At 43.5% G+C, this 144,179-nt stretch overlaps 1 protein-coding gene across 1 annotated transcript; it reads right to left on the bottom strand.

The window, feature by feature from the left end:
• Positions 1-57,698: 57,698 nt before the first annotated feature.
• LOC149447879 (uncharacterized) lies at positions 57,699-59,236 on the bottom strand. The gene is made up of 2 exons (XM_089651911.1): positions 57,866-59,236; positions 57,699-57,773 (listed from the first exon to the last, which is right to left on the bottom strand). The coding sequence occupies exon 1, from the start codon at positions 59,234-59,236 to the stop codon at positions 58,307-58,309; it is 930 nt and encodes a 309-aa protein (XP_089508037.1). The 3' UTR covers positions 57,699-57,773; positions 57,866-58,306.
• Between the last annotated feature and the right edge of the window lie 84,943 nt (positions 59,237-144,179).

Raw genomic sequence — 144,179 nt, forward strand, 5'->3', positions numbered from 1 at the left:
CTGACCTCTGCTGACCTCTCCTGTTTTGATCCCTGGCTTGTGACCCTGACCACTCTCTCCGCCTGCTCCTCCTGTACCTACCTGCCCGTTAGTCATCGACCCGGCCTGCCTGATTACGTTGTGCTCTATACGTGTATGTACCTGTGTATCTTTATCAGTTTGGGTTTGTTTCACCTTGTTGTATGTATTTGTGTTAGCTTGGGGTTTGGTGCACTGCGTTTATGTTTGTATTGTTAGTCTTTAATAAATTGTCTTATTTATACCATACCTGAAGCCTGCGTTTCCCTGCGTCAGTTCACATACCTCTGGTCATATCTGGAGCCCTGACATTACACCAAGGCCAATCCTGACCAGAAGTGGCTGCACAGGGAAGCCATCTTGGCTTGTTGCTGGGAAGGATGGATCTTGATGAGGTTGTGTATTTGTCGTTGCTGGTTTTTGATGACAGAGAATATGCTTATCAGACTCTGAGGGAGTATACCCGGGATCAACTGCTAGAATGTATACGGGTCGCTCATGTTCTAGTAGATCAGGGCACAGAGTTCTCTGAGGTGCAACCTTTGATTCAGGTTTGTGTAGAGTTGGCTTCATCTGGTACCCCTGAAAGCAGGAATGACTTTTTGCCACCATTTAGTGCACACCAGGTAGAGTCCCTAGTATGGTTATTAGAGGATGATGTGGATTGCTTCTTGGAGCATTATGCTGCATTTTCACCACAGGTATTAAGGGATTGTATAAACGCAGTGCAGTCTTTGACCAAACAGGCTTTGTGTAAGCTCAGCTTTGTTCAACCCATACTGCAGACATGGTCAGATTTGTTACACCCAGCCTCAGTCAGCTTGCAAAAACCCAGTCCTGCTTCTAATCTATTTCTTCAAAGCTCTATTCCTGCATTCCCAACAGCACCTCCAGTTACAGCCCAGTATACCCTGCTATCTACCGCATGTCAGTACCCTGTTCCCACTCGCTGCACCTATCCTGCCTTTAACCCTGTAAAAAAGCCCTCTGTAGCAACTGTTCCCTCCCCTGTTCCATCCTCCAGCTCTTCTCTGTCTCCAGCTGCTCCATCCGTTTACAAACCTGCGCTTACTTACAGTGCTCCGGTAACTAAAACCAGGAAAAGGCGAAAGTTCTTTCCAACCAATGCCATCCTGCCAGTATCCAAACCGGTCAGCCTCCCATCTGAGAACCTGCCTTCCGTGGTGCAGCCTGGTGCCTCGGTGCCAACAATTCAGCCTGATGCCTCTACCCAGCCTGATGCCTCTACCCAGCCTGATGCCTCCATTCAGCCTGATGCCTCCATTCAGCCTGATGTTTCTACCCAGCCTGATGTCTCTACCCAGCCTGATGGACTGATTCAGCCTGATGATCCTGTTATGCCAGTTGACTCGATGCCCGCTGTCGATCCAGACGATCCAGTACCTGATGACCCAGTGCCCGCTGTCATGCCTGGTGACCCGATGCCCGCTGTCGAGCCAGACGATCCAACGCCAGATGACCCGGTGCCCGCTGTCGATCCAGACGATCCGGTACCTGATGACCCGGTGCCCGCTGTCATGCCTGGTGACCTGATGCCCGCTGTCAAGCCAGGCGATCTAATGTCTGATGACCCAGTGCCCGCTGTCATGCCTGACACGGTGCCCGCTGTCGAGCCAAATGACCTGATGCCTGGTGACCCGATGCCCGCTGTCGGGCCAGACGATCCAATGTCTGACCCAGTGCCCACGGTCATGCCAGTTGACTCGGAGCCCACTGTCGTGCCTGGTGACTCGGTGCCCACTGCCTTGCCAGATGACGCGGTGCCCGCTGGCGAGCCAAATTACCTGATGCCTGGTGACCCAGTGCCCGCTGTCATGCCTGGTGACCCGATGCCCGCTGTCGAGCCAGACGATCCAACGCCAGATGACCCAGTGCCCGCTGTCGATCCAGACGATCCGGTACCTGATGACCCGGTGCCCGCTGTCGTGCCAATTGACTTAGAGCCCACTGTCGTGCCTGGTGACTCGGTGCCCACTGCCTTGCCAGATGATGCGGTGCCCGCTGTCGAGCCAAATGACCTGATGCCTGGTGACCCGATGCCCGCTGTCGAGCCAGACGATCCAATGTCTGACCCAGTGCCCGTGGTCATGCCAGTTGACTCGGAACCCACTGTCGTGCCTGGTGACTCGGTGCCCACTGCCTTGCCAGATGACGCGATGCCCGCTGGCGAGCCAAATGACCTGATGCCTGGTGACCCGATGCCCGCCGCTCCGCCTGGGGGCCCGATGCCTGTCGCTCCGCCTGGGGGTCCGATGCCTGTCGCTCCGCCCGGGGGCCCGATGCCTTTCGCTCCGCCCGGGGGCCCGATGCCCGTCGCTCCGCCCGGGGGCCCGATGCCCTTCTCTCCACCCGGGGGCCCGATGCCCGTCGCTCCGCCCGGGGCCCGATGCCCGTCGCTCCGCCCGGGGGCCCGATGCCCGCCGCTCCGCCCGGGGGCCCGATGCCCGCCGCTCCGCCCGGGGGCCCGATGCCCGCCGCTCCGCCCGGGGGCCCGATGCCTGTCTCTCCGCCCGGGGGCCCGGTGCCTGTCTCTCCGCCCGGAGGCCCGGTGCCTGTCGCTCCGCCCGGGGGCCCGGCGCCCGCCGCTCCGCCCGGTGGCCCGGTGCCCGCCGCTCCGCCTGGTGATCCGGTGTCCAGCCCGATGTGCCTCTGCCCGGAGTCCAGCCCGATGTGCCTCTGCCCGGAGTCCAGCCCGATGTGCCTCTGCCCGGAGTCCAGCCCGATGTGCCTCTGCCCGGAGTCCAGCCCGATGTGCCGCTGCCCGGAGTCCAGCCCGATGTGCCTCTGCCCGGAGTCCAGCCCGATGTGCCTCTGCCCGGAGTCCAGCCCGATGTGCCTCTGCCCGGAGTCCTGCCCGATGTGCCGCTACCCGGAGTCCTGCCCGATGTGCCGCTGCCCGGAGTCCAGCCCGATGTGCCGCTGCCCGGAGTCCAGCCCGATGTGCCAGTCTTTGATATCCCGCCAGTTACCAGACCCGGGCGGTGGAACATTTTGCCCAGCTAGGACTGTTTGGAGCGTCCTGAGGCCGCTCCTTGAGGGGGGTACTGTCAGGAATGGACTTGCCAGTAATGGTGGGACTCACCTGCCTTGTGGGCTGCAGTACCAGGGCTGGCTAGCGGGTGCTCTCAGCAATCAGAGACTCAACCCTGCAGTCAGCCAAACACCTGAAGCTGATTATGCAGGTGTATTTAAGGGATGGCCAGACCTGCAGTCTGGGCCTTGGTGTGTGTTTTTCCATGGGCCCCTGTATCTTGTAACCTGCGTTCCTGTTCCTGTTTCTGCCTCTGCCTAACTTGTTGCCGACCCGGTCTGATCTTGACCTCTGCTGACTTCTCCTGTTTTGATCCCTGGCTTGTGACCCTGACCACTCTCTCCGCCTGTTCCTCCTGTACCTACCTGCCCGTTAGTCATCGACCCGGCCTGCCTGATTACGTTGTGCTCTATATGTGTATGTACCTGTGTATCTTTATCAGTTTAGTTTTGGGTTTGTTTCACCTTGTTGTATGTATTTGTGTTAGCTTGGGGTTTGGTGCACTGCATTTATGTTTGTATTGTTAGTCTTTAATAAATTGTCTTATTTATACCACACCTGAAGCCTGCGTTTCCCTGCGTCAGTTCACATACCTCTGGTCATACCCGGAGCCCTGACAGGATGGGAGAGTCTCTGGAGAAGTCCTGGAGATGAGCATGGGAGGAGGAGACAAGGGAGCTAGAGAGCAGGAGGTCATAGGAGGAACAGAGAGGACGGTTTGGGTGACATTTGGAGACAAGAGTGGTGATGTAATTTGGGGCAGAGTTATAAATGGTTTTATATGTTATTCTTAATGTTTTGAATTTTATTTATTGGGAAATGGGAAGCCAGTGGAGGGATTGGCAGAGAGGGATGGCAGATATGGAATGATTAGTAAGGTGGATGAGTCTGGCAGCAGCATTCATGATAGACTGAAAAGGAGATAGGAGATGTGGTAGCCCATTGAGGAGGGAGTTACAATAGTCAAGGCGAGAGATGACCAGGGAGTGAATAAGTTGCTTAGTGGTTTCCGAGGTTAGGAACGAGCGTATCTTGGAAATTTTACACAGGTGAAGTCTACAAGATTTGGACAGTGATTGGATTTGGGGATGGGACAGGTGGGAGTCTAGGATTACACCTAGTACCCTGGCATGAGGGGAGGGACTGATGGTTGTGTTATTGATCTTGATGGAAAAGTCATGGGAAGGGGAATGGGCTGGAGGGAATAGTATGAGCTCAGTTTTCGAAAGATTGAGTTTAAGGAAGTGGAGTGACATCCATGCCGATATGTCACTTAGTAGGTTAGTAATGCGAGAGGAGACTGAAGGGGTGAGGTGAGGAGTAAAAAGATAGATTTGGCAGACTGTAATGTGTCAAGAAGGTTGTTGTCAGTGAGCTAGGAGCTCAGGCGATTGTAAACTAAACGTTCTAAGAGTTTAGAGGTAAACAGGATCAGGGAGATGGGTCTTAAGTTGTTCATGTTGGTGGGGTCCAGCGAGGGCTTTTTCAGTATGGGAGTGATGTGTGCATGCGTTACAGGGGTGGGGAAGGCACCATTAGAGAGGGAGAGATTGACGATGTGAGTGAGGGAGCATAGGATTGAAGAGGGTTACCGTAGTAGTTGTGAGGAGACAGGATCCAGGGGGCAGGTGGTGAGACGGGCTTCTGAGAAAACTTTAGTGACCTCTTCAGTAGTAGCAAGGTCAAAAGAGGAAAGTGTTGGAGATTTAGTACAAGGTATGCTATGTGGGATAGATGTCTGTGTAGCAGAGATGCCCCTACGAATTGCATCAATCTTGTTTTTGAAATGATTTGCAATCTCGTAAGCAGTGAGTGAGGTACTGGGTGGAGGTGGAGAAAGTAGAGAGTTAAAAGTAGAAAAGAGAAGACGAGGACTGGATGACAAGGTATTAATAACAGTGACAAAGTAGGCTTGTTTGGCAGCATGGAGGGAGGAATTGTATGTTAAGAAAGCAGATTTATATAGGGTGAAAGCTTGCTGAGAATTGGTTTTACGCCAGAATCGCTCCAATGCACGACTATGTCTCTTAAGATTTCTGGTGTTGTCAGTCTGCCACGGTTGTAATGGTCGAGGCCTGATACATCATGTAGCTAGGGCAGCAAGCGAGTCTAGTGTGGATGAAAGCAAACTGTTGTAGACAGCAGTGGCCAAGTCAGGGCAGGATAGAGGAGAGATTCTGCCATGGAGGCGGTCAGTTGCAGAGTGGAAAAGATAAGGGTTTAAGTTGTGAAGGTTTCTGTGGGTAATTGTTTGCTGCTTGGAGCGATAAGCGTGTGAAGACGAGGACACTGTGAAGGTGATGAAATTGTGATCAGAGAGAGGACAGGGGGTGTTTGTGAGGTTGTAGTTATCGGCAGTACTTTCCTCATGCTATGACAGCGTGAGGAAAGTGCAGCCCATAACCGGCAACTATATTTACCTGGTGATCTGCTGTGTCATTGGACACAGCTGATCATGTGGTAAAAGGCCGCTGTGATTGACCTTTTACCACAGCACCTGATCAGCTGTGTCTGTAGGACACAGCGATCATGGAGATCGCCGGGTGTACGCTGCTGGGGCTGCACTGGAGGGCACGTTCTGAAAGGACGTCATATGATGCCCTCCCAGAACTGGACAACCGTGCTGTGGCTGTCATTAAGGGACAATCAATCCCACCTGTGCTGCCAATTAGAGATGTTGCAGCTGACGCCACAATAGGATGCAAAATGTCGTCCACAATGTGGCCACCCCGCAATCCGTGAGAGAGGAAACCTCCCTCGGCATCCACTGCGGTCTCCGCCGCAAATGCATCACAATTCCTTAGGAATTATGCCAGCTTCAAGGAATGTTTTCAAAAAATGAAGATCAATGGTCATAATTTGAAATTCACCGTCAATGTCCCACAGTAAGGAATTGGTAACTTTTTTGGATGTTCGCATATGGAAGGATGGCAATGGCTGCCTCTCAAGTGGACTTTATTGGAATTAACACCATCCTGCATACATCAAGCTTTCACCCACAATAGTTAAAAGATTCAATACCACATAGCCAGTATTTGAGGCTTAGGCGTAACTGTTTCCACAGAAAAGGACTTTCAGGAGGTAGCAGAGGGATTGAGACTGCAACTGCTGGACAGGGGATATAGCAAAACATGGTTGCGTAAAGCCTATAATCGCACCTGCCAGCAATCACCTCACAATCTTTTGGTTCAAACGAGGAGACTGGAAATATCAGAAGCTAACGAACCTACTCATTTATTATTATGATATTCTAATCAACATCTACAAATTAAACGTATTTTGCAATGTTATTGGTCCATTTTAACTGATGACGCTGTTACCTGGTGGATAAAAAGAACGTAGTTCAACTACCAAATGGGGCATGTTATACAATTCGCCACATTGTTAGACCACAGGGGTGGTATACTTAATATCTTGTGAATGCGGTTCCATTCATATTGGGAAGACCAAACAGGAGTTTTGGTGCCGCATCTACAAACGTGTGCAGCATGCAAATTGGGGACTGTGATCTGCCTATTAGCAGACATGTGGTTCTAGCACATAACTGTAGAGTCCCCTAAGAAAATCTATTGCCATTGACCAAGTACATATTCCAGATCGGGAAGGAGACTGAAATAAGAGGCTCCTCCAATTGGAACAGGAATGGATTTATAAATTATAGGCCACGGCCTCTCCAGCTTAGAATGAAGCAGTACCTTTTAATCCTTTTTTAAAAGAATATACTTCAGGAAAAACTGATTAGATCCCTAGTTTTCTGATTGATAGGCTTTTTGCTTATGTATTGAATATCTCTAGCGATCATGAGGCAATATTTCTGTCTTCCTCAGAAGGCATATATTTTAAGATAGATTTATGAGATTCTTACTTTCTGATTAGTAGGCATTTCACTCATGTATATATACTTTAAGCATTCATGCAATTGAAACCTGAAGTAAATTAACAAATTTAGAGGATGTGCAGTATGTTGTTGTTACATGTATTGTGTATATTGTAGATTTGCAATTTGTATTTTACAATGTAGAAAATATATTGTTCTACCAATTCATGTTATTGTGTCTATATTTACATCCGTATTTGTTTTCATATTTGTCTGTTTTAGATGGACTTCATGGCGGTATTGGGTCACGGTAGGATGGGTAAGTTCTCTACTGGTCACCCGACACAGGGGAGGACAGTACATAGGGTTTTATACCCTTGCATTTGCCCTAGATCCTCTGTGGTGTGGACTGAGCAGTTGCTCTATGTTGTGGTACCTGCAGAGGGCGATCCTAGTACTGTCTCCAGGATGTTTAGACTACTGTGCATGCACCCAGCGTGGGCCAATTATGGCCCTACAGCGTGACGTCATGACAGGACGTCATGACAGGACGGCATGACAGAATGGTGGCAGATGCCAAGGAAGATTTCCTCCCTCACCAATGTTGGCGTGACCACATGGTGGACACCACTTTATGTCCTATGGCGGTGTCAGCAATTGGCAGCACAGGTGGGATTGATTGTCCCTTAATGAGATGGATATATATTGGAAACTTGATTGCAGTCCTTTGTATGCTTGTGTTGATAGAGGTGGGAATTCCTAGAATATTAAGAAAATCTTGGTAAGCATAGATGGCCCTTATGTTGTTGCATATTATGGCTGTTTAATGTTTAAAACAGGGGAGACTTAGTGACCTATCTTCCATTTTTTTGCACATACTCTTAACATGTTAGGTGGATGAGTGAAAGGAGCAGTGATCGACATCCACCCAGGAGTCTGGGTTTGTGTTTTTCCTACTTGCTGAGATAGTGGTATGTATCCATTAATACAGTGTACCGTTTAGTGCTTTATTTAGACTTATCTCTTGTACCGGTCATCGGTCACCGGTGCAGCTACAGCAAAGCGACATACAGATACGTCGCTGTGGCTGTATTAACACAGGTGGGCGCTGCGTGCCTGAGCGGATTCACAGGGCTCCCCACCTGCGACCACTGTCTCAACCGGACGCAGCGCAATGAAGATCCCGGTGAATGGGACCTGGTGATCATGTGATCGCTATGCGATCACAATGTTAGCAAAGCTGTTATGAATCAATCTAATTCATAACAGCTCTGATGCTCTTCCTGGTGAGCTGTGATTGGCTCACAGCTCTCACATAATACATGGGACCAATCACAGCATCTTGTTCCATATGCCCAGCTCTAGCCTATCACAGATCACTATTATATTGAACTGTCATGAACTTAACTCATTTATGACAGTTCAAAGCAAGCTTTGCATTTTAGAGCAACAATCTTCCTTACTCCTGCATTGCAAAGTGTAAAAAAAAACCCTCATCTCCCCCCACCCCAGAGTAGTACAATGTTACTCTGGTAACATTGCACTAGTTTTATAAAAGTATTAAAAAAAATAATAATAAGGCACCCGTCTGAGTGTAGTAATAACACTGTATTTAATAGCAAAGGATTAAAAACACAAAGGAAGTAATAAAACAAGCTCATCTGTGTATATGAGAGATGACCATTCCTCAAAATGTCCTGCAGGTGCCACCGGTGGTTAGTGCAATAGCAGCTGGGCTGATGGAGATGGTAAGAGTCACTGTAGTGGTCAATTCTGCAGAATGGTAGTGTTGTAGAGCCGATCCAGCAGCTGTTATACAAGAAGGAGCCTAGTAACCAGTCTGGAACACACCGGCAGGATGTGACGTCACATGCAGAGGGTCAGTGTCCTCAGACGTGGGACAGTCAGGCTACGCGCTCGGAGCCTCTGGCTCCTTCTATTGGCCATCAGCCCAGCTGCTATTGTACCAACCACCGGTGGTGCCTGCAGGACGTTTTGAGGAACGGTCATCTCTAATATACACAGATGAGCTTATTTTAATACTCCCTTTGTGAGTGTTTTTAATCTTTTGCTATTAAATACAGTGTTATTACTACACTCAGATGGGAGCCTCCTGTCTCTTTTCTTCTGTCCCTGCATACAGAGCTGGCTTGCTCCAAGGATGGCTGCAGTCTTTTTGAGCTAAAAAGATTCCAGGCAGATTTCCTGAGAGACACTTATAAGGACTGATGGTACACCCATGCATTTACATAACCTGTTTTAAAGTACTTGTATGCCAATATTGCCATTATCATCTTTTACTTTATATTTGTTATCCTTTTCACCCTAACACTATTTTACTCCTGTGTGCCAAAGTTACTCGTTCTTTACTAAATGTCAGAGAATGTAAGCTCCCCTCCCATCCAGGGTCAGCTAGCATTAGATTGCCCACATACTATCACACTCACGTTATAGGTCACTGATCACTACTAATATAGTATTTGTATGGATCAGTATATTGATCATGAACAGAACTATACTAGTGAATTTTGGCAATCCTTTCAGGCTGCCTCCCCCCACATCCCCCCCACGGCTTTCTTGGGCTCTCCCATCCCACATTGAATCCGAGATTTCAGCTTGTTGTTCCGCCAGCTGACCATAGAGCTGATCAGAGAACCAGAAGCTTTGAGCATGTCATAATTTCTGTTTTGCCGGATATTAACAGTGCCATTTTTAAATTGTGAAAGCATCTGATCACACCGATCTTGGTGTGATCAGATGCTTTAAGAGCAGAGGAGAGATCTAGAGTCTAATAGACCCCAGATTTCTTAGAAAAGATTACCTGTCATTGCCTATTGCTATCACAGGGGATAGTTACATTACCAGTGATAACAATAAAAGTCATCAAAAAAAAAAAAAAAAAAAAAGAATCAAAATTAAAACATTTTAAAAAAATCTATCAAAATCAGTCAGAAAATAAAAGCTGCATAAATTCCAGTATCTATATCATAGTTTGTAGATGCTAAAACTTTCACACAAACCAATTAATAGACACGTATTGAAATTTATTTTTACCTTAGATATGTAGCAGAATACATTTTGGCCTAAGTTTATGATTAGCTTTGAGTTTATTAGATATTTTTTGTAACCGAAAGTAGAAAATATTTTTTTTTCAAAATTTTCAGCCTTTTTTCATTCATATCACAAAAATTAAAAAACCCAGTGGTGATCAAATACCAACAAAGGAAAGTTCTATTTGTTTGAAAAAAAAAAGGACATACATTTTGTTTGGGTATAGCGTTGCATGACCACACAATTACCAGTTGAAACATCACAGTGCTGAATAGCAAAAAATGGCCTGGTCAGGAAGGGGGTAAGTCTTCCGGAGAGTAAGTGGTTAAAGTTATTAAAGGTATAAGGCTTTGTATGGGCTTGTATTATAGATTAAGTGATTGGGGGTATCTCTAACTGATTGGAGACTATACCATTTCTTCCCCTACCAATATGGAAGAGGAATATCTGGGTTTCCTTGTTCCACCCTATGCATGGTCAGTATATTGCCTGTATATAGATTTTCTGTCACCTCAAATATGCCCCTCCTTTTTAATATTTTATGTTTTTTCATGCAATAATTGAATAGAATGATATATATGAGGGCGGGCTTTGCTGCCAATAATTTGAGGTGTCCATGTGACCACCCATGTACCACCAGACTGCTCACATCACTATCTGTCGGAATATGCAATTCTATGTTGAAAGCCATTGTTTTCAGGACTGCTCTATAAATCAGCTGTTCAATTGATATTCTGTAAGTATGAAAATGGAGATCATTTAATGCTATTGATGGTATTATAATGGTGTATTATTAATTTTCAATGTGTTTATTTAGAGATCCCCTTCGTTTCATGCCCCCTGAGGAAGACCTTCAATTGGGATGATTGAAATGAAGCTGGGCTTTTGGAGAAAGTCATGTTGCTTACTCTTTAAGGATCCCTGTAAAAATGTCAGGTTTCTATGATGGAAAAAAATAAGACAGATAATTTCAGAACTTTTTCCATCTTTAATGTGACCTATAAACTGTACAACTCAGTTAAACAACAAACTGAAATCTTTTAGGTGGAGGGAAGTAAAAATAAAAAACTAAAATAATATGGTTGCATAAGTGTACCCTTAAACTAATACTTTGTTGAAGCACCTTTTGATTTTATTCCAGCACTCAGTCTTTTTTGGCTATGAGTCTATCAGCATGGCACATCTTGACTTGACAATTTTTGCCCACTCTTCCTTGCAAAAACACTCCTAATCTGTCAGATTGCAAGGGCATCTCTTGTGCACAGCCCTCTTCAGATAACCCCATAGAGTTTCCATCAGATTCAGGTCTGGGCTCCGGCTGGGCCATTCCAAAACTTGAATCTTCTTCTGGTGCAGCCATTCCTTTGTTGATTTGGATGTATGCTTTGTCATGCTGAAAGATGAAGTTCCTCTTCATGTTCAGCTTTCTAGCAGAAGCCTGAAGGTTTTGTGACAATATTGACTGATATTTGGAATGCTTCATAATTCCCTCTACCTTGACTAAGGCCCCATTTCCAGCTGAAGAAAAACAGCCCCAAAGCATGATGATGCCCCCACCATGCTTCACTGTGGGTATGGTGTTCTTTTGGTGATATTCAGTGTTGTTTTTTCGCCAAACATATCTTTTGGAATTATGGCCAACAAATTCAACCTTGGTTTCATCAGACCATAACACATTTTTCCACATGATTTTGGGAGACTTCAGATATGTTTTTGCAAAATTTGTCTGGGCTTGGATGTTTTTTTTCATAAGAAAAGGCTTCCGTCTTGCCACTCTACCCCATAGTCCAGACATACGGGAGATTGTCATCACATGTACCACACAGCCAGTACTTGCCAGATATTCCTGCAGCTCCTTTAATGTTGCTGTAGGCCTTTTGGCAGCCTCCCATACCAGGTTTATTCTCGTCTTTTCATCAATTTTGGAGGGACATCCACTTCTTGGTAATGTCACTATTGCTCCATATTTTCTCCACTTGATTATGACTGTCTTCACTGTGTTTCATGGTATATCTAATGCCTTGTTCTTGGTAGTGTCACTGTTGTGCCATATTTTCTCCACTTGATGATGATTCTCTTCACTGTACTCCATAGTATATATAATGCCCTGGAAATTCTTTTGTACCCTTCGCCTGACTGATACCTTTTAACAATGAGATCCTTCTGATGCTTTGGAAGATCTCTGCGGACCATGGCTTTTGCTGTAGGATGCGACTAAGAAAATGTTGGGAAAGACCTACTAGAACAGCTGAACTTTATTTGGGGTTAATCAGAGGCACTTTAAATGATGGAAGGTGTGTACTGACTCCTAATTAACATGATTTTGAATGCAGTTGCTTAATTCTGAACACAGCTACATCCCTAGTTATAAGAGGGAGTGTACACTTATGAAACCACATTATTTAAATTTTTTATGTTTATTTCCCTTCCTAAAAGATTTCAGCTTGTTTTTCAATTGCGTTGTACAGTTTATAGGTCACATTAAAGGTGGAAAAAGTTCTGAAATGATTTATATTTGTCTAATTTTTTACATCACAGAAACCTGTCATTTTAACAGGGGTGTGTAGACTTTATATTCACTGTATGAGAGAAGCTGCAGGTACTCTGTCAGCTATGCTGGAGGCGCTTTGGCACCTTTGCCTAACACTTCACCTGATTGGTCCCACTATTTCCATAATGGTCGGGGAGGAGAAGCCTTGCATCATTGGGTCAGACCATCTTGTAGAGATTGCCACTGGAGAAGACCGTACCCCTGAGCTTTCAGCAAACATACTGCAACTTGGATCCAATCCTGAGAACAAAGGACGTCCGATTGGCTGCACTCCAAGCAATCCACTTTATTGAACCAAGATAAAACCAATAAAGACAGTGGAAATACAGTGGGGGACTGGCAGGTAAACGTGTTTCACGCTAAAGACAGCCCTTATTCATTACAGGGGTAATGAATAAGCGCTGTATTTAGAGTGAAACACTTTTACCTGCCAGTCCCCCACTGTATTTCTGCTGTCTGTATTGGTTTTACCTTGGTTCAATAAAGTGGACTGTTTGGAGTGCAGCTGATCGGACGTCCTTCGTTCTAATCTATGCAGCACATGAGCTTGACTAGCACCTACAGGAGGAGTTGTGCTTGGATATTGGGAGTCTCTCTACTTTGAGCAGCGGTAATACATATATGTGTGTATGTATGTATCTAATTCTGCGACTAGAAAAGCCTCGCCCGATAAAGGCAGGGTTGAGCTGCCATCTTGCATCTCTGCAACAGAGTGTGCACCAGTCGGCAGAATCCATATTGCCCTGAGAAAGTTCTCTTTTGAAGAGTTTCCACCTCCTCCTATTCTGGACTCCAGTGATGAGGAGGATGGACCAGATAGCTCAGGCTCTCTCCTGCACCTGCTGCCAGCAGACATTGCTCAGCCGCCTCTGCTGGAAAACAAACCACCTTGCGAGGTCTTGCTTGTTGTCAACACACAACACTCCCAAGACCAGCTTAAGAGAATCTCGTGGGAAAAAACTGGTCTTTAACCTGGATGAGGAGCTACCACCATCCCCGATGGTCCCCCTAGACGGACAGTTGTTGTGCAAGTGTACACAGTCTAAGAGTAGAGGCCCACCTTAAGGTTGAGTATTCCCTGATGGCAACTTCAGCCTAGTTCCAGGGCATTGGTGAAAACCTCACAGAGTAAAGGTACCCTATGTGTGTTGAAAAGAGTAACGCTGTACAAAGTGCCTAGCGTAGCCCAGAAGAACCCACCCCGAGGTAGGCTTCTCGTGTTTCCCAGACTTTGTGCCCAACAAGTTAATTGGAAAACATGGAGGATGTGACCCCCGGCCTTATCTGCCTACCTATATGCCCCCCATCCATGTTCACATCTTGATACAGATACTGCAGGCCGCATCTTTGTCGTACCTTGCACTCAGATCACCGATAATCCTAGTACTTTTACTGTATGAGTTGGCAGTGTTCACACCACAATATCACTTTCACCAGCAGGTGGCATCATGGGTAAATTCAATAATTGCGGTACTCTATCTCAGGAAACCTAATTACTGTCAAAGAAACTGACCCTTCTGTGGTTGAGGTTTAAAAACAGACAGGGAATGACCAATTTTCCCAGGATTCTCCTTTAACATTTTAAATGAAAACTCATTTTGTAGATATATGAACTTTATATCTGTTTTGTTTCTGCTCGCTAGGCAGAACGCTTTGAAACCTGTTTGTATTCAGTGAAAGAAAGTGGCCAAGGATTCTGTATTTCAGGGGTCGAATGACATCTGCACTGAATGGAATATGATTACTAGACTTTAATGGCGTATCTTTTAATAAAGCAGTTCTGTAAATAAAGATTATAGGGCAGCCTGTTTTCTTAGGGCGAGCAGAAACTGATTATTATTTCTGTACATCAAAGCAAGCAGCAAATTCCCCTAATTACAGCCTGGGTGTTCCAAATTACAATGTAGGAGTGCGGATGCTGGCTGCATACAGAATGTTTCTGTAGTGTTCTCAGCCAATTTCCTGTGTCTCCCAATTTATCTGCTATAATCTCCGTATATGCTGAGCCCATACTAATACCAGGACTAGTACTGATACTACACAATGAGTGGTTCTGCTGATTGCTTCATCTACCAAAGATAACTACTTTTATCATTCATGGGTACATCTGTCAGGTAAAAAGAAGCTTATAGAAGATAAGGTATTCAATTATTCTAAAACAATTGTCTTGCTCCCCTATAAACACCAATTCCATAGGCACATGCTAAGGTTATCTAGATGGTTAAAAACAACTGTTACTAATTACATCATCCATCATGACCTTACCACTAGACATAATACAGTTCTGTTCACTGTCTTATACATATATAGTGCACTATACATCCCTCATGACCTGACAACTACCCATAAACAAAAAAACAGCTTCTTAGTAACTCAAGCTGAACAAAAAGGCATTTGACCATAAAGATCAACCAAAGACAAAAATAAACAAATGAAAAACCTTGCATCCCCAGAACCCTAAACCTACTGTTGATCTGGAACAGGGGTCCCCAAAAATTTCAGTATGAGGGCCACACTGTGGATTATACAATATTTACAAGCCAAAGAAAAATTGTTTTATTATGTAAGTCCCCCCCATACATCCCAAAGGGCCTATCAAAGTCCCCTTTGCATCCAGGAAAGCCTACCAGAGTAATCCCTTACCTCCAGAAGTGCCCATCAGAGTCCCTGCTTAGATCAAGAAGTGCCCATCAGAGTCCCTGCTTAGATCCAGGAATGCCCATCAGAGTCCACTCTTAGATTCAAGAGTGCCCATTAGAGCCCCCCTTTAGATCCAGGAGTGCCCATCAAAGTCACCTCTTCTAGAAGGGCCAATCTGGACTGACTAAGGCCTGTAAGAGTGGAAACACGGCAGTGTAAGTTTGTGTATTGGATCCTTTTGTATCCCTATGGGTATGGAATAAAGAAGATTTTATGTGCATGCATACCCAGGTATCAACCTTTTGATTTGCCAATCAGATCCTGCCTTAGATCCAGGAGTAACAATCAAACTCCCCTAACTGGGGGAGGATTATGGCTGGCAGTGGATTCGCTAGTCTCCATATTACAAAACAAAGTACTGTGGGCCAGATAAAATGTTGTGGTAAGCCAGATGTGGCCCACGGGCTATAGTCTGGAGACTCCAGATGATGAAGAAGGCAAAAAACCCTTTATAAAAGGTCCAGTTTTGGCGAACTGAACTGATTGATTCTTGATTTGCAAAAGCAATCAGAGATTCTCTAACATTCTATAATATTATTTCTTAGAAATAGTAATAGCCCTTTAAAATATGTGCATTTAGAATTAAATCTAGCCCTATTGTGAGCTAATTACAAGTTAGCTGGAGCCAGATACTGTTGAAGAGTGTTATTCATTTTCATAGCACTTACTATAAAGAAGCTTTTCTGTACTTGGAGGTTAAACTTATGTTGTCCCTTGTCTTTTGCAGTGATCCCTAAATTAACAACTTTTTCCCTAAGTTTACTATATTGACCATTTATATAGTTATATACAAAGCTTTTTTTCAGCCAGAATGTGCACTAAATGTATGTAATGACAAGGGGTACTGTGGTGTGCCAGAGGGTCTATTGATGCTGGCTGCTGGGGGATTGGGGAATCTAGTGTGCTAGACGGGATCTATTTTTGCGAGGGGGGGGGGTTATTGTTGCTGGGGAGGTCTATTGTTGCTGGTGGAGGATCTATTTTTGCTGGGGGTGGGTCTTATGTTGCTATGGGTCAATCATTTCTGGGAGGGATCTACTGTTAAAGGGGGAGTCCATTGTTGCTGGCTGCTGCAGGGTATGTTGATGCTGGCTGTTGGGAGTCTATTGTTGCTGAGGTGGATCTATTGTTACTGAGGGTCCATTCTTGCTGGAGAGGCCTATTGTTGCTGGGGAGGTCTATAGTTGCTCGCTGCTGGAGGATCCATTATTGCTGCAGAAAATCTTTGTTGGGGGGGTCTATTGTTGCTAGGGGGAGGTCCTATTGTTGCTAGCTACAAGGGATCTATCTACTACCTTTCTTGTTATCATTACCAAGTTCCATAAAAATTAATTAGTACCACAAAACGATATTTGGTTCTGTATTCTCTAAAAGGGGTGGTACTGGGAGGTGGGTAGGGGGTGGGACCAAGAAACGGTGCTTGGAGGTGGGTAGGGGGTGAAAACACAGGGAGAGATCCTGCACCTATTATCTGAGAAAAAAAAGCCCTGGGTATACAAGGAGTTCATATGAGCCTCTCAGGAAAGAAAAAATTCTCCATAAGAGCTTGTTTTCTCATAGGTTAAGGGCAGGTGTGTGTGTGTGTGTGTGTGTGTGTGTGTGTGTGTGTGTGTTTGTGTGGTTGTGTGTGTGTGTGTCCCCCTCTCAAAAAACTAAATTCAAAACGTATTCCTTGTTTTTCAAAATATATAGAAAAGCTCTACTCCTGAACTTTTGAGGTGCCCCAAGGATTAACGCACAAGACACTGGTATTAAAAATATAAAAGGGAGAATACCTCTGCAATAGCCTATATTATTACAAAATTTCTATATATTAAAACAATACAGGTATAAAAGCCCATGACCCAAGCAACAATTTATTAACATTTGATAGTCTGATCCTACATTATACTGATCCTGCAGCAATCCTGAACAGATTCTATTAAAAAAGGATAGCAATTTCTCAACATGTTTCGCAGGAAATTATACCTGCTTCTTCAGGAGGACTAAAGCTGCTAATTGCAAATGATACATACAAACATACATCAACATTCAAAATACATATGTATAACATATACAAGGGGGAGAAAGCCTGCTTGAGGAGTGATGAACTACTTCCAGTGATGTGGAATTACAAACGGGGTGTATTCATCCTGTCTTCCATTCACGCAAACATGACAGTCCAAATTAGCACATCTGGTGTCCTTGAAAGCCTCCCTGTGTCCACAACTATAATCTTTGTGTAGGAGGAGTAGACTTCAATGACTAAATGAAGAAGCCTTATTTAGTGTCCTGCAGAGTTAAACACTGGTACAAAAAAGTGTCTATATATTTATTTCAATTAGCTCTATAAATATCTTAAGAAATTTACAAAGCAACTGGAAGAACTGGACCCTTCCTAAAATTTCAGGAAGTGATCACCAAAGCCCTTTGTATCCAGAAAGTGCTGTGGTCCAAAGCCCAAATCCAGATGCAGTTAGCAGGCTGCATGAGAGGCATTTTCCAGGAGCCCTCTCAGGTACCCCAACCCAAAGGCCACCCTAAAAAAGATGTGTTGTTGGGAGAAATGGAGAAACAGAATAAGAAGTGACACCTGTCTTTATTTTTGCCCAACTTGTCCTGGCCAACCTGGCCTCTGCATCAAGAATTCCCATGGGCTAACCAAAAAAAAAAAACATGACATGTATGCCCAACATTAGAAGAGTAGGTGGATGTGTGGTGGTAGATTCTAATGGTGAGCATACCACACACTTTTTCTGACAGAGATTTCTTCATCCACATTGATCAATGTGAATGGAGGAATCTGTTAGGTTCTTTTTTCGTTCAGCCCACAGGCTGAAAGAAAATAAGAACATTGCATGTATGCCCAACATTAGATGGGTGAGTGGATGTGTAGCTTCAAATGCTGGGCATAAAATGCCAGGTCAGATCAAACACTCCCCAAATGACCCCCTTTTGGAAAGTAGAAACCTCAAGGTATTTGCTGAGAGGAATGTTGAGTCCATTGAAGATTATATTTTTTGCCACATGTTTTTGAAAAATGACAAACAAATGTTCTTTTTTTTGCACAAAGTTGTCACTTTAGATATTTCTCACACCATGGGTATATGTGGAAATATGCCTCAAAACACACTCTGCTATTTCTCCTGAGTATAGGGATGCCACATATATGAAACATTTTGGGAGCTGTGTATGGGGGCCGAAAACCAATGACATCCTTTTTTTTCTTAGTTTACCTTTTTTTGTACAGCTTTTTCTGTCCCACCCCTTATGCACATCAGTCGACTAGGCAAATGATGTGCATTGTGCTCCCTGTGCCTCCTGAGATATGCATGTAACATATCCTAGGAGGCATAGTCCATTCACAAAGGTGGGGCCTAGTGGCATGTCATCGGGATGCCCACCAGCTGAGCCTTGAAGAGCCAGCAGCCTCCTGATGATATCACAAATAACATGATGGCACGGGACCTGACCGCTAGCTGAAGAGCAGAGGATTCTGAAGGACAATGATGGATCTGCTGGTTGGGTGAGTAGGGGTTTAAAAAAATGGGGGGAGGGTAAAGATCCTCTTTAAAAAATCAAATTATTATGTATTAATGAATACAGAGCTACATTCATTTGCATCCTTTATATCTAGAAAATTCAGCTTTATAATTATAGTAACAATTTATGGCCTCACTCTCTTTCTATGTACGGTATATACTGTATCGAAGAAGAAATTGTTAGCGAGTAGGTATATATGTATAGCACTACCCCCTTGGGGGTTGCTGTTGATTTTCAAATCATAAATCAGTCCTTGAGCTTTTGTTTTGTTGTTTATTGAGGGGATTAGAACTGGGATAGGGTAAGTGGGTATAGGATGCCCAAGGGAACCGATTACTGAGGACAAACTTCCTGGAACTATTTACATGCTTTTCTGCAACACAGTCTCTATTGGAGAGCTAGCCAGCATCACCACAATGTACTTCCTCAGACCCTAGATGAAATTCTCCTCTTCACCAAGCAATCTGGAGGTCTTTTTCTGAGCAAGGGATCTGGTTCCTATTCCTTTAAATGGGTGAACAGTCACTAGTAGGGTGCTAATCTGCTCTCCCACCTGAGTGCTCCCTCCCCTATCCACCCAGGAGGTGCAGGTGTACTCACTCAGATCCTCTCTTGTACCGCTTGTGGGTTGGCTATCAGTTGGGCTGCTCCTTCCCTACCACACAGGTGGTCCTGTTTCAGGGGGCCAGTGAGTTCCAAGTTTTCCACCTCTTCAGCTCCAGGTTTGCAAGCAGGCCCCAACCCACTAGGCCTCCTGGCAGCCTTCTTCCTTACAGCCTCACATCTTCCACTCTCCTTCCAACTCTCCTGCCTCTACTGAGCAAGCTCCAACACGTTGAGTCCCAGCCCTTTGCCAAACTTTCTGTTGGGAATTGGCTGAGGTCCTTCAAAACTACAACACAATCTGACAAGCAAATGTGGCTATAATACATTTCTTTTATAAGGATTGATATTGGACTCAGGATTTGTTCATAGTTCAAATATGCTGCCTTCTATTTATTTTGGTAAGACCAGGAGTCACAGTTTCAATTGTGAAGGTGAAAATTGCTGCTGTGACTCATCATACAATGATGATATGCAGACACTACACTAAAAATGTAGGTTTTAGTCTCTAGAGACAGTGAGGTTATTCAATAAAGCATTTGCACCACTTTTCTGGCAGCATAGCCATTTAAAAGGTCCTGTCCCAGATTAAGAAAGTGCTGTTTTGGTAGATATACTAAATCATAAAACAAATTCACATAGTTCTTCATAGAGCCACTTTGGCTGAATCAAGCACTAACCGGGAAGCCCTGAAGTGTAATGCAGAGGCACACCAGAATTTTAACCACTTTCCCTCCAGAGGATTCCCCCCCTTCCTGACCAAGCCATTTTTTTTCAAATACAGCACTGCATTACTTTAACTGACAACTGTGCAGTCATTCAACACTGTACATAAATGAAATTTGTGTCATTTTTTTTCCAGAAAGCTTTCGTTTGGTGGTATTTGATCACCTCTGTGTTTTTTATTTTTTGTGCTATAAACGAAAAAAGGCCGACAATTTTGAAATAAAAAATAATATTTTTGACTTTTTGCTATAAAACATATCCAATAAAAAAAAATTTAAAAAAACGAATTTCTTCATAAATTTAGGCCAAAATGTATCCTGCTACATGTCTTTGCTAAAAAAAAAAAAAAAAAAAATGCATAAATTAATTAGTTTACATGAAAGTTATAGCGTCTACAAATGGCGGTATATATACTGGAATTTTTAATTTTTTTATACTAGTAATGGCGGTGATCAGCGACTTATAGCAGGATTGTGGGACTGTGGCGGGCATTCTGAAACTGGGTAGGAACTGACTGACTGGCACTGACATCCCCAGTGACACTGTATTAATTAAACTGGGCAGGAAGGGGTTACCATCTGGGGCGATCAAAACATTAACTGTGTGTGTTTTACTGTGTGCACTATGTTGGGTTTTACTAGGGAGACATGCTGAGAGAGATACAAAACAGAATGTCCATGCTGACAGGAGAGGGACCTTTGTTTTTAACACACAGGTCTCTCCCCTGTCAGCTTTCAATGATCCGAGTGCCAGCCAGGAATCATTGGCTGGGACCTGGTGACTGACATTTTTAGCCGCCAATAGCTCGCCTGCGCCCCCTACCCAGAAATGCAAATCACGGGCACATGTATATACAGTATCTCACAGAAGTGAGAACACCCCTCACATTTTTGTAAATATATTATTCTATCTTTTCATGTGGCAACACTGAAGAAATTACTTTGCTACAATGTAAAGTAATGAGTGTGCAGCTTGTATAACAGTGTAAATTTGCTGTCCCATCAAAATAATTCAACACACAGCCATTAATATCTAAACCGCTGGCAATAAAAGTGAGTACACCCCTAAGTGAAAATGTCCAAATTGGGCCCAATTAGCCATTTTACCTCCCCGGTGTCATGTGACTCCTTAGTGTTACAAGGTCTCAGGTGTGAATGGGGAGCAGGTGCGTTACGTTTGGTGTTATCGCTCTCACTCTCTCATACTGGTGACTGGAAGTTCAACATAGCACTTCATAGCAAAGAACTCTTTGGATCTGAAAAAAAAAATTATTGCTCTACATAAAGATGGCCTAGGCTATAAGAAGATTGCAAAGTCCCTGAAACTGAGCTGCAGCACGGTGACCAAGACCATACAGAGGTGTAACAAGACAGGTTCCACTCAGAACAGGTCTCACAATAGTTGACCAAAGAAGTTGAGTGCATGTGCTCAGCATCATATCCAGAGGTTGTCTTTGGGAAATAGACGTATGAGTGCTGCCAGCATTGCTGCAGAGGTTGAAGGGGTGGGGGGTCAGCCAGTCAGTGCTCAGACCATAAGCCGCACACTGCATCAAATTGGTCTGGATGCCTATCGTCCTAGAAGGAAGCCTCTTCCAAAGATGATGCACAAGAAAACCCGCACACAGTTTGCTGAAAACAAGCAGACTAAAGACATGGATTACTGGAACCATGTCCTGTGGTCTGATGAGACCAAGATAAACTTATTTGGTTCAGATGGTGTCAAGCGTGTGTGGTGGCAACCAGATGAGGAGTACAAAGACAAGTGTGTTTTGGCTACAGTCAAGCATGGTGGTGGGAGTGTCATGGTCTGGGGCTGCATGAGTGCTGCCGGCTCTGGGGAGCTACAGTTCATTGAGGGAACCATGAATGCCAACATGTACTGTAACATACTAAAGAAGAGCATGATCCCCATGACAACCACTGCCTTGCTAAAGAAGCTGAGGGTAAAGGTGATGGGCTGGCCAAGCATGTCTCCAGACCTAAACCCTATTGATCATCTGTGGGGCATCTTAAAATGGAAGGTGGAGGAGCACAAGGTCTCTAACATCCACCAGCTCCGTGATGTCATCATGGAGAAGTGGAAGAGGACACCAGTTGCAACCTGTGAAGCTCTGGTGAACTCCATGCCCAAGAGGGTTAAGGCAATGCTGGAAAATAATGGTGGCCACAAAAAATATTGACACTTTGGGCCCAATCTGGACATTTTCACTTAGGGGTGTACTCACTTTTTTTGCCAGCGGTTTAGACATTAATGGCTGTGTGTTGAGTTATTTTGAGGGGACAGCAAATTTACACTGTTATACAAGCTGTACACTCACTACTTTACATTGTAGTAAAGTGTCATTTCTTCAGTGTTTTCACATGAAAAGATATAATAAAATATTTACAAAAATGTGAGGGGTGTACTCATTTCTGTACAATACTATATATATATATATATATATATATATATATATATATATATATATATATATATATATATATTGTGGGAACTCGCTTCAAAGTGGTAGAGCTTTTAAACGCACACAGCTACTCGCTTTCTTTTTTAAGGCCTTTTTTAGCCCACTTTTATTTAAATGAAAGTTCAAAACAGAAGTTTTCCCACACAGGGGTATCGATCATCCACATAAACAAAATTCAGCCTCCTGGCTCTCTCAGATATACAATCTTCCACTGGCCTTCCTCTTCATGCTTACGTCTTGCAGACCCTTTCAAAAACCATGGCTCTTGCACACAGCTGGCCACCAGCACATAGCTACTACCAAGCAGCTCCTTGCCGCTTTTGGCTTCCACCTCTCCTTGGTGGAGCTCTCCTGACTCCTATCTGCCGGGAAGGAGCCCTCCTGACTCCTATCTGCCGGGGTGGAGCCCAGAACTCTGATCCTGGCTCTATGAAGAGGCCTGCACACACCTGTGCAATCAGTCTCCTGGCCATTCCCAAAACCTGGTCCCAGGATTGGAGATTTCATCCCTCCCAGATCTCTTTGAAATCTCCAGGCTCCAGATCCCAAAACAGACCTTACAAACAAAGGAGGAAAGTGAAAAGCCACTTTCCTCCATATGAAACCTTTACCCTGGAGCCCCTCAACCTGCCTTGTTGAGAATCCAGGGTGACAGATCGCCACACTGTCACAATATATATATATATATACAGTCAGGTCCATAAATATTGGGACATCGACACAATTCTAACATTTTTGGCTCTATACACCACCACAATGGATTTGAAATGAAACAAACAAGATGTGCTTTAACTGCAGACTGTCAGCTTTAATTTGGGTTTTTTTACATCCAAATCAGGAGAACGGTGTAGGAGTTACAACAGTTTGCATATGTGCTTCCCACTTGTTAAGGGACCAAAATTAATGGGACAGAATAATAATCATAAATCAAACTTTCACTTTTTAATACTTGGTTGCAAATCCTTTGCAGTCAATTACAGCCTGAAGTCTGGAACGCATAGACATCACCAGATGCTGGGTTTCATCCCTGGTGATGCTCTGCCAGGCCTCTACTGCAACTGTCTTCAGTTCCTGCTTGTTCTTGGGGCATTTTCCCTTCAGTTTTGTCTTCAGCAAGTGAAATGCATGCTCAGTCAGATTCAGGTCAGGTGATTAACTTGGCCATTGCATAACAGTCCACTTCTTTCCCTTAAAAAACTCTTTGGTTGCTTTTGCAGTATGCTTTGGGTCATTGTCCATCTGCACTGTGAAGCGGCGTCCAATGAGTTGTGAAGCATTTGGCTGAATATGAGCAGATAATATTGCTCGAAACACTTCAGAATTCATCCAGCAGTCACATCATCAATAAATACAAGAGAACCAGTTCCATTGGCAGCCATACATGCCCACGCCATGACACTACCACCACCATGCTTCACTGATGAGATGGTATGCTTAGGATCATGAGCAGTTCCTTTCCTTCTCCATACTCTTCTCTTCCCATCACTCTGGTACAAGTTGATCTTGGTTTCATCTGTCCATAGGATGTTGTTCCAGAACTGTGAAGGCTTTTTTAGATGTCATTTGGCAAACTCTAATCTGGCCTTCCTGTTTTTGAGGCTCACCAATGGTTTTACATCTTGTGGTGAACCCTCTGTATTCACTCTGGTGAAGTCTTCTCTTGATTGTTGACTTTGACACACATACACCTACCTCCTGGAGAGTGTTCTTGATCTGGCCAACTGTTGTGAAGGGTGTTTTCTTCACCAGGGAAAGAATTCTTCGGTCATCCACCACAGTTGTTTTCCGAGGTCTTCCGGGTCTTTTGGTGTTGCTGAGCTCACCGGTGCGTTCCTTCTTTTTAAGAATGTTCCAAACAGTTGTTTTGGCCACGTCTAATGTTTTTGCTATCTCTCTGATGGGTGTGTTTTGTTTTTTCAGCCTAATGATGGCTTGCTTGTAAATACCCTCAAATTAAAGCTGACAGTCTGTAGTTAAAGCACATCTTGTTCGTTTAATTTCAAATCCATTGTGGTGGTGTATAGAGCCAAAAATGTTAGAATTGTGTCGATGTCCCAATATTTATGGACCTGACTGTATATATATATATATATATATATATATATATATATATATATATACACACACACACAGGTGAAAATCGAAAAATTAGAATATCGTGCAAAAGTTCATTTATTTCAGTAATGCAACTTAAAAGGTGAAACTAATATATGAGATAGACTCATTACATGCAAAGCAAGGTAGTTCAAGCCCTGATTTGTCATAATTGTGATGGTTATGGCTTACAGCTCATGAAAACCCAAAATCCACAATCTCAGAAAATTAGAATATTGTGAAAAGGTGCAATATTCTAGGCTCAAAGTGTCCCACTCTAATCAGCTAATTAAGCTATAACACATGCAAAGGGTTCCTGAGCCTTTAAATGGTCTCTCAGTCTGGTTCAATAGGAATCACAATCATGGGAAAGACTGCTGACCTGACAGTTGTGCAGAAAACCATCATTGACACCCTCCATAAGGAGGGAAAGCCTCAAAAGGTAATTTCAAAAGAAGTTGGATGTTCCCAAAGTGCTGTATCAAAGCACATTAATAGAAAGTTATGTGGAAGGGAAAAGTGTGGAAGAAAAAGGTGCACAAGCACCAGGGATGACCGCAGTCTGGAGAGGATTGTCAGGAAAAGGCCATTCAAAAGTGTTCGGAAATTTCACAAGGAGTGGACTGAGGCTGGAGTCAGTGCATCAAGAGCCACCACAGACAGACGGATCCTGGACACGGGCTTCAAATGTCGTATTCCTCTTGTCAAGCAGCTCCTCAACAACAAACAATGTCAGAAGCGTCTTACCTAAGCTAAAGAAAAACAGACCTGGTCTGTTGCTGAGTGGTCTAAAGTCCTCTTTTCTGATGAGAGCAACTTTTGCATCTCATTTGGAAACCAAGGACCCAGAGTATGGAGGAAGAATGGAGAGGCACATACTGCAAGATGCTTGAAATTCAGTGTGAAGTTTCCACAGTCTGTGTTGATTTGGGGAGCCATGTCATCTGCTGGTGTTGGTCCACTGTGCTTTATTAAGTCCAGGGTCAACGCAGCCGTCTACCAGGAGATTTTGGAGCACTTCATGCTTCCTTCCGCAGACGAGCTTTATGGGGATGCGGACTTCATTTTCCAACAGGACTTGGCACTTGCTCACACTGCCAATAGCACCAAAACCTGGTTCACTGAATGTGAGATTACTGTGCTTGATTGGCTAGCAAACTCGCCTGACCTGAACCCCATAGAAAATCTATGGGGCATTGCCAAGAGAAAGATGAGAGACATGAGACTGAACAATGCAGAAGAGCTGAAGGCCACTATTGAAGCATCCTGGTCTTCCATAACACCTCAGCAGTGCCACAGGCTGATAGCTTCCATGCCACGCCGCATTGAGGCAGTAATTGCTGCAAAAGGGGTCCAATCCAAGTACTGAGTATGTATGCATACTTATACTTTTCAGAGTATTGTTTTGATTGCATGCAATATTCTAATTTTCGGAGATTGTGAATTTGGGGTTTTCATGAGCTGTAAGCCATAATCATCACAATTATGACAAATCACGGCTTGAACTATCTTGCTTTGCATGTAATGAGTCTATCTCATATATTAGTTTCACCTTTTAAGTTGCATTACTGAAATAAATGAGATTTTGCATGATATTCTAATTTTTTCGAGTTTCACCTGTATATGTGTGTGTTTGATTTTATGCAGCCCTGTAGCAGTACTTCTGCTATAGGGCAGAGGACAAGTGGTTGTGTTGTAGACACTCTTTATTAATTCTTCTTGAGTATACCCATATATATGAGATTGGTAAAGGTCTGAATTGGGAAACGTCTTAAATTTATGGAAATTATAACAGTTTGGGTCAATTATAATTCACTCTTTTAATATTACATGTTTCTAAATTATATCTGTATCTTGCATATGAGACGAAGTGACAGTAACTTTTAAGAACAAACCCCACTTATTGATTCTTGCTTTTGCCATGCTCCTCCATTGTTCCTCTGGAGTCTTCAGTTAATACCCAGTCCTTCAATGTGTGTTGTTTTTTTTTTAATTTAAATATTTATTATTTTTTCACAGTAATAACAAAAAAAAAGAACACTTTCATCTCATTCATAATAAATATACAATTTTTCTTATTACTTTATTTTTCCCCTTCTTAAAACATTACCCCCTCCCGCCCCCCCAGAACCCCCTCCCACTCTGCATTTTTCACTACCTTTTTTTCCAAAGCAAGCATTTCCTACCCATCTATCAATTCTATATCATTCTACATCATTCTACATTTCACTTTCTCGCATTTGTTACAAAGTTTTCCCATTTCGCGGAAAATACCTCCATCTTGTCTTCCTGCATATAGTATAGCTTCTCCATCTTACTAATCCAGTTTACTCTTTCCTTCAATGTGTGTTGTAACATGTGACCTCATCCCAGGATGCAGTGCTCCAGCCTGATCAGCTATAACCAAAGTCCTGAATGGGCAAAATGGTTTATATTGTTTTTTTTTATTTATATAATATCTTTGTTTTACAGATTACCTTTTACCTATTAATATAGGATGGTTTATTACACAAGTTGCAGAGATTTATGGAAATATTCTAAAGAAGTTGTTTGCTGTCAGGCTAGCTCTATTTAAATTAAAACTTTGTACAGAGTCCTCTGAAAAGCAAGGTAAAAGGGAAGGGATGAGAAACTGAACTGACAGTAGTTCTGTAAGTGAACGTCAGCTTGCGTTATTGAACTCTGCAGCAACAGGCTTTTTTCCTTAGAGGAGCTAAGTAGAGCCTGGACAAAATGTGAACAGGAGCCAAGGGCTGCAACTTATAAAACAGCAATATATAATATGTCAAATTTACCTCTCTCCCAAAAAAACTGTATGCAAAGCCACTTCTTTAACTGCTTCCCGTCTGTCCACTGTAGATAAATGGCTATGAAGGAGCTTCCTAGACTCAGGAGGGTGCAATAAATAGTCTTCTTGATCCCGAGCCCTGTATGGTGTGCCCTGTGATCACTGTGTCCTTCAGACACAGCAAATCACAGATCCAAATACAGGGCCAATGTATTGGATCACAGATCCAAATACAGGGCCAATTTCACTGGCCCTGTACCATGTGATCACTGTGACCAATCACGGACCTTACCGCTGCTCCTAATCTGACACCTGTGCAGGTGCATGTCCCCATACTCACACTGTCTGTGTTTGGGGCCATGCACCTGCACGGATGTCAAATTGTTGTCTGTGTAACCACTGCATCCCAACATGAATTGGAACACCTGTGCATCCCCATGTGGGTAAACATGGTCATCGTATGGGGTATGAAATGATACACCTGATGTGAATGAAGACTTATAGCGACAGGACTGGTGTGTCAATGACTGGGGACACTGTGACTTGCTGTACTATTGGGCCTCATTCACACAGGACATATCTCCTAGATTGTAAGCTCCAAGGAGTAGAGCCCTCCTATCCCTCTTAAATTGAACTGCATTGTTGCTGTATTGTCTCTGTAAAGGACCACCCGGCGGTACCACTAGCACTCCACTGAATAGGCGTTTCCAGAGCACGGAATCTAAGTCCCAAGGTGCTTTTTCACCAGGGCCCCTGATGGTGGGGATGGACTTGGAGCACCCCGAGCCCAGGTCGTGGCTACTGGGTAAACCCGTCAGTGGTAGTGGTATACGCCGAGGGCTCCCACGGGGAAGAGCTTGATATGAGGAGGTCTGAAGACCCCACTGGGAGGGACGGATGGACGGCTGAGCAGGTGCGAAGTCAGACAAGCCGGGTCGGTAACAGAGAGGACGGTACGGTACAAGGCAGCGGGCAGAGAATAGTCGGGTCACACGCCAGGTCAGTAACTGCAGGTCTGATCCAATAGGGGGCATTCAAGAGAGAGGTCAGGCAAAGCAAGGGTCTGGGCAGGAGAATATAACAAGGTCAGAGCACAATCCGGGTCAGCAACTTACAAATCACAGGTTCGCAGGTACAGGATACAGGGAAGACCAGAAGGCACTGAATGACAGCTCAGGGCCATTTAAATATCCTGCCCTACGCGCGTGGTCCCTACTGCGCATGCGCGAACTCGTTCGTTGCGGCCGGCCAGGTCCCAGTGCCCGGGTTCCTGCACAGGGCGGTGCACTGCGCCTGCGCTGAGCCCATCGCGGAGGTGATCTCCGACAGTCTCCCTTTATACTGTAAAGCGCTGAGCAAACTATTGGCGCTATATAAATCCTATATAATAATAATAATATCAGTGCAGTCCCCATGTAAGGACTGTGTTTAACCACACAGGGATGCACAGGTATTCCCTGCATCCCCGTTCAGGCAGTCCCATTTATGTCCTGGTGCTTCAGGGCCTCCAAAGATGTCATAGGTAGTCATGAAATTAAATACCTAATTAATGTCCCTAGAAAGCCTGAAGGTACTGCTTTCATTTTTAGTCCCTCTATTCGGCTAGGCTGTGAAAAAGTATCACACATATGGTATCCCCATGCTCGGGAAGAATAGCAGCAGGCCTCAAAATTTCCACTCACCTGCTCACATCTAGCAAGTGTAAATAATGTGGGGGAGAGTCACTGGCAGAGCCGACGCCACCATAAAGCAGCACAGGCAGCTGGGTAGAAAGGAACAGAGGGGCTCAGATGGTACAGGGGGGCTCTGATGGTACAGGGGGGCCCTGATGGTACAGGGGGGCCTCTGATGGTAAAGGGGGACTTTGATGGTAAAAGGGGGGTTCTGATGCTACAGGCAGGCTCTGATGGTAAAGGGGGGCCTCTGATGGTAAAAGGGGGGCTATAATGGTACAGGGGGACTGTGATGCTACGGGGGGGCTTTGAGGGTACAGGGGAACTCTGATGGTACAGGGAGGTCTCTGATGGTAAAGGGAGTCTCTGATGGTACAAGGTGGCCTCTGATGGTACAGGGGGCCTCTGATGGTATAGGGAGGCTGTGATGGTAAAGAGGGACTGGTAGAGGACATGGGATGGGGGAGATGGGACTGGAGAAGGGGGAAGACATGGGATGGAGAAGGTGTTTACATTGTTTTATGTTAATATTGTTAAATTTGTTGTTAATATTTATTCTGCATAAGACATTTAACTGTGTCATTTCATGAGATAATTTACAAGGGTGTGTTTAGGGGCGGAGCAAGGTATGGGTTGGGTGGGGCGAGTAACCCTTAAGGCCTGGCTAGTAGCTCAGGACTTGAAAATTTGAGCCCTGAGTAGCAGAATATGTTTTAGGGTGCAATTCTAAGTAACTTAAAAGTTTACTTTGCGAGAAAAAAAGCACATTTGATTTACTTTTACCATTTTCCAAAGCATTGGGGCAATAAAATGACAAATTCAAAATATTTACCATACATCTCATTACATACCTTGGACTGTCTAATTTCCATAAAGGGGTCATTTTGTGGGTGTTTCTCCTGTCCTGGCATGTTAGGGCCTCAAGAATGTTGAAGGTAGTCAGGTAATTGAATGCCTAATTATTACCTTTGAAAGTCTGAAGGTGCTCCTTGGATTTTTGTCCCCACGATGCAGCTAGGCCATGAAAAAGTATCACACATGTGGTATCCTCATACTCAGAAGTAGTAAAATATGTTTTAAGGGGTAATTTGAAGTATGCCCATGCTGTGTGTGAGAAAATCGAATTGTCAAAGTTGTGTAAAAAATAAATTTCATTTTCTTCTGCATTTCCCAAAAACTTGTTGAAAAAATGTATTATTCAAAAGACTCACCATTCCTCTTAGCAAACACATTGGAGGGTCTACTTTGAAAAATGTTGTAATTTTTGGGATGTTTTTCCTGTCCTGGCTCTTCAAAAAAAAAAGATAATTTTGAGGGTATTTGTACTGTTCTTGCATTTTAGGGCTTGAAGAAATTAGATCGGCAGTCAAAACAACAGATTTGATCAATATACAAACTATAGTTTGTAGCTTTCACACAGACTAACATACACTGATTTGCTTTATTTTCCACCAAAGATATCTAGCAGAATATATTTTGACCTACATTTATGAAGAAAAAATATTTATTTGCAACGTTTCATAACAGCAATGAAGAAAAAGCAGTTTTTTTCAAAATATTTCACATTTTTACCTTCATATAGTAAAATATAAAAAAGGTGGTGATTTAATATAAAAAAAGGTTCTATCGGTCTCATAAAAATGAAAAAAAACTTAATGTAGCATTATCCCCTAGGGAGTTGCTGTTGAATTTGAGTCCCCCTATAGTCCTGCACAGCCAGTCAATCAGCATGTTTCACACATGTTAATCCATGGTCAGAAATCAGGCCTTGAGCATTGGTTTTGGTTTTTTTATTGAGGGGATTAAACTTGGATGGGGTAAGTGGTGTATAGATTGCCCAAGGGAAGCAAACTTCTGAGGGCAAACTTCCTGATCTATTCACAGCTTCTCTTTTAAAACACGCAGTCTCTGTTGGAGTGCTAGCCAGCAACTCCAGGTGTAGTACTCTAGACCCCAGATTAACTCCTCTTCACCCAGCAGTCTGGTAACATTTCTTTCCTGAGCAGGGGATCTGGCTCATGTTTCTTCAGCTAAGGTGGGCAGTCACTAGAAGGGTTCTAATCTGGTTTACCACAGAGTGCTCCTTCTCCTATCCGCCCCAGGGAATGGCTGTTGCTTCCAGGCCTATCAGCTGGGCAGCTCCTTCCTTGTCACACTGTCCTCTCCCAGGGCACCAGTGGGTCCTGAGCTTTCCTCTTCTTTGACTCTAGGCTCACAGGCAGGCCTTATCCCAGCAGACCTCCTGTCAGCCTTCTTCCTCTAGCCTCACATCTTCCTACTGCCCACTTCTCTCCCACCACCACACTCCAACTACCTCCTCCTGAGCAGGCTCTAACACCTTTTAAGGAGTCCAGCCCCTTGCCAAGCGTCCTGTTGGGGATTGGCTGAGGTCCCAAAAAAGTGAAGCCAACCACTCCTCAGATCCTCTCACTGCCTGCAAGGCCCTCCTCTGAAAGCCTCGGAGCAGGGGAAAATTCCAGAGGGGCTGACCTGCAGAGTCTCTTAGATCTGACCTGGCTATTACACAACATTGGATACAATGTTGCCTGAAAATGGTCTAGGGAAAGAGGGGGTGAATCAGTCCAGTCTTCAAGAGGTTAACGCACGAAACATCATTCATTTCTCCTAATAATTTCTAAAAGAAGAAAAAACAAAATATTACATACTATGTCTACTAAAAACTGCTTTCCTTTATTTTATGTACTTTTTTGACAAAGCACTTTGTACAGCAGGGATATGTCAGAGTTTTAACTTGCAACCTGTGCTAATTTAGTTTAAAGGAACAAAGTTTATAGTGGGCAGCATGTGTAATCTTTTTGCATTTGATGTTTGTTAAGGTCGGGTACAAGCCTGGATTTGCACCTAAGATCTGCTGGGCTGGTTATTTGTGGACTGACCTGGAGCATGCATAAGATATACATCTCCAGTTAGTCAGTGGTGGTGGGGTACATTAATTCCAACCTACATCACTGATAATGCTACTGTACATACCCAGCTCCTAAATTATCCCTTTCTGGGAAACCATCCTTGGCATTTTTTCATCTTGCTGCCCTCTTGCTTGCTCATGACTAAGAGTCTCTTTAATATGAGGCTGTAGGAGGAGACATCCACACTTCAAGTTTATTTAATTGCTAGGGACTGTGTAAGTGCTGAGGGCTTTCAATTTTTTTTTAATCTTGTTTTTCACATTCGAAATGAGTGTTTGATTCATCGCCATCTGATCAGCATATTTGTGCATTCATTCAATTTTCATAACTGCCTGGCCTCACAGCGACTCTCAATTAGCCAAACAAAGCAATTAAATCCTTCCTTACATAATTGCAGATAAACAGTGTCCCAGTGTGTCGGGCACAGGAAATATCAGTCAATAAATCAAGGGAAGGACTATCAAGTGATATTTATGAGCTTGTAAAAATCCTATATGTCATGTCACTGTTATCAACAGCGCTTGAGAAAAAAATATACAACTAAAGGAAAACTCCTCTCCATTAAAAAATTAAATGTTTCAAATTGCTACACAACCCAATTTTTATTTTATGTTACTGTTACTAAAATTACCTTTCCACTTTAATCTGCAAGTTGCTATGGTTTTCTAAACTGGAAGCATTATACTTGATGGACACATGCCTTTTTTTAAAACCAGTATAATGATGACAATAGTTCAATCTTTCTTTCAACCATGGCAACACTGGGGGCATTTTTTATACCCTTGATTGCCGCAGGATATATTATTCTCTGTTCATTTGATTGGCTCATTGATTTTCCCAGAAGTCTGCACAGGAGTTACATAGTTAGGTTGAAAAACAGATATTTACTTCAACCAGTAGAAAAAGAAAAGAATAAGTAAATAAATAAATGTAAAACCTCCATATACATAACCCTATACAGCTGAGCAACAGAAAGGCAAAAAAGCTCCCTTAAAGCATTGACCAATGGGCTCAACCAGGGGAAAAGAATTCCTCCTGCTCCCATAAGGCAACCAGATATTCCCTGGATCAACAATATCTGATGTTCTTACCTATAACAGATGTAAATGACAGAAAAGTTATCCCAATCACTGTCCTTAGAGTTTCTGCACCTTTTATTTCCAGACCTCTCAATTCACCCTAAAAACTTTGGAGCCACTCAAGATTTCAGGGTGGTCAGTAGCTTGACAGAATTTCCTAAGTTTCACTGGTCAGATGTGTTATAACCTGACCTTGAGTGTCACTCAGCAAGGACTAACCAGACGACAGGCCCACTTTTACCCACCACCATGGGGACATCATCATCCTGCTTTTAAGGGCCTTTTAGGAGCTGCTGCTGCTACTGGTTTGTGAACAGCACATGGCATTACCTTGGAAGAGTGGGCACCTGACTGTGCAACTGAGTGTGAAAGCTTACGTGTACTGCAGAAAGGAATGGGAGCCCAGATGTAGAATGCAATGTGCATATTGTGGAAGCTCAGTATGCTTTGTATATGTTATGGGGGCTATAAGGGGAGTCCAGTGTAAAGTGGGGGGTGCAAGAAGAGGAATAGGGCAATGTAATGTGGTTGGCTATGATTAGAAGGGTTGCAGTATAATATTGGAGCTATGAGAGGGGAGTGCACTGAAATAGGGGTTATTGGAGGGATGTGTAATTTAGGGGCTAAAGGGAAGGAAGAGAGTATAGTGTAAAATGGTGTAGATTGGTGGAGTGACTGTATGGGTCAAAAGTATAGTGTAAGGTGTGGGCTATGAGATCGGGAGTGCAATTTATTCCTATTTATTCAGTAAAGTGAATTTCTTGGAAAACCTACACACTTATTAGCCACACCTTATATTTAAATTAGACAGACCTATTTTTTGCTACTGCTACTTGATCACCCTGGTAAACTTCTTCATGCGTTAACATCTCAGCATCTTTTGTGATGCTCTAGCCAAGAATCAGCATATCTACAGCTGCAGAGTTTCCTTTTTTTAGCACTGGAACTAATCGAGTGATTACTGCATACAGAACTGTTTAATTAAGTCCAGTTACTATAGATAAAAATCTGCAATGAAGTTTAAAGTGGCTATAAATCCTAAACATTTTTTTTACCTTAATGCATTCCTTACATTAAGATGAAAAAATGTTTAGGTAGTAGTATCCTCCCTCACTCCCCCTCCCTTTACCTACCTAAGCCCTCATTCGATCCAGCACTGTGCCTGTCTGTAGCAGGTCTCCCCCTGCTCACTTCCTGGTCTCACAGGCTTTGCTAAGGCAACGGGAGTCAATGTCAATCAAAGCTAGTTACAGCGAGGCTCAGGAGTGAACCCGCATGAGTGATGCCATAGAAAACGGCTTTCTATGGGGGCACTTGCCAAGGAGAAGGAGCCAGGAGCGCTGGAAGGGGACCCAAGAAGAGGAGGTTCAGGGCCACTCTGTGCAATTCCATTGCATATAGCAGGTAAGTATAAACCTGTTTTTTATTTTTGTTTTTTTTAAATAGCATTTACAATCACTTAAAATCATTGCAATTTTCTCTTTGTGTCAGGAAAATAGGTGTCAGACGTGACTCATGCTGATAGCAGAGGAATAAAGCAGCAGACAGGAATGACACTTAGTGCTCTGGACTGAGACAGGTACATACTACAGAGGGATATACTTATGGTATATCCCTGTTCGTATTTCAGGCCAGAGGATGACAGCCAATTTAACTCCCCCTTTCCCCTAAAGCATCTATTCACCTTTCATCTCACCCCTGCTGCACCTTTCATCCATTGGTATCTAGGAGAGAAAGCCCACTATAAGCTTCAAACCACCTTGTAAGAGCTTACATTGGTCTATAAACTCTTCATCTGTCCTATGTGACAGTGCTGAGCCAATCACAAGGTACCAGTCACTGTTACATGGGAGAAGGGTTACTCACATGCTCTTCCATACTTGAAATCATCGGGTATTTCTCTCACATCCTGATGGCCAAGTGTAACAGTGCAGGAGCTAGGAAAGGTAAGCATGTGCTGCCAGGGAGTTAAGTAACCCTAAGATCCCATTCACACCTCAGCATTTTGTAGCTGAAGCATGAAGCTCCAAAATACAGGAGGAGAAAAAAATCAATTATTCTCTATGGAGATGCTTCACATCTACACTGCAAGTCGCCTGAAACCAAACGCCTGAAGCACAAAAAAGGTCTGGAGCTTTTTCATACTTCAAATTGGGCAGATTGGTGTGTTCTTTTAAGCATTTGTTTTGTTCTATAGAAATGCATGGAAATGCTTGACTTGAGCTATTTTTAGCATTCTAGCGTTTTGTTTTTTTTTTTCCTAATTATTGAAATATAATCATTGAGCACAGATGATAGAGTATAGCACAACTTTTCAGGAACAATGTCACAAGTTAGCCTGCAGCCTCTTGATTGTTTTGTCTTACCTCCTTGCTGTTCTTTCACATGTGTGTTTCTATGCTCACCTATGGGCATCGTCTGCCATTCCCTGGGTTTTATGTGCTTCCCTTTCATCACTTCCTGGCCCGCCTCCTAGCTGGCTCCCCTGTGGTCCTCTGAGAATCTGTTCAAGTATATCTGTGTACCGACCCTGGCTTGTCCCTGACATGCCTCCTATATTGTCTATCTGTGTACCGACCCCGGCTTCGTTCCTGACATCGCTTGTCTTCCGCCTGTCCTGACCTCGGTTTGCCTACTGGATCTCCTGAGTCTACTCCCATTGTACCCTGCTTCCGCTAGCGGTCTCTGCTACCTCAGCTGGGTGTACCTGGGGGCCGCGACCTGGTTCCAGCCTGCTCCAAGTCCATCCCCACCATCAGGAGCTCTGGTGAACAAGCAGGCTCGGGATAAGACTCCGCGCCCTGGGGAACCCCAAACTGTGGATTAAGAGCTCACTACCACAGGTGCTGACAAACAACATTAGTGGTACAGTAATCCAATAGTATAATCAACATACAAAGAGAAAACAGAAAATGGCTGAACATCCTGTCATGTATACTCCAAACACAGCTGCACTTGTTATTGTTCTCTTTCCCTTTTCCCTTCCCTCCCTCCCTTCCCTCCTCTTCCTCCCCTCCCCTTCCCCCCCTTGTTTTAAAACTGTATGAAATGTTTGCTTATCTAGCTACCGATATTCTTATGGACAATCGAATTGGAAAGCTTGCATGACATAATCTGGTAGATATACAATCTGACCCGACATAGGAAGAAGCCAATGTATAGGCAAGTTGAGGGGTTCTGCTGAAGCTGGGCCTTAAATAAACTTCCTGCACTGTGGCCAATTCCTTCCCTCAGTCAGTACTTTGTGTCCGGTCTACGAGTTTTCCCTCACAAAAAGACTGGAGGAAGAGAAAATAGGGAGAGAGAGGGGGCAGATAGAAAGGAAAAAAAAAGGAAGGGGGAAAAAAATAGAGAGAAAAAAAATATATAATAATAATATGAGGGGTAGGAACGTCTCTCATCCGAATAGAGGTGATGACGGAGTTAAGAGTGAAACCTTATGGGTCTGGTCAGCCCTAACCGCTGCCCCTCACCCCTCCCTATCTATGCAATCCCATGAGGGAGAGTTTTGCAGTATAAGTGGATTCACTTGGGAGTGGAAAGGGGCATATGTATCATACGTAAAAAGGAGAGGGTAATCTATTGCTCGAGTCACTAGAAATTGTCAAAAAGTCTGTAAATTTGTTAATGATTAATAGATTATGTCATTAGTCGACTATTGCACGGTAAGTCTCGGTAGATTTGAAATTAACCCAGAAAAGCCAAGTACTTATAAATTTAGATGGAGGTTCCTTAGCTGTGTGTATAAGCTCCTCCATTTCCTCTGTTCTGTTTATACGTCTGTACCATTCTTTTAGTGAGGGAACGAGTGGGGAGCCCCAGTGTACCAGTATACAGGCCCTTGCTGCGTTCACCAGGTGCATCGCTAGTGACTTATGATAGGCCCGACTAGATGAGGTGGCGTAGTGCAGTAGGTATTGAGCAGGTAAGTACTCTAGCGAGTCAGAGGTAACTTGGTGTATCAGTGTGTGAACTTTCATCTAGAAAGTTTGAATTTTTGAGCATTCCCGCCAGCCATGCAGGAGAGTTCCTACGGTTTGTTGGCATCACCAACATTTGTCGGGAAGCACTGGATTAATTTTGTGTAATCTATCTGGACAACAGTTTGTAATTAGTCTCCTGGGTCGATACATTCACCGTACCTTTATGTGTTTTGTGAAATATTTGTTCCCAATTCTCAGGAGAAAGTTCAGTTTGTAGGTCTTTAGACCATTTTGGACACGCTAGCCCCGAATCGGCTGATATAGGAGCGTCAAGGAGAGCATGAACAGTGGAAATGACATGTTGCTGTGTAGCGGTTTTCAAGCACATTTTTTCAAGTGTTGTCAGACTATGAGACACAGACATCAAGAATGAAGCAGACGTGAGAAAGTGGCAAAGCTGGAGGTATGTCCACGGGGAGAGTTTTATCGCTGGCTGTTGCTTAGTGAAGTATTCTCGATCCCTTAGCTTTCCGGCATGAAAGAACTGATGGGCCCAAATGACTGTATTTGAGGAGAGATCAGGTATAAATCTTGGTGTCATACCTGGTTGAAAATCTGGATTCATTCTGATAGGGGTCATAGGGCCTGGGATCGAGGAGATTTCAGTATGCTTACATGCTTGTGTGAAAGGTGAGAATGGTCTGTTTGATCAAAGGGTGCGCTTGAATAGCAGAAGGAAGGTGTTTGCTAGCTAGCCACTGAGTCGCCTGTAAGGGTAAATCTGAAAAGGAAGCTTCCAGACTAATCCAATCTTTTATTTTACCATGGACATGCCAGTCTACTTGTCAGGGATCTCCTCGATCCCCGCCGCGATGGTCCCGGCGCAGGCGCAGTGCACCGCCCTGTGCAGGGACACGGGCACTAGGTCCGGGCCGGCCGCGGCGTTCGAGTTCGCGCATGCGCAGTAGAAGCCGTGGCCGCCTGCTGGGCACCAATGGCAGCGCAGGGCGGGATATTTAAATGGCCCTGAGCTGTCATTCAGTGCCTTCTGGTCTTTCCTGCATCCTGTATCCTGCAAACCTGTACCCTGTAAGTTTTTGACCCGGATTGTACCTGACCTTGCTGCTTTCTCCTATTCTGACCCTTGCTTTGCCTGACCTCTCTCCTGAATGCCCCCTATTGGATTTGACCTGCTGTTGCTGACCTGGCGTGTGACCCGACCATTCTATGCCCGCTGCCTTGTACCTTGCCGTCCTCTCTGTTACCGACCCGGCCCGTCTGACCTTGCTCATCCATCCATCCCTTGCAGTGGGGTCTTCTGACCTCCTCATATCAGACTCTTCCCCGTGGGAGCCCTTGGCGCATACCACTACCACTGACGGACGCACCCAGTAGCCACGACCTGGTCTCGGGGGGCTCCAAGTCCATCCCCACCATCAGGGGCCCTGGTGAACAAGCACCCTGGGACTTAGACTCCGTGCGCTGGGGACGCCTATTCAGTGGAGTGCTAGTGGTACCGCCAGGCGGTCCCTTACAGTACCAGAAGGCCATGACTGAGTCTAGAGGAGGGCCCTCGCCGCTTGAGGAGATCTGCAGGCACCTGTCTAATTTGACACAGGCCGTATCGGCCCTGCAGGACAGATGTCAGCAGATTGAGAATCAATTCCAGACCTGCACTATATCCGTTCCTGCCCCACAGGCCGCGGTCCCCGCACCCCTGGCCGTAGCAGCCCCCGTGCCGGTTTCTGGGGTGTCCGCACCACTCCCGGCGGCCGAACCCCGAGTACCCTTACCGGAACGTTTTCACGGGGACCGCACACGCTTCAGGTCATTCCATGAGTCCTGTCTTCTCTATTTTGAGTTACAACCCCGGACCTTCGTGACTGAATCCGTGAAGGTGGGGTTCGTCATCTCCCTCCTGCAGGGTGAACCCCAAGACTGGGCCCACCGACTGCGGGGAAAAAATGACCCTCACCTTAGTTCGGTTGACAATTTTTTTGACGCAATGGCCATCCTATACGATGACCCACAGCGGGCAGCTTCTGCTGAAGCTACTTTGTACACGCTCCGGCAAGGCCGCCGAGCGGCGGAGGAGTACGCGTCTGAGTTTAGGCGCTGGATGGGGGACACACGCTGGAACGAGTTCGCACTCCTGCATCAGTTCCGTATAGGCCTATCAGAAGGCCTGAAAGATGAGCTCGCCCGGGTGGAGGTGCCTGAGACTTTAGAGGACTTAATTGCGCTGACCATTAAGATTGACCGTAGACTGCGGGAACGCAGGTTTGAGAGGTCCGGCCAGGGTCATGGAAATCCCTGGGGGTCATTTCAAGGTCCCAGTCAAGCACCTAGGCCAAACATCCAGAACCGGCCACCTGGAGATATCCCTGAACCCATGCAACTCGGCCTGGCACGGCCTAAACTATCTCCAGAGGAACACCAGCGCAGACGATCTACTGTGGTGAAGCTGGTCATATGGTACGATCCTGCCCGCAGAAACTGAGTAAGTGCACGTCTTCTTCCTTATCCATTGGCAATGTTGGTCCATCCCAACACTTAGTGGTGCCCCTTTCCTTTCAGCTTCCAGAAAGGACCGTGGAAGTATCGACCATAGTTGATTCGGGGGGCATGCAGCTGCTTCTTGGACATTAATTTTGCTCACCAGCAGGGTATTCCTCTCCAATTGAAACAGAAGGGGTTCAACATTTATTTGGCCGACGGTTCCCGAATAAAATCGGGGGTAGTGAACCAGGAAACCCCCTCCATCGCCACTGTCATTGCCGGCCAGCACCAGGAACTCCTCCGCCTGGATGCTATAGCTTCACCCCTCTTCCCAGTCATTTTCGGGCTCCCATGGTTACGGACCCATAACCCCCAAATTGACTGGGAGACCGGAGTAATCTCGTTCCCTTCCCCATACTGTCGGGTATACTGCCGCACTTCGGGCCCGGGGGTCCCCCAAATCCTCCTGTGCTCTGAGGGGGAAGCCGAATTAAAACAAGTAATCCCTGCAGCCTACCATGAGTTTCTAGATGTGTTCAGCAAACGGGGAGCCGATACTCTACCCCCCCACCGCCCTTATGACTGTCCCGTTGACCTGTTACCCGGTTCAGAAATTCCTTTTGGGCGAATCTTCCCCCTTTCAGAGCTCGAATTGGGGGCCCTGAAGGAATATATCGAGGACAGCCTCCAGAAGGGGTTCATCCGCCCCTCCACTTCACCGGCGGGGGCGGGAATTTTCTTTGTTGAAAAGAAGGACAAAACCTTAAGGCCGTGTATCGATTACCGGGAATTGAACAGGGTCACGATAAAGAACCGTTACCCACTGCCGTTAGTACCGGAGTTATTCCAAAGTTTAAAAGCAGCAGTGGTTTTTACAAAGCTGGATTTGAGGGGAGCTTACAACTTGGTTCGCATAAGGGAGGGGGACGAGTAGAAGACGGCCTTCCGCACCCGCTTCGGCCATTTTGAATATTTGGTCATGCCGTTCGGGTTGTGCTCCGACCACTTTTCAACACTTTGTGAATGATATTTTTAGGGACTTCCTGGATGTCTTTGTTATCGTCTATTTAGACGACATTTTGATTTTCTCCCCTTCTTTGGGGGAACACAGAATACATGTAGCGAGGGTATTGGGGCGATTGCGGCAGCATGGGTTGTACACCAAGGCAGAGAAATGTTGTTTCGAACAATCCAGCATTACTTTCTTGGGCCTGATTATCTCCACCGCGGGGGTCGCGATGGATCCTCAGAAAGTCGCTGCAATACTGGATTGGCCTGAACCCACAGACAGGAAAGGCGTCCAATGATTTATCGGTTTTGCAAATTTTTACCGGAAGTTCATCAAGAATTTCTCGGGTCTGGTCTCCCCCATTACTCAGCTAACCAAGCTGGGAACCCGGTTCAGATGGACACCAGAGGCGCAGGAAGCTTTTGAAGCCTTGAAGAAGCTGTTCACCTCGGCACCCATTTTGGGTCACCCAGACGCCGCCCTGCCCTATATCTTGGAGGTGGATGCATCGGAGAATGCGGTAGGTTCCATCCTCTCCCAGCGGAAAGGCACCAAGGAATTGCTCCATCCTGTAGCATTCTTCTCACGGAAGCTTACCCCAGCGGAGAAGAATTATGATATCGGTGATCGAGAGCTACTGGCGATCAAAACGGCGTTAGAGGAACCTGCTGGAAGGTGCGGTGCACCCCATCTTAATATTTACTGACCACAAAAACCTGGAATATCTGAGAACCGCCAAGCGTCTACGCCCGCGACAGGCAAGATGGGCACTATTCTTTTCAAGATTCAACTTCCACATTACGTACCGGCCTGGATCAAAGAACACTAAGCCAGATGCGTTATCACGTATGTACGAGGACGCCAGGGAGATCCCAGTACCCGACACCATCCTGTCCTCGGATGACTTCTTGGCCCTTCAGTCGGACCTTCGTTCCAAGATAATGGAGGCATCCACAACCGTCTCTACCCCAGGCAGAGGGCCCCTCCAGAACAAGGGGGGACTCCTATGGAGGGAAGATCGAATTGTGGTGCCGGAGGAAGCCCGAACCCTGGTCTTGGGGCATTGCCATGACCACCCGATGGCGGGGCACTTTGGCCCAGAAAAGACCCTGGAACTTCTCCGACGCTCCTTCTGGTGGCCGGACATGGCTAAAGATTGTAAAGGCTATGTAAGGTCCTGTATCACCTGCCAGAAGAACAAGCCATCTAGAAACAAAGTTTGGGGTCTGCTACGACCCTTACCAATTCCTGAACGGCCTTGGCAAAAGATCTCATTAGACTTTATAGTCGAGCTTCCGCCATCACTAGACCACACGGCAATCCTGGTGGTCATGGACCGCTTGTCCAAGATGGCCCACTTCATCCCATTGAAGAAAACCCCCTCGGCGGCCGAGACTGCGCGAGTCTTCATTCGTGAGGTAGTAAGGCTGCATGGGGTCCCCGAAGACATTGTCTCGGACCGGGGGGTCCAGTTCACGTCAAGATTTTGGAGAGCACTGTGCAAAGCCCTGGACATCAAATTGTCCCTCTCCTCTGCGTTCCACCCTCAAACTAACGGTCAAACCGAAAGGACCAATCAGACCCTGGAGCAATACTTAAGATGCTACACTTCGTTTACTCAAGATGACTGGATGCCACTTCTACCCCTAGCGGAATTCGCGTACAACAACGCCCGCCACTCAGCGACGGGACAGTCCCCGTTCTTTGCCAACTATGGTTTTCACCCCGTCTTCCTCCCGGATTTGGTCTCGGAATGCCCAGTACCAGCAATGCAAGATGTGGTAACGTTTTTCTCCGCGAACAATATGAAGCTTCAAGAGGCCATCAGTCGGGCCCAGGAAGACTACAGGAAGGCATTCAACAGGAAACGGAGGGGAGATCTGGTGTTGCAGCCTGGGGAGAAGGTTTGGCTAGCGACGTCCAATTTAAAGATGCTTTGCCCGTCGAAGAAATTGGGACCCAAATTTATAGGCCCCTTCTGCATTAAACGGATGGTTAACGAAGTGGCCTACGAACTCGTCCTTCCTGACACACTCAAGATTCACCCAGTCTTCCATGTGTCCCTGCTGAAGCCAGTAATCCCAGATGCCTTCCCTGACCGAGAATCTAGACCACCGGAAGCCATAACGGTCGAGGGAGAAGAAGAATTTGAGGTAGAAACAATCCTGAAGTGCCGAAGGAGGGGAGGCCAGACCCAATTCCTTATCAAATGGAAGGGCTATGGCCCTGAGGACAATTCTTGGGAGCCAGCCCATAATGTCCATGCACCCAGACTTGTCCGGAGGTTTTTTCGCGATCACCCGTGGTGGAGAGATCAGGTGGGCATCCGGAGGTTGCCCATAGGGGGGGGGGCAATGTCAGGGATCTCCTCGATCCCCGCCGCGATGGTCCTGGCGCAGGCGCAGTGCACCGCCCTGTGCAGGGACACGGGCACTAGGTCCGGGCCGGCCGCGGCGTTCGAGTTCGTGCATGCGCAGTAGAAGCCGCGGCTGCCCGCTGGGCACCAATGGCAGCGCAGGGCGGGATATTTAAATGGCCCTGAGCTGTCATTCAGTGCCTTCTGGTCTTTCCTGCATCCTGTATCCTGCAAACCTGTACCCTGTAAGTTTTTGATCCGGATTGTACCTGACCTTGCTGCTTTCTCCTATTCTGACCCTTGCTTTGCCTGACCTCTCTCCTGAATGCCCCCTATTGGATTTGACCTGCTGTTGCTGACCTGGCGTGTGACCCGACCATTCTATGCCCGCTGCCTTGTACCTTGCCGTCCTCTCTGTTACCGACCCGGCCCGCCTGACCTTGCTCATCCATCCATCCATCATCCATCCCTTGCAGTGGGGTCTTCTGACCTCCTCATATCAGACTCTTCCCCGTGGGAGCCCTTGGCGCATACCACTACCACTGACGGACGCACCCAGTAGCCATGACCTGGTCTCAGGGGGCTCTAAGTCCATCCCCACCATCAGGGGCCCTGGTGAACAATCACCCTGGGACTTAGACTCCGTGCGCTGGGGACGCCTATGCAGTGGAGTGCTAGTGGTACCGCCAGGCGGTCCCTTACACTACTATTCTGGATATATGGCACGCCCAGTAGAATTTCGTAAGGTTGGGGAGTCCTATTCCTCCTAACTGCTTTGGCAGTGTCAGTTGTCTAGCGTGTTTTGTTGCACGTTTTTGAGCGTTTTATGCTCAAATGTAATGATTAAATAAAAATAAATAATAATAATAGCAAACAATTCCAATCAAAAATTATAAAATAAATAAAAATTAATAATTAAACTAAATTTAAAAAATAACCCTAACCCCAATTTTAACCCCTGACCCTAACCTAAAATAAATAGCTTTATAAATAATAATACATAATTTTTTTTTTTCCTTTATTTTTTTTTTTTTTGTTCCATAAAAGTTTATTTAGAAGTGACAACATATTACAGTAAAATATACAGAAATGCACATACAGCCTCAATCAGGTCATAGACACAGCTTAAACCAAAATACAGGAAGAAACAACATGGTAGAGTGCGACACTGTGGACAACATAAGCATGTTAAGTTACGGCAGAGATAGGCCTGTAGTACTCAAGTTTCACAAATATACAATATAGAAGGTAATAACAGCTTACTTCCACCAATTGATTAATGGCGTACTGGCCTATGCATGGAGGAAATGAACCTTCGGAGCCTAAACCAAAAGCAGTACGCTATCAGGAGGCTAAGTGAGCATCGCAGTATAAGAGAAGATGTCGTGAGTACCATTAACTATCCTAGAGGAGGTAAGCTAACCATATACCAAGTAATCCTGAATGAAACGAAGACTAAGCCTGATCGAAGACTAAGAGCTTGTCGAGAAAGGAAGAGAGAAAAAAAAAAAGGGAATAGAAAGAAGGAAAGAAAAGAAAAGAACAGTAAAAGGAGAAGAATGGGAGTCATAGTAGAGAAAGAGGAAAGAAAAAAAAAAAGGGGGGGGGAGAGTAGGGGGAGAGGGAGAAGGGGGGATAAGAGGCAAAAAAAAAAAAAAAAGGGGGGAAGCGAAAGGAAGCGAACGGTCCGGGTTGCGAAGTTTGTGTCAACATTGCTATTGGAAATCGTAAATGAGAGTGTCAAGAACCTAAACATTCACCAAAGCGAAGCAGGCAAATACAAATTACCGGAAAGGAGGTCATAACCATGCAGATTATGAAGGAACCAGGGGCATAACCAGAGGTAGGGCTGAGCTCAATCAGGCATCCCGACCCATGAGAGATCCGAATTCAGGGGTAGTTACAAAGTGTGTCCAGCAGGCCCAAACATGTGAGTATTTAGTTGGCATATAATAATACATAATTTAACCCCTAGCCATAACCTTTAATCTCTAACCATAACCCTTAACCCCTTACAAAAAAAAGAAATAATAAATAAAAAGCAGATGAAAAATCTGGAAAACATAGCAAGAACTGATGAAACAGATTATATTTTTCTGTATTGGCTAATAAAAGAAAACACCAAAGCTCAAAAATGCTTTGAAAATGCCATACAAATATGTTCTAAACAGCTCAAAAACATGCAAACAAACTCGCAACAAAACACTCGGAAATGTGACGCTCAAGTGTGAATGCAGCCTCTGTGCAGGAAAGGAAAGGTTTATTTTAACAGCACAGTAGATTTGATTAGTAAAACCAAAGCAATGTGTACTGACCATAATACCTTATACACGGATAGTTTTTAAAGGGAGAATCTGTACATCTGGATATGAAACCGTGGTCAACATATCGAACAACAAATGTGAAATTCCAATCAAAAATTATTATTTTTTAAGCGGGACAACAAATATGCATACACTGAAAATATGTCGCCATTTCTCTTCAAGTACAGGGCCAGGCAATGCTCATAGTCCTACAGTTCATGGAAAGAATAGCTCCCTTACATTATAGGGCAAGCGCATTTTTAATGGGTGACAAGATCAGCCTTGTCTTGTCCTGACATAAACAACCTTGTGATTTTTATACTATTCTTTTACACCTATTCAACCTTATTTAAGCTCCTGATTGTACTGAGAATTATGGAGGACTGTCATCTTACAATATTGAATCTCCTTGTCATAATCCCCTCAACCTTCTACAAGTCAGGCTCAAGGTCTGGCTAATCCATCTTCCAAGAGCAAAGTGGAGTCACAACTCTTCAGTGAAATTCAGTAAATATTAAGAGATTAATCTCACAATGTGTTACAGTGTCACGTACCCCTGCTACCTTTACTGTGTTCTTTTAGATCACTTACAAGGAAATATGACAGATTGCTAATCATAATCACTGACGACATAATAAAGTACTTGTTTTACATGGAAATGAGCCTTGTATATTTATCTAGCCATATTATACCATTATGTATATGTAGCCACACTGCCTTAATCAGGAGTGTCTATTAAATGTAGTAATTGTCTATATATAGCACTTTTGCCCATGCTCAGTTCACTCTGTACATTACTGGCTAGGGACATTACTGGCTATTCTATAAAGAGCCTCGCCTTTTGGAATTGGACTGGCCAGGCTGCGCTTCTCCCTCTTAAACAGACGCTGTCAGCACCTCTCCTTAGTCACATCTGACTGCATTGAACAGTTATTTTTTTTCCATAAGCGGTGCTCTCCCACTAGGGTGTTTATAAATTGACATTCAAGTTTCACTGCAACTGAACTCTGTGTGCTTATTGTCCGTAACACGCTGCATGTCCCTAAAAGCCTAAATCTCAGCCTAAAGTATAAGGAAACCCTCTGTAAAGAGCCTGACAGACTGACCTCTTTAGAAACCAGACATTGAAGGCTTACTCCATGTCTACTATTTGCTTCACTAACAGATGTGCTTGCTTGGGGTGCTGTATAAACTGTAAGTAGCTTTCATATTCATTTACTGTTACAGGAATTTGCTGCCACCAGTAGAGTTTTACCCAAATGGGACTGCACACCCTAGGCTGTTGTCAAGGTCCTACCTTTCTTCAGAGCTTGTGCATCTCCATGAGCTGGCATCCATCTTGGTTTTCTGCAAAGCATGGTGGGAACCTTTATGCCTTCAGGCTTCTGCGGCTCCTCCTCAGAAGGGTGTGGTTGAGCACATTTAAACCTCCTGTCTGCAAGTGTGCGCTGCACTTGTGTCCTGTATGTTGCCCTGTTGCAAGCTCTTGTGTTGTTCCCATTGCTCTCCTGGTAACCGACTCGGCTTGGACAAGACTACTCTCTGCGTTAACCCTTTAACTGACCTCCCGTTGCTGAACCCGGCCCGTGACCTGAGTATTCTTTGCCTACCGTCTAGTACTGTCTGCTCCGTTGTTATTGACCCGGCTTGTCTGACTACTCTACTCGTGTTCCCATCTAGCTCCCACCAGCTGTGCGTTATCGCAGCTGGGGTCACTCGGGGGCCGCGACCTGGTCTCAGGCTGCGTCAAGTCCATCCCCACCATCAGGGGCCCTGGTGAAGGGTAGCCTGGGGCTTAGACTCCGCGCCCTGAGGGACTCTGGTCTGTGGGTAGTGGCTGTCGTCATTCGCAGCGTGACCGTACCATAGGCCTGCCTGCCCATTCCAGCGTTCCTGCCCTGACATTTGTATATGACACACTCCTGATACCTGCAATATTTATGCTAATTTGTACAGATGCTGGTAGCTCGGTAGTCATTGTTAATGAATTTCTTCTTCAAGGTAGGCTGTGGGAAGAAAAGCATACAGTATGTAGAGCATGGTAGAGTTTCATATTTTACAAAACACTGTGCTGAGGATTGTATATTTCTGTTAGACTCTTGCTTGTAGCACAGTAATTAAAGCATATTTTTTGGTACAAGGTCTGTGGCATATGTTATCATGTACACTAGAGATGAGCGAATCGAACTCGGCGAAGTGGAATTCGTTTCGAATATTAGGAAAATTTCTTCGGACTTCGGATGCGCGAATCGAAATTTTTCCTAAAATGGCGGCGACATGTGCGGCGACGGAGCGGGGATGTCTGGGAAGGCGCGCAGACAAGGCGCGCTGACCCATAATGCATTCATTCATGACATGTGACCGCATTAGCCAATCAGCAGCCAGCCAGCCAGCACTGTGTAATGGTCGAGCTATAAATGGCGGCCATTTTAGAATTCTCCATTTGCCTCCAGTCATTCAAGAGAGGCAGACCTGACTGTATTGAGGGAGAGAGTTAGGGACACAGAAACGTTACTTAGGGCCAGAGAAATGTTACTTAGGGCCACAGAAACGTTACTTAGGGCCCCAGAATCGTTACTTAGGGCCACAGAAACGTTACTTAGGGCCACAGAATCGTTACTTAGGGCCACAGAATCGTTACTTAGGGCCACAGAAACGTTACTTAGGGCCACAGAAACGTTACTTAGGGCCACAGAATCGTTACTTAGGGCCACAGAAACATTACTTAGGGCCACAGAATCGTTACTTAGGGCCACAGAAACGTTACTTAGGGCCACAGAATCGTTACTTAGGGACACAGAATTGTTACTCAGGGACAGACACAGAATTGTTACTGAGGGACACAGAATTGTTACTGAGGGACACAGAATTGTTACTCAGGGACAGACACAGAATTGTTTCTGAGGGACACAGAATTGTTACTCAGGGACACAGAATTGTTACGGAGGGACACAGAATTGTTACTCAGGGACACAGAATTGTTACTCAGGGACAGACACAGAATTGTTACTGAGGGACACAGAATTGTTACTCAGGGACACAGAATTGTTACTCAGGGACACAGAATTGTTACTCAGGGACAGACACAGAATTGTTACTGAGGGACACAGAATTGTTACTCAGGGACACAGAATTGTTACTCAGGGACACAGAATTGTTACTCAGGGACAGACACAGAAGTGTTACTCAGGGACAGACACAGAATTGTTACTGAGGGACACAGAATTGTTACTCAGGGACACAGAATTGTTACTCAGGGGCAGACACAGAATTGTTACTCAGGGACACAGAATTGTTACTGAGGGACACAGAATTGTTACTCAGGGACAGACACAGAATTGTTACTCAGGGACACAGAATTGTTACTGAGGGACACAGAATTGTTACTCACGGACAGACACAGAACTGTTACTGAGGGAAACAGAATTGTTACTGAGGGACACAGAATTGTTACTCAGGGACAGACACAGAATTGTTACTGAGTTACTAGAATTGTTACTACCACCTCTTCTTCCGCCGTGTCCTCATCCGCCACCCCCGTGCCAAGTCCCATTACCCGACCGGCATATCACATGTGCAGGGCGCAACGGTGTCACGCTGTGCTACACCTGGTATGCCTTGGCGAACGTAGTCACACAGGGGAGGAACTTCTCAGTGTAATGAACAGAGAAATCGACAGATGGCTGTCTCCGCGCAAACTCAAAATCGGAACCATGTTGACCGACAACGGAAAGAACATGGTGTCTGCTCTGCGTCAAGGAAGGTTGTGCCATGCGCCATGCATGGCTCACGTGTTCAATCTGGTTGTCAAGCGGTTCCTAAAATCCACCATCCCACTGCAAGACATCCTTAAAATGTCACGTAAACTTTGCATGCATTTCAGCCATTCCTACACCGCAAAGCACACCCTCCTTGAGCTGCAGAGGCAGAACGGAATTCCACAGCATCGCCTGATCTGCGACGTTGCAACAAGGTGGAATTCAACCCTACACATGTTAGACCGCCTTTAGAAACAGCGAAAGGCCATCACCGATTTCCTGATGTTACAAGCGGATAAAGGTACTCCCCTGTGTAACTTCGATGTCAGCCATTGGCAGCTCATGCGTGACACCTGCCGCTTGCTCAGGCCCTTTGAGGAGGCCACGCTATTCGTGAGTCGGCAGGGCTATGGGATGAACGACGTCATTCCTCTGTTGCACGTCCTAGAACAAATGCTGTTAACAATGGCTGGTCAGGGTGCGGTAGACGTGGCGCACAGATCTCAATGCCACATGACCCCTGTGGGGGCAGGACAGGAAGAAGAGGAGGAGGTAGAGGAGGACATTTGTGCTCAGGAATTATTGAGTGAAATGGGTGGTTTTTCCACTCAGCGGACAGGAGTGGAGGAGCAGGAGCATCTGGTAGAGGAGGAGGAGGAGGAGACAGAGGACCCAGACGCACCGTGGCAGTATGCTGTGGAGATGGAGGCAGGGAGTCCCTCGCATTCCTTGGAGCAAATGGCCCATAGCATGCTTGGTTGCTTGCGTAGCGACAGCCGAATAATAACCATCAGACAGAGGGATGACTTTTGGCTGTCCACCTTGTTGGACCCTCGCTACCGTTCAAATATGGTGGCCTTTTTCACACCTGCTGAGAGGGAGGCCAAAATAACGTACTATAAAAACCACCTATGTAGTCAGCTGGTCTCTGCCTTTCTGCGCCAACGTCCATCCTCAGACACTGTGGGCCCTGTGCGCTCGCGTTCCGCTGCCATGGCAGCAGGGGAGGGGTGGGGTGGTAGGAGCAGTGGCAGCTCCACCAGCAGCGGCTGCCTCAGTCTGCAGTCGATGATGAGTAGCTTTCTTCACCAGCGCAGTGAGGAAACTACTAACCAGCCGCAGCAGCAGCAGCAGCATCAGGTGGACCTGGAGCAGGACCTCAAACAACAGGCTTGGGCCTACTTGGACAGCACCCTGCCAACCGAGGTAGACAATCCCCTTGACTACTGGGCAACGAAACTTGACCTTTGGCCCCAACTAGCTGAATTTGCCCTTGAAAGGCTGTCATGCCCGGCCAGTAGCGTGGCATCGGAGCGCATGTTCAGTGCGGCAGGAGGTATTGTAACTCCGCAGAGGACACGACTGTCCACCCAAAGTGTGGAGAGACTCACGTTTGTGAAAATGAATCAGGCGTGGATTAGTCTGGATTTCAAACCACCAGTTCCTGACACAACTGACTAAATCCGTCATGAATCATGCCCCAAACATGTGCCACTTTCAGGTCTCCTCACACTGCTGGTGTGTTACATTTTTTGTCATAGGGTGCTGGCAGATTACGGGCCTCCCATTGCTGCTGCCAGGCCCGTAATCTGCCATGGGCCCCAGTACCGCCTCCTCATGCTGCTGCCAGGTCCAGAGTCTCTCATGGGTCCCTGTACGGCCTCCCATTGCTGCTGTCTCCATCGCCACACTCTGCCATGTGCCACTTTCAGGTCTCCTCACACTGCTGGTGTGTTCCATTTTTTGTCATAGGGTGCAGGCAGATTACGGGCCTCTCATTGCTGCTGCCAGGCCCGTAATCTGCCATGGGCCCCTGTACCACCTCCTCATGCTGCTGCCAGGTCCAGAGTCTCTCATGGGTCCCTGTACGGCCTCCCATTGCTGCTGTCTCCATCGCCACACTCTGCCATGTGCCACTTTCAGGTCTCCTCACACTGCTGGTGTATTACATTTTTTGTCATAGGGGGCTGGCAGATTACGGGCCTCCCATTGCTGCTGCCAGGCCCGTAATCTGCCATGGGCCCCTGTACCGCCTCCTCATGCTGCTGCCAGGTCCAGAGTCTCTCATGGGTCCCTGTACGGCCTCCCATTGCTGCTGTCTCCATCGCCACACTCTGCCATGTGCCACTTTCAGGTCTCCTCACACTGCTGGTGTGTTCCATTTTTTGTCATAGGGTGCTGGCAGATTACGGGCCTCTCATTGCTGCTGCCAGGCCCGTAATCTGCCATGGGCCCCTGTACCGCCTCCTCATGCTGCTGCCAGGTCCAGAGTCTCTCATGGGTCCCTGTACGGCCTCCCATTGCTGCTGTCTCCATCGCCACACTCTGCCATGTGCCACTTTCAGGTCTCCTCACACTGCTGGTGTGTTACATTTTTTGTCATAGGGTGCTGGCAGATTACGGGCCTCCCATTGCTGCTGCCAGGCCCGTAATCTGCCATGGGCCCCAGTACCGCCTCCTCATGCTGCTGCCAGGTCCAGAGTCTCTCATGGGTCCCTGTACGGCCTCCCATTGCTGCTGTCTCCATCGCCACACTCTGCCATGTGCCACTTTCAGGTCTCCTCACACTGCTGGTGTGTTCCATTTTTTGTCATAGGGTGCTGGCAGATTACGGGCCTCTCATTGCTGCTGCCAGGCCCGTAATCTGCCATGGGCCCCTGTACCGCCTCCTCATGCTGCTGCCAGGTCCAGAGTCTCTCATGGGTCCCTGTACGGCCTCCCATTGCTGCTGTCTCCATCGCCACACTCTGCCATGTGCCACTTTCAGGTCTCCTCACACTGCTGGTGTGTTACATTTTTTGTCATAGTGTGCTGGCAGATTACGGGCCTCTCATTGCTGCTGCCAGGCCTGTAATCTGCCATGGGCCCCTGTACCGCCTCCTCATGCTGCTGCCAGGTCCAGAGTCTCTCATGGGTCCCTGTACGGCCTCCCATTCCTGCTGTCTCCATCGCCACACTCTGCCATGTGCCACTTTCAGGTCTCCTCACACTGCTGGTGTGTTACATTTTTTGTCATAGGGTGCTGGCAGATTACGGGCCTCCCATTGCTCCTGCCAGGCCCGTAATCTGCCATGGGCCCCAGTACCGCCTCATCATGCTGCTGCCAGGTCCAGAGTGTCTCATGGGTCCCTGTACGGCCTCCCATTGCTGCTGTCTCCATCGCCACACTCTGCCATGTGCCACTTTCAGGTCTCCTCACACTGCTGGTGTGTTCCATTTTTTGTCATAGGGTGCTGGCAGATTACGGGCCTCTCATTGCTGCTGCCAGGCCCGTAATCTGCCATGGGCCCCTGTACCGCCTCCTCATGCTGCTGCCAGGTCCAGAGTCTCTCATGGGTCCCTGTACGGCCTCCCATTGCTGCTGTCTCCATCGCCACACTCTGCCATGTGCCACTTTCAGGTCTCCTCACATTGCTGGTGTGTTACATTTTTTGTCATAGGGTGCTGGCAGATTACGGGCCTCCCATTGCTGCTGCCAGGCCCGTAATCTGCCATGGGCCCCTGTACCGCCTCCTCATGCTGCTGCCAGGTCCAGAGTCTCTCATGGGTCCCTGTACGGCCTCCCATTGCTGCTGTCTCCATCGCCACACTCTGCCATGTGCCACTTTCAGGTCTCCTCACACTGCTGGTGTGTTCCATTTTTTGTCATAGGGTGCTGGAAGATTACAGGCCTCCCATTGCTGCTGCCAGGCCCGTAATCTGCCATGGGCCCCAGTACCGCCTCCTCATGCTGCTGCCAGGTCCAGAGTCTCTCATGGGTCCCTGTACGGCCTCCCATTGCTGCTGTCTCCATCGCCACACTCTGCCATGTGCCACTTTCAGGTCTCCTCACACTGCTGGTGTGTTCCATTTTTTGTCATAGGGTGCTGGCATATTACGGGCCTCTCATTGCTGCTGCCAGGCCTGTAATCTGCCATGGGTCCCTGTACCGCCTCCTCATGCTGCTGCCAGGTCCAGAGTGTCTCATGGGTCCCTGTACGGCCTCCCATTGCTGCTGTCTCCATCGCCACACTCTGCCATGTGCCACTTTCAGGTCTCCTCACACTGCTGGTGTGTTCCATTTTTTGTCATAGGGTGCTGGCAGATTACGGGCCTCTCATTGCTGCTGCCAGGCCCGTAATCTGCCATGGGCCCCAGTACCGCCTCCTCATGCTGCTGCCAGGTCCAGAGTCTCTCATGGGTCCCTGTACGGCCTCCCATTGCTGCTGTCTCCATCGCCACACTCTGCCATGTGCCACTTTCAGGTCTCCTCACACTGCTGGTGTGTTCCATTTTTTGTCATAGGGTGCTGGCAGATTACGGGCCTCTCATTGCTGCTGCCAGGCCCGTAATCTGCCATGGGCCCCTGTACCGCCTCCTCATGCTGCTGCCAGGTCCAGAGTCTCTCATGGGTCCCTGTACGGCCTCCCATTGCTGCTGTCTCCATCGCCACACTCTGCCATGTGCCACTTTCAGGTCTCCTCACACTGCTGGTGTGTTACATTTTTTGTCATAGGGTGCTGGCAGATTACGGGCCTCCCATTGCTGCTGCCAGGCCCGTAATCTGCCATGGGCCCCTGTACCGCCTCCTCATGCTGCTGCCAGGTCCAGAGTCTCTCATGGGTCCCTGTACGGCCTCCCATTGCTGCTGTCTCCATCGCCACACTCTGCCATGTGCCACTTTCAGGTCTCCTCACACTGCTGGTGTGTTCCATTTTTTGTCATAGGGTGCTGGCAGATTACGGGCCTCTCATTGCTGCTGCCAGGCCCGTAATCTGCCATGGGCCCCAGTACCGCCTCCTCATGCTGCTGCCAGGTCCAGAGTGTCTCATGGGTCCCTGTACGGCCTCCCATTGCTGCTGTCTCCATCGCCACACTCTGCCATGTGCCACTTTCAGGTCTCCTCACACTGCTGGTGTGTTCCATTTTTTGTCATAGGGTGCTGGCAGATTACGGGCCTCTCATTGCTGCTGCCAGGCCCGTAATCTGCCATGGGCCCCTGTACCGCCTCCTCATGCTGCTGCCAGGTCCAGAGTCTCTCATGGTTCCCTGTACGGCCTCCCATTGCTGCTGTCTCCATCGCCACACTCTGCCATGTGCCACTTTTAGGTCTCCTCACACTGCTGGTGTGTTCCATTTTTTTTCATAGGGTGCTGGCAGATTACGGGCCTCTCATTGCTGCTGCCAGGCCCGTAATCTGCCATGGGCCCCTGTACCGCCTCCTCATGCTGCTGCCAGGTCCAGAGTCTCTCATGGGTCCCTGTACGGCCTCCCATTGCTGCTGTCTCCATCGCCACACTCTGCCATGTGCCACTTTCAGGTCTCCTCACACTGCTGGTGGGTTCCATTTTTGTCATAGGGTGCTGTATGGCCTCCCATTGCTTCTGCCTCCACCGCCGCACTGTGGCTCCACACTCTGGTTTTGGCCCCGTGACTGCCCAAATGAGTGAAGTGTGCGGTGATTCTAAGATCGACGGCACTCATCTGCATGTCATACTGACTGACAGTATTATTTCTCTTCCCCAGCAGACTCCAAGGGCATTTAAATTAAAGGTACAGTGTTCTGCACTAATATAAAGGCTCTCTGAAGCCTAGAAACACCCTTTTATAAGTTAAAATCGCAGCGAATATATTCGCATCGAATCGAATTTATTCCTCGAATTTGCCGAATCAGCCGAATCAAATTTTTGAATACTTCGCTCATCTCTAATGTACACAGTAGGGTCAAGTTCTGAGCGCCTCCAACTGTTAGCACAATTTTGCCACACCCACAATTTCTCACAGGCAGATGTGCTAATTATTGTCCTCTGACCTAGTCTGACTCCCCCCCACTTCCCGCATGAAAAAAATTATCTACAGCCCAGCGTTCCCAGCATGCAATTGTGTGAACCTAGCATTAGTGTACCTTCATGCACAGACCGATCTTCCTGAAGCGAAATTTTACAATGTTTTTGCAATCCTGAGCCAAGGCTACATTTCCACACTGACACATTATATACTTTTAACTTACTGGCCAGGGCAGAGTTCCCCCAATTGTTATTTGGTATATTCCTAAAATATTGTCTGTTTGTATCATGAGATAACATGTTTTTTATAGTGAATTGACTTTAAAATGGAATTCCAGTCAATAGCTAACTAAGGCTAAACCTATGCCCACCCCCATTCTAAAGCTATTCTAAGTACAAACAAATGGTAACTGCCCCAATCTTTAACTGGTCTTTGCAGAAAAGAGCTATTCTATCTAACCCTGTAAAGAAAAGATGTGTATGCTTACCTATTCTAAAGACACTCCAGTCCAGTCTCCAGCACCAGTTTCTGTGTGCAGAGAGCAAGCCGACAATGGCTGGGAAATGCCTGGGGGATGGCATCACCCCTAGACTTACTATAGGACATCTGTTGTCAGCTGCCCCTCCTGCACACAGAAACCACCGCTGACAGCTCAGCCAGTATTTACCTCAAATTTGATATTTCACTTTGACCAACTGACTCTTATATTTTTGCATACGATATAAAACACTGGACACCCTTGCCCCAAGTGCACCGCAACCCAACTGCCGTATTCCCATATATCCAAAAAATGTCTAGTCTTTTCTTAGTTAAAGGCCTATAAAATAAATGTACTGAATTTATCAGTAAAATCTACAGTGGATGTTAAGTGGTCCCCTTTGATCCATGTCTGAATCATTTTAATAAGTCAGCTTCTCAGTCACATCTCTCCCCACCTACACACACTGCCTTCAAGGCCCTCTCTGATGTGCAGCAGGGCAGGCGAGTACCTCAAGCACATATTGGGCCACCCCAAGCCATTAGTACATCCTTGACACCCAGTAGTCCATCCATGGATTTAATCATTTGTATGTATTTTAACCACCTTCCGCCCGCCCTATAGTACAATGACGGGCGCAAGTTGGTTCTCTCGTTCTGATAGGACGTCATATGACGTCCTACCATTCTCACTGCGCATGCGTGGCTCAGGGAGCGCGCAGCGCGGCGATCGCCAGTGCGCTGTGTCCCTCGGACACAGCAGATCACGGAAAGAGCCGAAGATGTCGGCTCGGTCATGTGATCAGCTGTGTCCAATCACAGCTGATCACATGTAAACAGGGAAATGCCGGTTATCGGCATTTCTCTCCTCTCGAGCTCTCACGCTGACAGCTCGAGAGGGGAGGAGAGCCAGTAATCGGCTTTCCGCGGAGGGGACATGTACACTGATCATCAGGGCACTGATGATCAGTGTGCCCTGATGATCAGTGTGGCCCCAGAAGTGCCACCTGTCAGTGCTCATCAATGCCACGTGCCAGTGCCCATCAGTGCCACGAGCCAGTGCCCATCAGTGCCACATCAATGCCATATCAGTGCATACCAGTGCACATCAATGCCACATATCAATGCCCATCTGAGCTGCCTTTCAATGTCGCCCATCAGTGCCAGTCAGTGCCACCTATCAATGCCAGTCAGTGCCACCTATCAATGCCAATCAGTGCCACCTATCAATGCCAATCAGTGCCATATATCAGTGCCAATCAGTGCCGCCTAACAGTGCCAGTCAGTGCCGCCTATCAGTGCCATATATCAGTGTCATGTATCAGTGTCATGTATCAGTGCTGCCTTTCAGTGCCCAGTGATGCCTGTCAATGCCCATCAGTGCAAACTACCAGTGCCTCATCAGTGCCCATCAGTGCCACCTATCAGTGTACATCAGTGCAGCCTATCAGTGCCCATCACTGCAGCCTCATTAGCGCACATCAGTGAAGGAGAAAAATCACTTATTTACAAAATTGTATAACAAAAACTAAGAAAACTTTTTTTTTCAAAATTTTCAGTGGTTTTTGGTTTGTTTAAGAAAAAATAAAAATCCCAGAAGTGATTAAATACCACCAAAAGAAAGCTCTATCTGTCTCAAAAAAATGATAAAAATGTCAGATGGGTACAGTGTTGCATGACCGCGCAATTGTCATTCAAATTGTGACAGTGCTGAAAGCTGGAAATTGGCCTGGGCAGGAAGGGGGTATAAGTGCCCTGTAGGCTAGTGGTTAAAAGGAAGAGCTAAAGGAGGAAGGGGAGGAGGAGTACAAGGCATTGGGGTTGAAGGAGGGGAATTAGTAAGTCTCACCAACCATTTCCTCCATGTAGAACCCTAGTTCTGGTGACCTGGAGGGCCTCAAGGGGTTTCCTTAATTTTCAGGGATTCCTTCTCACTTCCTTTTTTTATCTGAGGGATAGGGAGTAAAGGTAAATTCCCAGAGAGATGGTAAATAAAGAAAAATGTACAGAGGTTATAACCTTCCCCTACTCTATTCAAAATGAGAAAAAAGTTGTGCCTATAGTTTTACCTTAAGAAAATTAAGTGTGTCCCTGCTAATGCCCATTTTTTTACAATAGTTTAACTATTAGATTTAAACATGGTCAGAAACTAGTATAAAGATTAGTTTTCAATGGGGGTTTGCGGCTTGATTCTGGCTTTGCAGATTTCAAGCAGGATTTGGTGACTTCCCCACAAATTGAAACCAGACAGATTAGCTCATCGCTAGTAATGAGCAGTGCCAACTTCAGAACTTGCTGCATAATCTGTTACCTCTCAGATCCTTCTTAGATCTTACCTCATCTCAGTGAAGCAGTTGAAGGAGTTAACACAGAAAATGTAAATGTTATTTCCAGGAAAATAAAAAGGTGGACTTTTAATCCATTGTGTATTCATCAATACATCATTTAATATATTTGTCCTGCCTTCTCTGCAGTTATGAAAGGGTTACAGAGGATTACAGGCAGTATAACCTTTGATGTCCACACAGTAAAGAGTCGATGATTGATAACCGATGATCTTTTACTGATAACATGTGATCATAATGAGAATGAATGCGCGTGAATAAATGTGGTAAAACTGAAATACAAACAGAATAAACAAACATAAGTACATATCTAACTTCCTAGCTATGTGCATAACATTCCACAGTACATAGGAGGGGTACTTACAGACTTTGGGGGTCTAATCAAGCCCATATATGAAGAGAGAACAGCATCCCACATGTACTTGCATTGTAGAATTTCTTCAGTCTGAAGAGATGAGGTCACTTCCTCCCAAGTTAGCAGACAGGAAGTCCTGGCCTTAAAGGGACAGACACTGCTGAATGCTAAAGAATGCCTTGTGTAATACAAGGCAGCACACTCCCCACCTGGCATAATAATGATATGCCACTATTAAACTCTTGGAAAGAGTAAAACGACTTCCGTGATGGGTCTAAGGTACACCTTAGGGGTGCCCTGTTTTACTACTCTGACCTCTACTTTCCTGACTCTGCTATCACTACTAGCATCAGTCCCCACAATGAGTCCAATTGGCCACTCGTTCCTGTGGGCCTGAGAGTCTTTTAGTAGAACAACATCTCCAACTTGTAAGTTGGGCTTGTCGGCTTGTCATTTGTTGCGTGGTTGGAGGGTCGTCAGGTACTCCTGTCTCCATCTCTTCCAGAAGATATTGGCAAGGCTTTGAACTTGTTTCCATTGCTTGGTGTACAAGTCTTTAAGATCAAAGTCCCCATTGGGAGCTGTCACCATCTCCATCTTCTGGGTCAGCAACGTTGCTGGTGTCAAGACGGTTGGCATCTCTGGGTCAGTAGACACTGGGACCAAAGGTCTGGCGTTCATGATAGCCATGACTTCAGCCATCAGCGTGGTTAAGACTTCGTGTGTGAGACGAGTAGATCCAATCTTTAGAAGCATTGCATCTAGAATGCGGCGAGCTACTCCAATCATCCTCTCCCAAGCTCCTCCCATATGCGAGGCATGAGGAGGGTTGAAGATCCAAGTGCATCTTTGATTTTGAAGATAGTTACTTGTCTCTGAGTCTGTTGCAATGATCTTCAATTCCTTGCAGGCTCCAATAAAGTTTGTGCCACAATCAGAACGAATCTGTTTTGCTGGTCCTCGAATGGAGAAAAATCTTCTCAAGGCATTGATGAAGCTTGAGGTAGATAGAGACTCAATTACCTCAATGTGAACTGCTCTGGTACTCATACACGAGAAAAGAACAGCCCAGCGTTTGCTCTCTGCACTGCCTCCTCTGGTCTTGCGAGAAGAAATGTTCCAAGGACCAAAAACGTCTAGGCCTACATTTGTGAATGGAGGATCTGAAGCCAGCCTGTCTGGAGGTAAGTCTGACATCTTCTGGACTTCAAGTTTTCCTCTGATTTTCTTGCAAGTTACACATTTGTTAATCACACTGGAGACTAGTCTTTTACCTCCTAGGATCCACAATCCAGTTGAGCGGACTGCTCCTTCAGTGAGGTGGCGACCTTGATGTGCAACTTGCTCGTGGTGGTGTCTTGTCAGAAGAAAGGGCAACATGATGATTCTTGGGTATGACAATGGGATGTTTTTATAGAATAGTCGTATCAGCTGCGGTTAGACGACCTCCAAGTCTCATCACTCCATCTTCATCAAGGACAGGGTTCAACTTTTTGAGCGGGCTGTGTTTAGAAAGTTCTTCTTTCTTGAGAAGACCTTGAATTTCTTCCTTGAAGGCTTCCTGCTGAACACATCTGATAATGGTGACATTGGCTCGCTCAAGATAGTCATTGTTACCCTGGTCAACACTGGCTGTTTTGCTGAAGGATCTGGCCAAGCAGATGAGTTTCCCTATGGCACGGATGAGTGACTTCCAGCTGGAAAACCTTTTGAACCTACATGAGCCAAGACCTTCTCTGGTGGTTAGAGCCTTGTAAACTGCAACTAGAGGTCTTACCTCTTTGTCTTGGTCTGGTTCTACAAGCTGAAAAGTTCCTTTCTGATCAGTCTCTTCAGTTTCTGGTCCAGTCAAGAAGGATGGACCTGTGAACCAGTTAGTCTGTTTGAGGACAGCAGCTGGTACCAGTCTAGTCCCATGATCAGCAGGGTTCTTGTCTGTACTGATGTGATGCCACTGTTCTGGACTTGTACACCTTCTGATACGTGTTACCCTGTTTGACACGTATGTGTAGAATCTTCTTGAAGCTTTATAGATATAACCTAAAACAATCTTGCTGTCTGTGTAGAAGTTCACTGCATGGATCTCGATGTCCAGTTCTGCAATGAGTAAGTCTGCTATCTCCACAGCTAGGACAGCAGCACAAAGTTCTAAGCGTGGGACCGTGTGAGCAGGTCTTGGAGCCAGTTTAGACTTTCCCAGGATGAATCCTGCATGGCTTTGTCCCTGAGTGTCTATGACTCTAAGGTAGGCTACAGCTGCTATAGCCACGGTGGATGCATCTGAAAACACATGTATCTCTCTTCGTTTTGTAACAGACAAAGAAACAGAGACGTATGGTCTTTGGATGCTAAATCGGTCAAGCTCCAGCAAAGAGTCTTTCCACAACTTCCACTGCATTTCTTTCTTTTCAGGTAGAGGTGTGTCCCAATCACTTTGTTCTAGCTCAGTTGTAATCTCTCTCAAAAGAGCTTTGCCTTGCATGGTGATGGGTGCTACGAACCCCAAGGGATCGTAAAGACTGTTGACCGTAGACAAGACACCTCGCTTTGTGAAAGGCTTCTCTTCCCTGGATACTCGGATGGTGAAGCTGTCAGTTTTCAAGTCCCAACTAAGCCCTAAGGTTCTTTGAAGGGGTGGTGAATCTGTACCTAGATCTAGGTCTTTGAGGTCTTTTGCACGGTCTTCTGCTGGGAATGCTTCCATTACTTTGCTGTTGTTGGAAGCCACTTTGTGCAGTCTTATGTTAGAGTCTGCTAGCAAGTCTCTAGTGCTTTTCAAAATGTCAATGGCTTCTCCACTACTGGAGAAGGAAGCAAGTCCATCATCTACATAAAAGTTTTTCATAACAAATTGTTTGGCTTCAGGGTTGTGTCTGTCACCTTGCTGCGCTGCTCGTCTCAAGCTGTAGATAGCGACAGCTGGTGAGGGACTGTTCCCAAACACATGCACTTTCATCCTATACTCTATAATACCTTTGTTGAGGTCGTTGTCTTCATACCATAGGAACCTCAGGTAGTCTCTGTGGTCTTCACGGACAAGGAAGCAGTAGAACATCTGCTCTACATCTGCTGTTACTGCAACAAGTTCTCTTCGGAATCTGATAAGGACTCCAAGAAGTGTGTTGTTCAGGTCTGGTCCGCTGAGAAGTACATCATTAAGGGAAATACCTTCATGCTTTGCACTGGAATCAAATACTACACGTATCTGACCTGGTTTTTGAGGATGGTACACTCCGAATATTGGCAAGTACCAGCGTTCTTGTTTTTCATGCAGTGCTGGTGCTTTTTCAGCTTGATCTTTGTCAAAGATTTTCCGCATGAATTCTTGGAAGTGTTCTTTCATGTCTGGCTTTCTTTCAAGAGTGCGCTGCAATAGCGCAAGGCGTTTCTCTGCTTGCACTCTGTTGTTGGGAAGACGATGCCGTGGTGTACGGAATGGTAGTGGGGCTACCCAACTGCCTGCTTTGTCTTTGAAGACTTCTCTGTCCATGATCTCAAGGAAGAGGTTATCTTCAACAGATGGTGCTAGTTTGTCATCATCTTGAGTTCTCTCAAACACTTTGTGGCCTAGCTGATCTGAATCTTCAGCTGAGCCTGTATCTTCCAGGAACCTCTGGATGTTCTGGGGATGTGTTGGGTTAGATAGTTTCTCTTTAATCTCCATGCTGTTGTTACATGGGCAAAGACATGATGTGCGACCGTTCTGCAGCAGATTTGTTCTGTAGACATTCACCTTTGCGGGTTTGTGAAGTCCGTCCAGACATACATTTCCAACGATAACCCATCCAAGATCAAGACGTTGAGCAAATGGTGCATTGTGCGGCCCATTGTATTGTTCTCTGACCTTGTGCACTCTCAGTATGTCTCTTCCTAGTAGAAGGACGATTGCAGCATCTGGGTTGAGTGCTGGGATCTTGTCTGCTATTCGCATGAGATGAGGGTAGTGACGTGCCACTTCAGGTGTGGGAATCTCTGACCTGTCATCTGGTATCATGTCACATTCTATGAGGGTAGGAAGAGTCAGCTGCGTCTTTCCATCTAATGACTCGATGGTGTAGTTGTTTGCTCTTCTCCCTGATGTCTCTATAACTCCAGAACATGTCTTCAAGGTGTATGGAGTTGAACTTCCTTTGTCACCGAAGAGGTCAAAGAACTCTGTCTTTGCTAGAGACCTGTTGCTTTGTTCGTCTAGGACTGTATACATCTTCACTGCCTTTTCTCTGAGACCGTTGGGATACACTTTGACTAAGCATATCTTGGAGCATGATCTAGAGAGTCCTGGTTCTGTACAGATCTCAGTGCACTTTGAAGTTATCGCTGGTGTTGCACTTTCTTTTTGCTCCCCACCATGATCTTCTTGAGTTGCTGGAACTTCTGATCTCCATGGTGGTGGTCCTGGGTGCAGTGCTGACAGATGTCGGTAATTGTTGCATTCTGTGCACCGTATTTCTCTCTTACAGTCTTTTGCAAGATGTTGCATTGAGGCGCAGCATCTGAAACAAATGTGATTGTCTTTAAGGTAAGCCTTGCGCTCCTCTAATGTCTTACTTCTGAAACTGCGACATTTTCTTAGTGGATGAGGCTTGTTGTGTATTGGGCACTGTTTGTCTGGATCCTCAACTTCCTTGCTTGTGTTGTCTTCCTGATTGGCTGCAGCCTCAGGCGGGACTTCTGTCTTCCGCACAGACACTGTTGCTCTGCGTTCTTTGTAGTGTACTGGCGGCTGCTTCTCTGTCCTTGGGGCGCTTGCAACTCTCTTGTTCAGGAAGGCGAAGCTTGGGTCATTGCGTGTCTTAGCTTGGTCTACAACGAATTCAGCGAGGAAGACAAACGGTGGAAATGCAACTCGATAGTCTTTCTTGTATCTGGATGCTTGAGAGACCCACCTTTCTTGCAGGTTGAAAGGGAGCTTCTCGATTATGGGCTCTACTCCACGTGCTGTGTCTAAGTATAAGAGACCTGGCAGAGTTCCACTAGTCTTTGCTGCTTCTATCTCTAGGAGTAGGTCTCCGAGCTCTCTCAGCTTCTGATTGTCTTTGTTTGTCATTTTTGGGCAAGTTTCAATTTTCTTTAAAAGTGCTTCTTCTATTACTTCAGGTGACCCATAGCAGTCTTCCATTCTCTGCCAGACCATCGCAAGTCCTGCTGTTGCATCATGGACATGCACTGACCTGATTCTTTTGGCCTGCTCTGAGGACTCTGGTCCTAGGTATTTGGCGAGTAGGTCGAGCTTCTCTCTGTCTGTCAGCTCTAAGTTTTGGGTGCTGCTTAGGAAGGATGACCTCCAGGCCCAGTAGTTTTCAGGACGATCGTCAAACTTCAAGAGACCAGTGCTCACCATCTCACGGCGCATTAGGTATTTTGACACGTCTGTAACCCTTGCTGTGTCAGGTGCGTTTGTTCTGGGTACAAACGCAGGACTACTGGCTGATAGTGACTGATGGGTTCGTTGAGGTATTTGACTAAGTCTATTTTGGTCAGATGGTTGCTCTCCTCTATTGTAGTCTAGATCTGGTTTTGCACGAGGAGAGGTTATATCGCCATCTACTTGGTTTCTTAGCGTGTTGGCGGTTTGGTATCTGAGCCCGTGATTGGTTGACTTATCACGTGGCGGTTCAGGTTCAGTCTTGTAGTGATGCGTAACATCAAAGCTGTCTGCTCCCAACTGGGTCCTTGATGGTTTCGGTGCATCACTAGGCTGTTTATCAGGGTACAGGGTTGCTTGTGATTGCACATACTCACGGGTGCGTTGGAATGTACTGAGAGGTGTTATCAGGGTTTCCAGTACATCGCTCTCTACAAACTGAATATCTGCAGCTCTCGCGAGAACTTCGGCTTCAGCTATGGCTGCTGCAGTTATTTTCTGTTGCTGAAGTATGTGTAAAGAGGCTTGCACTTCTGCCTTTCTCCTAAGCGTTTCTGCTTCTCTCCTTTTCATTTCAGCTTCCCCTTCGGCTTGTCTCTTTTTTATTTCAGCCTGACTCTTCTGCCGCTCTTCATCTAGGTAGCCTTGCTCTTTCATAAGCTCTGCTTCCTGTATGGCATAGGAGGCCATGGCGCATGCGGCCTCGGCCTTGGCTTGTGCCCTGGCGGCGATAGCGCTGACTGAAGACAAGTTTGTGACACTAGAATGTCTGGAACTTGTATGCTTACTCCTGGCTGCCCCAGCACTGACTGACGATAGGTCTGTGACGTTTGAATGCCTGGAACTTGAACGCTTAGATCCGGCGGTTTCTGCTTTGGATGACGACAGATCCGATTTGTTATAAGTTCTCGGCGTGCTGCATTGTGACCTAGTTTCCAGCGTACTGTGCATATTTTCTTCCTGTTTGCACGAGATTTTAGGAAGGGTTAATTTAGTGATATCTTTCATATCTTTCATAAAGCTGAGTTAGTTTCACTTTGCTATGCCTTAGACTGGCTGTGCTGTGGGGATTTCACACACACACGTGCTGCTGTATTAACAGTTAAGAGTCTTTTCTGTGTTGTGGGGCTTGCTGTAGATTTTTCACACAATGTGCTCTGAAGTAACCATGTAAGTCTTTTTACTGTCCTGCCTTCTCTGCAGTTATGAAAGGGTTACAGAGGATTACAGGCAGTATAACCTTTGATGTCCACACAGTAAAGAGTCGATGATTGATAACCGATGATCTTTTACTGATAACATGTGATCATAATGAGAATGAATGCGCGTGAATAAATGTGGTAAAACTGAAATACAAACAGAATAAACAAACATAAGTACATATCTAACTTCCTAGCTATGTGCATAACATTCCACAGTACATAGGAGGGGTACTTACAGACTTTGGGGGTCTAATCAAGCCCATATATGAAGAGAGAACAGCATCCCACATGTACTTGCATTGTAGAATTTCTTCAGTCTGAAGAGATGAGGTCACTTCCTCCCAAGTTAGCAGACAGGAAGTCCTGGCCTTAAAGGGACAGACACTGCTGAATGCTAAAGAATGCCTTGTGTAATACAAGGCAGCACAATATTGTATATACCGCCACTATCTGTGCATATCTAAAATGTGTCTTTATATTAGCTTCCCTAATCCCTTGCAAAAAGGAAGGGCCTAGACAAATATGCCTCTATTGCACTGAAGGATGCAACCAGGTGGGCAGCGAACAGAGAAAGCAAGCACAGGGCTAATCTATTTAAAATGAATGTGTATTTTCTTTCTTTATTATGTTTAAGATGAAAATGAAATGAATTTTTGAAAAACTGTTTTCTTCTTTTTTTAGACGTATATATGAAATAATAGTTTTAGGAAGTCTTCTGTACTCTAGTATCCTTTCCATATCATTCTGATGATTATTTTGCAGCTGTGTGGAAATAAGCCAGTTGTTTACAGAGCTCCAATGAGTCATCAGAGCAGTGACTCATCTCTTACCAGAAAGCAAAGTCTAAGATTTCTATCAGCAAGCTGCCCCATGCTGTTGTCTCTTTAGATAACCCATAGTGCTCTGGAAACTATTTGTCATGTACTAAATATTTATTTTTAAACATAGATAGTGCATAGGCAGTGAAAAACAGATATAAAACAATAGCTTAAAGTGGTAGTAATCCAAGGCCTTTACAAAAAAAAAAAACCTGCAAGACAATCACATAATGTGCTAGTATACATCACATACTAGCACATTATGAAGTACTTACCTTGGAACAAAGCCCTCCAACGGCGTGCTGTCACCACTGACAGGGCTTTCATCTTCACTCGGTTTTCCTTCCAGGTTCTCATGCTCTGGCTATCTGAGCGGCCAGGCCATGATGACATAGCTCCATGAGAGTTTAGGCCACAGCTCAGAGCTCTGAAGGGATGGCACAGGTATGCTGTCCCTTCAGAGCACATGCACCAATGATGTCTCTAGCTGTATTCAGTGTGAATATCTCCTAACCACACAGGTTTAGCAAAATATTCACTGTACCTACAGGTAAGTCTTATATAGCACTATCTCCTTAGGAGTCATTGAAGATTTGGGTCCCCCTATAGTCCTGCACAGCCAAGCAGGAGGTGCATCTCCTAGAGAGGGTTCACCCACCAGTCTGGGACTTGTTGACGATATGTGAGAGCCTACTGCATGGACTACTTGCTGAAAATCCTAAGTGCCTTCAGAGAAATGATGAACTAACTACCGATAATAAGCCTTGCAAGGGGGAGCATTTTTTGGAAGCGTGCTATTGGGAGTTTGAGCTTCGTTGGACCCACCAGGGAGACTGAGATGACCCCAGAGTGAGACTTACCATCCCTGATGACCGGATGCTGTTTCTACTGCTGATGGGGCCCTGATGTCTACCGATGATCTACTTGATATTACACATACAATGCTCAGTTTGTATGTCCCTGTGGTAAGCGCATAATTATACTAGATTTTCTGAATATACGAATCTGGATTTGGAACGCACCAATTGCTGCGGATGTCACCTGGTGTATCTCATACCTCTTATATCAACTAGCATTGATTTATGAACTTATCACTATAGGTTCTGCTGTTCCTGACTATTTGAATATATGAGTCTCAATACAAGGACTGCTATATGTTTTTGGGATTTGGTTGATCTCTATATCTGTAAATCACAATATCATTCATCTTATCATTTTTTAGTGCTGCATACCCTATACATATTATTTCATTTGAGGTGCTGAGGATTGCCTTATATGCTAGCAACTCTCTCTGTATTTTGCGTTCACTTACTTTCGTTTTGATTTATATGACCAATAATATGGCTGCTGCAAGACCACTGGGTTATATGTTCCTTTAAATTGTCTTTTGTGACTCCTCTGACCATGTTTATGGTCTATGCACTGCATTACCAGTGTTTCTTATTTCTGGCAGCAATCCTGCAAAGTTTACAGGCCAAAAGTTTGATATTTGTGAACTTTGCAAATCCTAAACCTCATACCATCTCTATACTGTACAATTACATCTCCAGTGCTCCCTCACTGCTTTTTATTCTATCACAGCCATCACCAAATGCATCTGTTAGCTGGAGTCCAAGATCAGAGGGAGCAGTGACATCACTCCCTGCATCATGTGAAAGCATTCAAGAAAAGTGGATGCCTTCTAGACTTAAGCACATCATGATGGGAGGAGTAGTGTTGGGTTCGAACATTGGCCATTCGTGTGTTTGCGAAAAACTGAACAGTAAGGATGTTTGGCGGGCTATTCACCTGCCGAGCACACCACAATGCACTGCGCTCTCACAGTGCATTGTGAGAGCCATGATTGGCCAAATGCTTTGGCCAATCACAGCACAATGCACTGTGAGAGCCATGATTGGCCAAAGTCATGGTGACTTTGGCCAATTATGTCCACAATCCACACTATGTAAGGCTGCTTACACAGCAGCCTTGTGTAGTGAGTTGCTGGAGTTTAGTGGAGTTAGTGGTGTTAGGAGTATAGTGTAGTGTAGTGTGGTGTTGTGAAGAACAGTATAGTAGTGTCAGTGAAGTGTCAGTGTGTTTTATAGCACTTCTGCATCATCTCTGATCCCATTTTTTTTTTTTTGCAACATTAGTGTTCCCCCTTCTGTGTCGCTGGTGTTCCTCCTTCTGTATCAGCAGTGGTTTCCTTTTTCTTTCTTTTTTTTTTCTTGCTTTCCTACATTTTTTTAAAATTTGAATTCTTTATTTTGCCTCAGCAGTAAAAGTATTTAGAGCATAATTGCTGTTCCCCATTCTGTGTTGCTGATGTTCCTCCTGATGCGTCAGCCATGGCTTCCTTTTTTTTCTCCTTGCTTTCCTACATTTTTTAAAATATTTTATTTATTTATTTTACCACAGCAGTAAAAATATTTAGAGCATAATTTCTGTTCTCCATTCTATGTCAGAGGTATTCCTCTGTCTGCATCAGCAGCGGTTCCCTTTTTTTTTGGCTGTCTGAATTTTTTTTTTTCAGCACAACTCCAGGCAGGATGTCCTCCAGGGGCAGGTGTATGGGTAGCCACCCTATTGCATTATACGACAGAGCTCCACAGGTGCAGGGCACTTCTGACTCCCCACTGACTTCCAAAAGTTCATTGGTGTGGGCTTTTTTCAATACATGTGCAGCAGACCACAGCGTTGCTGTTTGCAGGGCCAAAACACCAGCCGCTTGGGCACCACATGCTTGACAAGATATACAACGACCTGCCATACAGCCTGTTGGCAACAGCACCTGAAAGACCCACAACATAAAAAGTGCAGACTTCTCCTTGTTCCTCATCTGGGATCTCTACCCCTACTATATCTCAATTCTTCTTAACAGCCTCCACTGAGAGGGATGATGGTACAGCAATGGGTGCCACAAGTCCTTGCACCCAACCTGCTAGCAGTACACCACTTTTTGATTTCACCAGGCAAATTTTGCTACCCCAGTTCCAGAACTATAAAATAAAATAAAATACTGTCCCACCCATCCACATGTTCAACATCTAAATGCTAGCTTTGCCAAATTGTTAGCATTACAACTGCTGCCTTCCCATCTGGTGGACTCTGCCACCTTCAGTGAATTTGCTGAATGTGCTGTACTACAGTGACAGGTTCTGAAAATATTTTTTTTTCACGTAAGGCCATTCCAGTTCTGTGATATCATGTAGAAGGCAATGTTTTGGCCTCGTTGGACACGGTGGTCAGCAGCAAGGTCCACATTACTGCTGACACATGGTCCAGTAGGCATGGTCAGGGATGTTACATTTCTATCACGGCGTACTGGGTAACCCTGCTGGCAGCTGGGAAGGATGCAGGACAGGGTTCAGTGCTGGAGCTTATTCCACCACCAGGCCTCCAAAAAGCTGGTGTTCGTAGGAAGTGCTGGGAGCCACCAGCAGCATCGCCTTACACCGAACTGACACTATTGGACAGTGATTCGCACTCTGGTCCACAGCAGATGTTATTTACATGACAAGCGACCTCTCACCATGTATCTTGCGAGTTGCCTGTATCTTATTATTTATTAATGTTTTTAATCTGCTGCACTTAGAAGGTGTCGCTCTTTCTTCCCTTCGATCTCTCCACAGAGTCTCTTCTCTTCTAGCTCTCCTCCAGCTGGCAGCCTCTAAATTACGCTATCCATATGGACTTTAATCATCCATAAGGACATTCTCTGCATCACAATAGGACTGTCACAGTGTTCTGTGGCCTTGTTCATTCTGCCAAGACCATTACAGTACCATTCTGAGTGTGCCAAATACCTAAGCCAAGTAAGGGATCATTACTGGTTGGAAACCCTTCTTGATCCACGTTACAAGGGTAAAGTTGCACAGCTCATCCTGCCTTCACAGAGGGAGCATAGGATAAAGAATCTTGAGGACACCTTGAAGAAAAATGTGTGTAACACCTATCCAGACACTGGGAGGTTACCATATCCTGGACAATGTGTTTCTGATGCTTCATTTGGTCAAAAGAAGAGCGGTGGAGAAGGCGGTCAGCTGACCGATGCCTTTAAACAATTATTTAGTCCTCAGCACCCAGGGCTGTTAGGTTTAAGCACCCATCGGCAGCTTCTGCATCATATAGTGCAGGATTATCTAGGGGCAAGAGCAGACTTAGAGACTTTTCTATCTGTGGATCCACTGGGTTACTGGGTCTTGACGATAGATCTCTGTCTAGAACAGTGGTTCTCAACCTTTCTAATGCTGCGACCCCTTAATACAGTTCCTCATGTTGTGGTGACCCCCAACCATAAAATTATTTTCGTTGCTACTTCATAACTGTAATTTTGCAGTGGGAGGAGTAGTGCCATGTCATTGGTGTCAGTGGGAGGAATAGTGTCCCATCACTGATGTCAATGGGAGGAATAGTGCCCCATCATTGGTGTCAGTGGTAGGAATAGTGTCCCATCATTGGTATCAGTGGAAGGAGTAGTGCCTCATCATTGGTATCAGTGGAGGAATAGTGCCCCATCATTGGTATCAGTGGGAGGAATAGTGCCCCATCATAGGTGTCAGTGGGAGGAATAGTGCCCCATCATTGGTGTCAGTGGGAGGAATAGTGCCCCATCATTGGTGTCAGTGGGAGGAATAGTGCCCCATCATTGGTGTCAGTGGGAGGAATAGTGCCCCATCATTGGTGTCAGTGGGAGGAATAGTGCCCCATCATTGGTGTCAGTGGGAGTAATAGTGCCCCATCATTGGTGTCAGTGGGGAGAATAGTGCCCCATCATTGGTGTCAGTGGGAGGAATAGTGCCCCAACACTGGTGTCAGTGGGAGGAATAGTGCCCCATCATTGGTGTCAGTGGGAGGAATAGTGCCCCATCGTAGGTGTCAGTGGGAGCAATAGTGCCCCATCGTTGGTGTCAGTGGAGGGAGGAATAGTGCCCCATCATTGGTGTCAGTGGGAGGAATAGTGTCCCATCATTGATATCAGTGGGAGGAATAGTGCCCCATCGTTGGTGTCAGTGGGGGAGGAATAGTGCCCCATCATTGGTATCAGTGGGGGGAGGAATAGTGCCCCATCATTGGTGTCAGTGGGGGGAATAGTGCCCCATCATTGGTGTCAGTGGGAGGAATAGTGCCCCATCATTGGTGTCAGTGGGGGGAATAGTGCCCCATCATTGGTGTCAGTGGGAGGAATAGTGCTCCATCATTGGTGTCAGTGGGAGGAATAGTGCCCCATCATTGGTATCAGTAGGAGGAATAGTGCCCCATCATTGGTGTCAGTGGGAGGATTAGTGCCCCATCGTAGGTGTCAGTGGGAGCAATAGTGCCCCATCGTTGGTGTCAGTGGGGGGAGGAATAGTGCCCCATCCTTGGTGTCAGTGGGGGGAGGAATAGTGCTCCATCATTGGTGTCAGTGGGGGGAGGAATAGTGCCCCATCATTGGTATTAGTGACAGCAATGATGGGGCACTATTCCTCTCACTGACACCAATGATACTTACCTTGCTGACCCCTGCTCCAGCCTGGGCTCGCTCGCTCCCTCCCTCTCCCATGGTACAGACACTTACCGGTCAGATGTCTTCCTTCTCCGGCCGCTCTCCTCCTCTTCACTCGCTCGATCTTCGCGGTGCCGCTCGGCTCCTCCTCTCCAAGCTCCACCTCCTCGCCGGTGATTGGCCGCCTGTGTGCCTCTCCTGAGCTACAGTTCCGGCGGCCAATCACCGGCGAAGGATTGATCCCGGGGGTGTGCCCAGATGACAGGGACGGCATGTCATCCCGCCCACACCTGGAGACGGATAGAGGAGCGGTGTCTCAGTTCCTAAGGCCATCGGAAATATGTATTTTCCGATGGTCTTAGGCGACCCCTGGGAAAGTGTCGTTCGACCCCCAAAGGGGTCGCGACCCCCAGGTTGAGAACCGCTGGTCTAGAACTTGCTCTATATGCAACTGAGCTACATGCCTGTCCTGCATCCAGCATGCTTTCTGAACATTTAGTGCTGCTGGAGGTTTTGTGATGGATAAAGGAGTTCATCTGTCCACAAACTCCATTGACCAGATGACATTTATCAAAATGAATCAGTCCTGGATCAACATGTTCCCCCATATCCACAGAAAAAGGGGAGATTGGGGACTGCTGGAGAGGAAATCATAAAGTATTCAGGGGCTTCTACTTTACATGGAATATACAAGATAACATTGTTTCTTTAAGCAGTTTAGAATTGAGAGAACCCAGTATTGTGTCAGGTTGCAAGTTCATTTCCTGATATGTCTTTACACCTCCCCACTTTATCCTGTGATATCCCATAACCCCTTTCACTTGTCAAAAGCCAGTCCATTATTTCTTTAAGAATTAAATTGGAATTTCTTCTATAAATTAGCCCGCTTAAGGTTTTACCTAATATTAATGTGATAATAATAATGTATCATTATTATATATTGTATATATGAGTAAAACAAGTCCCATTGGATAGTTACAGGTTGGTCATATCCTACAGATGGCATTTCCTGCAGAACTGTTACTATGGACAGTCTGTGCAAGGACAGGTAGATCTGTCATCTCCTGACAGTTCCGGAGAGTAGCCTCCAGGTATGGCCATCTACTATATGTAAAAGGGTATGTAAACCATAATAATGAACTCATTTGGTCCCTTCTAGTCCGTTAAATATACAATTGAAAGCAATTTGTTTTTTCTGTTTGGTACAGTTGTGACCAAAATTATTCAACCCCCACTGAAATTGAGTGTTTTGGCCAGTTTGACATTGCTTTTGATCATTCAGTCATCTTGCTTACATTTACATTAAAGAGGCACTTGTAGGTCAGACAAATATAACATAACAGTTATAATGAAATAACCACAAATGTCTTTTCTGTGCTCACAGCATTATCAGTTTTATTCAACCCCCAAGTGACATTCAATCTTAGTACTTAGTACAGCATCCTTTTACAGTTATAACAGCTTTTAAACGTGAAGCATAGCTTGACACAAGTGTCTTGCAGCGATCTACGGGTATCTTCGCCCATTCTTCATGGGCAAAGGCCTCCAGTTCAGTCACATTCTTAGGCTTGCGCACTGCAACTGCTTTCTTTAAGTCCCACCAGAGGTTCTCAATCGGATTTAAGTCTGGTGACTGCGATGGCCACTCCAAAATGTTCCAGCCTTTCCTCTGCAACCATGCTCTAGTGGACTTGGAGGTATGCTTGGGATCATTGTCCTGTTGAAAGGTCCAACGTCTCCCAAGCCTCAGGTGTGTGACGGACTGCATCACGTTTCCATCCAATATCTCCTGGTACTGAAGAGAATTCATGGTACCTTGCACACGCTGAAGCTTCCCTGTACCTGCAGAAGCAAAACAGCCCCAAAGCATGATTGACCCTCCACCATGCTTCACAGTAGGCAAGGTGTTCTTTTCATCATAGGCCTTGTTCTTCCTCCTCCAAACATAGCGTTGATCCATGGGCCCAAACAGTTCTAATTTTGTTTCATCAGTCCACAGAACACTATCCCACAACTTTTGTGGTTTGTCCACATGGCTTTTGGCATACTGCAGTCGACTCTTCTTATTCTTTGGAGACAGCAAGGGGGTACGCCTGGGAGTTCTGGCACGGAGGCCTTCATTACGCAGTGTGCGTCTTATTGTCTGGGCTGAAACTTCTGTACCCACATCTGACAAATCTTTTCTCAGTTCCTCAGCAGTCACACGGGGACTTCTCTCCACTCTACGCTTCAGGTAGCGCACAGCAGTCGAAGTCAGCATCTTCTTTCTGCCACGACCAGGTAGCGTTTCAACAGTGCCCTTTGCCTTGAATTTGCGAATGATGCTTCCTAAGGTGTCTCTTGGTATGTTTAACATCTTTGCAATCTTCTTATAGCCATTGCCCTTCCTGTGAAGAGAAATCACCTCTTCTCTTGTCTTCCTGGACCATTCTCTTGCCTTCACCATGTTTGTAACCACACCAGTAAATGTCTAGAAGGAGCTGAGTATCACAGTCATTTTAAAGCTGCCTAATTGGTGCTTATTATGCTTGATTGCTGCTCGGTGACATCCACAGGTGTTTTCAATACCTGATGGAAAGCACCTGTATGAACCTCTGTTCTTCAGAGTGGTAGTCTTTAAGGGGTTGAATAATTGTGGCAATGAAGAAACCACATAAGAACCATTTACTACTGTATTACATAAACAATTGATGTCATTTTAGTTGCATTTGGGTAGTTACAACGTCCTTGTAGGATTTGATTCTGAATACAATTCCAAATGTACACTATAGTCCCTAAACCCCTTTACAGCATTGGGGGTTGAATAATTTTGGTCACAACTGTAAGTGCAAAATATTTGCTGATCCTGTCAGAAATCTTGTCAGGTGGTAACTTCCTGAGCTCTCTGCCTCTGCTGATCATTGTTAGTTACTATTGTTCACAAACATTCTGAGGACTGCAGAACACTGCCTCTCTGTTAAGCAGAAGAAGAGAGGGGGAAGTGGTTGTAGCCCTGTCCAGTTGTCCTAATACAGTAGACTGAGTGTACACTGTCACCCTAGGACAGGTGTGTTACTGGCAAAACCAACAAATGGAAATAAAAGAAAAACAGTTTGAAAATAGAAAAGCAATGCAGCCACCTCCTTTAAAGAATGGTAAGCAATATACAGTATCTCACAGAAGTGAGTACACCCCTCACATTTTTGTAAATATTTTATTCTATCTTTTCATGTGACAACACTGAAGAAATGACATTTTGCTACAATGTAAAGTAGTGAGTGTACAGCTTGTATAATAGTGTAAATTTGCTGTCCCCTCAAAATAACTCAACACACAGCCATTAATGGCTAAACTGCTGGCAACAAAAGTGAGTACACCCCTAAGTGAAAATTTCCAAATTGGGCCCAGTTAGCAATTTCCCTCACCGGTGTCATGTGACTCGTTAGTGTTACAAAGTCTCAGCTGTGAATGGGAGCAGGTGTGTTAAATTTGGTGTTATCGCTCTCACGCTCTCCTATTGGTCACTGGAAGTTAAACATGGCATCTCATGGCAAAGAACTTTCTGAGGATCTGAAAAAAAAGAATTGTTGCTCTACATAAAGGTGACCTAGGCTATAAGAAGATTTCCAAGACCCTAAAATTAAGCTGCAGCACAGTGGCCAAGACCATACAGTGGTTTAACAGGACAGGTTCCACACAGAACAGGCCTCACCATGGTCGACCAAAGAAGTTGAGTGCACGTGCTCAGCGTCATATCCAGAGGTTGTCTTTGGGAAATAGACATATGAGTGCTGCCAGCATTTCTGCAGAGGTTGAAGTGGAGGGAGGTCAGCCTGTCAGTGCTCAGACCATACGCTGCACACTGCATCAAATTGGCTAGCATGGCTATCTTCCCAGAAGGAAGCCTCTTCTAAAGATGATGCAAAAGAAAGCCCGCAAACAGTTTTGCTGAAGACAAGCAGACTAAGGACATGGATTACTGGAACCATGTCCTGTGGTCTGATGAGACCAAGATACACTTATTTGGTTCAGATGGTGTCAAGCATGTGTGGCGGCACCCAGGTGAGGAGTACATAGGCAAATGTGTCTTGCCTACAGTCAAGCCTGGTGGTGGGAGTGTCATGGTCTGGGGCTGCATGAGTGCTGCCGGCACTGGGGAGCTACAGTTCATTGAGGAAACCATGAATGCGAACATGTACTGTGACATACTGAAGCAGAGCATGATCCCCTCCCTTCAGAGACTGGGCTGCAGGGCAGTATTCCAACATGATAAAGACCCCAAACACACCTCCAAGATGACCACTGCCTTGCTAGAGAAACTAAGGGCAAAGGTGATGGACTAGCCAAGCATATCTCCAGACCTAAACCCTATGCACAAGAAAGCCTGCAAACAGTTTGCTGAAGGCAAGCAGACTAAGGACATGGATTACTAGAACCATGTCCTGTGGTTTGATGAGACCAAAGTAAACCTATTTGGTTCAGATGGTGTCAAGCGTGTGTGGCGGCAACCAGGAGAGGAGTACGAAGACAAGTGAGTCTTGCCTACAGTTAGGCATGGTGGTGGGAGTGTCATGGTCTGGGGCTGCATGAGAGCTGCCGGCACTGGGGTGCTACAGTTCATTGAGGGAACCATGAATGCCAACATGTACTGTAACATAGTGAAGCAGAGCATGATCCCCTCCCTTCAAAGACTGAGTCGCAGGGCAGTATTCCAACATGATAACGACACCAAACACACCACCAAGACGACCACTGCCTTGCTAAAGAAGCTAAGGGTAAAGGTGATGGACTGGCCAAGCATGTCTCCAGACCTAAACCCTATTGAGTATCTGTAGGGCCTCCTCAAACTTAAGGTGGAGGAATGCAAGGTCTCTAACATCCACCAGCTCCTTGATGTCATCATGGAGGAGTGGAAGAGGACTCCAATGGCAACCTGTGAAGCTTTGGTGAACTCCATGCCCAAGAGGGTTAAGGTAGTGCTGGAAAATAATGGTGGCCACACAAAATATTGACACTTTGGGCCAAATTTGGACATTTTCACTTAGAGGTGTACTCACTTTTGTTGCCAGCTGTTTAGACATTAATGGTTGTGTATTGAGTTATTTTGAGGGGACAGAAAATTACACTGTTATACAAGCTGTACACTCACTACTTCACATTGTAGCAAATTATCATTTCTTCAGTGTTGTCACATGAAAAGATATAATAAAATATTTACAAAAATGTGAGGGGTGTACTCAGTTCTCTGAGATACTGTATATAAAAAAAAAATTGGTTCAGGGCTTAGATACACTTTAAGCTTCTGTATACTATATGCATTTGTCCTATGTGCTTGACAAACTTAAGTACAGAAAATGAGTTTAGCATCCCTTTTAAATACATTGTAAAGTTCAATGAGACTGAAAGTACCTATATTACTAGTATAATTTCAACCGTTTTATTAACCCCTGATGAAGACATTCAGTAAAAAGATAAAACCCTCTCTCTGTACATACAGTACATACTGGACTCTCATAATTCCTTAGTTAAGGATGTACTAATCAATATCACTGCATCATATCCCTGGCACTTTATTACCTGTTAATCGCTTACAGCACTATAAACCATGCAAACGGCACTAATTTGATCATTTAAATGTAGATTTAAGAGTCATTGAGATCTAAATGGGAGCAATTTAATCCCTTGAATTGCCTTGATCCAGCACAATGTGCCTATCAGTTTTGATATCGTGCCAGAATCGTAAATACTGTGGCAATGACTCTCGACCGAGGACATTCATAGCACCGTATTTAATCTGGCGGTGTAAAGAGTAGCAATGTACAGGAGCATAGCAACCAACCAGATTTCAACTTTAAATCCTTTAAAGCAAACCAATACAATAAAATATTATTTCTGGGTGGCTGCTATCAGAAATTGTACTGTGGACTGTGCTATTTGCCTTATTAAAGTGTCAAAAGGATTTTTCATGCTAAATGTGTGTATGGTAAGTAATGTGTAAGTGTAAAACGTATAGGTAATTGTAGCCTTTGAAAGAGATCACAGTGCTCTCCCAGTCAATGTCTTCATGTAGTTTTCTCTCCAAAAGAATGGAGCCATCTTTGTTCAGGCATCATCCAGGGCAGCATCAACTTCCTGAGCTACAATACTAGCTCAGAGAGGACAAAACAACATAAATCCTGGTGCTTGCACAGTTCTTCTCTATGTTCACAAATGGCTGACAAAGATCAGCCCCTACTGAAGCTTACCACCTTGTGACTACAAAGTTACAATGTCTAATCAATAGGGGAAGAAGACTACAGAAATAATCTTCCTGCCCACAGAGATTGATGATATCATCTCAGCCTAGGCAATGTCATTTTATTGAAGTTCAGCTTTTTGAAAAATTACACTATTGCTGTATATTGGTATATGTAGAGTTACTGAAAGCTCCATTTTAAATGAAGGACATAGTGTCCTTTAAAGTGGTATAAATCTTTTTGAAGCTGAATTATTAGTAACTTTAAGAACTTGCATAATTAAATTCCTTACCCGTCCCAATATAAACTTACATTGTTTTTTCCATTTTTATAATTATATCAGGTCTTTAACACCAGTCAAGAAACTGTGCTTAGGTCCAAAAGGTGCATCCCATAAGAATGATGTCATCAGCAGGCAGAAGGAAGCATATGCTCAGCCTGTCATTAACTCAGGCATTTACAGTGATACAAAGTTTTCACAGTCCTGTACTTTTGGAGATGTGCAATACTATACAAAATCCTCCCTTCTGTGATCACTAACCAGCTGCTAAGCACCACAGTCAATTAACCCCCTTTTTAGGAGTAAATTGTCCCTGAAGAGGGCAATCACAGACAAAGCCCATTGGGTGTGGCCTCCTGTGTGACGTCATATCTGCCTATGTAATTTCTGGCCAGTGGAATGCACGCCGGAAGTGCCGGAGGTTAGGAATGCGGCAGCCATATTGGGTTCCCTTAAGGTGATAGAGATTTATGTGGGCTCATTTACTACGTACAAAATGTGAGTGCATTTTTTACCATATTGCTTTTAATAGGAAAATAAAATATACTACACTATAGTGTAAGGTAAAGAAAATCCGGAATCTGCTGCACTCTTCAATCTTTATTCGTTATAAGTAAAATCCATATCACAGACAGTGTCAGGGACAAAAAGGTTAACGCGTTTCACGCTAAAAACTAGCTCTTATTCATAACCACTACTACACTATAGTGCTTGTGTTTTTTGGCTTTTTAAAATCGATATGAGTGGCATGGTGGTGAAGAATATTTCACCATAAGGCTGCAGTAGATTTTTGGATCAGAGGATGTAAAAGATTTGGAAGCAGCTGTGGAGGAGTGGAAAACTACATAAAGCTAATGCAGACCCACTTATTAACTTAAGGGGTCAGCACATCTGGTTAGTGTACCAATATTTGGGGTGTGAGCACTGAAGAGCACGGAGGTGTATTATAGTCACATATTGGAACATGGTAAATGCAAAAGAAAGAGATATTAAAAATTGCACTTTTTTATTGGTTTGGTAATCTTAAAGGAATATGGTCTTTATTATGAGGAAATGTAATATGGATGCAGTTTTGGAAATCAATTTATGTTTTATTTAAAGTCAGTATTGTTCACATTTTGAAAAAATGTTTTTTCACCAAAAAATTTATTTTACAGGAATTTTTTTGTTACACATCGTGTATAATTTGAGCTTATTTTTAAGCACGCACTGTTTATTATTATTTTTGTTTTAAAAGAAATATTCTGGCAATTCAGAAGGAGAGAGTCAACATGGAGCCGAGCTTTGTGAGACATCTTAGTTCAGAATGGAAGCTGGTGAATAAAAAGTATTTTTTTTCTTTTTTAAATGGGACAATGTATAGCTCAGTGGTGAACCCCAGTTCTACATTTAAAAAATTGCAAATCTAATGTGACCTTTACATATACCCCAGAGGATCTCCTGCTTTACTTTGCTAAGCTTAATGCATGTAATGCAGTTCAGCCATTAATGTTTTTTACTGGATATAGGATATATCTATGATTGCCAGTTCAAAATTTTCTAAACCTAACCCAAGGGACATGCTGCCTTTTTGTGAATGCCTAGATGCTACATGGTTCCTACAGTGCATCCATAAAGTATTCACAGCGCTTAACTTTATCCACACTTTGTTATGTTACAGCCTTATCCCAAAATAGATTAAATTCATTTTTTTCCTCAACATTCTACAAACAATACTCCATAATGACAACGTGAAAGAAGTTTGTTTTGAAATCTTTGCAATTAATTAATTATAAAAAATTTTTAAAAAACCACATGTACATAAGTATTCACAGCCTTTGCCGTGAGACTCAGAATTGAGCTCTGGTGCATCCTGTTCCCACTGATCATCCTTGAGTTGTTTCCACAACTCGATTGGAGTCCACCTGTAGGAAATTCAGTTGATAGGACATATAAGGTCCCACAGTTCAAAGTGCAGGTCAGAGCACAAACCAAGCTATGAAGTCCAAAGAATTGTCTGTAGACCTCCGAGGCAGGATTGTATCAAGGCACAGATCTGGTCAAGGGTACAGAAAAATTTCTGCAGCATTAAAGGTTCCAGTGAGCACAGTGGCCTCCATCATCTGTAAATGGAAGAAGTTTGGACCACCAGGAATCTTCCTAGAGTGGGCTGCCTTGCCAAAATGAGCGATCAAGTGAGAAGGGCCTTAGCCAGGGAGGTAACCAAGCACCCTATGGTCACTCTGAAAGAGCTCCAGCATTTCTCTGTGGAGAGAGGAGAAACTTCCAGAAGAAAAACCATCTCTGCAACACTCTACCAATCAGGCCTGTATGGTAGAGTGGCCAGATGGAAATCACTCCTCAGTAAACGGCAAATGGCAGCCCGCCTGGGGTTTTCCAAAAGGCACCTGAGGGACTCTCAGACCATGATAAACAAAACTCTGATAAAAGAAAGATTGAACTCTTGAATGCCAAGTGTCATCTCTGGAGGAAAGCAGGTGCCGCTCACCACCTGGCCAATACCATCCCTACAGTGAAGCATAGTGGTGGCAGCATCATGCTTTGGGGATGTTTTTCAGTGGCAGGAACTGGGAGACTAGTCAGGATTGAAGGAAAGATGAATGCAGCAATGTACAGAGACATCCTTGATGAAAACCTGTTCCAGAGCGTTCTAGACCTTAGACTGGGGCGACGGTTCATCTTTCAACAGGACAACCCTAAGCACACAGCCCACATAACAAAAGAGTGGCTATGGGTCAACTCTGTAAATGTCCTGGAGTGGCCCAGCCAGAGCCCAGACTTGAACCAGGTTGAACATCTCTGGAGATATCTGAAAATGGCTGTGCTCCGACGCTCCCCATCCAACCTGATGGAGCTTGAGAGGTACTGCAAAGAAGAATGGGAGAAATTGCCCAAAATAGGTGTGCCAAGCTTGTAGCATCATACTCAAAACAACTTGAGGCTGTAATTGGTGCTAAAGGTGCTTCAACAAAGTATTGAGCAAAAGGCTGTGAATACTTATGTACATGGGTTTTTTTTCTGTTATTTACTTTTAATAAATTGCAAAGATTTCAAAATGAACTGTTTACACATTGTCAATATAGGGTATTGTTTGTAGAATGTTGAGGAAAAAAATTAATTCAATCCATTTTGGAAAAAGGCTGTAACATAAGAGAATGTGGCAAAAGTTAAGCGCTAGGAATACTTTCTGGATGTACTGTATATGTATCAACAATAGCAGATTACTTCACACAAGTGCTGTTGACACTTTCCAGATTAGCTGCATTTAATGGATACCTACAGTATTACTAGGAAGTTTGTATGACATTAAATTGGCATTTGGAAAAATGTGCCAAAAATACATTTAATCGTTGTGGCATAAGTGTTATTAGTCCTATTAATTTAATAGAGATTGTAAAGTGTTACTAAACCCACAACAGTAAAATCAGTCTGTACTGTATGTGCAATAAAGCATGTTTGTTATACTCGTGGAACCTAAGGGGTTAATCATCCACATTGTGTAAAAAGGTTGTTTGATCCTGACTTCTCTGATTCTCCCCTTCTTCTACTGTCCCCAATCCATCTGCGGATAGTACAGAGCCTTGGGGGCAAGCTGCATATGCTCAGTTTGTTGTTTTGGTATTGCTGTTCAAAACTTTCGTTTTGAAAGGTTTGACTGTGGAAAAAAGGGTGCAACTCGTCATATGATTTGAAACTGTCAAATCGCATAACAAGTCGCATTGGTGTGAACCAGGGCTAAAGCCTACACAGCCCTCCTCCTCCCTCCTGCACTCAGCTGAATGGGGGGAGGGGGTCCAGAGGAATCAGGAACATGCAGCTCCAGCTACTGTTCTGTGCTGTGACTGTCAAAAATAGGGAGCAGATCAGTTCTAATTAACAACCAGCAGCATCTGTTCCAGCTACTAAGTTGAGAAGAGTGGGGCAAGCATTGTGCTTGCACCACTTTTTGTTGATTCCCCCGATTGTATCTTTTTCTGCTAGTCAGAGGAAAAGAATGTAAACAAAATAGTTGTCTGATGGGAGACTGAATTGACGAGGTCGGCCTCACTTGTGTCACTAGCCCTGACGCTGCTGAAGTTGGAACAGAGGGAGTCTAAGGACCAGGGGGACAAGAGCGCCAGAGGTTTGCTTGCGGCTCTTGCAGATGATGACCTTGGTAGGCAGGATATCCTCTGATTTGGGTACTGTAGTAATAGACCAGGCAGGTACAGTGGATTGCCAGATGCACAGCAGAGCCAGGTATGTAGCCAGGACACAGGACTGGAGCGGCGTCGTAGGATAGCCAGGGTCATAACAGTCGGGCAGCGCGGTACAGGATCAGGAGGAAAAGCCAAAGTCAGGATCAGAGCCGAAGTCAGGAACCGGGGGTAGGAGAGTACTCAGAGTCGGGTCAGGAACAAGCCGGGTCAGCAACAAGGAAACGGACAGGAGTAAGCAGGACACAGGGGGAGCTGAAGATCAGTCAGCACTGAATCTGGGCAGAGGCGCACCTTAAATAGCCCCTCTGGCGCCAATCTTCGCCGTGCGTGTGCACGTGTGCGTGCATGTGCACGATCGCACATTCCTGCACGCCTGCGCACAACCGGCGATTCTTCTGCGGGATCTTTTTCGTGCATGCGCGTTCCCAATCGCGATTCTTCTTGCAGGAACTCTCTTACAATAGTATGTGTAAAAAAAATAAAGATATAATGGTTAGATCAAGGCTTGATCTAGGTTAGTGTCAGTATCAGGGTCATGGCCATTGTGTTTTTTATTAGGATTAAAAAAGGGGTTTTATGTAGTTTCAATGTGTTTAGGTAGGGTAAAAAAAGCAAAATAAACACTATTAATTGTTGGACCTACTATTGTGAAAAACAAATAAATACTGCAAACATCAAGAGTAAGATCATTTATTTCAGCAGGTTTTTAATGTGGATCTTGGTAACGGCAAGACATTTACAGCGAATATATATATATATCTATACACACTATATTACCAAAAGTATTGGGACGCCTGCCTTTACACGCACATGAACTTTAATGGCATCCCCAGTCTTAGTCCATAGGGTTCAATATTGAGTTGGCCCACCCTTTGCAGCTATAACAGTTTCAGCTCTTCTAGGAAGACTGTTCACAAGGTTTAGGAGTGTGTCTATGGGAACGTTTGACCATTCTTCTAGAATTACATTTGTGATGTCAAATGAGAAGGCCTGGCTTGCAGTCTCCGCTCTAATTCATCCCAAAGGTGTTCTGCTGAGTTGAGGTCAGGACTCTGTGCAGGCCAGTCAAGTTCCTCCACCCCAAACTCACTCATCCATGTCTTTTTGGACCTTGCCTTGTGCACTGGTGTGCAGTCATGTTGAAACAGGAAAGGGCCATCCCCAAACTGTTCCCACAAAGTTGGGAGCATGAAACAGAAAAACTTGTCCAACATGTCCTGTTATGCTGACACCTTAAGAGTTCCCTTCACTGGAACTAAGGGGCCAAGCCCAACCCCTGAAAAACAACCCCATACCATAATTCCCCCCACCAAACTTTAAACTAAGCGCAATGCAATCAGGCATGTACCGTTCTCCTGGCAACCACCAAAGTCAGACATGTCCATCGGATTGCCACTCCAGAGAACACATCTCCACTGCTCTAGATTCCAGTGGAAGTGTGCTTTATACCACTGCATCCGGCGCTTTGCATTGCACTTGGTGATACAAGGCTTGGATGCAGCTGCTTGGCCATGGAAACCCATTCCTTGAAGCTCTCTGTTGTTGTGCTAATCTGAAGGCCACATGAAGTTTGGAGGTCTTTAGCTATTGACTCTGCAGACAGTTGGCGACTTCTGCGCTCTGTGCGCTTCAGCATGTGCTGACCCCACTCTGACATTTTATGTGGCCTACCACTTCATGGCTGAATTGCTGTTATTTCCAGTTGCTTCCACTTTGTTATAATACCACTAACAGTTGACTGTGGAATATTTTACTAGCAAGGAAATTTCACCAATGGACGTATTGCACAGGTGGCAACCTATCACTGTACCATGCTTGAATTCACTGAGCTTCTGAGAGTATCTCACAGAAGGGAGTACACCCCTCACATTTTTGTAAATATTTTATTATATCTTTTCATGTGACAACACTGAAGAAATGACACTTTTGCTACAATGTAAAGCTTACATCTTGTGAACATTTGCTGTCCCCTCAAAATAACTCAACACACATTAATGTCTAAACCACTGGCAACAAAAGTGAGTACACCCCTAAGTGAAAATGTCCAAATTGGGCCCAAAGTATCAATATTTTGTGTGACCACCATTATTTTCCAGCACTGCCTTAACTCCCTTGGGCATGGAGTTCACCAGAGCTTCACAGGTTGCCACTGGAGTCCTCTTCCACTCCTCGATGATGACATCAAGGAGCTGGTGGATGTTAGAGGCCTTGTGCTCCTCCACCCTCCATTTGAGGATGCCCCACAAATGTTCAATGGTGTTTCGGTCTGCAGATATGATTGGCTAGTCCATCACCTTTACCCTTAGCTTCTTTAGCAAGGCAGTGGTCATCTTGGAGGTGTGTTTGGGGTCTTTATTATGTTGGAATACTGCCCTGAAGCCCAGTTTCTGAAGGGAGGGGATCATGCTCTGCTTCAGTATGTCACAGTACATGTTGGCATTCATGGTTCCCTCAATGTACTGTAGCTCCCCAGTGCCGGCAGCACTCATGCAGCCCCAGACCATGACACTGCCGCCACCATGCTTGACTATAGGCAAGACACATTTTCCTTTGTACTCCTCACCTGGGTGCCGCCACACACCCTTATTTATTTAATTCAGGTATTTATATAGCGCCATCAATTTACGCTGCGCTTTACATACATATATTGTACATTCACATCAGTTCCTACCCCTCAAGGGGCGTACAATCTAAAGTCCCTAACTCACATTCATACATACATATACTAGGGACAATTTAGACAGGAGCCAAGTAACCTACCAGCATGTCTTTGGAGTGTGGGAGGAAACCGGAGTACCCGGAGGAAACCCACGCAGTCACAGGGAGAACTCTAGGCAGGTGGTGGCGTGGCTGGGATTCGAGCCAACGACCCTAGTACTGCCAGGCAAACGTGCTAACCATTTAGCCACGCTTGACACCATCTGAACCAAATAAGTTTATCTTGGTCTCATCAGACCACAGGACATGGTTCCGGTAATCCATGTTATTAGTCTGCTTGTCTTCAGCAAACTGTTTGCTGGCTTTCTTTTGCATCATCTTTAGAAGAGGCTTCCTTCTGGGACAATAGCCATGCAAGCCAATTTGATACAGTGCGGCGTATGGTCTGAGCACTGACAGGCTGACCTCCCTCCCCTTCAACCTCTGCAGCAATGCTGCCACCACTCATACATCTATTTCCCAAAGACAACCTCTGGATATGACAATGAGCATGTGCACTCAACTTCTTTGGTCGACCATGGCGAGGCCTGTTCTGAGTGGAACCTGTCCTGTTAAACTGCTGTATGGTCTTGGCCACTGTGCTGCAGCTCAGTGTCAGGATTTTGGCAATCTTCTTATAGCCTAGGCCACCTTTATGTAGGACAATTCTTTTTTTCAGATCCAAAGAGAGTTCTTTCCCATGAGATGCCATGTTGAACTTCCAGTCACCAGTATGAGAGTGAGAGCAAAAACACCAAATTTAACACACCTGCTCCCCATTCACACCTGAGACCTTGTTACACTAAGGAGTGACATAACACTGGGGAGGTAAAATGGCTAATTGGGCCCAATTTGGACATTTTCACTTAGGGGTGTACTCAATTTTGTTGCCAGCAGTTTAGCCATTAATGGCTGTGTGTTGAGTTATTTTGAGGGGACAGCAAATTGACACTGTTATACAAGCTGTACACTCACTACTTTACATTGTAGCAAAGTAATTTCTTCAGTGTTGCCACATGAAAAGATATAATAAAATATTTACAAAAATGTGAGGGGTGTACTCACTTCTGGGAAATACTGTATATGTGTGTGTGTAAATAAAAAAAAAACAGGCGATACCTACTAAAATTATCACCAAATTGAATCCCAATTTGTCCCGAAACTCACCTGGATACACTAAAAAGTTGCAATGATATGTACAGTTTTACTTAAAGTGGTTGTACACCTCATACATGACATATGAACAAAACATATCACACATATTTAGTGTGTACTTATCTCAATTAGGAGCACTACGTTTTACTTCTGTCTGCTGCCCCTTTCCTCTACTATCATTTAATTAATGAGTTCTCACAAGTTTTCCTGACACCAAGAGAAAAATAGTGACAGGGGAAGGAGCTTCAGCAGATTGACAGCCTCACCTCTGTTTCTATGGACTGTGTGGAGGGGGGTGTCTCTTCCCTCCAATCAGCTCTCAGAGCTTTTTTCATTGAGCTCTGCAGAGTGTACTTTCAGCTCTCGCCCCCTTTTTTCTGAACTTTCAGATAAGCTTTATGAAATTCAGCACTTTTAACAACTGTAGAGAATGCTGCAGATAAACAGGTATGACTTATGAAGGAGGATTTATGTCATTTCTGTGTACCGCCTGAGGCCAGTCACTTCACCGATTATACAGTATGTGAGGCTTTACAGCCACTTTAACACATGTCAGATTTACAAAACTGGGTTCAGGTGTTGAGATCTGTTTTACCTTGAGGCTTAAAGGGGTTAAAAACAGCTTACGTTTCTGATAACAAGGGAAATTGCTACTGAATATTTAGCACATATTACTGCACAGTATGTATTTTGATGCTGCTAACCTATAACCGCCCTTTAACCTTTTTATTGCTAGTTTATGTATTTTAAATGTTTAAACCACTTTAAAATTGCTTGCTCTTGACTTAGAGAATGTAGGTTAATCTGCTCTGCCTGTGCTTGCCTATGACATAATCCCATCATGATTGCCACAAATTGAATTATATGACAGTTATAATTAACTTAAATTATATACGACTTAAGTGCTTGTAATGTGGCCTGCTCACCTTTACTCCATTTCTGAGTATCTCCCAATCTACCCCCTGCCTCACCCTGTCTCCACATTGGCTCATGCCATCTCTTATACTTCCCAAGCTCCGGGTTAATATCTCCCAGCATCCTGTCATCTTATGTTTGGCAACAATTACAAAACACACACAGTGAGGTTAAGAGCCACTGAGCTCTCATTGCCTCTCTGCATATTTAATTTATGCTAATTACGTGCAATTAAAGGCCATTCTTTTCATAGTTCTACCTGATGGAGTTTACCCCCTTGTGTATAATTTGTGGGGAATTTTTGGTAAAGCTGTTAAAATAAGCAATCCAATAGTTAAATGCTTCCCAGAACTAGAAACACAAATAATAATGCAAATCTTACATGTTTAATAAGCAATTGAAATGTTCATTAGTAAACAAAAGACATGTATCTTTCATTGTTGGGACAAGATGTGTTATGGTCTTCAGAGGTATTTGTAGGCAAAGATTTTTTTGGGGTTTTGGATAAAGTGTGAAAGATTAAAAGGTCTGTCAGGTTTTTATTACTGTCTGTGTTCCCCACTGGGGAGATTCACCCTGTCTGTTTTTCTTGGTGACCATTGTAATAGGGATGCAAAGTGAGGGAGAATCCAAAATTTTAAACAAGCACATTACATGAGGAGAAATCATCCAATGAGAACACCTTTCTTTCTGGAGAGCAGCTTCTTTCTCACTGGGGAGAAATTACGTCTCGCTTCCTGTTAAATCTTTGGCTCAGGATGTGAAGGGAAATCCTCCCAGATTGAAAAAAAAGTCTGGCAGAGGTTTAAGCAATTCTCTAAAGCATGAAAAAAAACCTTTCGCTAGAGTCCTATGTTAAAGCAAAAAACAAATAATACAATATACAAATGAGTAGCCCATTAAAAGATAAAAAGAGAGATTTCCTCTGCAGTACTTTATTTCTGTCTCAGTATGGTGGCCTGCATCTTTTTACCCACTTCCTCTGAGCCCAGGCCGTTCTAGACCAGCATGATGAGTGCAGTAATCTCTTTCTGTCACTCTGCTTTCTCTTCCTATCAACATGCTCCTTATCAGCTTATGAACTGATTGGCTCCTCCTATTGCTTTCTCCTCTCATGGCCCAACTCTGCTGCATGGGGACCATTTTCAGGTCATGTTTGGGCATTTACACTGCCTACATTATAATATACATTTAATTATGTCTTATTGATTACATAACTGTGTTAATGTGTGTCTTTTTTATCTACCTAGAGTTCAGCTTTAACGACTGTGTGCGGATAATCAATTTTTTAATTCTGCTTTACTGAAAAAGGCTTCGTTTACACTAATGTGATTTCTTTCTGATGTGACTTGAGTCGCACAGAATTGAATAACAAGGGAAATCACATTACTATCAATGGTGCCAGTTCACATCAATGCAACTCAGCACAGTGTGATTTCAGAAAAAGTTCTTCTGATACTTTGGTGTAATTTAAAGTGCCTCATAGAAAAAAAACACAACCAATTTGCATCAAAGTCACACCACATGACTGCACTAAAAATTGTGCAGTTATGTAGTGCAATAGCAGTTTAAACATTTTAAACATGTTTTGTGATAATAATGATTTTATTGCAATAACAACTTGTTAATAACTATTTGTTACATCTTCAAAGAGGAGAAAAGGTGTTGCTCACCAACCCAGTGCATTAGTATGTAGATGAATGTGGCCTCAGCCAGCGCCACTCCAGTCATGCCTTCCTAACATGTTTCACCCCGCTCACCGCGGCTGGTCACAGAAGTCACAGAGGTCAGGTCACTCAGGTCACTCAGATTCAGTTGTATTATTCTCTGTCATTTCCCTCCATACTGAAAAATTAATGGTTGCTTTGGGACGTTACTGAAAAAATAAAATATAAAAAGGTAAATATCCACCCTGGCCAACTTAATTAACAACAATGTCCTAATTCTGAATGTCGTAGACCTGGGGTCTCCAAACGTTCCAAGCAAAAGTCCAGTCTACTGTCCTTTGGACTTTAGGGGAGCTGGACTGTGGCCAGTGGAAGTAGAAAATGCCCCAGTGTCAGTGGGAGTAAATAATTCCTCAGGCTTGGTAGTCAGTAGGAGTACATGGTTAGTAAGAGGAGGGATAATGCCCCATCATTGGTATTGGTGGGAGGAATAGTACCCCATCATTAGTGCTGGTGGGGGAATAGTGCCCCATCTTTGGTATTGGTGGGAGGAAAAGTACACTATCATTGGTGACAGTGGAACAAATAGCGCCCCATCATTAGTGCTGGTGGGGGAAAAGTGCCCCATCTTTGGTATTGGTGGGAGGAACAGTACACTATCATTGGTGTCATTGGTAAGAATAGTGCCCAATTATTGGTTTCAGGGGAAGAAAGAGTGCCCCATCATTGGTGTCAGTGGGAGGAATTATGCCCCACTACTGGTGTAAGTGGAAGGAATAGTGCCCCAACCTTGTTGACAGTGGAAGGAATAGTGCTTACTATCAGTGGGAGAAATAGTGACCTGAGGGCCGGATGAAAGGCAAGCAAAGAGCAACATCCAGCCTGCAGGCTGCAGTTTGGAGACCACTGTTAAAGTCCTAAGCAAGCTATCACATTCAATGCAGTTTGATTCAGAAGCCACCCCTCCTCCACATACAATGTTCTAGTTATAGGCCTACACAAAAGCTGAGAACTGATTTCTAATTTCAATACAGGCATGTGATCAGCTTATCAGAAAATGTATTTCAATTGTGCATATCAGGCCAATATGTAGGTTAGCTAGCAATATGTATCATGAATGAATTTCTTGTTTAAAACAATTGGCAAACTGAATGCTGTTATTTTACTGTACCTGGTATACAAACACCAGCATAAAAATGCTATATTTTTCCCTGAGATAAATGTTCACTGCTTTCATAACTGACCTGTTTTGTGGTTACAGATGACTCCACTTTTAGAAATAGGTAGCACACCTACAGCAAAGTACAAGATTAAACAGCAGAGAGGGTTCTTAGCACAAGATTACAGTTATATGCCCACAGCTCTTGCAGAGGCGCCAGTTCAGCACCATGGAGAGTTCCAGTCAACCTCCTACTACAACTGTTAATAGGGCCAGTGTCAGGACTAGCACCATGCACAGCTCCATGTGCTTCTCCATGGCTAATGAGGTTAGAGGCTTCAAACGATTCACAGCTATGTTTCTGAACATGACAAGGAAAATAGCTGGAGTTAAAAACAGAAACAGAATAAAAGTAATTTTACTGAGTTTACTACTGGAACTCAGGACAGCCAGTGCTGCAACTGCAGATATGTGGCAGCCCTTTAAAGTAGCTTTTTAAAGCTGTTTTGTATGTGAAGGTTAAAGTAGAATTAAACCCTCAGTACATTTTAGCTTACACATTGAGCATATTGAAATACACTTTACCCAGTAAACTATTTGTTAACATGCTTACCCCAGCATTTGCAGTTTACAACTTTCTATGATGCTGCTGTCTCAGTGCTGCTTCATTGAATTTATTGTCTTCACATGAAAAGAGTTAACAATGAAAAATGCACCCTGGAGCCAGTCTGTTAGCTTGGAGAAGGGAGGGAGGAGGAAGGAGGAGCAGGAGAATGCCTTTTCATCCTTTGTCATGGGGCTGTGTGTTTCCATTGATGGATACAGTGTAGGGAGACACAATTCTGCTCCCTCATGCATGGGTGACTTGATAAGATGCTGCAAGAGCAAGGAGTCACCCTGAAACCAAAAACCTGGGGCAGCGTTCATGGCACCAGCTTAAAACTGGAACATAAGTGAGGATTAAAAGATAAAGAAGTTGCATACTCTGTAAGTGACCTAATCAGCTGCTGAAAGTGCTTAACCAAAAGACGCCCGGCCAATAGCCGCGGCCGTCAAAATTCTGTATATTTCCGGGGTGGACGCCAAACAGCATCCTCCCAGGCATGCGCAATTTTCGCGCTTGCAGAGCCGCGCAGCGGCGGGATCTGTCATTGGCCGTGTCCGAGGTACACGGCGGTGACAGATCGCGCTGCTGCACGGCTCTGCAAGCGCGAAAAACTGCGCATGCCCGGGAGGACGCTATTTGGCGTCCACCCTGGAAATCTACAGCATTTTGCCATTGTATACAATGGATGGCTTCATTCATGCCATCCATTGTATACTAGTGTCTAGCTGTGAATGGTCACAGCGATCACATGCACATGTCATGTGATTAACTGTGGCCAAGTCACAGCTAAGCACAAAAAAAAAAACCCTGAATGAATCAATGTCATTCAGGTACAGTGGGGATCGAAAGTTTGGGCACCCCAGCTAAAAATTTGTATTAATGTGCATAAAGAAGCCAAGGAAAGATGGAAAAATCTCCAAAAGGCATCAAATTACAGATTAGACATTCTTATAATATGTCAACAAAAGTTAGATTTTATTTCCATCATTTACACTTTCAAAATAACAGAAAACAAAAAAATGGCATCTGCAAAAGTTTGGGCACCCTGCAGAATTTATAGCATGCACTGCCCCCTTTACCAAGCTGAGACCTGCCAGTGTCATGGATTGTTCTCAATCATCATCTGGGAAGACCAGGTGATGTCAATCTCAAAGATTTTAAATGCCCAGACTCATCTGACCTTGCCCCAACAATCAGCACCATGGGTTCTTCTAAGCAATTGTCTAGAAAACTGAAACTGAAAAGCTGGAGAAGGCTATAAGAAGATAGCAAAGCGTTTTCAGATGTCAATATCCTCTGTTCGGAATGTAATTAAGAAATGGCAGTTATCAGGAACAGTGGAAGTTAAAGCAAGATCTGGAAGACCAAGAAAAATATCAGACAGAACAGCTCGCAGGATTGTGAGAAAAATAATTCAAAACCCACGTTTGACTGCACGATCCCTCCAGAAAGATCTGGCAGACACTGGAGTTGTGGTACACTATTCCACTATCAAGAGATACTTGTACAAATTGGTCTTCATGGAAGAGTCATCAGAAGAAAACCTCTTCTATGTCCTCACCACAAAAATCATTGTTTTCTGTGGCCCGATGAGGTTAAAATTTAACTTTTTGGCCGGAATGAGCAAAGGTACGTTTGGAGAAGAAGAGGCACAGAATTTAATGAAAAGAACCTCTGTCCAACTGTTAAGCATGGGGTTGGATCAATCATGCTTTGGGGTTGTGTTGCAGCCAGTGGCACAGGGAACATCTCACGAGTAGAAGGAAAAATGGATTCAGTAAAATTTCCGCAAATTTTGGATGGTAACTTGATGCCATCTGTGAAAAAGCTGAAGTTAAAGAGAGGGTGGCTTCTACAAATGGATAATGATCCTAAACACACCTCGAAATCCACGGGGGATTACATCAAGAGGCGTAAACTGAAGGTTTTGCCATGGCCTTCACAATCTCCCAACCTCAACATCATTGAAAATCTATGGATAGACCTTAAAAGAGCAGTGCGTGACAGACAGCCCAGAAATCTCAAAGAACTGGAAGACTTTTGTAAGGAAGAATGGGCAAAGATACCTCAAACAAGAATTGAAAGACTCTTGGCTGGCTACAAAAAGCGTTTACAAGCTGTGATACTTGCCAAAGGGGCAGTACAAGATATTAACTCTGCAGGGTGCCCAAACTTTTGCAGACGCCATTTTTTTGTTTTCTGTTATTTTGAAAGTGTAAATGATGGAAATAAAATCTAACTTTTGTTGACATATTATAAGAATGTCTAATCTGTAATTTGATGCCTTTTGGAGATTTTTCCATCTTTCCTTGGCTTCTTTATGCACATTAATACAAATTTTTAGCTGGGGTGCCCAAACTTTCGATCCCCACTGTAAATGCTTGCTTATAGCAAAGTATTTATTTGCTATAAGCAAATTGTGTAAAAAAAAAAAAAATACTGATCACTTCCCCAAAGTAGTACAATGTTATTATGGTAACTTTGTGCTACTTTGGTCATAGTGAAATATGAAAAAAAATCTTAAAAAAAGAAAAAAAATAATAAAAATATAAAATTAATAAAAAAATGTAAACATTTTTTTTTAAAAATTATATATTTTTTTTCATACTGTCAGTGTCCCTGATCACTGCCATGCCAGTTATATGATGACGCTGTACTGCACTGGTGACGGTATGTAAAAAAAAAAAATAGTGAAAATAAATTCATTTTTTAATTTTCCGAAAAATTATGACAAAGAAATACAACTTCAAAAAACTCACCATGCCTCTTATGAAGTACGTTGGACTGTCTACTTTGCAAAAAGTGGTCATTAGGGGGATATCTGTACTGTTCTGACATTCTTGAACCTCAAGAAATTAGATTGGTTGTCAGTACTTCAGGATTGATCAATTTTCAGATCTATACCATAGATTGTGAACTCTATAACTTTCCTACAAACTAAAAAATACATTCTAATTTGGGTTATTTTCACCAAAGACATGTAGCAGAATACATCTCGGCCTAAATTTATGAAGAACAATTATTTATTTGCAAACTTTTATAACAGAAACAAAGAAAAACATGTTTTTTTTGTTTTCAAAATGTTCGGTCTTTTTTTGTTAATTTAGCAAAAAATAAAAACCCCAGTGGTGATTAAATACCACCAAAAGAAATCTCTAGTTGTGTGAAGAAAATGATAAAATTTTAGTTTGGGTACAATGTTGTATGACCTCACAATTTTCATTCAAAGTGTGAGAGCGCTGAAACCTGAAAAATGGCCTGGACAGGAAGGGGTAAAAGTGTTCGGTATTGAAATGGTTAAAAACTGATGGTTTATTATCACTTTAAGTAACCTAATCAGTATTTGGTATTGCTTTAAAAACTTTATTTTATGCATAGTTTGTAATTAGATGTGTACATGGGGAGACCAAATTTGCTGTGATTATGCTGTACTGCTTTTCACATCTCAGTGTGCCTGTATGAGTTAATGCTCCCATAATGGTTCATTAAAGTAGGACTTTATTGAGGAAATATGTAAGTGGACATTTCTCATCACTCCTTCTAAAAATGCCACTTAATGAATGACTGTCATTCTGACGCAGCAACTTCAATGATTTCTCTGTCACAGACCCAAAACAAGCATGCCAATAAGAAGTGTAAGAAGTTTTTACTTCATTATTACTTTACTCTGCATGCTTGTTCCTGGTCATTGCCACAAAAAGGTTTGGTGATAGAAAAATGCAGTCAATATCATATAATCACACAAAAAGTCACTTTTAGGTAAACTTAGGTAAAAATGTCATATATTGCAGTGTACCCATCATTAGATGTGGTGGCTGCATCAGTGTTCTTTTATTTGGCTTTTTTCCCCTCTGTTTTTACCTGCTAACTTGGAATACACCTCCTGTATTAGTGAGACACCACTATGAAGGAATGAGCACAGGATACAGCAGACAGTAGCATTGTCAGTCTACAAATTGAAGCCAAACACAAGCTCACACATTATAATCAATTACAGCAAACATGTTTTTCCTTTTGGGTTAAAGGTTTTATAGGAATAAATAAAAGTCGATAATTTTTATCAACCCTGACAGTGGTCATTGGATAGTTTTATTCATGTAAACTGATACATTTTTATGGAGAGCTTTAACTTCTGAAAAACAGCAGAGTTACTGGCGGAAACACCAGATGAAAATAGAAGAAAGCAAGCCTAAAAAAGAAAACTAATGCAGCCATCACATCTAAGAATCGGTAAGCTGCAATATAATAAATGTTTGCTTTTGGGATAAATACTGCTTTAATATCTGAAAAGGTGCACTCAATAATAAAAAAAAAAACACTATTGTTTTCCTTTACCTATGGATTTAGGTATATTCAGTAACACAAGGAGCAGTACGGGAAGTGCAACTTTCTATAGTAAACCAAAATCTAGTTACTGTACTTTGCCCATGATGGCAAATATTTGCATTGTTTTATTGAGTTAGTCCAAGACCAATTTCAGAGGGTTCTGCAGCTGCATAAATCCAGGAAAGGTTAGATCCACTTAGCCATTCAACCTCTATTATTCAGAGATAAAAAAGGAGTTATTGACAGCCTACGGGCAAAGCTGAAAAGAGGACCATGCAAATGTAAGTACCATTACCCTAGACTGACATGTTTTGCACTGCTGCAATTTGAAGAATGTATTTATTTCACTTACGTACATAGCACTGACATTTTTCCAAAGTGTTTTACACCAAACATTTATCCACTCACTTCAGTCCCTGCCCCCAAAAGAGTAAAGTCTGATATTCGTAGGAACACACAGACTATGACCAATATTGGGAACAGTCCTATATATAAAACCAGTGCACAGTTTATTCTTCAATCCTTGCACAATCATAGATCTCCATGTGCTCTCACCAGATTCTTCATATCAAGCACTTGTATATAATTCAATCTTCCTTTTCTCCTCTTCTTTTTCCATCTACTCCACTGCTCATACGCCACAAAAATCAAAAGTAACCAATATAGTGTATGTTCATTACACTGAAACTGCCCTACTAAAACTCACTAATGATTTACTAACTGCTAAAACCAATGGACACCATACTCTTACTATTTGACCTCTCTGCGGCTTTTGATACTGTTGATCATCCTTTACGCCTCAAAAAACTCCACTCTATTGGCCTCTGAAACTCTGCTCTCTCCTGGTTCTCCTCCTACCTATCGCAGTGCTCCTACAGCATTACCTATAACTCTGTCTCCTCCTCTCCACTACCTCTTTCTGTAGGGGTCCCTAAAAGTTCTGTCCTTGGACCCCTTCTCTTCTCCATCTACACCTCCTCCCTTGGTCACTTGATAAACTCCCATGGCTTTAAGTACCATCTCTATGCTGATGAAACACAAATCTATCTTTTTACTCCTCACTTCACCCCTTCAGTCTCCTCTCGCATTACTAACCTACTAAGTGACATATCTGCATGGATGTCACTCCACTTCCTCAAACTAAATCTTTCCAAAATGGAGCTCATACTATTCCCCCCAGCCCGTGCCCCCTCCCCTGATTTCTCCATCAAGATAAATAATACAACCATCAGTCCCTCCCCTCATGCCAGGGTACTAGGTGTAATCCTAGACTCCCATCTGTCCTTCTGGCCCCAAATCCAATCACTGTCCAAATTTTGTAGACTTCACCTCTGCAACATCTCCAAGATACGCCCGTTCTTAAACTCAGAAACTACTAAGCAACTTATTCACTCCCTTGTTATCTCTCACCTTGACTATTGTAACTCCCTCCTCATTGGCCTACCTAATCGTAGGCTATCCCCTCTTCAGTCTGTCATGAATGCTGCTGCCAGACTCATCCACCTTACTAACCATTCCATATCTGGCATCTCTCTCTACCAATCCCTCCACTGGCTTCCCATTGCCCAACAAATAAAATTAAAAACATTAACAATAACATATAAAGCCATTTATAACTCTGCCCCAAATTACATCACTGATCTTGTCTCCAAATATCACCCAAACCGTCCTCTCCTCCCCTCCTACGACCTCCTGCTCTCTAACTCCTTTGTCTCCTCCTCCCATGCTCATCTCCAGGACTTCTCCAGAGCCTCCCCCATCCTCTGAAACTCTCTACCCCAATCTATCCGACTATCACCTACTCTGCCCACTTTTAGGTGAAAACCTCTGAAAACCTCTCTCTTCAGGGAAGCCTATCCTGCCTTCAGCTAATAACAGAATCTTGTATTCCTCCTATCAGATCATCCCCCACAGTTACTACCTTTTGTACCAGCAGCCCCTCCCTCTTAGATTGTAAGCTCCAAGAAGCTGGGCCCTTCTAACCCTCTTGTGTTGAACTGTATCATTGCTGTAATGTCTCCCTTTATATTGTAAAGCACTGAGCAAACTGTTGGTGCTATATAAATCCTATGATATAATAATAATAATAATAATAATGTTCTAATTATCTCTATAGTGTGATGCATCCATGTACTCACTGTACAAGGACCATAGCGTGCTCCAAAATTATAATTTACCATGTGATCAATATCAACCACTATTTGCAATAAATACTCTTACCCTCTAATAATTAATTCCATGCATGCAAACTATAGCTCCTCAGCAATACATATCATACTCTTCTTAGTGTATAAAGTGCACTATCCACTGCTGGTGTTCCAACTCTTAAATGTGTTCCTCACTTCCCCATTGGGCATGCACCTTACCTTGCGTGAATAAGTGTGTTCCTTCACATCCTCCGTTTCATCTCTGCTTTCAGCTGTTCTCTAACAGTTCTTCATATTCTCCCGACAGCTATGCAAAATCAAATGTAAAAACCCATAGTGCAGCAGTATACATTTAAAATGATGTTTATTTGTTAAAATTGTGTTCACATGGATTTCGAATACAAAACACACTTTTCCAAAATGGCTGCTGTGGCACTTCCGATTTGCATCTGACTCATATTTATATTTATAAATATTTATATGAACGAATTGTCCAATGCCCCCTGGTGGTTGCAAATGGATCCTATACACATGCAACATCTAAAAGTAACATATGTCCCCTAGAGGTAGAAAACGAATTAACATGCATACATGTAATATGAGGTCCATGCGCTTTATTAGAAGTGGTAATATCTATATAGGAGGGGTATATGAAAATCCAGTGTTAAATACTGGTAAAGGGTTCAGTTAGTAAAATTACTAATGGGGTTTCTAAGCAGGTGGGAGCTCTTTATAAATGATGGTCTGGAGATGTCTGATGTCTACTGCCTATGTGGAAGTCAGTTTGATGATGAAACACGTTAGATGGAAGTGAAGTCAGACACAAACTAGAAGTGCCGCGGTGGCCAATTTGGAAAAGGGTGTTTTGTGTTTGGAATCCATGTAAGCACAATTTTAACAAATAAACATAATTTTACATATACTGCTGCACTATGGGTTTATACATTTGATTTTGGATACCGGTCGGGAGCATGCATGGAGTTAATTACTAGAGGGTAAGTGTATTTACTGTAAAGTGAGCACATGGATGTATCACACTATAGAGATAATTAGAACATGCTATATAGTTTATTTTTTAATTTTGGGGAGTACGAGCAGTGGAGTGGATGGAAAAAGAAGTAGAAAGGAAGACTGAATTATATACAACGCGTGCTTGATATGAAGAATCTGGTGAGAGCATATGGAGATCTATGATTGTGTAGAGATTGAAGAATAAACTGTGTGCTGATAGAAATCACGGGGCCCTGTACAGCCTACCTGACAGGGCCCCCCAAAAAATATCAACTCAGTATTTTCACAAAAAATACACAAATATCATCATTAGCAGACACAAACACAACATAACTTATGGGGGGAACAGGAGGGTACAGCATAGGTGGGCAGGAAAGTAAAATACATTGCGCAGGCAGGAGGGCACAGTGCAGTGGTTAGGAGGGTACAGTACAAGAGGGCACAGTGGGGGGGAGCAGGAGGCCACAGTAAAGGGGGACAGGGGGGTACAGCATAGGTGGGCAGGAAAGTAAAATACAGCACACAGGCAGGAGGGCACAGTGCCGTGGTTAGGAGGGTACAGTGCAAGAGGGCACAGTGGGGGGGAGCAGGATGCCACAGTACAGTGGTTAGGAGGGTACAGTAAAGGGGGACAGGGGGGCACAGTATGGGGGAGGTAGGTGGACACAGTACAGGAGGGTACAGTATAGAGGCAGTAATGTATAATACAGATATGGTCTCCTCCAGCAGAGCTGTGCAAGGACGCTGCTGTCACTGATTCTATCTATTCTGGCAGGCTGTAACTGGGCTAAATCTAAAACTGGAATGACATCTCCCTCTACCTTCCCTTCCAGGATTTGTGGCTCTCTTCTGGTGCTTTGCCGGGGTTAAGGAAGAACCCCGAGGTGGAGAATCGTATTACTGCTGCTTGCATTGGCAGGATGTTTACTGTGTCAATCACATGGGATGAATAGGAGAGGAGGGTCAAGAGGGATTGGAGCAGTACATGTTTCGCCAGCACAAGCAGCAGAAGTTGTAAGATGCTCTGCTTGGGGTTCTTCCTTAGCCTCTGCAAAAAAATGGGGGGGAGGGGGGCTGGGAACCATGCGGTAGGGGAGAAGGAAGAGGGGGGAGAAGGGGGGGTTGTAGATGAGGGATAAGTAGAGAAGACCTGGAGTGAAACTGGGAGATCCTGGTCTGTATAGGAATAAAAGAGGAGGATGTGTGCTGGCATGAGGGAAGGGGGAGGAGAGGTAAGTAGTGGGAGGTCAAAGGGACTGGAGAGGGATGGTCAGGGATGGACATGGGGAATACTGCTGGCTGGTGAGGAGGTATAATTAAAGAAAATAGGCTGGCTGGGGAAGAGGGAGTGATCTCCATTGCATAGTACATGTTGTAAAGCCTTGCGCAAACTGTTGCCGCTATATAAATCCTGTATAATATTAGTACAGAGACGGTGCTAGGCAGTTTGCAGAGAGGGGGATTCCAGCCAGTTGCAGTGTTTGTGTATGGGGGGTACACACACCTGTGTGAAGGTGAAGTGCCACCAGAGAAGAAGCAGATAGATGAGGAGGGAGTGGGAGTGAACTGGAGGGACTCCAGGAAGAGAATTCCAGCCGTTTGGGGGATGAGGCTGTAAATTAGCAGGACTGCTGGTCTGGGAGAAGGCAGCGAGGGTTACCAACAATCTGAGAGAGAGAGGCAGTGTGAAGATGAAAGGGAACAGGATGGGATAGTGGCTGAGGTGGGGCAGAAGATGCCCAGAAGAGAGAGAACAATGAAGACAGCTGGAGATGAGAAGCACATTTAATGGAACTAACCTGTATTGAAAAAGGAGGAACTGCTGGCAGGAAATTGCAGGGCCCCCCACATAGGGCCCCTGGGCAGTTGCCAGAGGTGCCTGTGCATTATGACAGCCCTAAGAAGGAGCCTACTCTCAGTCCTGACACATTCCCCTGTTATCTCATGGTGCCCAGCAGGAGAGACACACAGAGGGCATCCTTCCAGTAATTGCCACACCACATTGATCTGCCTCCCTCTCCGGGCCCCCTGTGTGCCTGGGCCCCCTACAGGAGGACCGGAGGATTCCCTCTATTGGTGGCCCTGAGGGGGACCTTGGAGTACAGCATTACCCAGTAGATGATGCTGAAGGAATTTGCATGTAGAGAGAAAGGGCTAAAAGGAGCTGAGCAAAAAGATTAAAAAACTGTGGAAACTGTATTTTACAGACAAAAATATGGCAAATGTTATCCAGTTAGGGTTTATATCTATTTACTTACATATCTACTTACATTCAATTAATTCTTGCAATTTGAAGGGTTAATAAGTTAGCTATTATCAATCAAAAAAGCATATGGAAGTTGGATATTGTTATGGGAGACATGTACCAAGGCCAAAATAAAAAAATAATGAATAAAACCCAGTATCTTTGCCTACACAGAATTTCCAGCTCTCCCTAAAATCTCCAACACACACTGACAATATGGCTGCTGTGAGCCCACCTTTTTATAGCGATGTTGTGGGGAGGTGCAGCGTGGTGTGGGTAGTAAATACATGGAGTCCGGTTGCAGTAACACTGAGAATGTATGTTGAATAGAATGCCAACATTACAAACACCCTATCAGGAGAGCGCTGCTTAAGGAAATAACTCACAGTTCAGGGCAGTGAAAGATGTGGCTGAGGAGAGGTACCAACAGTGTCTGTCTCAAGAGGAGGAGTGCAGCCCAGCCGGTTCAGTCCCAAGAGGGAAGACTCCCTCCAAGTAGCAAGTCTCTAGCATTTCCCTCCTAGTCAGGAACCTTCCCTTACCACTAATTACTCTCCCCAGCAAGCAGAGTCTCTCTCCCTCTACACTAGCCACTTGCAAAATGTGTTCCAGACCCCGGGGGCAGCAACTTAAGACCTTGCTGGCCCAAGATAGCCCTCAAGGGTCACATGACCACAGCATAGCCAACCAGGATGCTGTTCCATTGACCCAGGAAATCATAGAGAAACCATGTTTACCTTGGACTTCCTCCCCAGGCTGTGGTACAATTTTTCTCGAGTGCCAGCTACAGAGGAGAAAATAGACTGAGCTTGCCTACAAGGTGATCCATTCCTTCCAGTATTGGAATTTGTGACTCTGCTGATCAGAGGCACAAACTGCATTCATGGCATGTTCTTTGTTTCTTGGAGCAAACCTGCAAAGTTTTCACCCAAATATTTGCAATTGATGAACTTTGCAAATCCCAGGGATTTGCTGCAAATGTACGGTAATGGCAGAAACAAACCTTGTATCTACTTACAATCGTTATGACAAGATAAACAACCCATTATCACATGATGAACAAACCACAACTAAAGACAACGATGACTGGAACAGAACTGGAGATATGACTAGAACTAACCAGGCAGTCCACTGCATCATTTCAAATGGCTAGGGAATAGTACTAGTGCTGGAATCAATATTTCCCATGTATTAGAATAAGAACCGTTTCACACTGTAGCATAGAAAAGCCTTTGGAGGTACATGGGATGTATGTTTGCATAAAACCTGATACAAGGTATGGAGGAGTTCTAGATAAAACTTATAAAAATGTACTGATTGTGGCTATTCCACCAAAGTTAGCTTTTCCTGAAGATTGTCACCTGCATTTTCCTTTATATAACCTCTATCTCTCTAACATCTGTTTTTCCATCTTTAATTTGCTCTCTGAGGCTCATAGTTCTACTGCTGACCATGGTCATCTAATAAGGATCTCTATTTTTGCAAAGGCAGGCTACAATTCAGTTATGAAACATACTTGACAGCACCCTCCTTCCTGTCAAGCAGCAACCAGTTCTTTTATCCCTTTGAAAGTTAAGTGCCTCAAAGTAATGGTTGCCTTCTCAAATAGGAATACAGGATATAAGTGTTTTTTTCATTGTTGGATGTATCAGCCCAGAGAAAAAGGTCACAATGGTATTATTCTGCAGTCTAAAATTATATAAATAGAGGAGCATTTATTTTATACCACAGACAGTACAAGGATAGGCTACTTTAACTAATAATTTAATTATACACAAATGGCATTTTTGATCTTATGTTGCATATAGCATTTATTTTTGTCAATTCTTCTTCCACCTAAGAAAGTCTGTCAGCTGAAGGCAGAAAATAAAGTTGATGGACAGACAGTGTTGTTAAAAGTACTTTTCCAATTACATCCACAGAAAGATAAAATTAGTTGAATTTCAACTCCAGTTGAGTGGGACTACATGCGCCTTGAGGTTGACAAATATTAATATAAATAATAATACTAATACTTTAACCAGTGTTCAGATGTTTAAAGAGCTTAGTCATTTTGTATGGGGGTGAAGGGATGCAGCACCAAACACATTAGTTACGTTCAATTATGTGTATCCCATATCACACAGGCTGCTGCTTCTCGTAAACATTCTCTCTTCATGGCACCATCATAGCTGCTGGATACTGCCCTGAGCAGTTGCCTTCTGGTGCTATATAGGTTAACAGCAGCCGCTGCTCTGATAAATTCAGTTTCCCATTATAGCTGAGTGTGCCCATGGTCCTACTTGCCCTGGCACTAGTTGCCTGTGGCAGTCAGTATATTGTTGCTGTTAAAGTGATTTTTTTTTTAGTTAAAGTGATATTTTTACTCAAATAACAAACATGTTATAAGCATCTGCTCTGTGCTTTGGTTTTGCACAGAGCAGCCCTGATCCTCCTCTTTTAGATCCCCCAATGATGCTCCTGACTCCTCCCCTTGCTGAGTGCCCCCATAGCAAGCCACTTGCTACCGAGCTGGCTCTGTATGTCCATTGACACACACAGCACAACTCAGCTCTGCCCCCTGCTCCCTTCTCACTGGCTGTGATTGACAGCAGGGGGAGTAAATGGTTCCCACTGCTGTCTCTGAACCAATGAGGAGGGAGAGAGCTAAGAGATTTGCTGCTCTCGTGCACATCGCTGTATCAAGATCGAGCTCAGGCAGGGGTAGACTGACAACTCATGGGGCCCCTGGGCAATAATAGGGAATCGTGGGGCCCCTGTGTCCTTGCCCAAACTCAAAAAAGCCTATGAAAAAGGTACCAGGGGCATCTCATGGGGCCCCCTACTGACCCCAGGCCCTCGAGCAGTGCCCGAGTTTCCAAATGGTCAGTCCGCCCCTGGGCTCAGCTAAGTATAAGGGGGAGCTGGGGGGGACTGAGCATTGAATTTTTTTTACCTTACTGCAGAAAATTCAAGGTAAATAATCCTCAGCCTTTACAACCAGTTTAATTTCCTCCCCTTATATTGCCTTATCTCTGAACTGTACAGCTTGTACCGCTAAGTGGCACCAGGAAGCAACTTATACACAGTACGTTGTTGCTGCACAAAAATTCCTTTCCTGGTTTTATAGGTTTTGACTTTTGGTTACTTTGCACACTGTATGAGCGTTTTGTGGACTGGACTGAATCATGTTCCTGTACACTTGCTATATGTTAGGGTATAAAGCTCACAACAAGTTGGGCAGTGGGCCATGGGATTAGTTCATTTACTTCTGTTGTATTTGTCTTTGGTTTGTTCTGTGCAGTACTGAAAATATGTGTGTCATGTCAGTCCTTCATTCCACTATTCATGCTGTCTAGCCAAACTCTGCAATGACCACAGTTTAACTCACTGCTTTCTTCACGTGTTCTTTGAGTGACTTATTATTTCACAGGTCTTGCACACTGGTCCCTTTGATAACCAAGCTTAAACTCTTGACATGGAATACCTAAAGGTGTTCACTCTAAAATAAAGCAGCCATTAATGTTCAACCAAATTAAACCCTACATTGTTCAGACCCTACAAAGTGCTCCCTAAGTGACCCAACTGACTGGCTCCAACGGAATGACTTTTAAAGGATACGTTTCTCTTTAATAAAAATAATAACAAATGCACATGATTTTGCAAGTAAAAAAATGTGTATTTATTATTTTTTACACTGGATTCTGTGAAGAATTGCACCAATGATCAGTGAATCACAGGTGCAATGTCAGGCTCCTACAGACACTGCTGACAGCTCTCTGCCCGAACTTCTGTATGAGCGGACAGTTACTGAGCTGCAGGAAGTGTCAGTTAACTACAAGGCCGCTGAACAGCTCCTATACAGCCTGTAATTTAAGTTTGTGTCTGGGGAAACTATTGTCATCAGGACAGGAAGTGAGGGTAAAGCCGAAGATAGCAGTAAAAACCTTGCAGGGGTTCTAATCTTTCCCCACTCTATCCAAAATTTTACAAAAAAATGATTGGACATTCACTTTAAAGGAAACCTATAGTGAGGCAGTATAAACAATGTAATTGATGACCTCTCCTTCTCATTTTCCAGCTGTCATGCTAAATTTTAAAATTTACTGGTTTTAAATGTACTAAAAAAAAAAAAAACCTTTTATTTTGTCTGTGTGACACTCACTTCCTGTAGAGTGAAACCATTGCCAGTAGACAGTAAGTGAGAGGAAATCTCTCTGGCAGATGTGAGATGGGGAAACAGCTCTCATTGTTTGAACACTGTTTGTGTGGAAGTAAATTAATGTTTTGACTGACATTCTGCAGTTTAGCCACAAGATGTCTCTGTTCTTCTAACACAGAGTTGGAGAGAACAGGAAGGAGAGAAAGAAGCCATGTTTTGGAGCATGGTGAATAAGGGGCCCTGTGAGATGAGAATCTGATGACATCCAGGTGTGAAAGCGTCCCTCCGTAACCAGAGCTGCAGCTCAGTGAAGCTGATGAGATTGCTGCCAGGAAGCTGATGAGATTGCTGCCAGGAAGGTTGATGAGAACAGAGGAACTAAGCAACATATACTGCGAGACCGCATGCTTGTTGGAGAGACATTTGTTCTGTTCTGAGTCACCAGCGGATGCAAAGCAGACCCGGGTCGGTAAGATCGTGCACACACCTCATTTCAGTGTTGGCGCCTTGAGACTGAGTCCAGGCCTATAGTTAGTTAGTTAGGGTCTCTGTTTGTGTCAGGCCACAAGTGTTGTTACTGATCATTGGAAGGACTCCACAACTTAAAGTGACATTTCACATTGGAGAGCTGATAAAATCCTACAAACTCAAGCCACACTGGCGTTTTGCTCAGAAGGAATACTCAGGCATGTGCTACAGGACCAGTTATGGGAGAGGGAATACTGTAGATTTGTGTAAGATTGTAAGCTGTTGTGCTGCATCGCAGGCAAGCCCATATCATACACCCATACACTGATTCCTGCTCTTTTAGAGTAATAACAGGTAAGGTGTGGCAGCTTAGTTGTGCCCACCAGTAGGTAAATTACTAAACTTTCTACCTTCATCCATCAGAAGGCGCCGTGGTGTGCAGCATAAGGGTCTCAGCCTTGGGCTGGGTGTAAATATGTAAATGTATTATATGTTTCCAGCATTTGTGGTTGTGTTTATTTGCCACATCTAAGTAAAATTCTGTTGTGGCAAAAGCTGGTGTTGGGGTTGCTTTCCTCGTTCGTGACTTCACTGTATCCTGGGGAGCCCACCCCGGTACACGGCTTACACAGATCCCAAGATAGAGGTAAAACCTGACAAGGGTTCTAAACATTCATTACATAAAAACTAAACAAAACGTTTTGGCAGTTCATACATATTAAAGGCATTATATAGGTTGCAAAACCATGAAGGTTTATTATGCCTTTTCTAGGGGAAACATATAGGACCACTCGTTACATGCAGTAGCTATATTTTAATTGCATAAATTCAGTGCAGTGCTGCTAGGACAGTACAGCATCTCTATATTTTTAAGTAGTTTTTTTATACACCAGCTAAAGAGTTTCTAACTGAATAACAAATGCATACTAAGAACTCCATAGGAGGTACACCATAATATGCAATTTTGCCTCTCTAATGAGTGAGAGAACAAAGCATTTATATATGTGTGCGACAATGCGAGTTCTAAATATATCTGATAATTAAAACTATTAGGCTGATCTTACTTTACAGTTTTCATTTCACTAAATTTTATGTATTTATTTCCTAATCCCCAAATTAATTATTCCAACAAGAAATTCACACGCTCCACTTTGACAGAAGACATTTTTTATAAATTGTTCCCTGTTTTTGCTGGAAACTTGTCCTCCAGACACACAAAGAAGCAACTAGTTTAAGGATTCAGTCAAATAAAATACTTAGAAACAGGGATTTAAGCAAAAGATATACCTTTTGTAAAGAGCTGAGCAAACTGTTGATGCTATATAAATCCTGTATTATAGTAATAATATATATAATATTCTCCTGGACACAGGATCAACCTTGAAAACATACTAGTAACTATGCACTTGAAGAGGAACTATACTCACCTCTGATCCCGTGATGCGCTGCTCCGGAGCTCCCTGCCCGAACATTGACATCTTCATGCAGCCGGCTTCTAGGTCCCGAATGCCAGCCGCATGAGTGGGAGTTCCATCAAATTTGGAATTGCCAACTTTGTACAGTGACCTGGGGGTGGGGGAAGGAAGATACCAGCAGTAATAACAACCTCACAAATGCTCTTCCCTTTTCACAATATACTAAAGCAAGTGTTTTCTTGTCATCTCTTTCTCCATTGAAGAGATTTTCAATCAATTCCTACCCTGTGTAACAGCAACAGGAAGAGTGAGGAAATATTTTTATTGGAGAGGAATAAAGTCCTGACAAATGTTCTAACAGATAAAGTTTGTGCCGTTTCTACTGTAGGCTTGAATACATTATTTATGATAGGTTAGTATAGAATACCACACTTTATACATGATCGTTAATGTTTTTCAAGGAATACATCTGCAAGTGTTTATGCGCTAGGCTTTTGTACTCACACATTTGTTGAGCCTACAGGGGGCATTAACATGTAAGCATTATTAATAATTATATAATTTTGTATGGCACTTGTTCACATCCATATGTCCCTGATGGATGAAAGATCTTTGGCGACTGGTGACTCTGTTTTGTTCCAATGTTACCCTAGCCCCAGGCGTATTATATCAGGGGTGGCATTGCACATTTCATCATTTTATTCATTCCTTGCTGTTATTCCTGAACAGGCAGGAGGTCAGAATAATGAGGCAGGAGATTTATGTCAACAGATAAATGTTTCCGGGCTTTGAGTAAGCATTCTGCGATGATTGAACGCGTCATTAGAGAAAAATTTGTGAGTAATTACTTTTATTAGGTGACATTTCTGCATGCATAACCAAGTTAATTTTATGATTAAGAATCTGGGATTTGTACTGTTGAACTTGCAGTTAATACAGCTGTGTTCATCAGTTATAGCTCACACAGAACCCCACTGATTAATAGTAATGGAGAAAGTAATTAAAAGAATACATTATTCCTATAAGTATACCAACCATCCCTATTGTTAATGAATGTCACCTAGCAGCAAGACCAGAAGCCAAGTGACATTAATTAGAACTGGCTATGTCCATATTTGTGGAGAATATTAAGGTGTGTCATACTTGCATGGCAATTGTGCCTGTAAAAGAAACATACGGGAGATACGGAGGTGTTCATACGACTTCAGTAAAGGTTATTGATTTAATAGCTCTAGAAGAGCACAGCTTGCCATCAATGAACTATGATGGTGTGTCCTAATGGTACAGTTCAACTTCTCAGAGTAAACAAGCTGAGAGTCCTTCAGATTAAACACTGTTGTACCAAGGAGATAACTTACCATCCCATTTAAAGTGGTATTAAACCCAAAAATGTAATATGAAGGGCGTTTAAGTCAAAGTTTTGACTTGTGAGTTTTTATAATAAAAGAACAAATTTCAAGGAGTGGAAAGTGCATTTATTTTTCACCATTACTCCCTGCTACATTTATATACTTATCCCAGTGTTTAACTAATACCTGGAAAGCTTCAGCATAGAAAGATTTGTCAATATGCCTGAACCATCCTAGGACAGTTTGCTTCACTTTATCATGATTGTGTTCATTGTTCCCACAGAAAGATTCATCTCTTGTGTAATTTCACTACAGGTTACACGTCAATTATCCAGGATCAGGCGTTCCACGTACTGAAAGTTCACAGAAATGGCTGCTGTGGGCTGGGAACCACCACAGCCAGGATTGTCACTGACAGATGTAGGGCCATCTTTGAAACTTTACACCATTGAAATGTCTTACTGTGGCTGTGCGTCTCATCAGTGTACTATGCTGGAAATCTTCTGTAGATATCCATGGGGTTTACGCCTTCATTCACAAGAGACTTCATCACCCCATGCTGTTCCATGCACGCACTAACACTGTTGCCTACCATCTTCATTAACAGTTTCTGGACTGGCCCATGACTAATGAGCCTCCTATTAATAATAGGACACACTTGCCACTTACTACTGTGTGTAGTAGCACCACGCTAGCATCCCTTTTTATACCTGTAAAATTAAAAGTCCCCGTTTGACTTGTATAGTTCAGCATAACAATCATTAAAGTGGTTGTAAATCTCTGAAATAAAAAATGAACAAAACATATCCTTATGTAGTGTACACTTGCCTCAGTCCATAATACTTAGTGTGGTTCCAGTCTGATTTCTACTTCTTCTGCAAATCTGCATGAATCACTTCAGACAGTTTTTGCAGACACCAGGCAATCCTTGGAGAGGCCTTCCCTCCCTCCAAGTACACAACAGGGAACAGACAGCCTCAGATGCGCATGTTTCCCAGTGAGAATGTGTAGAGTGGGGCTGTTTCCATTCCCTCCACTCAGATCTCAGATTACACTTAGCTCATTTGTTTTCTTTTTTTTCCAGGTTATGTTCCTTTATTTTCACTTGGAGATCCATTCAGTAACATACTTCCTGTCTTAGGGTGTGTTCATTCTGGATGGAGGAGCAAAAGAAAAAACCTGAACAGTAGCATTGTCAGTCAGGGAAAAGGTATCATTAGACAGACTAGCAGATTTCGATGGACTTGACTAACAAATTGAAGCTGAACTCCAGCTAACACTTTTTTAACTATTGCCCTTTTTTTCCCTTTTGGGATAAAGGTTTTACAAAAGTATTGTACATAAGACAATACAATCTGACCATTGTAAACACCCCTGTCAGTGGTAAATGCCTTGGCCCTCTAACTGACACTTCTGCAGGACAGTAGTTGAAAAATAAAAGTCTTACTGGCCACATCACCAGGTGAAAAGAAAAAAATTCAAAGGCTACATTCACTCTGAGCTGAGCATTTTCAGGCGTTTTTTTTTAGTAATTTTTTAGCACTTTTTTTTAGCAGATTTGCAAATATTATAGGCGGTTTTTATTTTGGCTCTGTTAATATATAGGCATTTAGAATCATGGACATAATTGCAGTGATTCTGCCCGCGATTTCAAAACGTGCTGTTAAAATGCTAAATTGCTCACCAGCTTGTTAATTTCAATGGCACCTAAAAACACGTGGTGATTCTGCAGCGATTGTCACGCGTCAGTCGCGCTACACGTGTTGCCCAAAAGAAGTTCCAGAAATTCTTTTCAGCAACAATTTGCATGATTTTGTTTGGCCAATAAAAATCTGTGGAAATGTCATAGGCATATGCAAGAGGAAAAGCAGAATCAAGCAGCAGGCTGCTGTACACAGAAGATCTGTATCTTTCTCCCTGATCTGAGGAGCAGTGGAGCTTATACACTGAGGCAGCAAGTTTCATCCCACTTCCTCCCAGGCTCTGGTGGTTCTTGCCCAGCTCTTATAATTGGGATCCCTGGGATCGTAAATTCTGGGGTGACCACAAATGAAAGCAATGAATATCTCAGCTTTCAGAAGCAAGCTCTCCTCCATTTTGATCACAAGACGTGTGTTTATAAGGTGTGGAGTGATGCTTGAAAAGGGGAGCTGCTGTTTTACTCTTAAAAACGCTAATTTTTTACTGTTCAGGCATTTGTATTCAAGTCTATGGGGACAGAAACGCTCAAATCTGCCTGAAAAAGTAGCACATGTACTTTGAGCTACAGGCAACAAAATGCTCAAATGAGATCAGGGCTTATTGAAATGAATGGGATTTTTCCGGTTTAGTGTTATAGTACATATATACTTCCCCATGTTTGAACAAATGCTGCATATACAAATAGTTGCCCATTAATCCTGCCAAAAATCCAATGTGCACCTAACTTCTTGACAACATAGTGCCTTTTCTTTGCTAAAATCCCAGTCAATGTTATTAGTCCTGTCTGCTGGATTACAGTACTCTATCTGTCCTACTCTACCCCCCAACTCCATGTATACATTGATTTCTTTCTATTCCGCTGACTTCATCAGCTAACATATATAAAATTGTATCACCCCTCTCCCACTGTCCCATCACTAATTTAATGTGCAAAGCTGTCCAATTCTCATACTTACCTTACAGCAGCTCCAGCTTTTTTTTAATTGGCAAAACTGTCAGTGAAAGCCAATTCCTGTGAAAGACTTTATAATACTGAAGTCACGATTTCTATTGCTCAACATTGTTTCGAGTGGCATGCAGACACACTTATTCCCATAGTTCATGTTTTTTATAAACAAAATAATTAGCATTGGAGTAAAGACAGATCACAGCTGTCTGGTCTCTGGACAGTCATTTAGCCAGTTTTCATCCAGCGACATTATATAAAATCCAAGCCAACAGCCCACTGTATTCAGAACAAGTATTTTTGCTGCAAAAACAAATGGTAATATACTGTAAACATGTTAAGTTATGACCCAATGCGGACCTTATCCCAAAACCATTAAACTTCTGTGCCCCAACATTAAAACTCGAACTAAAGGCAAACTTTTACTTTTTCATTTTGGGTAAAGGAGGACTGTAATCCCTTGTCAATTGTTTCTATTTTGGCTATCCGTGTTTCAATGGGGAGATTTCCTTTCACTTCCTGTCCCAAAGCCAAAACCCCCTACAAAGTGATACAATCCATGGCTGTCACCAGGGTTGCCAGGACCAGAGTCCTAATGGGAAGATTTCCCCTCCTGTTCCTTTGACAACCCAATATTTGGGGTTTATTTTCAACTTTGCTGATAAAGATAAACAGCAAAAGAGAGGGTGAATTTCCTTTAACAGGAACATATAGTAGATAGCATTAAAAACCTGACAGGTGTTCTAAATTCTCTCCACTTTATCCAAACTAAAAAGAAAACAGTTTGCCTATAGTTTGACCAAAGGCAAAACTTTTGGTTTTCAGTTTAGATAGAGCAAGGCAGAGACAAGGCAAACAAGCAAGGCGACCCCTGCCAGTTTGCTTTTTGCCTTCTGTGTCCCATTAAGGAGATTTCTCTTCACTTTCTGTTCCATTGTCATTGGGATCACCAAAACTACTGACCCATTGGAAGATTTCTCCTCTATTCCTGTATGGTGACAACACAAAATGTGGGATTTTATTTCACATTTTTTCTTGCTGATAATGATAAACGGGACAAATAAAGAGGAAAAATCTCCGTAATGGGGCACAGGCAGCAATAAATCCCGACAGGTGTTCTAATCCCTCTCCACTCTATCCAAAATTTAAAGAAAAGTTTTGCCTTTAGTTACACTTTAACAGAAATTTGCTAGCATAGGAATACCATTGTTGACTTCTTTTCACAGAACACATTCTTTTTTTATCCTGTTTATCACTTAGTGAGTCTTTGAGTCGTGATGGAAGTTTACCTTTATAACCTTTCTATCTTTAACCTAATTGCTGTGTTTGTCATTTTCCCAGTTGTTACCTTTGTAGGAACATGCAAAATAGATGTTGGAATCACTCTAACCTGAAAGTTCAGGCCACGCATGCATTGTGTAAAAACAGTTCAAACCACAAACCTCAAGTGACAAGCAATGCCGCAAAGCTGAACTCCAGGCAGATATAAAATATGCAATTTAAAGAAGACTTTCACTTTAAAAAATGAATTGTTTGTATCTGGCTCCAGGCTCCTCCCTCTCCCATAATTAGATTTTTTTTTTAATTTTTCTTCTATCTTTTCCTTTTTTCCTTCCTTTGCCTATCCCACCTAGGCGAGATTTATTTTGCGCCAAATCCACACATGCACAGATGTGCTGAACTGAAGGGCGCTGGCCATCAGTACCCAGCAGAGACTTTTGCCTCATCAGCACATGCGTGGCTGCACCTGCACTTGAAAATGGCATGATTAAGAAGGTGTTCTGTGTTCATTCTGCATACACACACACCGAAGAATGTGCATGCATTGACCAAACACAAAGTCCCATACCTTTCTGCACTGCATGTATAAATCTGCTGCAGAACTTTACCAGTTTCAAAGAACAATTTTGCACATCTGCTCATACACAAGACCAGCAAAAATGGCAGTGCCAGTATAGATGGCAGGCATATAGGCAAAACAAAATACCAACCACTCTAATCAATCTATATTTAGCTTTTCAGAAGTAAGGTGTGCATTAAAAGAGCTTTTCACAGAAAAACACAATACAAATATTTCCAGCATACTTACCAACTAGCCAAAAAAGAAAAAAATAATTTGCATTAGACATGCTCCTGTTTAAAAACTGGCCCTTGTATGTGTATCCATGAATGTGAGTTGGGTAGCTTAGATTGTAAGCTACTTGAAGGCAGGTAGTGATGTAAATGTATGATATACAGTACTCAGCATAAAAAGGAGTACACCCCTTTTGAAAAGTAAGATTTTAATCAATATTTCAATAAACACAAGAACAATTTCCAAAATTTTGACAAAACTGAGTTTTATAGAACATTTGTTTAGCTCATTACATGAAAGTAAGCTTAATATAATAATATTACAAAATGTTTACTCACATTAGTTGATGCAAAAATGAATACATCCCACAAAAACTACTACATCTTTTATTTTGTATGACCTCCATGATTTGTAAGGCAGCACCAAGTCTTCTAGGCATTGGATGAACAAGTTGGTGACATATTGAAACATCTATCTTTTTCCATTCTTCAGAAACAACCTTTTTAGAGCCTGGATGGAGAGTGATGCTCAGTTTTTCTCTTCAGAATTCCCCATAGGTGTTCAATTGGGTTCAGATCAGGAGACATACTTGGCCACTGAATCACTTTCACCCTGTTCTTCAGAAATGCAAAAGTGGCCTTAGATGTGTGTTTTGGATCATTGTCATGTTGGGAAAGTACACAATGACCAAGGGCACGGAGTGATGGTAGCATCTTCTCTCTCAATATAGAGCAGTACATCTGTGAATTCATGATACCATCAATGAAATTCAGCTCCCCGACACCAGCAGCACTTATGCGGCCTCACAGAAAGACACTGCCACCACCATGTTTCACTGTAGGCACCATGCATTTTGTTGTACTCTTCACCTTTGCGACGCCATACAGTTTTGCAGCCATCAGTTCCAAAAATGTTTATCTTGGTCTCATCACTCCAGAGCACAGAGTCCCTGTAGTCTTCTTGTTTTTCAGCATATTCTAGGTGGGCTTTTTTGTGCATAGTCTTTAGGAGAGGCATCCCTCGTGGTGACACCCATGCATGCCATTCTTCTGCAGTGTACACTGTATTGTGTCACGGGAGACAATCACCCCAGTTTGGCTTTCTACTTCTTTATCTAATGGCAGTGAACTTGCATGGTGATTTTCTTCAACCCTTCTCATCAGAAGACGTCCTGTTGAGGTGGTAACCTCCAGTGATGATGTGGACATCTGTGAGATGGTTGCAGTTCCATCTTTGTTAAATTTTTGTATCACTTTTGCTACAGTATTCTGACTGATAAGTAAAGCATTGCTGATCATCTTGTAGCCTTCACCTTTCTTGTGTAAAGAAATTATTTTCTTTCTCCAGCCTTGTGACATTTCTCTTCCATGTGGTGCCATTGCTGACAGCATGAATTGGGAAGGGATTATCCTTGTTAAGTAACACCCTTTTATAATTAACTGTCTGCTGGACACCTGTTTAATGAATAATTAGACTCACCTGTAGTTGAATTCTTGTTAATTAGGATTTTGTTGTCTAAAATGTAGCTTTGCGCCTAAGACTTTCATTGGGGTGTATTCATTTTTGCAACATGGTCTTGAATGAATTTGTTAGGAAAAATACATGTTTGTGTGTGCAAATTAACAAATTTTGTTTGCAATCAATGGCAAAGTAAAGGTTTCCTTACACATCTGTTAGGGTGTACTCATTTATGCTGAGCACTGTATATGATATATATGTAAAGCACTGTGCAAATTGATGGCGCTATATAAGTACCTGTAATAAATAAATACAAATAAACTAGAATAGAGAGGTTTTATTTGTATACTTTTGCAAATAGTGTATATGTGGAAGCCACAGTGCCTTGTCAAAGTGCCTGTATGAAGTGTGGCCCCCAAAGCTGGCCATACACTAGTAGAATTTAAGTAGAAAATGTTCATTTTAAGCATGTTCAAATGTTTTGATCTTTAAATCAACATTCACTTTTGACCATAGAATGAGAAAATTCCAAGGAGATGGATGGAAATTTGTATCCAACTGAATAAATAGATCACAGTTTCATTCAGGAAAGTCCATTTACCAAAATCAAATGCTAAAAGCAAAAATGTTTTTAAGTATTTTTCAATGACATTCTTCATTAAATTTAATGAACTGATGAGAACATTTTCGTATGAATGTTTATATGACAGTTCTTTCAAAAATGCTAGCATACTAACATATGGTCAGCTTAACTCTATAACAGCTCACATCTTGTTATGCCTGGAGGTAGGGACATGCCAGAGGCCCAGCACAATGGCAGCTGAAGAGCACCAGTGTGTCCCTGTGCCAAATCCAGCAGACAAAACAAAAATGGCAACTGCTCTAATCAATTTAGAACTAGCTTTCTAAAGTATAGTGCTGGGAAAGTGTGCCAGGAATTTTTTGTGTTTTGTTTATTCTGTGAAAAGCCCTTTCCATGTGCACCTTACCTTAAAAATCTATTGTATGGCTTTCACATGTATTTACAAATGTACGCAATTAAAACCTCTTTAATTCAAACTGTAAAACTGTATAATTTGGTTTCTTTTAGCTATCTACCTGGTAAGTGTGCTGGAATATTTTTGTTTTGTGTAAATGAATGCAGCTATGTAATAATTTCACATGTACTGTATTTTTTTTAATGCAAGTAGTGTACGTAACTGAATTTGACTTGATGACAGCTTCTTGTAGTTACTGTATAATAGATTTCAGACTCAAACAGGAGCAGCACAAGGAGCCAGTCAGTTGTGCTTCACTGCTCATGAGCTAACAAATAACATGCTGATAGATAAAAGAGCAGAGTGACAGAGACATGAACTCATCAGTCTGCTGCTTCTCCTTTCACTGTCTAGTCAAAGGATGGGGACAAAATCTGTAAGCGTAACTTAAAGCCTAACCCTGGGCAGCTTGATTTTTATACTTTCAGAGCCCATAATATTTTGTACTTATACTCTTTATGCAAATGTAACACCATGCAGTGTTACTGGGAATGCAGAACCATAATTATTCACAAGATGGCAGCATGCAGCACTTTCACTGCCCTAATACAAAGATTCTGTCATGGTCTGGATCAGGTTCAGAGACCAGTTGCTACAGCAGTGTAAGGCTTACCTGAAATCAGCAGGATAGGTACACCAGCGGATCACCCTGGAATGACGCAGGCTCACCTGAGGTGCGGAGGTCTAAGTATTAGCCGGTTTTCCCCAGAGCCCCTAATGTTGGAGATGGATTTGGCTGCGTGCAAACACCAGGTCGCAGATCTCAGGATCACCCCACCAGGGAATAAGCAAGCTGGAAACCAAAGCGAATCAAACAGATTAGGGATCAAACAGAAGCGGAGTCAGTCACAAGCCAAGGGTCGGTCACAAATGGTAGTAGATAGGATGAGGCAGAATCGTAGTCAGTAGCAAGCCAAAGGTCGGTAACAAAACTGTAGACAGCAGCAGGACCGGTAAGCGGGATATTGGCTGGGATGGCACAATAATCTGGCAAGAAGGAAGTGCATGGACATGGCTTTTATAAGGAAGTTCATGGGAGGAGCAAGGAGTTCAAGGTTCAAGAGAAATCAAGGCACAAGGCAGGATTATCCAATAAATCAGGCAGAGTGTTGTCCAGCATCCCAGGTAGCTCAGCGAGAAGAAACATTGCCTCTCACCGCAGAAGGCCCAGGTTCGATCCCAGGCTCTGACAGATTCAGAGCATTCTGGGAAATGTACACAGTACAGCTGAAGTCCACCTGCAAAGCTTGCAATTTGCAAAGCCCAATAAGCAACAGCCAAGGTGCAGGACACTAAAAGAAAAAGCCCAGGAAGCCACAAGGGGAGTTGGGGAGAGATGAGCCAATGGGAAGGAGTGCCTGAGTAACTGTTTCTAGTCATGTTGTTCCAGACCAGGCCGAGATAAGCTGAATTTTACAGGATTGCTTTGAAACCATGAAAGAGACTGCTGTGCTGAACACTGTTCAAAAGAACCGTCCTGATGAAACCCTTTAATTGCAGGTGTGCATGTGTCCCAACCACCACAGCCGCACCTCCAGTTAAGGGAGTATTCACCGCATGACAATTTATACTTTTCCGAAACACCGCAGAGGAACTGGAGGAGATGGTCACTGACCCAGGCTTCATTGCTACAAGTTACAGTTAGTGCTTGTTACTATTCAGGCCTGCCTGACATTGACCTTAATCAAGGACAAAGATGCCACTGCCATCTACTGCCGCCTTCTTCACTACTGTGGCTACTGCTCCCAGATTGCTTAACTGTATCACTATTTTGCCCCCTGCTTAGCAGATCCCTCTCTTCACCTGCATGTACTTTGGCTTAGGCAACTTAAAGAGGTGCTCCCAGTAACTAAATTAAATTTCACTTTATGGAACTTCCCCATTGACTCTGCCTCCTTAAGTGAATCACGCCAATAGCTTCACCTCTTAAAGTGAACTGTCCCAATTGTTCCAATAACTTCACCTCTTAAAGTGAACTGTCTCCATTGACTTCACCACCTAAAGTAATGTCACCTGGCTCTGAGTGTTAATGTAAAGGACCCTGACTAAGCCAGCAGAAGTTCCCATCATAGGGTAATTTAAACACTAAGGGTCTGTCTGGTAGCAATACTGGTGTGCAGGGGATTTAGCAGACGTTCAGGCCTAAGTCTAGACTCTCCCAACTTAGAGCCCTCAAGTGAACTGGCCTATTTTTCTTTTGTTAGCCTTTTGAACTCACTTGGAGTCTTAACTCCCAGTCAGAGAGCTATGGTTTATGCTCTCAGTCCTGCAGGACATAATAAGCGTTGCATTAAAAGGATACCCGCGCTAACTGCACTATATTGTCATTGTTTTGTTTCATTGTGTACAACTTTAAATCTCTAAAGTGCTGTATTACTTGATCATTCTAGTTCCATCAATACAACCTGTTTATTTTAGCACAGCTGGTGTATACCCTTCTTGTGTGACTGTTGGGAAAAAGTATTTGGGTCATGTCAGCAGGAGTGAGGCTCTGTCTAGGGCCAGGTTAAGAGTCGAGGACCTAAATCTATCAGCAACTCCTTCGGGGGATAGCGCTACACAAGTGTTTGTTTTGATGACATTTATCCACAATGCTGTATATAATTGCTCCTGGAAAGTACAGCTGAAGTTATACCTCCAGCACCCCACCACTGTGGAGAGACATCTATTGCAGACACAAGTTATGGTGTTGTTCCTCTGCTCTGCCACCTCTTTGTACTTTGCCATTTATAAAGCAAAGCCTGTAATGTCACCTCATGTTTCTTGGAGCATGGTCTGCTTCATCAGAGGAAAATATACAGTAGCTAATGAAGTGGACCATGCTTCAAGGGTCAGGTTAGTTATTGTTTGTATGAACTCTATGGATATCATTCACAAAAATCATGAAAATGATAAAATGATACAAAGAGGATGAAACATATCAACCATGCTGTGATATGCATTCATTAAAGCATCTGAAATATTTCCAGTGGTTTATATGTTGTGTGGTTTTTCTTTAATTGGAATGAATGAGCGGTTTTTAATAGATTATTTGAAAGATTTTATAATTGGATCTGTAATGGTACATTGCATGGATTACACTAAGGCACTCGTGCACATTTTTCAGCTGCTCCTAAAAACTGGAGGTTTTTTATTCTGCCTCTAAATGCCCCTATATGTGAGCCTATGGCCTTGATTCACTAAGATGTGAGTGTATTAGCAGAGACTGACCATTCAGGCAGACTCCGGTCAATCAATCAGTCGTCTGACCAGCGTCTAGCAAGCTCATTGACGAGCGTCTACTGACTACTTTGCTATCACTAAATGTGGTATCCCGTCTGGCACATTTTTAGGTGCAATACCGGATATGTTCGCTAGATGGCGCACAAGCGCGGGCTTTATTAACATTGGCGTTCTTATGATGGCAAAATAGAATTCTTAGAATGTAATAAATAGTACACCTGTATTAGAATTTTCTATTTTCTTCTATTTCTTTTCTTGCTGTGTCTCCAAAATGATCAGGAAACTAATGCATTTACTAATGAATGTCATACATTCTGTACTTAAATGTTAAACATTTTCACACTTATATCTCAAATAATTTATATACTTCTAATTTCCCAATATAATTATATATCTTCATTCTCTTTAATCACGTAACTATTCTATGGTAAAGACAAGTGCAGCGCTATAAATGTGATCAATAATGAACGCATGTAAAAACCAAAAAGTGCAAAGAATTGTAACAATGATGTAATATTGTAAATGGTGCTAAAATAAGTTCATAGAATCATTCCTGAATAATGGAATGTCCTTCATGTGAGAGTACCAACTCAGAGAGTGCCTATGAATGGCACGTGTGGTCTCTCCGTGACGGACAGTAGTGCATGAACTTGTGAAAGGTAAACCACCCTTGGGACTGGTCTACACTCACCAGAACAAAAGTATTAATGTGTATGGGTTATACACATCACACATCTGGGGGTGCAGCGGTATGCTGGCAGTTATGGGTTAGTCATCCAGCTCCATCCATCCATCCATCCATCAGGGTGGGTGCCCAAATGGTCCTGGGGAGGAATTAGCTCAGCCACAGGAGCCAGAAAGGTGCTCAATAGTGTAGTACACTGTCACAGGGGTGGATGACCTTTCACGAGTTCATGCACTACTGTTCGTGGTTATATTTATCTTGTGTAATACCATTTTACTAGTCTATATCATTTGACCAGCGCTCGCTTTATCATTTTTAAACAATGTAACTATTCTACATTATAGCTCAAACTGTGTCTCCTGCAGTGGTTTAGTGGTTAGAGCTCAGAACTTACAGCACTTGGGTCATGGGTTCTAATCCCAGTCTTGGCAACATCCCAAAAAATGGAGATCAATTTTCTGGGTTGTGGCAGGAATATTGATCAATCAATTATGATTTTGCCTAATGACTAGAAAGTGGATGAATGTTACTTGCGTACTGTTCTTCTGCCAATTAGGAAATGTGCAAGTTTCATGCCGTGTATATTTCATTGTAACTTTTTCTCTTTTAAATCTGTCTCCTTATACAACTTGACCTCCTCCCCCACCCCATCATCACCTGTCCCATATGCAAATCTATGGATCACCGCCCCACTCTTTAACTATCTATTTACTGATCAAGTGAATGTGTCTCATTTTCTATCAGCTACAGCTCAGATCTCACATTATTATACAATTGCTGATTGTATCTCACCACTAGTCTGATTGAATTCACAATTCCTGGTCAGTCCTGTTCCCTGACCTCTAATAACCTTTAGGGCCAGTTCACACTACATGTGTTTCAGTTGCTTTTTCAGCATCACAAACGCACAGAAAGAAGGTTATATGGTTGTCAATGTCATAGTTCACATCAGCGCTTGCATTTTCAATGCATTGCAGGTGCTGTAAACAAAGTTGACCACGCTGCATTGTTTCTGCACAGAACTGTACTGGAACACATTGAAACGTCCTTGAATGTACTAAAACGCACATGTCCCTAACTACATTGAATACAAAGAAAATAGAAAAAAATAAGTGGAAGGGATACAAAAATGCAATATAAACATGTCCAAAACGCATCCAAAATGTACTGGAACACACTAAACATGCATGCCAAAAGGGCATGAAAAAAACCCATCAGGAACACATCTAGACTGTTTCTATAGTGTGAACCAGCCCTTAGGACTTGTTCACACCATTGGTGGTGCAGAAACGCATGCAAGAACACACATTTTCCAGCACAGCAAAGAAATGCAATGCCCTATGTAGATGTGCGCAGGTACCATGATGAAAACGTTGTTGCACCTACACACGTCTATTAAAAACAGCCCCATTCACAGCCACAAATACGCATGGCACCACACTACTGTGCGGTTAGGTGCGACACACTTGGAAAATAACATAAAAATAAGCCAACATGGCTAAAACATATCTTGAAAATATGGGGACTCCGATATCCGGCGACAGTCCGTTCACGAACGAGAAGCAATTCTGCACCCCTAAAACCAACATAGAGGAAAGGGATGGTCAAATTGCTGTGCTGCTTTCAAACCACCTCAGGCATGCCAGGGTCATTATGCAGGTCCTCGATGCCAGTTCTTGCCTGCGGCCACAAAATATCCACTGGCCACAAGTGAAGGTGAGTGGAGGACGTGAAGGTGGATTTCTACCAGCTTCAACCGCAAGTAGTACCACTCCTGAAAAATGAGAGCAAATAATCATTGACACGTCATCATGACAGTCAATTCTCAGTGCAGGCTATCTAGAGTGTCTTTCCTTTTTAACCATTTCAAGAGTTCAAGGAAACATTCTTGGAGCATCTACTGTGTTTGGAAAGGCCAAAGGTCCCCCCCTCCCCCAGGCACACTAATGCTTATGCAGGCCATAGACGGGGAGAAAAACAGCCGATTTTTCTTTTAAAAAATGAAAAATCGGTTGTTCAAGCGGCCGACGTTACCAGCAATGGTAAAAAAAAAAATCGGCCGATTTTCATCCCGTCTACAGCCGGCAAAAAGTGTCCCTGCAGAGAGCTCCGCTATTTCTTTGACAGTTCTTTGACATTTATAGCGGTTGCAACAATGTATTTGTATCCATTTCGGATACAGATGTTTTTATTCGGAAACAAATAGATACAATGTTGCAACCGCTGTAAATGTCAAGGAACTGTCAAAGAAATAGCGGAGCTCTCTGCAGGGACACTTTTTGCCATACTGGAATTCCTCTCATTTTTCATCCTTCTTCTTCCTCTTCTTCTTCTTCATCATCATCCTCATCCTCTTCTACATCATAATCCTCTTCTTCTTCATCATCATCTTCATCATCATCCTCTTCTTCTTCTTCTTCATCATCATCATCCTCTTCTTCTTCTTCTTCATCATCATCATCCTCTTCTTCCTCTTCATCTTCTTCTTCTTCATCATCATCCTCATCATCTTCATCATCATCATCATCCTCTTCTTCATCATCATCATCCTCATCTTCTTCTTCATCATCATCATCCTCTTCTTCATCATCATCATCATCCTCTTCTTCTTCATCATCATCATCCTCTTCTTCTTCCTCATCTTCTTCTTCACCATCATCTTCTTCTTCTTCATCATCCTCTTCTTCTTCTTCATCATCATCATCATCCTCTTCTTCTTCTTCTTCTTCTTCTTCATCATCTTCTTCATCATCATCCTCTTCTTCATCGTCTTCTTCTTCATCATCATCATCCTCTGCATCATCATCCTCTTCTTCTTCTTCATCATCATCCTCTTCTTCATCATCATCATCATCCTCCTCTTCTTCTTCTTCTTCTTCTTCTTCATCATCATCCTTCTCTTCATCATCATCTTCTTCTTCATCATCATCATCCTCTTCATCATCATCCTCTTCTTCATCATCCTCTTCTTCTTTTTCTTCTTTTTGTCTTCCTCTTGCAGGTCACTGCTCATGTGCAGATTTTTTATCAGTAAAAAATTGGCCGATTTGCCCATCATTGCCGCGAAAATCGGCCGATTTGCCCATCATTGCCGCGAAAATCGGCCGATCGGCAAATTCGGCCGTTTTTTTTCCAACTTTACCGAAAAAAAAAAATCTGCCAAAATACCGAAAAACGGCCGAACAAATAGCCCACTAACGATCCGAAAATCGGCCGATTTTATTTTCGGCTGAAAAATCGGCCGATTTTCGACCCATCTATGGCCTGCATAAGATATGGTGTGGCCCTAGGGTCAATGTGTGTTTAGAATACTTCCAAAATGCACATACAAAAACACTACATCCAAATGCATGTTGCATTTCTATAGCATGTTAAACAGAAGAAAAATGCACTTACATAATGTTAACATGCGCAAGTAAAAATAGACAAAATCCACATCCTTTTATTCTGGCTTCACATACATGCATTGTGGTCTAACACCGCACTCCTGGGCAAATCACATGCAATTTGTGTGCGTTGCAATTAGAGACAAACATTTTGCACACCTCAAATTGCACCGCATCCGGGCCAAAAATGTGCAGGACCCTTTTTCAGGGTATGCACATGGGTGTGAATAGGCATGCCATCCAATTTGGCAAATCGTAATACGCTTTGTGTACCAATTTTGGTGTGTTGGTAACTTCACCTAGAAAGCCGCAGCAGGTGGCATGAAGGGGTTGCGGTTGTGATGCGGTGCAGCGCTTGCACAGAAAACACTGCAAATTTCACATCGCATCTGTGTGAAACCAGAATGTGCCAATATGTGGCTTGACAAAGCACAGTGGTCAGTGCAGATTATTTTCAATCCATGTTTTTTTACACTTTTCATTCACTGGTTTAACTCAGGTGATCGTTAATCCCAATTATCTCCGGAGATCACATGCAGCCCCTCAACCATTTACACATATCTCTGGAAATCTATACAGATCTCCTTGAAAAAATGTCTCCTCTCTTCTTCGGAAAACAATTGTCCTCCACCTCATAAACAGGGGGACAGAGAAGACTTCTCCTTGATAACTAAAATCAGATTAATTATCTGTGCTTAATAAACATACACCAATACTGCAAATGCATTGTACTGTCCAAGGCATTGCACACGAACGCATTGCACACTAGAAATGTCAAATGCGTTAGTGTGTACAGTGCATGAGTGTAAAATGCTTTAGTGCACACTGCAGTGTACAACGCATTGCACACTGTAATACACTGTACAATGTAATACCGTGTACACCCACACATTGTAGACTGTAATGCACTGTACACTGTCATGCAGGCTGGAGCTACGCATTGCACACTGTGATACGCTGTCCACTGTCATGCAGAATCCAGCAACGCATTGCACACTGTAATACCGTGTACACCAACACATTGTAGAATGTAATGCATTATACGCAGTATACATGTCCAGATATTCAAAGATTAGCTATGAAGGCCTAGCTGGTTACCTATTTGGCGACCGCAGATAGCCGAATAACGCTACACTGCATCCAGGCAGCTCTGGGAGGGTGTCATATGACATCCTGGCAGAACGCGCTCTCCGTGATTGCTGTGTCCTAAGGACACAGCTGATCACGTGATGTGGTAAAGGCCAATCACAGCGGCTTTTTACCATGTGATCAGCCATGTCCAATGACACGCTGATCACCGGGAAATGCATTTGCCGGGTCTTGGCTGCACTTTCATCACGCTGTCAGAATGTGTGGAAAGTACTGCCGAGAACCAGCAGTTATCAAAGCAGGGGTTGGCCCCGATGATCAGTGCCCACCAGTGCCACCCAACAGTTCCGCCCACCTGTGGCCAGCAGTGCCACCCACCAGTGCTGCCTCATCAACGCACATCAGTGTTGCTAAATTACCAGTTTACCAAATGTTATAATATAAACAGACTTTTATTCATTATGAGCTATTTTGTGGTTTATCGAGCAAAAAGTAAAACTCACAGCAGCAAGTCAATACCACCCAAAGAAAGCTCTATTTGTGTGAAAAAACTGATACAAATTTAAGATGGGTACAATGTGGCATGACCGCACAATTGTCATTCAAAGTGTAACAGTGCAGAAAGATGAAAATTGGCCAGGACAGGAAGGGGGTATGAGTACCCAGTAGGCAAGTGGTTAATATCATTGACCCATCAATACCCAGGAGCTAATGTACAGATAAGTAGCATGTGCACCAAGTGAGATTCTGCTAGGCCCCACCCACAAAATTGCAATTACCTGTCCCTCACATGTTATAAACATATTTGCAATGGCCACAGTTACTTTACATATAAGGATCATCTCCTCAGCTGAGAACTGTGCTCTCGCCATGTCCAAATGCCAATAAAGTTATCAAAATTTTCAACCAACACAAAACCTCCAACCACTTCTCATCCACTTACACTCCCCACAACCACTTCCGGGTGCGCGCGCACGTGATGACGGACTTCCAGGATAGCCGTTCATGCGCCATGCGGACACCTGTTTGGTGCTTATTTGTTTGCAATCGCGCATTTCTATGCACAGCTATGATAGCTTTCGCAAATGTGTGTTTCTTATTGATTTGTTTTTTTTAACCTTGGCTAATATTTGTTGCCAAAGGCCAAAAATCAACAAAGTGTGGACTATTTTATTACTGTAAATCAAATTGTAGAAAACCTGTAGCTGGCTGCACAGTGAATGTGACATTCATTAGTACATAACAATATTGTGGTGCAAGTGGGTTTTTTTTTTTGGTTTTGAAAAAGCCAGTTTGCACACACTTGCATATTCACGCTCTTACAAGATACATTTGAGCAGATTATATAAGTATACAAAGTAACTATTAAGGTTGTTCATATATTGAACATAAAAAACACAAAAACATCGGTCAAACATTTATTGAACAAATATATCTTCATTTATTTGGTCAGCAGGAACAAGTAGGTACAGTCAATATCTTGGTGAGTCACAAAAATAGGATTCACGTGGCAAAAATAAAACACTCCTGCTCATAAGAGCTTACAATCTAAAGATTCTTCTAGTGAACTGTGTGTGCTCAGGTTATAGCAGGAAACAAAGGGGAAGATGAATCAAGTAACATTTTCGTGCACATAGGATTTACTTACACACTTAGTATGAAGATCCATTCACAAAAAAAAGTCTTCAGATCAAAATATCAAGAAAACAAAGCATGTGAAAAAAAAACCCCTCCCACCTCTACAAACCCCCTACACATACATTTGTCAGCAGGTTTGTCAGAAAAATGCATTGGAGTCTAAATAAGCAAGCAAAATTAAAACAAGAGCAGATTTTAAACAAAACGATTGACATGTGTGAGGCTTTCAATGCAAAGAGAAAAAACACAATCATTGTGCAATAACACACAAACACACTTTACAAGGCCAAAAATATGCAAACATTTCCAGCCCACTTCCAAACACAGCCTGAGTGGTGTCTGGGGCAATTCAGCACAAAATCTCTTCTTCCCCCCAAACCACTACAAGCAAGGACTTAGTCACAAACCACCCGGCCTAGTAACAGGCCAAATCACTCCCTACTGCACATCTTTATATAAGCTAGGTTGTATTTGGAGCACGCCAAACAAGGCCCCACACCCAATGAAGCCACACCCACCACTGACCTTAATTTGGTCAGTGAAAGTGTTTTCACCTGATGAATCCGCTTCCTACCTGCATTAACCCTTGGTATACAGGCCCCACAAATCAGAAAGAAATATACAGTGAAATGTACGTGTGCAGCATACAACAGAACATTGAGCAGGGATGTGAAAGGGAACCCCAATTGGAACCTTTATTGCTACTATGGTCACAATTCCCTCCAGATTCTCGCATGAGTTAAGACAGTCACATGACCACATCTTGTATGCAATACTGAAAATGACAAATCGATTTGACTAGTATGGTGAATTTCCCATCAATTGGCAAAACACTCCAGAAATCAAACTTCACCAAACATTACACTCTGGGCAAAGCTGATTTACAAATCCTGCGACTTACAGTAAAATTGACCATTTCAATGCAATTTTCAAGACATCTGACACAGATCTCTATGCAAATTGCCACTAAAGTAGTACATGTACTACTATATACTGCATACTATATACATATACTATATGTACTATAGAAATCAATGTTTGAAACACACCCATGTGGTCGCTCTAATAGCATACAATAGGGTGCGACTTTGCCTTTGCTTGCCAAATCCTTCACAAAAGTGGATGGAGTGTAAACCATCATTATCAAATCTATTAGTGCTCCAGGCTCTCATCCCATTGTATGACATTCCATTGTATGACATTCACATAAGGTGCAGCTTTGAAGGTGTTTCAACAGACAAGGCCTCATTCTAATTCACATTTTAGGGATCATTTAGACAGAAAGCAAAGATGTTGCCAGAACATCTATTTGAAGACAGCCACACACGGAGATCATGCTACTTCCTCACCAGGGTTGGGATTCAAACCGACAACCCTAGAGTTGTGAGGCAGTAGTGCTAACCACTAATCCACGGAGCTACATTGCTAAGCCAGCCTGTATTTCTGTGCTGTGAATCAATCTTAGGTCCCTGGGCAAGGTCAGTATAACTACCAGATATCTCCAATGTGACACAAATGTTGTGCTATGTTGCCAATTCAGATGTATGTTGGTTCTATGTATCCCAATACAAAGGATTGCAATACTAATACAGGCGTACCTCGGTTTACCAACGCCTCAGGGAACGTCATATTTGGGGTACAAATGCCAAACCATTTCAGTTAATTGGTCTGTTTACAAATGTTTGAATAATTTGGTATGGGCATGTGGCCTGGTATGGTTCAGGAGGGGGGGAGGCGCTCGCTTGTCCCCCCCCCTTTCCTGACCTGCTGGGCTGCATGCTCAGATAAGTATCTGTTATGGATTTTGGGGGGTACCCCATGCTGTTTTTTATTTAATTTCAGCGTGGAGTTACCCCTTAACATCCATACGAGACCCAAAGGGCTTATTATGGATGAGAGGGGGGACCCCACGCTGGGTTTTTTACAAATTGTTTATAATTCCCTGCAATACTTTTACATCAACTGTCAGTGGGGAACTCCGCCGACAGCTGAAACATGAGCGCTGCATTGGTTTTCACTACTAAAATGCTGCATGAGTTGATAACATAACTCATGCGGGATTGTAGGAGCGACAGCCATGTGTTAATGTTTCAACTGTCAGCGGGGTTCCCCACTGACAGCTGAATGTACAAAAAAAAAAAATACGTGGGGTCCCCCCTCACATCCGTACCAAGCCCTTCGGATCTGGTATGGATATTAAGGGGGAACTCCACGCTGAAATAAAAAAAAAACAGCTTGGGGATCCCCCCAAAATCCATACCAGACCCTTATCCGAGCATGCAGCCCGGCAGGTCAGGAAAGGGGGGGGGACGAGCGAGCGCCCCCCCCCCTCCTGAACTATACCAGGCCACATGCCCTCAACATGGGGGGTGCTTTGGGGAAGGGGGGCTCCCCCCCAAAGCACCTTGTCCCCATGTTAATGGGGACAAGGGCCTCTTCCGTTATTGGGATAATTGGTCGGCCATTTTTTGGGATTTTAGCATATTTTGTTTACCAGTAAAGTTGAAAATTTTTTGTTCCAAATTTACTGATAAAAAAAATGTGCCAAAATCCCAAAAAACAGCTGACCAATTAACCCACTAACGGCCCGAAAATCGTTCGATTTTTTTTCCGGCAGAAAAATCGGCCGATTTTAGACCCATCTATGGCCTGCTTTACATGGGTCTAAAATCGTCCGCAAAAAAAATCGGCTGATTTTCGGCCCGTTAGTGGGTTAATTGGTCAGCCATTTTTGGGGATTTTGCAACTTTTTTTAATTGGTAAATTTGGATAAAAATTGGCCAATTTTGCAGATCAACCGATTTTAGCTGCAATGATCGGCAAATTGGCTGATCTTTTAACAGATAAAAAATCTGCACATGAGCCATGACCTGCAAGAAAAAGAAGAATAAAAAAAAAGAATAAGAAAAAGAAAAATGCAGGCCATAGATGGGGCGAAAACTGACCGTTTTAAAAAAAAAAAAAATTCGGTTGTTCAATGGGCCGACGTTACCACCAATGGTAAAAAAATTGTTCGATTTTCGCCCCGTCTACGGCCTGCAAATATAATAGCAAAGTAATTACTTCTGTCCCTGCAGAGAGCTGCGCTATTATATTTGACATTAAAAAGTATAAAGGTTGCAACATTGTATCTATTTGTATCCGAATAAAAACATCTATATCCGGAATGGATACAAATAGATACAATGTTGCAGTCTCTATACTTTTTAATGTCAAATATAATAGCGGAGCTCTCTGCAGGGACAGAAGGAATGTTTCAGCTGTCATCGGGGTTTCCCACTGACAGCTGAATTTCAAATTATTTCCGTGAATTAAATAAATAATAAAAAAAACAGAGTGGGCCCCCCCCTCTCATCCTTACCAAGCCCTTCAGGTCTGGTATGGATATTAAGGGGGAACTCCACACTGAAATTAAAAAAAAAAACAGCGTGGGTCCCCCTCAATATCCATACCAGACCCTTATCCGAGCATGCAGCCCGGCAGGTCAGGAAAGGGGGGGGACGAGCGAGCGCCCCCCCCTCCTGAACCATACCAGGCCACATGCCCTCAACATGGGGGGGTGCTTTGGGGCAGGGGGGGCTCCCCCCCCAAAGCACCTTGTCCCCATGTTGATGAGGACAAGGGCCTCTTCCCCACAACCCTGGCCGGTGGTTGTGGGGGTCTGCGGGCGGGGGGCTTATCAGAATCTGGAAGCCCCCAGATCCCGCCCCCCCCCCCACGTGAACGAGTCTGCGGTACATGGTCCCGCAGACTTATTCACAAAAAAACTAAGTGTGGTGTAAAAAAAACACAGTACAGGGTCTTTGACAAGTCCTTTATTAAAACAATGTCCCCCGAAGTAGATCCAACGTCAATCACGGCGGCGGCGGCAGGGACCCGAAAAAAAAAAAAAAAAAGGTTCCGCTCCCGTCGGAGGCTTCCAGCCTTGTGAAGAAGAGGCTAGCTGACAGTTCTTATATAGGTATGGGGCGGGGCCAGCCGGGCACATCATCCCCGCCCCTTACCTATTTGAGAAATGTCACCCTGTCTCTCCACTGAGGCTAACTAGCTGAATGCAGGGGACAGTCTGACATTTCTTATATAGCTATGGGGCGGGGCCAGCCGGGAACAGCAAGCATGTGACATGGGGCGGGTCACTCGGATGATGTCCCCGGCTGGCCCCGCCCCATACCTATATAAGAACTGTCAGCTAGCCTCTTCTTCACAAGGCTGGAAGCCTGGGACTGGAGCGGAACCTTTTATTCTTTTTTCGGGTCCCTGCCGCCGCCGCCGCGATTGACGTTGGATCTACTTCGGGGGACATTGTTTTAATAAAGGACTTGTCAAAGACCCTGTACTGTGTTTTTTTTACACCACACTTTTTTTTTTGTGAAGGAGTCTGCGGGAGCATGTACCGCAGACTCCTTCACGTAGGGGGGGGGGGCGGGATCTGGGGGCCCCCTTGTTAAAGGGGGCTTCCAGATTCTGATAAGCCCCCCGCCCGCAGACCCCCACAACCACCGGCCAGGGTTGTGGGGAAGAGGCCCTTGTCCTCATCAACATGGGGACAAGGTGCTTTGCCTCAAAGCACCCCCCCCATGTTGAGGGCATGTGGCCTGGTATGGTTCAGGAGGGGGGGGGCGCTCGCTCGTCCCCCCTCTTTCCTGACCTGCCGGGCTGCATGCTCGGATAAGGGTCTGGTATGGATATTGAGGGGGACCCACGCTGTTTTTTTTTTAAATTTCAGCGTGGAGTTCCCCCTTAATATCCATACCAGACCTGAAGGGCTTGGTAAGGATGAGAGGGGGGACTCACGCTGTTTTTTTTTTTTTTTTATTGTGGACCTTTATTTTTACATTCAGCTGTCAAAATAAATATTATCTAGACCTTTGAACTAAGTAAAATCATTACAGAAATAATTATAAAGGATAAGAAACAAAAATAGAATCACTAGAACTAAGGAAATCTAGTTAGATTACATGAAGATATGCTTAGTGCTGTTTATTAAACACAATAGACGCGAGCGAGTGCCGGCTGTCAGAGGAATCCACAGTAAGATTCACTATTAGTCAGTGGCTAAAAAGCAAACGCCCATGGCAGAGGTCTAAAATGTGTTCTGCACATGCTCAGTTGTATCTGCCAAAGACACTGCACGGGCTTCTAGATTTTTACTGTGTCGATTTCCTTGAAAAAAACGATTTTTAACACATTCTTAATTTTTTTGGAAATAGCAGATATTGTTTAAAGTGAAGTCCTGATATTTGGCAAAGCAAATTTCTAAGTGAACATGTCTCTGCAGTAATTTTTCATGGTTTTAGACTTGCTTCTTAGCAAGTCTGTTTTGTGAGTCTGATTTCGGGCGTGTGTCTTTTTGTGAATTAGATTGGGCATCTGCTTATGGGCTCTGCTCAATAGTGAATTAGGTTGCAGGGTAAAAAATGACGGACGCCCATGAAAATTGGGCTTAAGCCCATAAATATGCGCCCACGCCCAATAGTGAATCAGGGCCTATGTGTCAATGCACACATAGGCTTTTAGAGGAGTTTAGAGGCAGGGGAATTTACAGGCATAAAAAAACCCACTGCCAGTGAGTCCAGGAGCAGACAAAATGCTTGATGCTTGTAAATGCGTCTAAACGCGTGTTAATGCTAGGCCGGCGCATTTAGTTCTCAATCGTTAATACATTTCAGTGGACAGAATAAATTATTTTTGTGGCCAATTAAATCAATTAGCACCTAAATGCTTGACATACATAAATGTGTCTAAACAAGTTACACACTTTCACAAATATCAAGTGTTTTTTTTTTTTGCCAAAATGCCAGGAGTAAAGGCTTCTAGGAGAGTTGGCAAAAAGTCCTGTATGCATTAGTCCTAAAAGTCCCAATTTAAAAGTGAATTTACGAATACATGCAGCCTGCTATCCTTCTAATAATGTTAATTAGAACAAAAGTCAGAACACCTGATCTGGGCTTGTAATACAAAAAGTAGTAAAGCCATTGGGCCAGCATATAAATCAGCCAACTCAAATCATTAGCAGGATATACTTTAATGGCAGTCTGCATATTCCTTAAGTATAAGATTCCTTTAAATACCAAGCCCAATGTCTGTAATTACAAAATGCATTATTCAATAAACCAGTGCAAAGCACAAGATGCTATAACCAGAACCAATCAGGTTTTAGTTTACTGAAATTGGATTTACTAATTGACCATTATGTTTTTTGCTGGTGTTATTTGTCTGATTAAGCCTGCAGTGCTTATTGTTTATTACGCTAGTAGGCACAACCCTTCAAAAGACCAAGCTGACCTGTTTATTACAGCTAATGGGGGAGTTGTAGGTGATTCATTATCTCTCAGACTCTTGAGCTGAGCAGGTGATTACAATACTGTCTGGACTTGAACACAGATTTTCTCTTTGGTTATAAAAGATCTTTGTTATATAAGCTCGGGAATGGAATTGAAAGAAAGGTTAGGTCATTGAGTATATAAGTGGAGGAAGCAATGGGAGTTTTAGAGAAGACTGCCGCTGATAATAGAGAAATAATGTACAAAGTGCATTTTGGGGAGAACTGAGGCCAGTCAAAGGAATGAGGTGAAGAAGGATTCAATACACAGTACTGCTGCACCAAAAATAAAAACGAGAAGCAAGTTTGGAATATTGAACAAATGAGCCCAAGGCTGGAATCCATGGTATGCTCGCATACGCCAGGTCTAGATTACACTGATATAATATACTACGGCAGGCCAGAGCTAGATTCCAATGAAACAGTTTGCCCCCATAGGCCAGGGTTGTATTCCTCTGATACATTTTGCTACCATGGGCCAGAGCTAGATCCCAGTGATACAATATGCTCCATTTACCGGGACTAAATTCAAGGAATAAAGTATGCTCCCATGAGCCAGGGCTAAATTCAAATGATAAAGTATGATTCCATAGGCTAGCGCTAAATGATTGATAGAGAACATGACTCTAGCGTTCCCTTCACCCCAGCATATAGATACATCTGTGTATATGCACATATGTGTTGCATCCACATATATCTTTTTTTATTATGTTTATTGAGATATATATATATATATATCCTGTCATATATTTCATTATTTAGTTTATTTGGATGCACGACATGTTCATTTGGGTACATCATGTACCCCATGTGTGCACATTCATGTGCACACATATCTTTAATACCTTCTTTTTTTCCTTTTTTTGTGATTTTTTTTTTAGTGATTTTTTTCTGTACTTTATCCCAAGTAAACGTGTTTTTGTATGCTTTTTTTGTATATATTATTATTTAAATTTTGATCCTTTATAAATGTGGCTTTTCAGCCCATATCTTCTTGGGAAATTCACTTGCTTTTATCTGTGTTTGTGTATGTTATTACATTTTTTATTTTCCTTTTATTTATAATTTTTTCATAATTATTCATTATTCTTTTTCTCTTTCTTTGTTTCTCTTTTTATTCCACTTCCTTTTTCTTTTTTCTTTTCTTCCTTCCTTGTTGTTTTCTGATATCACTGTTTTTGATACAATGGTTTTATATGTTTTGCTACAATGTACTAATAGGCATATCCTCAGGATTCAGGAGCGCTGATTAGGACAGGTGTTCTTTATTAACTAACTCCTATATAAGACAGCACTTTTGTTGTTTTCTTTATGATTAAGCACGAGATCATGTGAAACACATTAACAGGTCCTGTATTCATGTCCTGGTGTTTTGTGTGTCTTATGGATCAATAAATATACACTCTATTCATCAATCCTCCGGTGGGCAGCTGACCCCTCTTCCTGTTAAATCATGTGTGGTGGCGAGCCAAAGTCTGCACCTGTTGTGGCTTGATCTGGATTGTTTGCCTGGGTGATATACATCTGCTCTTTGGATCTAGTGCTAAATCCCACTGATACAGTGGGGTTTATTTACTAAAGCTGGAGAGTCCAAAATCAGACTCACTTCTGCATAGAAACCAATCAGCTTCCAGGTTTCATTGCCAAAGCTTCATTGAACAAGCTGAGGTTAGAAGCTAATTGGTTTCTATGCCGAAGGGAGTCTGATTTTGGACTCTCCAGCTTTAGTAAATAAACCCCAGTATGTCTCCATGGGCCAGGCCTAGATTCCAGTGATAAAGTATGTTCCCATAGGCCAGGGCTAATTTCAATGATACAGTATGCTCCCATAGGCCATGGCTAGATTCCACGAATAAAGTATGCTAATAGAGGCCAGGACTAGATTCCACTGATGCAGTATTTTCCCATAGGTCAGCGCTAGATTCTACTAATAAAGTATGTTCCCTTAGGCCAGGGATAGATTCCTTTGATAATGTATACCTGTCAGTTTCATTGTTTATTGAGGGTTTTGCCAACTGTCTAAGTTTACACCAGCTGGGTTGTGTGGTATGCCTGAATTCAATAAAGAAAGATTCTTGCCTATGTGATTATCTCACTGCTTTTCCTAGGGCTGGATGAACATCTATGTGTTCAGTTAGCATTATAAGACATGTATAGCACCCTCTTAGATAGGTGCAAGGATTAGGTAGATTTAGTTCTGGATCACTGTAATCCCCGTTGTGACAGCTAGCGGGGAATCTTCTCCTCCCTCTAGCTGTTACAATTTACAAGAAAAGCAGATACAGTGCCTTGAAAAAGTATTCATATCCCTTGAAATTTTCCTCATTTTGTCATGTTACAACCAAAAACATAAATGTATTTTATATGACAGACCAACACAAAGTGACACATAATTGAGAAGTGAAAGGAAAAAATAAATATCCGAAAAGTGTGGCGTACATTTGTATTTAGCCCCCCTAAGTGAATATTTTGTAGAACCACCTTTCACTGCAATTAAAGCTGCAAGTCTTTTTGGGGATGTCTCTACCAGCTTTGCACATCTAGAGAGTGACATTTTTGCCCATTCTTTTTTGCAAAATAAGAATGAACTGTCAGAATGGATGGAGAACATCTTTGAACAGCAATTTTCAAGTCTTGCCACAGATTCTCAATTGGATCTAGGTCTGGACTTTGACTGGGCCATTCTAACACATAAATATGCTTTGATCTAAACCATTCCATTGTAGCTCTGGCTGTATGTTTAGGGTCATTGGCCTGCTGGAAGGTAAACCTCCACCCCAGTCTCAAGTCTTTTGCAGACAGGGTTTCTTCTAAGATTGCCCTGTATTTGGCTCCTTCCATCTTCCCATCAACTCTGACCAGCTTTCCTGTCCCTGCTGAAAAAAAGCATCCCCGCAACATGATGCTACCACCACCATGTTTCACGGTGGGGATGGTGCGTTCATGGTGATGTGCAGTGTGAGTTTTCGGTCACACGGTTTGCTTTTAGGCCAAAAAGTTAAATTTTGGTCTAAGTTGACCAGAGCACCTTCTTCCACATGTTTGCTGTGTCCCCACATGGCTTCCCCCAAACTGCAAATGGGATTTTTATTGCTTTCTTTCAACAATGGCTTTTTCTTGCCACTCTTCCATAAAGGCCAGATTTGTGGAGTGCACGACTAATAGTTGTCCTGTGGACAGATTCTCCCACCTGAGCTGTGGATCTCTGAAGCTCCTTCAGAGTTACCATGGGCCTCTTGGCTGTTTCTCTGATTAATGCTCTCCTTACCCGGCCTGTCAGTTTAGGTGGACAGCCATGTCTTGGTAGATTTGCAGTTGTGGCATACATGTCAGATTTTTTTTTTTTTTTTTTTTTTATTCTTTTATTAAAAGGTATCAAAACAATTTTACAAGACGCAAACACAATAACAAATTTTCATTTTACAGATTCTCAAAAAAGGTCAACATATAAAGCCAAGATTCATCACATACTCTTTCCATTTTCAGATGATGGATTGAACAGTGCTCTGTGATATGTTGAGCGCGTGGTATTTTTTGTTTTAAACCCTAACCCTGCTTTAAACTTCTCCACAACCATATGGAGACTGGTGTGAGACCTGTCTGGTGTGTTCCTTGGTCTTGGCCCATGGCCTTCATGATGCTGTTTGTTCTCTAACAAACCTCCAGGGGCTTCACAGAACAGCTGTATTTATACTGAGATGAAATTACAAACAAGTGGACTCTACTAATTAGGTGACTTCTGAAGGCAATTGGTTCCACTAGATATTAGTTAGGGGTATCAGAGTAAAGGGGGCTGATTACAATGCACGCCACACTTTTCAGATATTTATTTGTAAAAACTTTTGAAAACTATTTATCATTTTCCTTCCACTTCACAATTATTTACCACTTTGTGTTACATTTATGTTTTTGGTTGTGACATGACAAAATGTGGAAAATTTCAAGGGGTATGAATACTTTTTCAAGGCACTATACAGTGACAGGTTAGAGGGAGACCTGCATGGCACCAGCATTCTGCTGATCACTGGAGCAATGCTTTACAGGCTCCAGAAAGAAAAAAATAATAAATGCACATTTATTTACCTGCAAAAAATGTCCATTTATTATTTTTTGTTAAAAGGTGAAGTTATCTTTTAACTGCTCTCCCCTGTCATTTCAGAACTCTCTGACTAGTTCTGGAACATAGGTATACAAATTTGGCAACACAAATATTTATACTGTCCTAATCTTTGAGAAGCACCTCACAGGTGGCTGCTGGGAAATGGGTATAAATAGTCTGAGACCTGGATTGTTGTCTAGGGATCCAGTCTGAGGTCACTGGTAGAGGTGTCTGGAAGATATTGGCTGGAGGCAACCAACATCTGTGGACTTTTGTAACTACAGACTGGAGTAAGAAACCCTAGAGAATGTGGGCTGCTTCCCCCCCCCCCCCCCCTCTGGTGCTACAGAGTCAGCTGTGTGGGTCTAAAGAGGACATCAACTGGTGTCCCAAGCTCAAACTATCTAATTCTTTGCGAAGGGACTCTGCTCAAATTGCTCAAAAGAGGAAGCTTTTGTGCCTTTAACTACTACTATCACAAAGTTCACTGGCCACTTTTAAAAGGACTCTAACTGCTTACAGTTCTACAGAAGGAAGTTTAGTGTCCTCACATTGTACATAGTTCTTTTTGGAGAATCCCACATGCTTCCCATTCCCATGCAAGTTACCCCTAAAATAAAAACACCAAAAAGAACACCCCTGGACTCAATGAGCCAAAGAGTGACTGCGACTGTGTGCCTGGCTGCAGGGCAATTACTGGGAAAAAGAACCCTGGTCATCTTTCAAGCGGCTCCCATGGGGGTACGGGCTACACATGCATTTTACCAAACATTACCGCAGCGCACAATGCATGATGCCAATCCTTTTAAATGGCACCCCCAACACACAATGCCATAGATTCCTACTGGTGATGAGTGGAATCTCCTGGGTTCGGATTCAGGGGAGGTTCGCCGTACATAGCTACAGTTCGTATATGTTGAATCCAAAGTCTATTGAAGTCAATGGGAACCAAATTTTTCAAATCAGTTTTGGTCATTTTTAAGAATAATAGGCAAGGGATTGTCCAAAAAGGGCATGAGTATCTGGTGAACATTCTCATTTTGAAAAAATTGGGGGGTTTCCTAAACCTGCCTGAGCAAGGACATGTCTGTATAATGTTTAGAAAGTAGCAAATATGATATGTAGAAAGAAAAAAACATGCTGACTCATCAATACCTGCTGACTATGACCCACCAATGACAACTCCCAAGCTGCCATTTGAAAAGTAAAAAAAAGGGTGCTGATTGTGACTAACATCTGTAAAAGCGCCTGAAAAATCAAAGTTCAGTCTGAAACTAGGTTTGGACCGAATCATGCACACGTGCTGATTATTGCACACTAATGACAGTGTCCTGAGCTATCAACTGAAATGTAAACAAAAGGGCTGGGATAGTGGTTGACGTGAATGACTAAATATGGCTAGTCATTGCCCAAATATGGTTATATGGCTATATTTGGGCAATGATGTCAGCCACTTTGTTTGCATGGCCAGAGATTCCCAGCCAGAAAATGAATGGGACTGGGTGACAACACTGTTATTAAGTTGCCAAAGAAGTGGTAGATGCCAGAAGAAGGAAGCTGTCAAATATAGCAGTGGCAGAAAAATCAATACTATATTTGATTTTGGCTCCCACCAAATGGGCTTAAAGCTGAGAGTTCATACAAACGCTCATGCAAGCAAAGTTCAGTTTGAACTTTGGTTCGGACTGATCCAAGGGCTTATCCCTAACCTACACCCACACTGCAGCAGAGCAGCCTGCCAGCAAATAAAAGAGGTTCTCCATTTGATCCTGCTTACTGAAAGCCAGCAAATGTTTAGGGAGGAACATGGAATTCAACAGAAAATTTTGAAGGTGTCCCATTGGGCTTTACTATCAGTATCAAACCAAAAAGGTAATATATTTCAGCTTACCAGTCATTAGATGTGGTGACTGCATTAGTTTGCTTTTCTTTGACTTTTTTGTTTTCATCTGGTGATCTGACCAGTAACACAATTTCTGAATTAGGGAGACTCAGGATGAAGGACCACAGGAGGCACAGCAAGTAGCAGCATTGTGAGCCTTGGGGAGGGTAGTGTTAAATGTATTAGCATATTTAAATACACTAACAAATTAAAGCTAAACTCCAGCTAATACTTTATAATCAGTTATAGCAAACAGTTTTTTCCTTTTGGGATAAAGACATGAATGAATAAAAGCCCATCATTGTAAGCACCCCTGCCAGTGTTAAAAGGTTTCTCTCATCATTGGAAACTGTTACATTCTGCTGAAAAGCTTTTTCTTTTGAAAAACAACATACTTACTAGCTGGATTACCAGAGAAAGATAGAAGAAAGAATATCTAAAAAAGCAATTACATCTAGAAATTGGTAAGCTGCAATATAGTAAATGCTTTCTTTTGGGTTTAATACTGTTTAATACATCAGATTGGACTTACTCTGCAGCAGACTGGACTCTGAACAACACAAGACCAGGCAAACTTTGTAAAATAATTTTTTTCACTTTTAATCCCTTTTACTGGTACTTTTTGTGCATTCTGTAGTATCTTTTCTGTAAATATTTTCTTGTGCCATTTTTCATTTCTTTTCATTAAAACAACAATTGTTAGGCTGAGTCTCAAGATGCTCTAAACTGAAATTAAAGAACTTATTGCCTCTTTGAAGAAGGCTACCATTTTTTAAGCTCTGTTACATTCCTGTCTGGGCATGACAGCAAACGTCACAGACAGATTTCTTAAAGGTCAAAATTGCTATAGTAGATGCTGTGAACAGTATGGAGGAGATTTATTAAAACTGGTGCATACAGAATTTGGTTCAGCTGTGCATAGTAACCAATCAGCTTCTAACTTCAGCTTGTTCAATTAAGCTTTGACAATAAAACGTGGAAGCTGATTGGTTACTATGCACAGGTGCACCAGATTCTGTGTGCCAAACGTTTTAGTAAATCCCCTCCAGGTATTACTGTTAAAACAGGTGGCATTGGCTACTGTTTTGTGTGTGTAAAAGATTAACTGCAGAGTTAACCTGTCCCAGAGATGTCCATTCTGGATCTGCTTGTTAGCATGCTACAGCTAGGGGTTACTCAGGGACTGGGTTGTTAAACCAGTTCTTGGTTCATGTGCCCAACAGAGTCCTCCACTGCTTGCTTCTATGTGTAAAGAAGGCAGGTTCAAAACTAGACCATGCCACCCCCCTTGTCCACTGCAGTACCAACTCAGCGTACGTGTAAGGCCTTGTATTTATTCATGTTCCAGGCTAAGGCTCTGATGGTCCACACCTGCAGCCTATGCAACGTGGGGGCCCAGGTAACCTAATGTGTGTTGCTAGCAACAGGTCCTCTTCTCACTACCAGGAGAGTAGACCTCTTCCCAGCTAGCCACCACCAGCTCCCAATTTTACCAGGTTTACACTTTGCACAATGTTACTCAGGGCCCTGTTGCTATTTCCAGTCCAGCATGTTATGAGACAGAAAATCTTGTTCCTGTGGCAGACCATTTCTTGACCCACTTCATATGCTAACACTTGAATACACAGACATCCCCTATGAATATTCACATATCCAGACAGAAGCCAAGTTATTCTTTTTCACTAAGGTAGGAGAACATTGCAACTTCCAAATGATGGCAGATGACAAACAGGTACCTTGTAAAGGCTTCACTTTTGTTTTCATAGTACATGAACCCAAATCTTCTGCCATAATACTGAGACTGTTGTTCCCTTTTGATTAGAACCTAGTGCAAAGTACAAGGAGTCCATAATAGGGAGGCCCATGAGGGAATCGCAGCATGTTACCACCCTCCATTTTTCTAACTGCATTTTCTATCACTCTCTAAACTGACTCTTGCTCTATGTTACTCACCCTCTGCTTATCCAATCTGATAGTAGGAGCTGTGCTAGTGATGCAACCATTACAACACAGGAAAAGGGACCCAAATTAAATGGAAACATAGGTCACCCCTTCCTACATGCTGGCACTTAGCTTGTCCCATGAACTGAAAGATCTCTGGGCAGGGTGAGGCTGAGAGAGCAATAAATCAAACATTTATATGTAAACTTTGTAGTCAAATAGCAATTAGTTACTGAACCCACCAGCATGAACCTATGACATATTTAACCATTTTAGGTGGAGTGGCCCTTTATGAAGCTCTTGCCAGCTTCCAGCATAGTCAGTGCTTGGAACTTGTCCATTTTACAGACTGTTACTACATCTGTACATTTCTGCTACCATTTTTGGAAGAATTGCTAATAACCCATTCATTTTCCTTCGAAAACAAGAACTAATTTTCCCAACAAACCTGTTTCTGTCTTATTTGTATAAAGGTTAAACGAGGACTGAGGAGCTCCAGGGAGGGATTAGTAGCAGATTGCTAATTAAAGCTGTGTTTGCTTGTGGATTTTGGAGTTTTACAGATAGGTGTTAAATCCTAAATGTGCATTCATTATGGCCCCTCTTGCTTTAATTCAGTGTTAACAACACACAACTGCTATGGAACTCATTAGGGTAGGAAGCCTAAAATGTAAAGCAGCAACAGACACCATAACTACTTTGTGTACTGTTTTCTTTGCATGTTGTTTTTTCTCTATATAAAGAGCTGTCAGTGTCTAGCGGTATATCGGAGGATGTTGTGATATGCTGTGATGGGTACTTACATAAATATTGTGATACAATCTGGCATTTTTCCGTGGATTGGAACAGATATTAGTGCATATAACAAATAGACAGTTAAAAAATTTTAGTGGCTTCAACTAGAACTGTCATCTTCTCAGGCTGATGTTTACAGCTGAACTGTTCATATTTTAATGCCTAGTACGCACTATGAGAAAAATGGACAAAGGATCGTCCGATTTTCCTTGAAGGTGCGTATCGTGATACAACCGCAATGGTATTAACTTGTATGAAAATTCTCGACCAACAAAGGCAAACATAGGCAAGCATTGCTACATACTAGCATAGTAGAAAAAGAAGTATATGGTCATTCTTTGCTTCAAAGCATGCGTGTTTTTTTCTATTTGATTATTTCCGTAAAATTACTGTACACTTTGAGCGAAAATCAGACTTTGTGTTCACGTAGCAATTTTCTAGCTTGCACCGTCGGTTTTTGTCATCAGAACAGTCGAAATTGGCTGTTGAAAACAGTATACTAACAATCAGATAATCGACTGATCATTCCTTGTACAGACATGTTCGTACAATTTTCTTATTGTGTGTATGGACCTTAAGGCAGAACTCCAGACAAACTGCTAAATTTATAGGTGAAATACATATATCACATCTGTTTACCTGCCAAAGGTAAATTTGCCAAATGTACCCCATATGTATTTCTGTCCACACAATCCCGAGAGTTCAACATCCTATCCAGATAGAAAACAAAGTCTAAAATCCAGATTTTCCTCTGCTTTAGTTAAGAAAGTCAACTAGGTCTTGCCCATGTCCCCAGGCAGAATTGGACAGTGAAAGAAGAGGAAGCATATTGATAAGCACATCACTCTGCTCTCACCTCTTACACTGTTCAACAGGTAAAAAGTTTTGGGCATAAAATTAGCTAATCTTACATAATTTTGGGGTGCTGAAAACGAAAATGACCCTAAAAAATGTTGATTGGCTCTAGTTTCCATGATATATTCACCCATCTAATGACGTAAGGCATTCAAAATTATGATGCAACTTCAGCTGCATATTGCGCAATTGATACTGGTGACCAATAGAAAATTGCATGTATACTGAGATGATGCAATATTAGCCTTTAATTGCATCACTTCACTGCATAAAAGCTGCAGTATCTGTAGCTGATTGTAGTTCGACAGCGTCTTTACATTTTGTTTTATGCTTATATAGGCTACTCAGTAATGCCTCAAACTTGTGTGAATAAAGCAGATAATTTCTGCTATATCTGCGGTGAAATAACTTTTATCTCACAAAAAAGGAGGATAACAGGAATGATTAAGAAAGCCTACAACTTGTATTTTGGCTGCAAGATAGGAGACCAGGACAAGAGCTGGGCACCACATATATGCTGCAATTCTTGTGGGACGGCACTGGAGCAATGGTTGAATGGAAAAAAGGCATCTATGCCCTTTCGCTGTGCCAATGATTTGGAGAGAGCCAACAGATCATGTTAGTAATTGTTACTTTTGTATGGTGCCTCCAACAAAAGGGCTAAATAAGAAGAAAAAGTTATCTGTGCACTATCCAAATATTCCATCGGCAATTCCTCATGGAGAGGGGCTACCAATTCCTAAAGCACCAGAATCTTTCGTGGTTGAGTCAAGTGAGGAAGAACCTGAAGCGTGTAGTCATCAACCGTCAACCTCACATGACCCAGACTTTCTTCCATCCACACCCACTGAACCACACCTCATTACACAAGTGGAATTGAGCGATCTTATCAGAGACCTGGATCTTCCGAAGAACAAGGCAGAGCTTTTGGGGTCAAGACTACAACAGTGGAATCTCCTAGCAAGTGATGTTCGTACGTCTTTCTACCGTCATCGTCAGAAAGATCTGATCCCATTCTTCGTCCAGGAAGGTGATATTGCTGTATGTAACAATGTTCATGGTTTAATCTCAGCCATCGGTGTATGCTATGATCCCGATGAGTGGAGGCTGTTCATTGATGCTTCAAAGGCGAGTCTTAAAGCTGTTTTGCTCCATAATGGCAATCAGCTGCCGTCAGTTCCAGTTGCTTACGCAGTTTCAATGAAAGAAACGTATGAAAACTTGAAAGAGCTTTTAAGGTGCATCAACTATGATGAACATCAATGGTCGATTTGTGGTGACCTGAAGGTGATTTCTATCCTACTTGGACTTCAAGGTGGATATACTAAGTACTGCTGCTTCCTCTGTGAGTGGGACAGTCGTGCGAGAGAAATGCACTATGCCAAAAGGGACTGGCCATTACGCCAGTCATTGCAGCCTGGAGAAAAAAATGTTAACTATCCAGCACTTGTAGACAGCAATAAGATCTTATTACCTCCATTACACATCAAGTTGGGATTAATGAAAAACTTTGTTAAGGCAATGGACAATAATAAAGCAGGTTTCAAGTACCTGATTAGCAAATTTCCAGCACTTAGTGCTGCAAAAATAAATGAAGGAGTCTTTGTTGGGCCACAGATTCGTAAACTTATTCATGATGATGAGTTTCTTTCTCTGTTGCGTGGAAAGGAAAAGGCTGCCTGGACAGCATTTGTATCAGTGACATCAAATTTTCTTGGAAACAATAAAACACCAGACTACAAGAAAGTGGTAGAAAAACTCATCCAGACTTACAGAAATCTGGGTTGCAACATGTCTCTAAAAATTCATTTTCTACATTCGCATCTGGATTTTTTCCCACCAAACTGTGGAGCAGTGAGTGATGAACACGGAGAGCGCTTCCATCAAGACATTGCAGCTATGGAAAGAAGATGTCAAGGTAAATGGAGCCCATCAATGCTTGCTAACTATTGCTGGACAGTTGTAAGAGATAGCCCTTTCCTCGAATACAAGAGAAAAGCCAAGAGAAGCAAAACCGACACAAACTGAAGACAAAACTAGTGAGAATCCTAAGTATTAAAATGATTCAACTTAGCTTATGGCTATAATTTTTCTTGGTAATCCTATGCAATATATTATGCCATTTAGGCTTTGTTATGTAGTCAATATCACTTGCTTTATATTTGTGGAAAGACATCTATCTATATAATTATTGTGCATTATGTAGTCATTACGCCTATAGTAGAAAACTTTCCGTTTACAGAAAAACTAGAGCCAATTGACAAATTTCATTGTTATATTTGAACTCAGAATGTGAAATTCATTAAGAAATGGATCCTTTTGTTTCCAAAACTGGCAAAAAATAAAAATTTGTTGAACAGTGTTATCAGTATGCACCTTCTTAGCAAATCAGCAGTGCAGCAATAGCAAGTGGCTCCTTATGCCATTTCTCTCTTTTCAAGTCAAAGCTGTGTTGTATAGTGGATTGCAACAGGCTGATACCAAGTTAAAGCTGAATTCCAGGTATGGCAATATCATCTCCTGATGACGTCAGTACAATGAAACATACATCAAGGCAGGTTTACAGGAAGGAACATTGGTCTGCTCGAGACACCCAGCTGTGGTGGGAGGCCCGAGTAATCGCAGACACTAACAGGGCTTGCACTTGTGAAGCCAGTGTCGTATGATAGAAATGCTGCATAACCCAGGTGTAGGGCGGGATGCACAGTCAAACGTGAGCATAATGACTTATTGATTTTAAGTTGTATATAGGGGCGGACTGACAACTCATGGGGCCCCTGGGCAATAGGGGATCATGGGGCCCCTGTGTCCTTGCCCAAACTCAAAACAGCCTATGAAAAAGATACCAGGGGCATCTCATGGGGCCCCCTACTGACCCCGGGCCCTCGGGCAGTGCCCGAGTTTCTAAATGGTCAGTCCGCCCCTGGTTGTATATGTCGGTTGCCTAAATAAAAGAGGATTTTACACTATTGGAGCCCTTTATCTCCTTGTTTTATTAAATACCTGATTGTGGTAAGAGGAAGGAGAGCAAGGAGTGGTGGTACCCTGGATGATTGGGGAAAGCACGGATTGACCTGCTCTAGAAGGAGGTCAATCTTGTCTGTTGAGTTTTTGCATGTGCTAAACATGAGAGCACTTTTTGAAGGACAATTTATGATTAACAGCATTTGATTTGCACCCTTTGCGCGGAACACTTTTTGGACTGTATTGCACAAGATAAAGAATAGCTGCAAACAGCACTTGAAGGACATTATTATTAGTGGACACTTTTATTTAAAGTTGCACTACATGGGATATTACATATTTAATAATTTAGTAATTAGTAGTAGTATTTTCACAATTGTTGGTTTAAAGCGTTGTGATTAAAGACAAAATTTTACATAAGAACACATAGTGCACAGCAGCTAAATGTTTTATGTATGTAGTTTATAATTGCAGTCACTGAGCACAGGTGTTTAATAGGTATTTATGGCAATTTTTACATAGCTACATTGATCTAGCCTTGTCCAAAATTAGCATGCCATGAATTTATCTTTAAATTCAGGTTGCTTATACTAGGTGCTTTTAAAAATACAGTTAATGATTTTTAATGAACACATGCATTTATGATATGTTTTTCATCTGTTTGGAGTTTGGCATTAAAATGTATGTATGTAAAATAAAGGCATATGTAGTACACCTTTGCAATACATGCACATTTCCCTATGTCTTCTCTGTTATAAATTGCTGCAAGTATGGAAAAATACATGGTGATCTGCTAGAAATTAAGTGTGCTTCTAATTTTTTGTTTGCGTTAATAACACAGTTCCTCTACTACATTGAAATCCTAAGCAATGTTGTCACTCCTGCCCATTTTCCCTTCTGGACTACAGAACGCCCCCTTCTCATCTGTATAATATAAAGGAGGGGGTATTCTGTATTCCACAGAAGATTGACAACACTGTTTGGTATTTCAGTGCAGAAAAAACAGAGTGCACAGAAAGGTAGGAGCTTACAGGATTTCTGGCATGATACAGAGGTATTTTTTCTAAGCTTTACAGCATTTTTAAAGACATAAGCATGGGAAATGTGTGTGTATTACAATGATCTACTGCATTTTTTTTTATTTTGTCAAAGTCAACACTTTTAAGGGGTTTTCCTGTTTTAATGGAAACCCCCAATCTTTCCTATGAACGAGAATTGTGATTATTGATGTTGAAACTACAGATGTTAGTAGAGAGATATGGGGGCAGATATTACATGCATTCTTCTAAAAAAAAAAAAAATCTACACTGCCTTATTATGTCTGGCATCTATACAGTACATCCATGTTACTCACTCAGGCCAAACAAATACAGAATTA

Source organism: Staurois parvus, unplaced genomic scaffold, assembly GCF_062004578.1.
Source record: "Staurois parvus isolate SC_StPar_1 unplaced genomic scaffold, SC_StPar_1.0 ptg000668l, whole genome shotgun sequence".
Lineage (NCBI taxonomy): Eukaryota > Metazoa > Chordata > Amphibia > Anura > Ranidae > Staurois > Staurois parvus.

Coding starts and splice junctions, on each gene's coding strand:
- LOC149447879 (XM_089651911.1), bottom strand. CDS start 59,236: ATGTTGCCCTTTCTTCTGACAAGACACCACCACGAGCAAGTTGCACAT.